Genomic DNA, 143,786 nt, shown 5'->3' with positions numbered 1-143,786 from the left:
AATAGATCATGGACATGCCAGTGATTGCTCTGACTCAGCTTGGCAGCCCCTCACCCATCCCGACCCCTGCCTTAGACACTGTGGCTTAGTGTCCCTGGCTCACACAGACCAGTAGGTGCAAGAGCCTATCTCGGCATGACCTGTGCTCCATCCTATCGGGGTTAGATTTTGATGACTGGCTGGGTTTTCCTTTGCAGGTTGCTGTATCTTCCACATCTGTGTCTATTACCAGTGTCAGTGGCTGGGGTGGCACTCCCACAGGGGGATCCTGTAGTCATACAAGTCCCTTTGTGGCAGACAATTCCATTTTCAACCCATGACATCTAGGTTGAGCTGCACAAACTAAATAGCACTGGATATCTGTGCCAGTCCAGAGTGCTCAACTCTCCCTTACCCCAGCAAGCAGCCACGCACTCAAGAGGCCATCTGACTCCTGGAGCTCAGCTTCTTGGCAAGAGGGTCGACTTACAGGGGTGGTTCTTCAGCTAACCATTCCCATGGGCTCCAGTTTGCTGAAAAGGTACTACTGTTCTGGTTGTGCTCTCATTCCCTTCCCCTACATCACACCCAAATGCTCTCCATTTCTCCCTTTTGTGAATGCACTGGCTCAGCAAAAAACGGAAACTTCTGGAACAAGAGTAAGGCCTGTATGCTGCTTGTGGGCATTTCTGATTGTGAGGAGTTTCCAGATTCAGTCTGAAGTGCCTCATCATGAGGGAGGTCTCTTCCAGGCATTAAACAGGACACCTGTTCATTGTGTAGAAAGTCCCCTCTAAATTTTGATTTACAGTAAAGGGAAATTTAGTCAAATGAGCACAACCTAACTCTACCAGCGTTTCAATGCTGCGATAGGAAAGAGCCAAATGCCTTTCAACTGAGATGTACTTACAAACCCTCTGAGAAACGCCTCTGACTCTTCCATAGTAAGGATTGAAAGAAATCTCAAGACAAGGCTTTTACAGTTTCTTTCACCAACGGAGTGAGCAGAAGTTAGAAGAGATCCAGACAATTGGACAGCCGCAGCCCATCACCCTTACTAAAATAATCCAATTTCCATATGGAGGAGTGACCAACGTGTCCAATGGGCCAGACTATATGTAACACTGTCAAGAAATTGAAAACATCTTTGAACCATCTTATGTATGTATCAACACATTTAACCTAAAAATATATTGTATTCGTCCCATAAGCACAATTCCAACAGGGCAGCCACACTTTCCTCTCTTCCCAGCTCCTCCCCTATTTCCCAACTCCCTCACTTTGCTTCCTTTCATCCGTTTTTATAAGGACAGAGGTTTTGTTCACTCTGTATTTACAAGATTAATTCATAGGCAAACACAGCATTGTTAGTGCAGTCAGGCAGTCTCAAAAAGACAAACATCATATGTGTTCTCTGACATGTAACAGGTAATACAGAATTTAAATAATGTATAGAAATGAAATAGACATTTTCAAATACGATTGTCATTTTTTAGTTCTTGTTATGTTTCCCATAGACTTGCGGTCTTCTTCCTTTTTAGCTGCTGGACAACTTTTTAAAATACAGCATGGAAGAGACAGGGAGAGGAAAGTCTTACTTCCGCTGAATCACTCCCACAACAGTCACCAAGTCCAGGGATGGACCAGTTCAAAGCCAGGAACCTGGAGAATCGTCTGGGTTCCTCATGTGGATGCAGACACACTAGCACTTGGACCATCTTCCACCCTTTTCCCAGGTACTGTAGCAGGGAGCTGCACTGTGAGGAGAACATGCAGGGGTTGAACCGCCACCCATGTGGGATGCCAACCAAGGGGCTGCGGCTTTACCCACTACGCCACAGCGACAACACCAAGAACAAGTTTGTAAAGGTTTGTATTTGTTCCAACTAATGTGTAGTGGCTAATTGGCTGATGACGTGGTTGGATCTTGGCCAAAATCAAGGCTGGAAAACACAAGGATGAGATATATTTTTACATAGATCTCCTCAGTTCACACCAAGAAAGGCACAGAGAAGGAGAAATGCAACACTGAAGCTGATGAAGTATAAATCCCCGAAGCAACTAAGCCTTGTGAAGAACAGGGCATCCTCAGAATTTGTGGAGAGCTACCTCATGTCCTCTGTTGATGAACACCCTCTACATGAGAAGTCATCGCATTTGAGCATTATGGGATCATGAACACAAGCTCTCAATGAGGAAAACCACCTCCATTAGAGGTGTTCAGAAGACATCATTCCAGAATGTACTGCAGGGCACTTCAGAACTGGCCAATCACGTTAAATCCATTGGGTCTCACTCTTAAGAAGGAGGAGTCAGTAAGTATGGAGGGTCTTTAGAAAGTTCACAGAACATGTGCATTGTGAAAAAAAATGCCCAGATTTTGTAATTGTTTCTAATCAATGTGATCTTACTTTTTTGAGTTTTTGAAAATCTTTTTTCTTTATATCTACTTCCTCCCCATTCTTTTCTTCTTCTTCTTTTTCTTCCTCCTCCTCCTCTTCCTCTTCCACATCTTCTTCCTCCTCTTTCCCTTGCCTTCATTTGCCTTCTCCTCTTCTTCCTCCTCCTCCTTCTTCGTCCTCCTCCTCATCTTCTTCCTCTGTCTCTTCCTCCTCCTCTTCCTCCTCTTTCTTCTTTTTTTAAACTCTTTCTGTCCAGCTTTGCATTCCATAATACATAAACTTGGAAAAAAGAGAATGTAGGAAGGAAAAGGCTGAGAGAGCTTCTCTTGTTACTGATTCACTCCCAAATGCCAGAAATGGCTGGGCTAAAGCACATCCAAGCCAAGAACTGGATCTCAAACTAGGCCTCAAACATGCGTGGCGGGAATGCAGTTGCTTGAGCCACTACCATTGACCTCCAGTGTGCACATCAGTAGGAAAAGTACAAATCCAGAGCAGAGCTGGAAATGCAGCAGAGGCACTCTGAGAGGGAATGCGATGTGTCAGCCAGTGACTAGGCTGAATAGCTGCCACCTCCCTCCAACTCAACACATTATCCACATTTTCATGGTACAGTCACAGCAGCATAGTAACATCTACACGGACTTATGTTTTGCTTATCTATTTAAGACACCGATCTCTGATAATGTTATTGAGGTGTTGATTAAAAAAATATCTTTTTGTCCTTTGGTAGTGACAGTGTTTGACAAAGTGATCCAGTCAGATCATGGCTCCTGATCGTATGCAAACAAAATGCAAAAGTGGCCATTATAAATAACATTGCGAGCCTGGGGTGATAGCCTAGTGGCTAAAGTCCTTGCCAGGCATGTGCCAGTGGATTCACACATGGGTGTCTGTTGGTGTCCTGGCTGCTTCATTTCCCATCCAGCTTTCTGCTTGTGACCTGGGAAAGCAGTCTAGGATGACAGAAAACCTTGGGACCCTGCACCTGCATGGAAGACCCAGAAGGTCTTGGCTCCAGGTTTCAGATAAGCTTGGCTCCTGCCGTTGAGTCCACTTGGGGGAATGAAACAACAGATGGGAGATTTTTCTCTCTGTCTCTCTTCCTCTCTCTATATATGTGTCTTTGCTATGAAAATAAATACATTTTTAAAAAGCGAACTTTTAAAAAACACTGCATTAAATTCTCATCTGTTGCTATCAGCCCACTGTGGCAGATAACATGGAATGACATAGCAGGATTATATAACAACGTACATTGTGCGAATATGTAGAACAGCTACATCTCAAGTAGCCAAAATATTGCCCATTGGCATGATCACGATAAAAACAATCCCATATGGACATGGTGGCATCATATTTTAATGCACCAGAGATGTTACAACCCGAGTTGGCAAATCGCTCCTCACAGGAACAATGAGATGGCCAGCTTTCATGGACATGGGAGCTTTGCAATTACCACCCACAGAAAAAGAACATTCCACTGAGGCTTTCATCCTTTCCTGCTCTCACACAGAGTGTCCAGGTAAGAGCATGTCTTCCTTAGTCCTGACAAAGCTCTTAGGCGAGCCATTGACACTGAGTCCAGAATCAGTGTGTTTCTGTTCATGAACCAGCATAAACCAAGGAGACCACCTCTCTCTACTTGGGGAGAAAGGCACTTTCGTTTTCTGCCCACATAGCGTGGTCCAAGTTTGGTTACTTTGGGCCAAGTCTGGACCTGTACATGTCACCCAAGAGGTGAAACCAAGCAACTCCTGATGCAATAACACCATTCAAGAGATATGACTGGCGGGGAAGCTGATTCCCTGCTACTGGCCACAGATGACCCCCAACCTTCACCCCTACAGCACTGCTCTTTCCATTCTTCCTGAGAATGGCCCACCTTCACCAACATCATTTCTTCTCAGTTGGCAGACCACTCTAGCCCTGTTGATGTAGAGGCTACTGCTGCCAAGGTGTATGTGGAAGCAGTATGCCAAACACACACCGCAGTGAGACACAGCACAGGTCATGTTGGTGACAACAGGAACCCTTTCCCTTAGTCAACCTTACTAATGCAACACAGAACTAAACGCTGAGGCTAGCATGCCTCCTCCTCCAGCTAAACCTACAAAGTAGTAATGTAACCACTATGCTTGTGATTGGCGCACCCAAATTAAAATGATGTAATCTGGGTGCAGCTTACACAAAACCTATGGGCATGCATACAAAAAAATAGCTCTCTCTGGGGCAGGTGTCATGGTACACTGGGTTAAGCTTCTGCTTCTGGCAACACTGCATAAGCAAAAAATATATATCATAGTACTAGTGTGACATTGGCCATGTAACATAACACAATCGATCGATGTCTACCTTGTAAATAACTTGGATCATTTGTGAGGATCTTATCTGTGATTACCACATAATTCAGGATCTAATTTGAAGTATGGCCAGAATTTTTTTTTTTTGGAATGCTAAGATTACATGCTGACCTTATTTAATGCCCACAGGGACACTCTGAAGCTATTTACTTCGGGAAAAGCAAGCACAATGTACACCAGTGTGAACAAGGAGGAACACACCACTGTAAAACAAAGCAAACCTGCATATAGACTTAGCTCCAGCAACACATAAGGCAATAAACTTAATCTCACCTAGAGCTAGCTTCTGCCAATATTATCGGAACACACAACACAATACCTGTTCCGTGGGAAACCGACCACCCATCTCCACACAACAGCTCACTTAACAAGATGAGCCTGTGCTCCTAATGGTTGACATCCCACAACAGTACATGAGCCCACGACAAGCCCACAACAAATTAAATTGACCTGGGTGCTGAGCAAGTGTGGAAAACACAAGTCTCCTTGACTGTAATATTTTGTACTGCTAAGACTATCACTTGGAGTTTCACTTAACCACACACACTTCCCTGTTGAAGAACAGAGAATTTGGGAAACAGGGAAAGTCCCATGTTCCCCTAAGGAGAATGAATGACTCTCCCTTCACAGTTTTCTCTTCATCTGAACTTGAAGAACATTCCCTGCTCTTGTATTTAGCTCTGCATTACCAGTACCAATAGTATCAAAGCTTGGAATCTCTTAATTCTTGCCCCCTTCCCAACCATACCATCTGTAACCCCCCAGTGTCACCGATGAACTCTTCAAATAGTCCCCTTAGAACTAACTGCTCTAGCATTATTCACTTGGGAAAGCAGAAGAACAAGGTATGTCTGGGAGACCATGCAATAATTTAAAAGAATCACTGGTAGCCATGCCTGGGAGATTACCTCCACAAAATAGACATAGAACACAGGGGCAGAAGCCCTTAACAAAACCTCACGGTATTTTGGAGGCTATGTTAAATTACTGCACAGGCCTAGAATATTTGTTGTCTGTTTCAGTGGAGTAGGAGTAGTGGAAGGGCAGGGACATGCCATGTCTTGCTGTACACACAGAGATAACACCGAGTTTCGCAAACAGCCAGGGACATGTACCAGAAGATCAGAAAAGCCGCTGCCATGATTAAACAGATCAGCATCACATCTCCCTTTGCCATCGCTCTTGCAGACTTCCCTGCGGCTACTGCGTAGCTGTCCTGAGAACTGACTTGGAAATTCTGGTTTGTAGATGTATTCAGTTCTGACCCTTGAGGAAGTTTTCTCACTGGCTCCCAACTCAGACACTGAGAAATCACACAAAATTTGTATGTTAATGTAACAGCAATGGGCCAGGATATGCGTTGCTACGGAATGGAGCTAAACATGGTTCTTATATATTATCCTCTCTATTGCTAATTTGTTTCTTGAGATTTAGAGTCATGAAGTCAAATTTTGCCTAAGCCAAGTATCAACTACTTCCTGTACACACAATTAATAGCTTTACATATAGCTCAAAGAAGCTTTTGTCTAACGATCTAGAGCCTGTCTGCTGGACATCTCTGATGGAACTGTACCCAACATCTTCTAGCCCCAGATTAAGACCCACCATAGTGCTAAAAGGAACCCCAAACTTCTGTTACCCTTTGCTGATTCAGACTCCTCGACTTGCCTACTGGATGACACCACAGAGACGCACAGATCTCCTCTCCCATCCCTCCACCTATGAGGAAAGAAGCCCACTCTTCCTCTCCTTGGTAGTGCTGCCCCAGCCCAAGCTTTCCCCTGGAATCTCTCCTGCTGTGAGAGCTCTTGCCCTCCCCAGCATCCTTTCAAGCATCATCCAAACAAAGCTCCGGAGCCTTTGTTGTGCACTCCTGCCATCTTGTGGTCCTAGCTCTTTACTTCGCCACACACATCTAGGACAAAGTTTGCCAGAAGCCAAGCTGCTGAAGAAACACAGGATGACGAGTGTTGACATGGCCTATCTATGCTTCGTGTACCAGCCTGTGTTTCCCACCGCATATCTGGAGAACATTTCTCGGTCATCACTCATATGCTTTTTTCCTCAATTTTCCTGTGGTGTGTGAGGCAGTGAGACGGCAAAGGAAAAGAGTGCAAATGTCTGCCAATGCCAACTCTGAACCAAGAGTTTTGTGACTTCTGGAAATATTTGTGAAACTGTGGTGTGTTGTTCGTGAGGGTGCAGATACTATCCAAACCTCCAACACTTCACAATTCCAATGGGTGGGTTCACGGGGATGTAACATGTGGAAAAAGCGTGGCACATTTTGTAGGCTGAGTTGGGGGATGTGAGCAGAATCTTTGGTATTGGAGAGCAAATGATGTTCTCCAAGTAGCTCTTCACTGGGTAGAGTAAGGCCTCCCTCACTCTCTGGTCCGTGAAGCTTGAGGAGCAGGACACAGAATTGAAGCCAGTCACTTCAATAATGCGCTAATCGTTATGGACTGTCTTCTGTGTGGGAGTGACGGGGAGCGGTATCACACTGGTGATTCACTGACTGATCAGATTGGAAAGCAATGGTATCTGTGATCAAGATTTATGTTTCTGTCTACATAAACTACCAAACGTTTGGTTGAACAAAACTCCTGGGCACTTGAAAACGAATGAAATAGGCAGATACACCTTGCTAACTGGTGCAGATGCCGTCCTCCAATCCACCTGCAACCCCTGCCTTGCATGGACCCTGCTCTCTTTCTTCCTTGAAGAAAGACTATCCGTGCTGCCTGACCACTGTCTTTGCCTCAGAGGGATTAAAAGAGTTTTAAATGTCGGGAACCTTCTGGAAGGGCTGTTGTTCATGTTTTACTGTTTTGTTGCATGACACTTGTCTGCATGGCCACATGTGCAGGTGTGGTGCCGGACATGGAGATGGCTGAAAGCACTAAGAGTTGCAAAGCAAAGATTCTGGGGGAGACAAGGGGTAGAACTGACGGAGCCCTGAGCCATAAGATTCTCAAGACCTGCACCCACCCTCGCATCCCCTGCCAGCCCTGCACTCTGCTCCAGGCATAGGTTATCTCTTCCCAGCTTTTGATTTATCTCCTCATTTCCTTTTGCTGAGCTTTTTGTCTGAGTTCTTCTAGGTGAAAAATCCCACAAAATAACTCCTGGCAGTATGGGCAGTGTGCATGGTGGGATGTGGAAATCAATGTGAACTTGTGGAGGACTTTTGAAATAATTCAGTGAAATGCTCCTCTTGTTCCTGCATATGCTCTAATTCTATGCATGCCACATGAACTCCTCCCTATCAGGGAGAAACAAATGTAGAGGAAAATATCAGTGGGACAATTGATTTTCTACCGGTAATTTGCTGAGGATTTATTTAGCATGCTGAATACCTGCACCTTCTGGTGCCCAACATTTTTATTCTATAGATGATGTCCTGTTGGTTGGTGAGGTAGAAGTCACACATCTGCAAGAAAGGGTGCCTAATTTGTGAACCCCAAATCAGGAGACTATTTGCAAGTGATTTCTTAGGAGTATGCCAGTATCGATGCTGGATGCTTCTAACAATCAAGAAGAAACTGCAGTGCCACACAACATGCTATCACAAAACGAGTAGACCCATAACCTTGTTCAACTCCTCGTATTCGATAGACCTCAAATTACTCTGACTAATGACTTTGTGGTTTAGAATGGCTGGCACAAGAATGAAGTCAGAACTCAGAGATCTGATCCCTCGTGGAGTTAGACTTGTTGCACCCATGGTCAGGCTAGAAGGGACTGCAGGTTTTTGGTTTTCGGTTTTTGTTTTGTTTTCAAAATTGAACAGACGACTTAAGCAGGACTTGCAAAGAGCATCTTGTTTAATTATCCAACTTTTTTTAAAAATTTTGTTTGCTTGTTTATTTATCGGTTTTATCAGAAAGACAGCTTTTAAAGGGAGAAAGAGAAAGATCCCTCCACTGGTTCACTCCCCAAGTGTCTGCCAAGGCCAGAGATGAGATGATCTGAAGCTAGCAGCTAGCAAATTCTTCCAGGTCTCTTAAAAGTGTGTAGGGTTCCAAAGCTGTGAGCCATCCTCTACTGCTTTCGCTGGCCACAAGCAGGGAGCTGGATGGGAAGTGGAGCAGCCTGGACACGAGTCAGCACCCATATGGGATCCCGATGCGTGCAAGTCGAGGATTTAGCTACTGGGCCATTGAGCCTGGCCCATTCTTACAATCTTGTTCTCAACACAGACGCAACGAAGAACAAGATGGGAAGGCTCCAATCAATGTTAAGTATCAAATGGAAGTGGTATGCTTAAGAGCCTAGTTACTGGATCCTAGAGGAATCCCTGCTTTACATAAAAGAGTGGCAACACATATACCTGTATTTATATAAATTGATGTGTGTATGTATTTTACACACAAATACAGGTACATTTGTCTCCCAACCTTTCAAATGAATAAATCATTAAAATTTCTTTAAAAACTTGCTGGATATATAAAGATGTCCCACGTCTCATGTGCTTCTCCTATAGGATGAAAAGTTTGGATGAGAGCAGTTGAAAAAGGGCTGAGGTTGTTGTTACTGGAAAATTATGCTTAAATGTTATTGAAGTGGAGGCAAAACAGCCACCACTCAGATTCTGGAGAGAAAGGCCAGAGAACGCAGGAGCTAAGGGCGAGAAAGAGAAGGTATATTGTTCTTCTGTTTTTACAAAATATCCTTAGAATTTTCCTCACTGTGAATTCCTGCATGATGTGAAGGAAGAAAAAAGAATGTAGGAAATTTTCATATTGGAAACGACACCAAATTGTCTGACAGATTAACTGTTTCTCTCCACTTTGTCTCTTACTAAATCTGATGCTATTCATCTTGATGCTATAGAGACATCTTTGGGAAAGAGGATGCCAGCACTTCAAGTCCTTCTTCTCACATAAAAACATTTCCAGGGGTCTTACCCACCCACACTGTCAGTCATTCCATGTTGTTGACAAATTACGCGCAGTTTATGGAGTGGACAAACAAGGTACATGGAACTGACTCACATAAAACAGTCTTTCCAGAACCAAGGACAAAATGTGAATCTTATGGGAGCCTACACTGCAAGTGTAACTTGCGGATTCCTGGGGAGGAGATGTGATCGAAAAGAGAACTTAGTAAAACAATGGTTGAGACACAAGTCAGAATTAGATCATGTCTGAGAGCAGAGAGTTCAAGGAGGCTGACAAGGCGCCTTGGTCAAAGCACTATTGAAATAGGGAATAGATAAGGAGTACTCTCTGTCCTTGGTTAGCTGAATAGACAGAGCACAGATGTTGGCCCGTCATCAAGGCGAGCACGAAAGCACATCCAAGGACTCACTGGGGTCAGGAGTGCACGGTGGGTGCGAGGCCTGCCGCCTCCTCTCTCCGGGAGCCTCTTCTCAACAGGATGTCACAGGCCTCTGCTATCCCAGCTATCCTATTGGATGTATTCCAGTACTACACCAGGTAGTTCCTCATCCCATGTTGTGATCAACAGAGCGGCACCACCAATTGGAAAGCGCTTTCTTTTCAGGGGCAGTGCTCACCCCATGGATTGCATTATATTGTGCAGAGGCATGCAGAACATGTCACATGACCTAGACACTGATTGCCTCCTATGGTTGGTCATGAGAGACTTGCAAATGTTCGAGGACAGAACCCACCGCCTTGGCCCTATAAAGCCTTCATGTCATCCTCATCATGATGATCTAGTTTGCCCTGCACAATACAGTGGCACTAAGCTTTCCATTTGAGCCAAGTTGGAATACGTGTAAATGCTAATAGATCTTGTTGTACTTGGGCTACTTCTTAGAACAACTGAAAACCTAAGTAGAAAGGCAAGCAGGTTTCTGATGTATTCGCTGATGGTTTACGAGATTTTATTCATCTGGGATCTCGGAGTGAACAGATGTGGTTCCTTTACCTGCTGGCTTTATTACACTGATCAAAACTCTGTTCATAATAATCTTGAATGTTGCACGAGACAAACTGAACGATAGTAAAGAAACTCGATAATAGGTTTGATGTTCCTGAGTCCCTTTAGTTTTGATAGGAATAATTGGAATAATTTTTGACTCCTGGATGTGGCCTCTCTGTTTCAAGTACGCTTTCACTGTGTGGAGTGTTTTCAAACTATCATTTTAGTTTTGTTGAGTGTGAGAGTCGCACCAGCTACATGCTTATTTGTTACCTGTACACTTGTTCTATTAGCAACTGAGAGGGTAATTTTGAACAATCTCATACAATCTCGGGTTTATTATTAGGTGTATAAACTTTTAGGATGACTGTTGGTACGACTCCCAGACAAACTAAGTACCTTGTTTTTTTATGAAATATTCTATTATCTCCATAACATATCTTGGTGTGAAATCTAATTTCTTGGATATTAATACTCATGTCCTTTTATTTTCTGTTTAATGATATATACCGTGTGTATGCATTTTATTTCTCTGTAGCTTAAACAGATGTAATTCAACACTTTATATAAATAAGGTGTGCAACTTAGTGGTTTTTAAAATAATATGTAAAATAATATGAAGGCTCATCCAGATTGTAGCATGTTCTTCACTCCATTTATTGATGGAAAGTAAAAATGGGAATAATAGGTCAGACAGTACATTTTTAACTTTTGATAATTTTGTGTGAAAGGCAACCTGAGAATGAATATGAGAAAGATAGTGAGCAAGAGAAAGAGAGAGACAGAGAGAGACAGAGAGACTCTCTGTCTGCTGATTCACTCCCCGAACTAACACAACAGCCGGTGTAGGGCCAGGCTGAAGGCAAGTACCTGACTCCATGAAGGTCTCCCAAAATGAGGGCCAGGAACCCAAGTATCTGGGCCTTGTGCTGCTGCTGCTGCTGTCCTAGATTTCTTACTTGGGACACATATGCAAAATGGGGCAGTGAGTACTCCAACTGGCACTCCAGTAGGGACTTCCAGTGTTGCAAGTAGCAGTTTAGCCTGCGGCATCATGATTCATGCCCCAGGATGCACGTTTTTAAAATTATTTGTGTACTTTTGTTTTAAAAATTAACTTTTCTTACTTACTCTTCCCATATGTTTAACACTCCTTTAAGTATCAATGTCAAAAATGGCAAGCAGAATGTAACAGCCAAGAACAGAAAAATAATCAGAAAACAAAGAATCCAAGAACCTATAGTTCCTCATTGGCAGCTACTCCAGTTTTCACGTAGCTCTCTATTGATGTGCGTGGGAAAGCAGGGAAAGATGGCTTAAATTATTGGGTCCCTACACCCCTGTGGAATACCAGGATGCAGTTCTAGGCCCTTGGTTGTGGCCTGGTCCAAACTCAGGCATTGTAGTCATTTGGGGAGTGAACCAGCATATGAAAAACCTCTGTGTTTGTTCCTTTATTTTCTCTGTAAATATATATGTTTTTAAAATTATTTTGATGCAAAAATTAAAACGCATGAATAATTTTTAAATGACATACATTTTACACAATGCTTTTTGATGATCTCTCATATTATTGCCTTTATTTCATGTTGATGGCTGTTTTTTCTTTTCTTCTAAATCACAGGAGTTTAGAACAAATACATTCTTCCTCTACTTCACCTATCAAAAGCTTGCTTAACATTCTGTGTTCTAACTATGTAGAAGTATTACTTTTAACCTGAAACCACTTATCACATTCTTTCCATTTCTGTTGTTTCTTATAAACACAGAGGCTTGCTTCAGTCCAGTTTTCATCATTTTGTAAAGATCACTGCATTGGTCATATTGTGCACTTCATTGTTGAAATATCAATTGGCATCTGTTATTATTATTAATGCCCAGGTCTTTAGTACTGTTAGTATTATTATTATTGCTGCTTAGTTCTTGACGCTTGGTGTGATCATTGTTTCAGCTGATTTCTTCATTAATCCATGATGAAGAAGTGTTATTTACTTTGAGCAGATCATCTCACTTTAGTGATTTGCTCTGAGTTGACCTTGTGCTTCAATGACCTCTATTGCTGATCCTTTCCCGAATTCATTACTAAGTTGGGCAGAGTGTGCAACAGTGGTTTTCTAATCTTGCAACTCCTTCCATATAATAACTGTTAATATTCTGTCAAAAATTAAAGCTGGAGTAGCATTGAATAGTGCAAAAAGCTACACCTGCGAAGTCAGCAGCCCATATACGCATGTGTCCGTGTCCTGGCTGTTCCGTATCCCATCCAGCTCCCTGTAATGACCTGAGCAGAAGATGCTACGAGATTCAGGGCCCCTACTACCCACATGAGAGACCAGATTGAACTTCCGGCTCCTGGTGTTGGTCTGGCCCACTCTGTTGCAGCCTACTGTGGAGTGACTCATTAGATGAAATAATAGTTCATAGGCCCTCCTCTCTCTCTCTCTCTAATTTTAAATAACAAATCTATTTTAAAAATTAAAACTAAATCAATTTTTTCACACAAAAAAATAAAAAACCCACCACCAAACCATATATATATATATATATTCCGTTTTACATTTTCTCTTGAATTTGGGTAATACTATAGACTATGGATGTATGTTTTTCCAATCACTCACAAACAAGGCACTCTTTTTTGTTTCTAAAATTACATTAAACTTTATTAAAAGCTGTTAAGACTACCTCTGTGGCCTTTTACATGATTCCGTTCCTGGTAGAGTATTTCATTGATTTCTGGCATGATTATTTTTTTTTTTTGTATTGCTTACATAGTTGAGAAGGGCATATGCTCATGTAGACCACTAATTAGGATGGGGAAAGTTGAGTCATGGGGGAAAGTGGGTGGAGGGCTCCTAAAATACTTGCGAGAGTCAGCCCTGGGTCTCCGTCTGGGTCTCTACATGAAAGGCATAGAACAAATTGTTCAAGTCAACACCTGCTACCTCTTCAGGGTGTGTATTAAGAAAACGCTGGAATTGGGAGAAAACCCAGGTTCCAATTCTATCTACTTCCAGGCACTCTGTTATGACATGAAGACATACCAAGTGGTGTCTTAAACATTGGGACAAGCATCTGACCCCTAAACATTTTCTTTTCAAACATCTGACCCCTAAACATTTTCTTGAGTCATTCCCTTATATGTGTGATACATTGTTAGTTTAGTGTACTGTGAGTTTATTTGGGCTGTGTTAGGATATGGTTCCTTTCTCATTTAATCATACAGTTCAAATATATAAAGCATTCTCATTGGTATAGAATAATTCTTGCTTTAAAAGTTATTCTCGTTAATGTAAAGAAGAGCCACAATGAAAAGCCGGAAGAGAAGAAGGACCCGATTTTTGGGAGATTGGCGTTAGGAAAACTTCAGTAAAGAACTATTGGGAGGGCCCAATGTGGTGAGCTAGTGGCTAAAGTCCTTGCCTTCAACGGACTAGGATCCCATATGGGTGCCGCTTCTGATCCTGGTGGCCCTGCTTCCCATCCAGCTCCCTACTTATGGCCTGGGATAGCAGTCGAGGATGGCCCAATGCCTTGGGACCCTGCAGCTGCGTGGGGGATCCAGAGGAAGTTCCTGGCTCCTGGCGCCGGATCGGCTCAGCTCCGACCGTTATGGTCACCTGGAGAGTGAATCATCAGACGGAAGATCTTGCTCTCTGTCTCTACCCGCCCCCCCCCCCCCCGTATATCTGGCTTTGCAATACAAATAAAAATAAATCTTTAAAAAAAGAATTATTGGTAACTCTAACATGGAACCTCTAAAAGACGGCAAAGAGGGAGGGAGGGAAAAAGTACACCACAGATCTTATCCTGGCTCTCATGTTGCTGGGAAACATTAAGGAGACAGTCCAGGAACCCATGATCTTTGAATACTGACAATCTTAAGCACAGACAATTTTTATAGTACTCACTGGTTTTAAATCCAGAATGGAATGGTTACCAGGATCTGAGTGACTACTTTGAAAAAACAACCCACATTGCCCTCCTGCACCACCAAAGTCCCAGAGCTGATGTGGTAACCTGCTGCTAACACAATTGTGTCTTGGGGGATATCAAGCAGCCTTATCAGTGCCAGACGTCCTTAGCGTCTGAGCCACCGCACTTCACAGGGTAAAGAGAAAAACCCCCTCCATCCTCCTGAGAGCACGGAAGAATCCCTTGTTAGTCTCTCAGGGCACAGTGCTAGTGGCAAGCAACAAAGAGAACCATACCAATGGAATCACTAATTCTTAGCGAAGTTCTGGGTGACCATGGAGTACGATCTTCTGCACAGCAGACTGTCCCAGTACTGCCCTTCCTGACCTTGTGGAAACAGAGAGTGCTCCCTTGTATGTCACGCAGCTCTGGGACTGTGGCTGTTGGTGCTGCAACCCCTGGAGTAACTTACACTAACTGTTGTGACATGGAGAGCCCTGTATTCACTCTTCTTCTTTAGAATGGTGACTGGCACTTCACAATCTCCTGCATAACCTACACTTGACTTTGAGGCCTAAGTAAAGGCACCACTGCATCTTACAGCTCTGAGATTGTGACTTTTGCTTTTGTAAAACCCAGGGACAACTGTTTAATCAGCTGGTCTGAAACCAGGAGCCAGGTGCTTCTTCCAGGTCTCCCACGTGCTTGCAGGGTCCCAAGCACTTGGGCCATCCTCCACTGCTTTCCCAGGCCTCAAGCAGGGAGCTGAATGGGAAGTGGAGCAGCTGGAATATGAACCAGTGCCCATATGACATCCTAGCCCATTGTAAGTTGAGGGCTTTAACCACTAGGCAATAGCGCTGGGCTCTACTGTTCTAAAATTTTAATAAATCCTGAACTCCAAATTTTAAAATCTTAGAAATTTTAAAGATGAGGATTTGAAATTTGGAAAAAAAATCCTCTCTGGGCTCGGCAGCGTGGCCTAGTGGCTAAGGTCCTCGCCTTGATCCCATATGGCTGCTGGTTCTAATCCCGGCAGCTCCACTTCCTCTCTATCTCTCCTCCTCTCAGTACATCTGACTTTGTAATAAAAATAAAATAAATCTTTACAAAAAAAAAAAAAAGAAAAAAGAAAAAGAATCCTCTGAATAAAACAGTTTTGAACATGACATTCTAATAACCTTTGATGTTCCCTATGAATATGCCCAAATGATATGGCTACCCCATCTTTCTGAAGTGTCCTACTCAGTGTCACCAAGAAGTGAAGAATTGACAGCAGCAATAGAAGAATATGATGCTCACATTCCGTATTTTCCAGAACTTACTGGGTTGTTGTTCCACATAGAATTTCTCACAAACTTAAGACATCAGCAATCCTGTGACTAATTAGGTAAGATTCACTAACTTGAGTATTTGACCCTTCGTATGGTGCCCATTCACTTCGTTATGGCTCACTCCAGTTAATGTTGCATTTTCTCTGTTTTCTGCATGAATTGACCTCTATTGTCAGCAAACGTTAACCACAATCATTAGGTGATGTCAAATGATATGTGCACTAACTTCACTAGAAAGCTTGGAAATGAAGCTTCAGAAATCTGTCTCTATCTCTAAAGCTCTCCTCCTTTCTAACAAAGAAAATAAATCCTTGGACTAATTGGGCCAGTTTATCAAATACCAGTACGAGTCCCAGATGTGTTGCTTCTGATCCATGTCCCTACAAGCCCACCTAGGAAATAACCTTATTTGCAAAAGACAAAAAAAAAAAAAAAAAACAACACAAAGACCCACATATACATGTACACAATCACATGCAAATAAATTCTAAATGTCATAGAGCAGACAGGCCATGAAGTAAAGTGAAAAAAAATCACCAAGTCATATGCCATATAATCTAAAAATCTGACACGATTTGAATATTCAATGCCGTACATTGTGAAGTCTATAGCAGAATAGTTAGCCTCAGGTTTTATCTGATGACTCATGCCCCCATGTTACATTGTCACAATCCAAACCACATTCACAGCACAGTTTCTGCAAGGAAGAGAACTTTATTTTGTCTCAATGTTAGTTTTAGTAGAACTCATCTTTCAGTTCCTAAGAGGTATAGTCCCATTTCAATTTAGAACTTGCTGTTGATGGTAAATGAAAAAAAAAATGCCAGCCTCATTCGCTGTTCAGCTTGACAGATATTTTCTTGCAGTTCAAGTTTGTCTTCACAGCAACAGATGAACAGTAGATAGTTGTGAAGTTACCAGTTCTTTGCATTGTGTTCACATTTCTGCCATTACATGAAATTACTAAATAAGCATTTCACGTCAGCATGTTGGGATATTCAAGCTGATGAGATCAGTTGCCCATATTTTCCAGCGGCATAAACAGGAAGTTGCAGAATATATATAACGGGAAGTTGAGAACTACACTATCCAACCTCATTATCACTTGCTCTTCATCCTTTTCAAAGGTCAGGATTTTATAACCAGTTGTCTTGCTGAAGCGTATTTTCCCACAAGAGTCAAAATACACCAAGGTTAACCGGAACACAATATTTCGTAGAAACTGTGTACAGGCAGAACCTTCACATTTCTGACCAAATGTATTTTGCTTGAAAAGTATGTAGTGACTGCTAAAGATGACGTGTAACGGGAGGCCAAAAGTGTAACCTGACCACTTCCAAGAGTACCTTCCAGCCTTGATAATCCTTTTACCACACCTCATGCTGTATCTTTCAAGTTCTGTTTCGTCAATGCACCGAGGCCAAATGTCTTTGCATTGCTGTGCCCGTAGCAAGGTGAGCCACTGCTGTTTGTAAACACATGATAACCACTCTGGAGGTATCACGTTATCGTGCTCAATAACTGTTGCGGCAGCCAGGTCACAGATGATATGCTGAAATCTCAATGACTTAAACACTGGTTGAAATATCAGGCCTTCATTTGTCTCGAGAAAGGTGATGTTCCCAGCTTGTTCCGTGTACCTGGAAAGCCAGATGTTAGCACTAACTAAAAGTTGTTTCATTGAGCCTTTCCAAGCAAGGTTGAAGCGAAGGAACATCCATTCTTTCAGCGTGGTGTAGACATCCATTTCCTTTTGCATTACTAATAAATTCGAAGAAGAGATGAGCAAATTCATGAGCTCTATACCAATTTTCTTGTAGAGCTCGACACTTGGGTGTACCATTAAATTGTGAAGAAGCCACTCCAAACAGCATTTCTTTACAAGATCTAGCCCATATGTTTCAGCTGCCACATAGTAAGCACACACAGTTTTCACATGAATCGTTTCCCTCATTGTCTTAGCACACTGCTGAATTAAGTCCTCTACCTGAAGCAGCTTTGCAGCTGCCAAAACCCTTGGAGCGTCAAGGGGCTCCACGGAGACCTCGTCATGCCTGTATAACGAGCCCAGCGCAAAGTGCAAAGAGTGCACGTCCACGTTGTCGTCAGAAATCTCCACATCAATAATACCATCGTGTGAGTCTTCTGAAAGACCTCCGATTATACCAGCAAAATAAGCCGACTGGCATAAGAACGTTTTGTGTAAGCACCACACTTTGCCCAGAGCTTGGACTTTAATATCACTGCTTTCCCCATTCAGAAATAAAGCATGGTAAGCGTACTTGGATATGACCTTCATTTTTTTCCCGTAGCTGGGGCTGGAGACTCCAGGGCTCTGTGCGCGCTTCCGACTGCCCGACGCCTGGCTGGGACCTGCCTCGACATCGTGCTGTTCCGGATTTGCTGTTTCTGTTTCCCTCCATGGCAAAAGCCGGCTGCCAAAGTGCCCCATAGGTCAGGGCACCCTCAGAAGAAATCCATGTAGGAAACTCCTGGCGTTAGCATCGCTGTGGCCTGCCACCACTGCCTAGGCCCAAGACTCATGGGACGCTTTGACGCAATGCTGAACGTCACAGAGGAAGCCCACGTTGTTCATGGTGTGCCTCGCCCCGCCTGCCCTGCACCCCCGCCCATGCCCACCGTGCCTTGAGCCCCCTTGCTGTTCCCGCCACGTGGAACCTTCAGGATTTCCCTCCAAAATACGTTTCTTAAAGGGAAACGACCTACTCACAGACTTTTGGGTCTCTGTTAAAGAATGTACACATCCGCATTCTCGCCACTGGCGAGAATGAGCTGTCACGAGTATTGAATATAATCCTTAGAGATTATCTTAGAGATGCAAAATGTGAAAACAGTATCTCATTATTTTGCTACCATTAAAAAAAAACAAGATTTATTTATTTTTATTGCAAAGTCAGATATACAGAGAGAAGGAGAGACAGACAGGAAGATCTTCCGTCCACTGATTCACTCCCCAAGTGGCCGCAACAGCTGGAGCTGTGCTGATCCGAAGCCAGGATCCCAAGCCTCCTCCTGGTCTCCCACGCGGGTGCAGGGTCCCAAGGCTTTGGGCCGTCCTCGACTGCTTTCCCAGGCCACTAGCAGGGAGCTGGATGGGAAGTGGAGCTGCCGGGATTAGAACCGGCGCCCATATGGGATCCTGGCTTCTTTCACTGATTTCCATCTACCATTTGATTTCGTTGATGAGATTCTTTGCTGTAAAGATGTTACAGTTTTGGACAAGGCAGATCAGATGCGCCACTACAGTGGTTTCTTTCTCTGCTTAGAAAGATTTCCACTGTCTGAAATGAAATATTCGTCTGTATTTCCCCAAGGAACTTTCTGGCTTTATTTAATGATTTTTAAGTCAAACCTTGATCGTGTAGTTTGACGGATCTCAAATTACACAGAAAAAAGCAAAAAGAATTCATGGAGCACACAGATCTCGCAACTTCTAACACTTTGCCATGTTTACTTAACATGTAAGTGTTGTGTATGTATACACATGTGTATTATTTTCCTTGAAGCAAGGATGTTTTACATCACAAAATATGGGATACTTGCTTAAGATTACAAAGTGGGAAACTAAGGGCATATTATTAGTTAGAGGTATAACTGGGGACAGCACTTATAAAAATATGTATCAAGTGGCATGTCATTCACAAAATTTTATATAAAAAATAAAATTGTAGTATGCCTGATAATGATCGTATCTTCAAGTAATAGAATATCACAGAAACCACATCACACACACCATCAGAAAAATACACATGTATATCGAGATAATACTGACTGTGGCATCCACCATCGACCGCAGGTTCTGCATAGATGTTGGCCTTACGGGCATTGTCAGAACAAAGCCCAGGCAGGAATGGCTGCATGATGTTTGGGATCCTGCTTAAATGCAGTTTGTGTAAAGCTTGCTTTTTCTTGTCTAGTTCAAGGTTTCGACAGTTTCACAAAGTCGTGCGATGGTTCCCAACCCCCAACTCTCAAAGTAGCATGCAGAACAAAGAAAAATGAATTTCTAGAAATTTTTTGCTGAATGACTTAATTAAAATTTCATGCTTTTAGAATTCCAGCAAGTGTCTGGTGCGAGTTCCTTAAATATTTGTGGAAGTGATAAACATACATTTTGCCCCAATGCTCACTGATTTGTATGTATAAATGTTTTTATCATTAACTTCAACTTTGCAAAGAATTGTTAGACAGTATTAACAGTTCCAATACACCCCACAACTCAGTTCCCCAATAACAACTCATATTTATCACAGCGAATGAACTGTAATGAGCTTCTCATATTTTTATGGCAAAACCTGAAAAGTAGCAATATAAATGGAATAGATTATATGCATTCCATAGGTACAATTCAAAGAAAACAACCGTACTTCCCCCAGTTCTCCCAGTCTCAAGTCTCCCTCCACTCTTCACCTGTGGAAATCAAAATTCTATGTGCAGGTTTTTTTTTTTTTACATTTATCTCCTAGATATATGGTAGAACATATGGTATATATTTTTTTCATTTTCTCTATATGATGTCCTCCAGTTCTGTCTACTTTTCTGCAAATGACTGGATTTAATTCACACTTATAACTGAATTATAAGCCATTGTGTATTTATAGAATACTTTCTTTACTCATTTCATGATGGTCATCTTTGTTGTTTCCAATGGATACTCTAAACAAATACTGCTAAAAGGGCTGGTGTCCTGGTGTTTCAGGCTAAACTTCCACCTGTGGCTCCAGCACTCCATGTGGGCACTTGCTCGAGTCCCAGTGGCTCCACTTTGAATCCAGCTCCATGCTAATGGACTGGAAAGACTGTGGGAGATGGCTCAAATCCTTGGGCCTCTGCACCTGTGTGGGAGACTTGAAGGACTCTCCTGGCTCTTGGCTTCGGACGAACTCTGGCCATTGCAGCCATTTGTGGAGTGAACCAGCAGATGGGAGACCATCTTTGTGTCTGCTTCTTTCCCTGCAACTCTGCCTTTCAAGCAAAACTAAACTTTTTAAAATTAGTAAATCAGTAATGCTGCTATAAATATGATGGAGTTGATGGATCTCTTCCATAAAATGAGTTCATCATGCCCTATGTGTGTTTATCCAGAGTGTGAGTATGGCAGTTCCATTTAGTTTAGACTAAATTGAAATTTAAATTACCTTCTAAATTTATATTCAAGGACAGATTTCATGTATTTCACATGCACTGTTTAAGAACAGATAGATACTTCCCACTCCACACTCTTTCCCTCCTTCATTCCCATGCTTCCTCTTCCTTCTTTTCTGATTTTTCTTTCAATTTTGTAACATACTTTCCATTTATTTTAATCAGAAGCCTCACCCTCCAATAAATACAGACTTCCACAAGAAGTCAATAGAAAAACCACTCTTCCATAGCATAGACCAAGGTTGTAAACAGCGATCAAGTCGCAAAATGTCAATTTTGCAAATACATATATGTTCATATGTGTGTGTGTGTTAGGTTGATCAGAGCAGGATGTTGGCCTGAGGCAGAGTGAGAGTGTGTCCACAAGGGATCAACTAAGTCTTTTCTCCACAGGAATGTCTGGAATGCCCTACAGGAACATCCCAAAGCTTGCCTTACCCCTCCATGATGAGTACCCTGCTCTACAGGTCCCTGCTACAGGTCACTCATGTGTGCAAACCGAGGAGTTGCTGCCTTCTCCCCCACCCCATCCCCACCATACCTAAGATGTATAAAAGCCCAGTGCCGTATGTCCTGGGTGACCATTTCCCTCCCGCGGGCACCCAGACATGTGAAAGTGGTCCTGGGATGTCTCCCACCATGGTGCATTCTGTCAGACTCTCTCCTGATAAAACACTTTGCCTAAACTAAAAGCTTCTCTCACTCTTCCAATTGCATCTGAACCTAACTACATATGTGTGTGTTTGTACATATATACATGAAATAAAAGGCCTGACATAAAGGACTCCATGTTGAGCTGGACTCCTCCTTAGGCAATATACCCCCACCCCTACCACCACCACCCATGAGACTGCAGCCCAGCCAAGAAAAACACTCCACTTGGAAAGAACATTCAAACCCCTGGTAGGCTATTCAAGCATGACTAGCAGAAAAATGAATTTTACCTGGTTCAGCAACCAAAGTTTCCCAGTATTTTTTTTAGCTCTAAGGTAGGCCTTCTAGCTCAGTGTCCTGAACCCACCCATCTGTGGATTTTGCCTTTATAAACCCTGCTGCTCTGTAGTTGGGGGTTTAGAGATCTTTGGGCATTAAACCCACTCTGCACCCGCACCAATAAAGGACTTTCAGGTCTTAATCAGTGCATGGTGCTCCTCTGCATCAGCTCACTTGGGTGCATCATTGGGAGGCATCAGCAAGATCATGAGCCCACCGTTGGAGGGTTCGCATGCTGTTGCTCTCTGGATTTGGTGCTCTGATCACAGGTGGGCCCACTGAGACATTCCAGGGCCTTGTGTTGTGGACCAGTGGGCAGAGAGTCCCAGTTCAACCACTGCACCAACCAATTTCTGGCTGACTAGTCCCTGGGCATTTGGGGGCCTGAAAAGGCACTGACACAGACTCCTCTCTGCCTCAGTGTGAGGACGTTAGGACAGGGGACACTGGTTTAGTTAAGAGAGGGCCCTTGACCCTTCCTTGGTTGAATGAGGGTTTCTGACCCCCACTACTGGCAAGTGGTACCACATTTGGATATGAAAACTTCCCTTGACTTTTCCCAGACTTACTGGTTTAGTCTCTGTTATTTATTATCGCTATGTCATTGTGGCGTCCCTGTTGCTGTGTTGTCCCATTTCTAGTCTTCACATCAGAGTTTAAATATGTGACAGAGTAAGTCTCCACCTTGTACTCACCTTCAAAGTTTGTTAAAATTTCAAAACAACAGCAAAGATTTCATGGAGACTATGGAGTTGAGAGCACTCCTAGATCTCTCTGCAATTTGGGGGAATTAGAATGGCCAACACTGGGGTTGATTTGCCCTTGGCAACGTCCCATGACTCTCCTCTTATCAGTCATGTTCAGAATAAGGTAGCCTCACTTGGCCCTCTTGCCTAGCCAAATTATTTCCCATATATTGACTAATGGTTAAATCCTGTCCTGAAACCTCCTAAATGGCTCCAAAATGCATGTCCCCCAGACCCTTTGAGTAGTGAGGCCTAGATTCCTTGTAGCTGCAACCAAATTGTTTCAGAAAAACAACAATAAAAACAAAAAATTAAAAAGTAAACAACCCTGGGCTCCTAGACCCTGGTCCCAGGACCCTCTTGTATCTCTTCTTGTATCCTTCAGCATCCCTGCTTCCACTGGCCCCTCATTACCCCACCCCACCCCACAATCATTATCTCCCACAAGGACTCTTGCACTAATTTAAAGCAGGTGAAAATCTCCCAGTTGGCAAGGGCCAAGGCATCACAGGTACATAGGCTGAAAGTGTAAATGCTGGGTTTCCTACCAGCTGATCTCTCCTTGTAGCTTCCCTAAACCCATGTCCAAACGGTTAATTCACATCCTCTTCTTGTGGCTGAAGTATTCTGAAAGTACATTCTAAACTTTTTTTTCTCTTAGTGTGACTCCACCGCTTACCCAGGTGGGCTCGTGGTGGGAGTGGGAAGTGAGTTTAGGAGGTAGGGCATTTAAATCACCGCCTTGAAAAATGAGTTCCAACTTGCTGAACTTGTGCAAGTTGGGTTGACAGATTGCTCTGCCTCTGAAATCAGTGGGCAGGGAATCAGCTGTATTGTTCTAGATCTTTTAGCATGGGTTTTTGCAAAGTTCAAGGTTTTGGCTTAAATAAAGTAAATGTTTCTAAATGTAAACAGAAATACTCTTAGCCTTGTACATTCTGTATTTGAGTTTGTTAACAAATATATTTTCAGGACCCGGCGAGGTGGCCTAGCGGCTGAAGTCCTCGCCTTGAACTAGCCAGGATCCCGTATGGGTGCTGGTTTTGATCCCAGCCGCTCCAATTCCTGTCTGGCTCCCTGCATGTGGCCTGGGAAATCTGTCATTGACGGACCAAGGTTTGGGATCCTGCACTGGCATGGGGGACCTGGGGGAGTTTCCTGGCTCCTGGCTTTGGATTGGTGTGGCACCGGCTGTTGCGGTCATTTGGGGAGTGAATCGTCGGATGGAGGATCTTCCTCTCTGTCTCTCCTCCTCTCTGTATATCTGACTTTGCAATAAAAATAAATGAAATCTTTAAAAAAATATGTTTTCAGAAGTTGTGCATCTGTAAGAACAATTAAGAACTGCTTGAAAGTAACTAATGTTAAAACTCATTTTTAAATATATGTATTTTTATTAATTTCATTGCATTATGTTACACATTTTCATAGGCTCTGGGATTCCCCCAACCCCTCCCCGACCCTCCCCCCATGGTGGTTTCCTCCACCTTGCTGCTGTATTACATTTTAAATTCAATCAAGATTCTTTCACTGCAATTGTATATCAAGCATAAAGTCCAGCATCTTATTGTCCAGATAAATTCAACGGTGTCTTGGGAAGACCATCTCTGGTCTGAAGGCAGAGCTGGCAGAATATCATCCCGATCAATTTAAAGCCACAACACAACATCAACGACAATTTACAACATTATGGAATTAATTGACATGGTATTGAGTAAACAATATGTTTTAAAATGCAAGTTTTTAACCACATCCTGTGACTACTTCATTGACATTTCAGTTTTAGTTTATATACTACTGGCTTCTATACACCTTTAAATGGCTATAGGGTACTGCTCAGCTGTCTCGTGTCTATTTTCATTTTAGTATTTAGCAGTTTATAGTTTTGAAGCATAATTTTGCTGACCTTGGCAGATTTTAGGATAGTCTAAACTGGGTTATAACTCTAACAAGGCATATGTCAACAGTTGAGGAGCAGAACAGTTTTAGGAGGGGTGTGCAGAGAAATCTTCAATACCTTAGTGAGGAGTAACTAATCTTTTTGTCCTACCTAGTAAGGTATGTGTGAGTCCACGCTGACAATGTCCTGTCTGTTCTAAGCTTTCCTTGTTGTTCTCTATCTATTCGTGTGTGTGTGTGTGTGTGTTGGGGGGGGCCTCCGGAGCGACCCTGATGGTTATTGCAAGAGAGGGTGGAGAGGGCCCGGCGCCATGGCCTAGCAGCTAACGTCCTCGCCTTGAACGCACCAGGATCCCATATGGGCACCGGTTCTAATCCCAGCAGCTCCACTTCCCATCCAGCTCCCTGCTTGTGCCCTGGGAAAGCAGTCGAGGACGACTCAATACTTTGGGACCCTGCACCCGCGTGGGAGACCCGGAAGAGGTTCCTGGTTCCAGGCTTCGGATTGGCACAGCACCGGCCGTTGTGGCTCACTTGGGGAGTGAATCATCGGACTGAAGCTCTTCCCCTCTGTCTCTCCTCCTCTCTGTATATCTGACTTTGTAATAAAAATAAATAAATCTTTAAAAAAAAAGAGAGAGAGAGGGTGGAGAGCCAAAGTTGTAACTAAGTAAGGACCAGAGAAAGCTCCTCTCCCGAGTCCCGAAGGAAGTTTACTGTTCTGTTTCTGCGGACCGCTCAGGGCTCCTGGCTGTTGTTCCGATGACCTTGGATCCTGCGAGGAAGGATTTGGGCTTCTTCCATCCCATGTGGTAGATCCAAACGGGGGTGGACGACCTCAGAGTTCTCGGCCTCCGAAGGCACTCGGATTTCCCCGTGGTCTCCTTGGCAGTTGGGATGTGGTCCTTGGTGCCCGTACTGATGGTCCTTGGTGAGGATCCAGGAGTCTCCAGGGTTGGGATACAAGCCTCCTCCTGTCCGCCTGCTCCACTCTGGGATCCCCCCTGCTCCGTGCACATGACCTCCTGTTAAGAGGTTGTTAGGATCGCTGTTGATTCCCCCTGTATGTCTTTGTAGTTTTACTATTGTCTAATGCTGATTCGAGTCTGTTGTCTATGAGTTACCTGTTATGTTTCTGATAGGTTATACTTCACGTCTTCCTCACACATTCTAAGGAAATCGAAGATTTCTCTTCTCTCCCTCCCCATTTCCGAGTAGCATAGGGTTTTAAAAGTGTATTAGGTTTTACAATTTTTTGATGTAGATCAGAAGCAGTCTGACTCACATTGATTGTTGGTTCACTGGTTACATCACAATATCTTATGTTAAATGTTAAATGTTAAAATTCAATATGATATTTAAATATTTCTCTCAGTTTAGAGGGTTTTAAACATTATCTCAAAATGTAAATCAAGATGAAAGAATAAATCATGTAAAGATTTATGTGTGATAAAACTTACTATTTAGAGCATTTTCTAAAAAATCAACATTAATATCAAAGATACACTGACATAAAATTGAATCCGATGTTAATTTGATCCTTTGTTAAAGCAAAAATGATTTTAAAACATGTTAGTAAACATGAGAATATTTTTGATCTCTAATTTTGATATCTGCTTAAAAATTGTAGAATCCTTAGTTTTTTAAATTTAATTTTCTAGCCAGCTGCAATAAACTCCAGTTCTTACTATTGATTTTTTCCAAGTTATGTGATCTTTTCGTGTGTTAATTTTTATCTTCAAGTTTTTTATTTTTATTTTGCTGAAAGAAGAAAGGATTTTGTTTTCTGTTGAGGTGAATGTTCAGTTCTCTGTCTTAATTCTCTTAATAACTTGCCATTGCTTGAAAATAACTGAGTCTAAAAGATTATGATTTATTTGAATATGCACTTGTGTTAAAGTTTTTTATATGGTCAGCTTATGTCAAAAATTTAATGTATACTGTGTCATGCTCTCAAGAATCTTGTTTCAGCCAGATATTGTAAGCATCTTGGCGTCCATGATAGACATTCAAATACTCAAAGTTCCCAATTTTTATTCCTTCATGTTTCCAGTAAAGGTTTTCTCGAAATGTCAAATTGCATTATTTCTCATCCCATAGAGACAACAACTGATTAGGCTGTTTGGATTATATCACAGAGCTTGTTCCCTTTTGGGACACTCTCTGGTGGGTTCCATGTTACGACCTTGAGCTGCCCTCAGCAAAATGGCAGTGGTGGCCAGAGCCAGGGTCCTACATCTGCCCAGTTCCTTCTGAGATCTGCCCACATTGTAATTACTGTGGGAGGAGAAGTTTCTTGGGCCTTGGGAAAAACTCATGATTTGCCCACCACTTGGCAGTGGTGACTGAAGCTGGGATCCCATGCATTGAGCCTGGCTCGCCCAGGTCTCCCCAGCAGGCACCATGCAGCCTCCAGCTTCAGGCTCACCTGGGCTGCCCCACCTGGTTCCTCTTAAAGTAGGACTGTGACTGAGACCTGACAAGGTTATCGAGGACCAGCAGGTGATGGGGATGATGTTGTTTTGTTACCCAAGAGGGACAGGAGTGAGGTCTCTGTAGAGGTAAACTTGGCAATCACCATTTAAACTACACATATATGCTGTTATGTTTCATTCATGCATGTCACATTTTGCTATAAGTGGAGAATAGTAGTGAGTAAAATAACTTCCCAATAAACATACAATATTTTGTAACCAGAATCCTACCTAAATTATTTATTTATAGCAGATGCTCTTATGAATAATAATGTCATGTCACTTCTATAAATAGCTCCATTTCTAAATAGAAAGTTTACTAAAATAATGGGAAGAGTGCTAACAAATTATGACAGCAACATCAGTTTTTATAAATATGTCTTCTTTGGGTATTTGCATTTGGAATTTAATGGTTAATTTTGGGCTGAGAGATTATGCTTGTTTACAATATCTCAGAGGAGACTTGTCATTTCCATGACCGTATTAACAGGTTCTAGAATACAATGACATAGGATGGATACATTCTGGTGATCTGCACCTCAGTAAGATAATTATAGTGAACAGGAGTGCATCAAGCAAAACACCTATAAAGGAGGATTTTGAATCTTCTAGAAACAAAGAAATGATAGATTTGGTTAAGGGCACGTGTATGGTAAGTATCCTGATATTATTACACAGCAGATACCTGTGCTGAAATACCACACTGGACCCCATCAGTGTGCGCAATAAGCATGTGTCCATTAAAAGTTGAAGTGCTCGGCTTGCCATACTCTGATGTGGCCAGCTGAGGGCAGTGGTGTCAACACTATAGGACCACAAGTGACAGTGGCTCACGTCCTCACCCTGAGTTTGTCCTTTTCTTTACAGTCTACCAGAGGACTGAGGGTTATTTGTGACCAGATAAGTGGTTGCAGTGGTAGTTGTGACTTTTGCTCCGAATGGCCGTTTCTCTCTTGCCCCACTGACAACACAACAGTGTCCTCCCACTCATGAGGCTTCCCAGAAGCAACTTTTCTCCCTCAGTTCTTCCTCCCAGACACAAAATGAGACCACTGAGGCCTTGGCTACAGCTTCTGTTTGACACCCCACAGGCTAACAATTAGAGGCCTTCTCGAGCAAAAAGAGCAAGGCTAGGAGAATTTTCCGAAAAGATAGCGTGCTGCCCACAGTGAGTTTCCTGGTTTTTATTTGTAGTCTTTTGTTGCCCGCAAAGTGCCACCAGGGTTTGTGGCATCCACAGGGTCAAAAAGGAACAGTGTGATGGACATTCATCTTACCAATTAATGAAATGACATGAAAATGATTCTTGAGGCCCCTGCCTAAAGATAAGCCACATTCCTCATTACCATGACTGTTTCATCTCCGATTCCTTTTTTCAGAAACCCAGCTGCTCTGAAGCATCTGCCATATTTAAGCATAGCTTTGAAACAGAAATAAAAGAATCATTTATATGTAAACATTACTGTAAATGAAGAATTAAGTGCTTTAAGGACATTTTCTGTTTAGGACCACCCAGTCAGAACTTGCACCTCTTGCTTAGGACCACCCAGTCAGAACTTGGCACCTGGCAACAAAGCGAGCACCCTCCTCTCTATTGGCTGGGGCCTTGAGGGGCAATGGTAGAGGAAGGACGATGATTGGCCAGGGCTGACCAATGAGAGGCCGTTGTGCAAGGAGGCCTCGCGTTGGTTGAGGTGAGTCCTTGCGACCCCTGTGGTAGTGGCAGGGTCATTCCTGACGCGCGCGTCCCTTCTTTGCTTCCTTGAAGATTGTGACCAGGTCGACCTTCTCTCCTCAGCTGCGTCAGTGCAACCTGCGGCATGAGCGCCCACAGTAAGGCGTCTGCTTTTACGGAGGGAAGCGGCCGGAAGACCGAGGAGCCAGCTGGCCTTGCAAGCTCCCGAGCCCCGTGGGCACATGCACTAGGCACACATTTTGGCCTGCAGCAGGCTCAGCACCTGGCTGAGGGTGGAGAGGAGCGAGGGTCCTCAAGGCCCCAGTCCCCCAAGTGGCAGTGGGACCTGGACTGTATGTCCGAGTCCCGGCTGGAAGCAAGCCAGGGGGAAGCCCAGGACCTTAGGGGCTGCCAGGCCAGGCCGAACACGCCCACCTGCGATGCGTGGGATGCTGTGGACCCACTGGCACAGTTCACTGCGGCGTGTGCAGCCATCCTCCAGCCGCTGAGTGACCCGAGTGTCCGTATCACGCGTGGATTCCTGAGCACTGAGAGCAGCGTCGCTGGGGCAGCCTCCGTTTGCGCGCAGGTTAAGACAGGTTCCAGCGGCAGCGGCGTGGTGGGCCCTCGTTTTGAGCAAACCCGGCAGGTTTGTGCTGCCTTGAAGCCCGTCGGTGCCCCCAGAAGAGACCGGCTCCAGGGCCTCAGCAAGAAAAGAGGCGCCAGACGTCGCTTGTTTTTTGACACTGATGATGAGCAGCGCGCCTATGAGGAAACCGTGCCCCGGCTGTCTTCTGACTCCAAGTCCTCCCATGAGCTCACGGACATGCATCCCGAGAGGGACAGCATTCATGAGCAAGAAGACCAGGCGATGGACAGCAGCTCTGAGGAACTGCCAGAGAGACGCAGACTCTGGACTTGGACTTCTCCCTGCTGGGACACGCTCCCTCCCATTTCTGGTCCTGTCTTGACCTCTACTCTCCAGGGTCTCACTTGGGCCAGGAATAGGCCGGCGGTAGCAGAGCTGGGGCCATCTTCCTCTAAGAAAATCAAGAGTGTGATCTCTAGGGAGGGAGGGGGCAGTGTCACTCTCCCAGAAGTTGCTGCTGCAGGGGACCTACCCCAGGCCACTTGTAAGAGGAAGGTAGCCAAGGGGAAGGCATCGCTAGAGCATTCTCCTAAGGTTGTTCTGGGGTCAGTCTTTGCTCCATGGGGGAGGGGACCGTCAGAAGCTTTTGTGTATCCAACTACCTTTCCTAAAATCTCTGGTATTTCTCTGCTTGAGAATCCCAGCTCATCTTCCTCACTCCCTTGGGCACCCAAGCAGTTCAAGCTGAGTGGCCGTGGGAAGCAATCTCCAGCCAGGAGGAAGTCCCAGCCCGCAGCTGCAAGAGATGGTAGACCAAATGGAGATCCAGACCCAAGAGCTCAACGTGTAGGTCCCTCTGCTCCACCCTCCCCATCGCCCTCTGCTCTCTGTCCTGCTCTGCCTTTATTCCCGCCTCCTTCCCACTACTTTACACCCCCTCCCCGTTCAGCTCATACTTCTCCAGTCTGCTCTGGACATCGGACACTCTGCGCATGATTACCCAAGGATATCATTTGAGCCCAGAGTCATTAGGGTGCTGTATTGGGGTCCTTGAGGTGGGGACATCAACCTAGAGGCGCTTGGTTTTTCCAGGCAGTGTTCTTGACGGTTTGTAAATATCCTGTCTCCTCCCCAGAGATGAACTGAGATGGAAGGTGTGGCTGCTGTCTGGTTTTGTGTGGGGTGAGTGGGCTTGCAGAGCAGAGTACAGGCCCGGGTGGTGGGTTTGCTTGTCCTGTTCATTCCTCCCTTCCAGGTGCTCCCCAACCTATCTTGCCATGATGCTGTGCTTATCTGTTCCCCCTTCTTTTCCGTAGCTCAACTCTGCCTTCTTGCCTGGGGCTGAGTAGCCGAGAAAGAACTGATGAGATGAGCCAAAATTTCTCTTTCCTATTCCCCTACTCACATCACTCCATCCCCTACACTAACACACACACACCACCACCACCACCCAGAAACATAACTATGTTTTTAGTTTCCAGCAGATAAGCCAGGAACATCCTGTGAATGTGTTCATGGTGGAGAATTCATCAGTGGAGACCCTAACAAAAGAGACCTCCAAGATTCAGAACACTCAGAATGTTTGTCCCTAAGTAAGGGCAGTGTCACACCCGGATGTCCTACAGTATGTGGTGAGTCCATTGGGTTTGGATTGCTTGGTTTGGGAAGAGTTGAGGAGGGACTCCTCTGGCTCTGTCATTTCTAGAGACTCAGCATTGTTGCCTGCCTTGCCTTCCCGCTCTCCACTGAAAGCAGCATGTCATCTTGGCTGGCCTTTGCCCACCTCACGCTCGGATGGGGGTTGTTTGTAGCATTAACCCAGGCTCTAAAACCAGAAGACATTTGGTGTATCAAAGCCTTTCCTGTTATGCTATGCTCAGTCATGTGGCTCCTACTGGCAGGTGCCAGGGGTGTGCCTCAGTTAGTCTGCTAGCCACAGCCACAGTGCTAGGGAGCCAAAGGGCACATGGGCTGACGTTGGGTACAGGGAAGGCTGGCCCACACACAGAGTTGGAGCCCATGGGCAGAACAGGGCAACCTGTTGCCAGCAGAGGAGGAGACTGATTCCTATCAGATCCAGCCAGCCCCTTTTCATCTCATTCCCAGGCTGGAAAGCCGGATTTGTGTTTTGTTTCAGGAGAGCGAGAACTACCTGTTCATCTTCAGCGAGTGGGAATGCTGCAATTGCCACCTGGAACTCTGGTAATTGCCACCTGTGCTCTGGTAATGCTGCTCTGGTCTTGCTCTTAGAAATAATGACCCACATTTCTATGGGTGGAACTGTGTCCATGTTAAATTGACTCCTGCACCCCCTTCTACTATTTCATACAACGGGAAAGAGGGAACCTCTTTTCAGTTTTCCAAAGCAGCCTGGTCACTGGACTGTGGCAGGTGACGGCTGTGAGCGCCTGGAGTGAGGACAGTTAGAACCAAAAAAAGGATGCCACATTCATTCTCTCTCTCTCTCTCTCTCTCTCTCTCTCTCTCTCTCTCTCTCTCTCTCTCCTCTTCCACTTCCCCAAATAGAGTGCCATGCCAGAGAAGGAAATCTATGACCTTAGAGGCCAACCAGGTATGATACATGCTGTGCTGGGACTGGGGCTGGCGCTGAGGATCTCCATGCAGGTGCTGGGCCATGGGGTTTTGGAGAGCCAAGCAGGACTAGCTGAGAGCCTTGAGTGCACAGCTAAGAGTGTGCTCTAGAAGATGCAGTTTGTGAACCACAAGGGCACTTTTCCAAATAGTCCCAGAGACTTCCTTGTTTAGCATGTTCAGAGATGTGTCTTCTCTGGTACTGCTGCCTGCTGTGACTTGTGAGGTTTCTTGTGTTGTTTGGTTGTTGTTGTTTTAACATTTTCTGAGTGACTCTGGTATGACCCAGCATTTGAAAATGACTGCCCATGTGATTTCTGCTTAGAAGTTCCCATATGTAATTCAGGTGATGGGTGGGAAGGTCTGTCCCAGGGCTGATTGGATGGGGCTGGAGGGGCTAACACATTACATGATTAAGTGGCCCCCCTCTCCACACATAGGATTTAGGACACTGGGTTTCCATAGAGCCAGGTCTGAAGTGCCTTGCTGTATCTCTGTGTTTCAGTGGCAATTCAATCCCTCACTGAGAAGTTCCAGCAGCTATGAAGTGAGTGTGACATATACCATGCCCTTGCTGTATTCTCGCTGTTTAGGAGGGATGTGGGCAACCCCTGGGTATGACCATGCCCCGACTCTACTTCATAGGTGGCACTCAGGATCCTTCACCGGATAAGCAGCTGCTACCTGCAGAGCCCAGGAACTGTGGCCCAGCTGCTTCTCTCCAGTTTCTCTTCAGCCAACACTTCCTCTGTACCTATGCTTTTGTCCCCTCCCTATCCCAGTTTCACATTAAGTACCTCCCATGTTACATGTCCTGTCCCCTTGAGAGGGTTGGAAACTGCACCCGCTCAAGTCATTTTAAGATTGCACCACAATAAACCTAGTAATTTAAATTCAGTTTCCACCATGTCTGTGCAGTATTGTACTGATGGACACATCCTTGCACTTGCCTGATGCAGTCTTCTTGCTGCACTGTTCATCTCCCTCTCACCACCAAATACAAGGACAACTCAGGCAGAAGCTGCATGTCATCCTCAGCAACCCTCATCTTGCATTTCGGAAATGCACTTAACAGTCTCCCCTTCCACCTTTGTATCAGTGGAGGAGTGGAGACGGCAGTCACACTTCAGTCCAGCCCCTCGCTTTAACCAGGCGTGCCAGAGTCCTGTGGCTAGGGGTTTGACCCTGAGTCAACTGGTTATTTCCAGAGATATGGAAACAACAGACTGGTGTCTCCGTGGAAATTCTAATTGGGATTTCTGCTATGTGTGCCATTTAAGCTAGTCTTGATTGGAATACATTCCAGAGGCATGCTTTACCCTGCCATGGGAAGTTTTGTGCCATAGTCTGGGGGTTCAATGTGAGGACCAGCGTGCCTTTGTTACCAGGTACACTGCTCAGTTACTGTTCACAGCCTGCAGTGCTACATCACACCCACACATCTGAAGCCAATGACCAGCGATGAGAGCAGCCGCGGCTGACAGGATTGCCCCATGTCTGAACACTTGTCTTCACACAGATCACATACGCATTTTCTGAAATCTCCACGTGTCCCACAGCCTATTCTGTAGTACCAGGGAACCTGAAAATTTGATGGTAATGTGTATTATAAAAATCTCAAATTTTTTTTAAAAAATCAGTGATTTTAAAATGTCTTGATCCAAAATAGACTAATCTTCTGCATTCCATTTCCCACCTACCCTCTGTTCTGCCACAACTAATTGAGGATGTGAAACCGCACTTACTAATACTCCTGTAGAAGCTGCATGGTGGTACTGAAAGCCACTGTTCACCAACATGCTCAGCACTAATGCTACCCTCCAGGGCTCAGAAGCCAACTCTGAAAATATCAGCAATAGTAAATGGTCAGGCAGTGGCACTGTCCCTGATCCCACACCGGTCCATCGGCACACCCTAGGATGGGAGGCAGTGACACATGGCCCTTCCAGGCACAACCTCCTTCTCACATGATCCAGGACACTCTCCATCAGCCCTAAACAACCTGAGGTTATCAGAGGGAGAAACTGGAACCACCAAGATGAGCTAGCTCTCAACTGAAGCTGCAGGTGGCCATGAACATGTTGTTGCTTAAACAATCAAAGATAGAGGAAAGGACACAGGAAACAAAACTGAGCCACCTAGGAATATGAGCCAGTCTGAGCATTTTATTCAATGCAAAAGTAAAATGTGAACTTTTAAAATATTTATTTTATCACATGTAGGGCAGAGTTAGGCAGAAAGAGAGAGAGAGAGAGAGGCAGAAAGAGAACATCCGTCTACTGGTTCACTCCCTAGATGGCCACAATAGCCCGAGATGAGCCAATCTTAAGCCAGGAGACTGGAATTTCTTCCAGGTCTCCCGTGTGTGTACAGGGACTCAAGACTTGAGCTGTCTGCAGCTACTACAGAGGGCTATAAGCAGACAGTTGGATCACAAGTGGAATAACTGAGACACAAACTGGGGTCCATGTGGAATGCCAGTGTTGCTGGCAACATCTTTCTTTTTCTTTTTTTTTATTCATTAATTACATTGTATTACATGACACAATTTCATAGGTACTGGGATTCCCCCCCCCCCTTCACCCCAAACCCTTCCCCCATGGTGAATTCCTTCACCATGATGCATAAACACAGCTCAGGTTCCGTTGGGATTCCCTAATTACAGGCTCATGCTGGCAACATCTTAACCCAATAGACCACAACATCGTCCCCAAGAATCATTTTATATTGTGATCAGGGCTTTCGAGATATAGGCATTGTGTCACTTTCCTACTCTCTTTATCTTACCAACAAGAAACAGCATGATAAGCTGATTTTCAGGGGCTTAAAAGACTAGTAGACAAAATAAAGGAAAAAAATATCAGAGATTGCTATTTCAGGGGAACTCCAAAGCTAGGAGGAAAGAAGACAGGAATGTTAGATGCTGAGCAATATTGGCTCTAGCAGTTGCGATGCTTGCCAGCCTTGGGTTTCTTTGGTTTCTGTTGCATATTTAAAAATTTTATTTATTTATTATTTAAAATTATTATTTATTATTTAAAATTTTATTTATTTATTTCAAAGGCAGAGATTCACAGACACTGGTACACACACGCACACACACACACACACACAGAGAGAGAGAGAGAGAGAGAGAGAGAGAGATTTTCCATCTGCTCATTCACGCCCCAAACAGCTGAAATGACCAGGTTTGGGCCAGGCCAGAGCAAGGAACCAGCTCCTCCATTCTGTTTGCATAATGGCACACAACCATTGAAATGGCTCAACTACAGCTTGTGTTACTTGGAATAGCTCAACTTGGAATAATGTATTCTGCCAAGGCAGTTTCACTATTCTTATATATGAATCTACTCAGAGCCACAAGGGGTCACTGTACAGTCCTGAGCACAGAAAGTAATAAATCCAAAGCAACTGCCTTTTGTGTGCACATCAAGGCAAACCCCAGCAGTAGCAGCATACTGGGTCTGAGCTGTGAGAAATCACGGCAAGTTTGTGCTTGCCCTCACCACATGAGTGTTCCCAAGTAAGGCCAAGCACAGAACTCAAACAGTCCAAGCAGGGCAACAATGGCAAGAGAACTGGGATCAGGAGGAACTCCCAGCCTGTGTCCTGGAAAAGACGGACCCCAAAAGATATCCAGACGCAAGGATCCATGTGAGTATCTCTTTCTCCAGCCTAGATCTGATAGATGATGGTTGCAGCTACGTTCAGGTGCAATGCCAGCTGCTCAGCAAAGCTCCACTTGCCAGCTCAGCATATACTGCTGAAGTTGGGACTTGGAGCTCCCCACCACCTCACTGATGCTACCCTTCAGGGCCACAATATCGAGTGTGAAGATTTCCATGTGCTCTTGCTCTATGAAGGTCTCCTTAGAAAGGTCAGGGGCCTGAAAAGTCACAGTTCCCTCGAGGTTGACAGTGATAGGGTCAGCAAAGCCTCAGCAGTTGCCAGGGGGCAAGCAGCTCGTGGCAGCTGCACTGCAGCCTCCTGGCAGAAAGAGACAACTGGAGGAGAAACCTGTAGGGCCTGCTGAGAATGCTGCAGCGCGTGGGCTCTTGGCCACATGGTCCTCCCATGCTCAGGCTCTCTGGGGAGAGCCTACAGTGAAGTGCACTTGCAACCAGTTCCTGGACCCGTCATCATAGACTCCCAGATGTAGGTTCCCTCCGAAGGCAACAGAGGGCAGGACCACCATAGGATTCTCCTGCAGGTTGTCTGTGCTGCCTGTCTGTTTCCCAAATGCTGCTCTGAGCAGCAGGTGGGTGAGGTGGCTGGTACTATGGGACCCACCAACAGGGCAGAGCCTCTGGCATCTTCTGTCAGCCACAGGCCATGGCCCAGCTGCTTCCCCTGGAAGAGCCTCACCTCTAAGAGGTAGAGCAGTGTCTGCATCTGATTGGGCATTATCACTACGCCCTGTTGGACCAGGAGGATCAGAAATTGCAGGGAGCTTGAGAACCTGGGGAAGATGCAGGAAGGCATGGCCTTGGTAGTGGAGTGAGCCCTGGATGGGTGGCCAGGGGCTCGGCTGCAGGACGTTGGACAGCTTTGGTGAGCCCCAGGGGCCAGCGGGACTATATTCTGTGGGATGGCTTGCCAGGGGAGGGGCTGATAATCAGTCTCCGTGGGTGTTTGGACGGCTTGGGCAACTTTTGGCTGATGACATGTGGGTCAGACACACTGCAGGTACTGTGTAGGGGGCAGAGCAGTAGGTCCAGTGCAGTGAGGCAAGGACTCCTGCTTAGTATCTAGATGCAGGAACCTGGCTGTCCGCATCCCAGCTGCTTGTGTAGAGTTGGTCCTCCTGCGGCCCAGTCACGTGGGGATGATTTGGACATGTGGAGATGGTGGGTATTGCCAGCTCTCAGTGAGGGACAACTTCCTGGCCGGGAGAGCTCCATCAGTGCATGTTTCCTGCAAGGCCTTGCCCAGGGCAAACCCCAGGGGAAGGTGCTGCCTGACTGAAAGAGTGACCTGGGAGAGTACCTGGGTTCCTGGTGCTGGGTGGATGACTACAGGTTCTGTTCAATTTGCTGGTAGCTGTTCACCTGAACAGGAAATAGGATGGGGGTAGTGGCACTGTATCTACTGCTGGAGAATGAGCCAGACCCAGTCCGAGAGGCTGGGAGTGCTGTTGCATAGGGGAGGGATGAAGAGTGGGCAGTGGGCTATGGCAGTGCAGGCTAGAAGAGGCCACCAGTGAGCTCTTGCTGCACAGCCTGCTGTCCAGCAGGGGATTGGCACCAGCCACTTTGGTACCAGGAAACTGAGAAATTGGCCACCTGGAAACTGGGCAGGTACAGTGATGATGCTGACCCTGTCACATGGAGCCTTTGTTGCTGCTGCAGCAATCTGAAGAGCCATGTAGGAAGCTGGCAGCTGCAGCCAGGGAGCTGTCTTTTGCAACTGGGGCAGCTCCACCAGGAAAGATGGGGAAGCCATATGAAAGGGGAACTGCTGCCACACTGTGAGATTTGGTGTAGGCATGGGTGGCGACTGCATGACTGAGGTGCTGGCATTGAAGAGAGGGGAGTAGAAAAACTCATCAGACTCCATTTCTTTTCTACGGTGGCACTGCACCAGTGCCAGGAGCAGTACCTGAGGGCAGGCTGAGGTCTCACAGGGATTGCTGGGAATCAGTGTCTCATTATTGTTGAACAGGTGGAAGTCCTGGGGGGGTTCTGGCCTGGGTGTCTTTCCCATCAGGCCCTAATAAACCATGACGCGATCTGCCTTTCCACTGTAGCACTGGGGCCGCTGGAACCACGCACATAAGGGAGCTGCAGAGCATGGCCACCATCATGTAGCTCAGGAAGTAGTGCACTAACCCAAAGTCAGATATTTTTTTTAATCTATTTTATTGTATTGTTGTTGACAATCTTTACATAGTTAATTACAGTTAAAGGAAAAAGAAGAAAAAAAAAAGAAAAGAAAAAAAAAGGTTCAGGGGGATAGGAAAGTGGGTAATACTATTATGTCCATATTGTTTCCATCATGTATCTGAGGTAAAGGGGGATATTGAGGGAGAAACCCCACCTGGTTTCCCGCCCACCCCAAGTCCCGGATGTGGGGCATGCTCTGAGATATGTGCTCAAGTGGTGTTAATAGTTCTCCAGTTATGAATCGCTGCCAGTTTTGCTCAATGAGGTCGTCCACTGATTAATATGGTCCATCATAAAGTCTCCATTCGCCCCATATTTCACTGCCAACATATAGCTGAGATGAATGATTGTCCTGTTCTGTCTTCTGTCTGGCCTAGTGGCTAAGGTCCTCGCCTTGATCCCATATGGCCGCTGGTTCTAATCCCGGCAGCTCCACTTCCTCTCTATCTCTCCTCCTCTCAGTATATCTGACTTTGTAATAAAAATAAAATAAAAAAAAAGTGACAAAGTCAGATATTTTAAGAAAGATGTTGCTGGGGTGGTCACACTGCCCTCCAGTGTTGAACAGAAAGATGTTCTTGGGTTTCAAGGCATGGTGGATGATGCTCTTGCAGTGTTGCATCAGATTTATGGTACATAATGAAGAGCACAACACAATCTAATTTATACAAGTGGAACTGACACCTTGGGATTTGATGCTTGTCTTTGCCTTCATTTCTGTTGAATTGTGATTTTTTTTAATTTGTGATTTATGTTTAATTTACTGCAGCATTAAGTCTTTGAGTATAAAGAAAATTAACAATGTTATTGCCTCGCCAAGTTTAAACTCAAAAAAAAAAAAAAAAAAGAAAAGGGGAGGAAGGAACACCTCATTATATACTTAGAATTGTGTGAACTACATTATATTAATAAAATATGCTAACATAAGTGCAAGTGCATCCATGAAAAAATATAAAGCTGATTCTCCAACAAAAATCTTCCAGTTCTTGTGGAACTTCAATGTGAACCTCAACACACTGGCTGAGATCTGCAGTTCTTCTTAATCTAAAAGATTTATTTCTTCATTTATTTTAAAAGCCAATTTTGGAGAGGGGAGTGAATGTGGAGAGAGAGATATCTTCCATCCCCCAGTTCACTCCCCAGATGGTTGCCATCGCCAGTGTTAAGCCTGGCTGAGACTAGAAAGCATCAGATTTATATGGATCTCTCACACCACCTTGTGCTTCTCTCCCTAGGCCATTAGCTTGGAGTTGTGCTGGAAGCAGAGCAGCCAGGACATTAACCTGCAACCTTATGGTGGCAACTTCACATGCCAAGCCACAACACTGGCCATAGGATTCATTATCTCATGAGGGTGGGTAGGAACACTGGCTCCCACGAGGCCTCACTTCTTTAAGATTTTAATATCTCCACATGGGGACAAAGCTTGCAGCCCATGAATGTGGAAGGCCATACTCAACCATGTCCAAATCATTGTGCAAGAGAATAGTAAAAGAGTTCAGCTGGCTTGGACAACTATCTTTGAATATTTTATAGTACAGTTGAATGACTATGGTGGACAGCAATTAGTCATATATTTCAAAACAGCTAGCGCAGAGGATTTTTAATGTTTCTGACTCAAAGGAGTGCTAAACTTACAGTTACGGGTACACTTACTGCCCTGGTCATTACACACTGTATTGGAGTTCTAAATGTGACATTGTATCTCATATTAAGCACAATTAGCACATCAATTTACAAACAAAATTCCTTTACCATAATAACAACATCCACCCATACACACACATACTAACAAAGAGAAAAAGAAAGGGTAGGGAGGCGGGAGAGTAGAAGCAAACAGGAGCAAACTATAACAAGTGTGATACAAGGAAGGATGGGGGTTTGTTGCACTTGCTCTGCAGCTGTTCTAAAGGTATGGAATTCTCCAAAGTGAACTTTGCTATACCAGGACTTTATTATGGGACCTTTTAGCCAATGTGGTAAAAAATTCAGACAAGGGTAATCAATTTCTTAAGAAATAGAACTGATTAAAACTGACACAAGAACAATTAGGCATTGTATTCAATTACATAAGCATGCAAATAATATTTCTAAAGAACGCCTTGGTAGTTATCCAGTTCTGTCACCCATTAATACCCATATAGTTTTTCTTTCCAGGCTGTCCTAAATGGCATCACCATTGGTAGCCTTTTGTATGTGATTTTCTTCCACGACACAGGCACTATGGGACTTCTGAAGGTCCAAGGTTGTGTCTCCTGGCCTGCATAATTGTCGGCTAGCTTCAACACCTTATTATTACTCCCCAGTTCCAGGTTTACATTTTCTGCACTTATGCATATGTATTATTTGCACATAATGCATATATGTGCAAATATGCACATATATGATTCATGTAGTCTGTTTTTATATTTTGGAAAAGAGCAGTTGCTACTTCTTTAGTGAAAGTAAGACAGTGGTGATCTCAGGTATTATGAGAGGGCTTGGTCATTGGTGTGGGTCTACCAGGGCTGTGCTCCTCACCCTCAGTGGTTGTCATTGGGTCTTCAACTCCGTGCAACTTCAAGATGTCAACCACACTGTGGTCCTGCCAATGATACACCAGGGAACTTGCAAGGGTAGTGCCATGCGACCCTGGCAGCCACAAGACACAGGGTCAAGCCAGAAAACAAGTATGCTGGCTTCAGCACTGGAGAAAATGCACAATGAGAACGCATGGGAGGAAAGGGAGGTGAGCTCAACCTGAACTTTGAGGTCAAAAGCAAAAACCATTTCCCAACTTCCCCTCATAGTTTCTGACAACCTGCACTGAGTTCCAGGCTCATCCAGTGTGAATACAGTGTGTCTGACTCCTACATAGTAAGAAATTTGCTCCCTTGCTTCCTCCAGCTCACTGGGCAGTATATTCACAAACACATGCTTTTTCAGAAAAGTCTGAGAATGATACAATCTCTTGCTCAAACAGAGAAAGCTTTCCCCCACATTGTCAGATTTCCAATGGTTACGTTAAAGAAGCTCTGATTTTACCACGTTGCAAAAGCAATACCAACATAGTAAAAAGCCTACATTCAGATTTTGAGTAATTTCCCAGGTACTGATTTTCAGGATGTTTATCACTAGCATAGTTTAGCATTAAGCCGATGTACTGAACAGTAAGCAGATGCATTGTACTGAGCCAATGCTTTTTTCAAAAATTATTTTTAACAAAATCAAGATTAGCATAGACTCTGAGAAAAGGCAACCTTCATACCAAATAACCGATAAATAGATATATAGAGAGGCATACTGGTTAGATGAGTAGGGGGCAGGGATAACCTGTGCCTAATAGGTCTTCATGACTGAACTGTATATCAACAACTATGTCAGACAGCTTCTTCCCTAGAAACACGAGAACCTTTGTTCCTATTGGCTGGGGCCTGGAGGGGCGGCCCAAGAGCGAGCACGCAGATTGGCTGGGAATTGACCAATGAGAATGCAGTGGCGCCCTGCAGGCGATTTGAAGAGAGGAAGGCCCCGCGTCCTTCCAGAAGATTCCCAGCAACGCCTGGGATAACGGTTTTGCCTCTCCGTTCCTGGCTCACTCCTCCCAGCTCTGCCCTAGGAAAGATCGTGACCAGGTCGACCATTTCCCCTCAGCTGGTCTGCCCAGACCTGCGTCATGAGCTCCCCCAGAAAAAAATCGAGTGTTGGTCACCACACGGGCACGGGTTCCAAGAGGAAGGGCCAGGCCGGCTCTGACGGCCCTGGAGCCAGCTGGGAGCCGGAGCTAGCGTTGGATTCCAGGCTATTAGGATTCAGTGAGGGTAAAGGCCAGGGCCAAGACCAGGCGAGGAGCGGCAGGGAGGCGAGGCGCTCAGCCCCGCAGGCCCTCCAGTGGCCACTGAAGTCGGAATCCGGGCCAGAGCCAGAGCCGGCCATGATACAGGCAGGGGCGACGGGCTTTAACGCCTGTGAAGGTTGGCCTAGTATTGCTGTCCCTGAGAGGGAGGGCCCTTTGGGGTCGCTGTCCGTTTTTCTTGAGGCGCATGCGGCCCTAGTGCAGCCACAGAGTCGCCGGGGTTACAGAGCTATTCGCAGATCCCCGAGCCCAAGAAGCCGTGCTGCGGCAGAGCCCGCCATTTGGCTGCCTGATGAGCCGGGCCCCAGCTGCAGAGGCGCGATGGGCTGGGGTTATGAGAGGTTGCTGGAGGCTTCTGCGGTCCCGTGGCTCGAGAGTCTCCCCAGGGAAGGAGGCCTCAGCTACAGAAGTGCAAGGCCTCAGGTGAGCAGCAGAACCGATGTCCTGCGAGCCTGTGGGGAAGGCCTCATGGGGCTGCCTTCTGACCCGGAGTCCTATGATGAGCTCAGGGGCACGCAGACAGGGAGGGCAAGCACTAATCTGAAACGAGGTAGGCAGGCCAAGGGCAGCGACCTTGACCTTGCACAACCCACAGAAAGCCCTACTTACTCTATTTCCCCGGGCAGTGAGGATTGCCCTCATGTTTCAAGCCCTTTCTCGACCTCTGCCCTTTGGGGTCGTGATAGTGCCATTGAGGGGCAGGTCCTGGGAGAGTCAGGGCCCTCTTCCCTGAAGAAACTTAAGATTTGGCTCTCTGGGAAGGTTAGGGGCAAGCCTAGTACCCCCAGGGGTGCTGGTGGTACGGGAGGTACAGAAGTCCTTCCTCAGGCGGTTCCTAGGAGACAGTTATCCCTAGGGAAGGAATGTCTAGGGAATGCCCCTGAAGCTGTCTTCGGGACAACCCTTGCACCTCAGAAGCAGAGACAAGCTCTCATGGATCCAGCCACCGCCCCTCCTGTGACTGGGATTTCACTGCTTGGGAAGCCTGGCACATCCTCCTCACTTCTGCGGGAACCCAAACAGTCCAAGCAGGGCTCCCCTCAGAAGAAACCTGGGGCCAAGAGGCAGACCCAGCCGGTGACTAGAGGAGCCTTGGACTCAAATAGAGATGCAGACCCAAGGACCGATGTAAGTACGCCTTCCTCTTGCTCCTCTCACCCTAGCTTTGTCTGTCCTCCTTTCCAGATTTCTTCCCTCCCCAGCACATGCCGCACCACCCCTGCTATATCTAGCACTTACTCAGTTATAATTTTGGAGCCCTCAGTCATTAGGGTGTCAAGATGGGGTACTTGATTGGAACAAAGTGTAGAGGTCACTTGGGGTTTGATAAGCACTCTTCTTGGCACTTGCACAGTTCCTGCCTCGACTCCAGGTGGTAGATGGGATGGAAGGCAGGGTTCCAGCCGACCCTTTCCAGCGTGGAGTAAGTGAGCCCTTTTGGATGCAGCTGGAAAGCGTCAATATCTGGTTTTCTTGGCCTCCTTCAAGCCTGACTGAGGGCTGAATGAGGGAGAAAGATCCCTTGGCACGAGCCTCCTTTAGTCCTCCTTATTACAAACCCTCAGCCCCCACACACTTAGTTGATAGTTGAACACAAGAAAAGGTTTTTTTTTTAGCTTTCAGCTCACGAGTACGTTCATCATGGAGGACTCAGCAGTGGGGACTCTGACATCCAAGACCCACAAGTTGCATCAAACTTCCAGCCTTTGCCCTCAAGCCAGGGAAGTGTCGCAGCCAGAGGCCCTGTGATCTCTGGTAAGTCCAGGAGTTTGCTTTGAGTGGAAGGGAGGAGTGAAGGAGGGAGGTCTCTGGCTCTGTCACTTTGGGGGGCTTAGTCTTGCTCCCAGGATTCGCTGCCTACCCAGGCAGCTCACTCAGAGGAAACAGATGTTATCGGCACTGCCTTAGGTCAGATCATTCTAACAGTACAGATTATGAGATTGGGGGGTCCTGGCAGTGCCCAGGCTCCATCAGCAGCAGTGGAGCAGAGCCTTCCCTGTTGTTTCTTGTATATGTGTATGACTCCTTGGTGTAACTGTGACTCTGCTAGCATACAACCCCTATTCACAGTCCTAGGAGTCAGGAATCACAGCACGTGTGTCTCCGTGGGACAAGGAAGGCACGCCCAGGGAGAGGCTTGCAATCTCTGGGCTGAGCCAAGACACCTTATGAGGAGAGGGTGAAGCTGCTCACATTAGAATCCACATAGTCCTTTCCATCTCATCTCAGGTGAGGATGTTGGATTTTGTGTTCTGTTTCAGGTGACCAGGAACCATGTGTTCATCGACAGATACCAGAACTGCCAGAATTGACACCTGAATCAGAGGGCTGTCTTCGGGTAATGCTGTCTCTTGTTCCTAAAAATGCAGGCCCAAAATGGATGGTGGAATCCATGTCTGGGTCAAGCTTTACCTTATCCTATATGTACGATCCCATACCCCATGGAAGGAAAGAATTCCCATTTACTGAAATTCCAATACAACATGTCCACTAAGCTGTGGGAGGTGCTAAATATAAGTGCCGGCCTAGGGAGGGTGGTCCTGGATAGGGTCAGAGGAAGCCATAATAAATTCATTTTCTCTCTCTCTCTCTCTCTCTCTCTCTCTCTCTTTCTCTTTGTCGTATTCATTGTGGCAGTGTGTTTTGCTGTAAGAAGAGGTGGAAGACCTTAGAGATGAAGTAGGTATGACAAACCCCTCCTGGGGGTGGGTCTGGGACAGACCAGGCAGTCGCTTTGCAGGTGCCAGAGCTTGGAGAGGAGGTGGATTGCAAGTCTGGGCAGAGTCATAAAGTCTTGGTTCCTGTGGGGAAGAGAACCAGGCATGTCTGCCCTGGAACCTCGTGTGCATTTACAGTTAAGTGTGTGTGCAAGCAAAATGCAATGTCTGCGCTGCACATGCACGTCACCAAAGCCCCAGAGGTCTTCTCTAGGACAGTCAGAGCTCCTGCAGATGTTTTGCCCGAGAGGTGCACTTGCTGTGGCTTGTGTACTTTCTTCTGTGATTGTTATTTTTTTTAACATGTTCTGGGTGGTTCTGATGACTCAATGTTTGAGACAGCTTCCACATTTTGTTCCTTTTTAGATTATCTTCCCACATGTAGTTCAGATGATGGGTGGTTGGATCTGTCCCAGGGCTGTTTGAATAGGGGTTTAGAGTTGGCAGGTGGCAGGACTAGGTGATACCTCTCCTCCTCCCTGGAGCACAGGTCCAGGATTCCTGAGGTCTATGTCTGAAGTTCTTTCTTGTGTCTCTTTATTTCAGTAGTGATCCAGTACTTATGTAAGCAGTTCCAGAATGTATGATGTGAGTATTGCACATATCACACCCCTGTTACAGTCCAGGTTGTCTGGGAGGGATGTGTGGACGTACTGGCTCGGGCCTGGCTTTGACCTGACACTGCTCTACCTCACAGGTTGAACCCGGCGTCTTCTACCGGAAGAGCAGATGGTGCCTGTGGACCCCAAGAGCTCTGTCCCAGTTGCTCTCCTCCTGTTCCCCCTTAGCCAGAGCTTCTTTTGTAGAACATTTTATTGAAATACTGTGTACAGAGTGTCTGTACAAATACATGTGGCTTTGTTATCTGCTCACACTCACAACCAACCCCCCAACTTAAATATAACATATTGCTCACTGTTCTCCCTATTTCTTCTTTTAATGTAATAAAGACAGATATATTGTCATTTATACAGTATCATTCTTTTAAGCAATATTCCTCATAACTATATAACAAATGATATGACACCCACATAATTTTTATACTATTTCTGTATATTAACTACCAAAAACTAACAGAAAGCATGAGGTGTTTGTGCTTTTGGATTTGGTTTATTTCACTTAGCATAATGATCTCCATTTGCATCCATGTTTTTGTAGATGTAAGGATTTCATTCTTGTAACTCAATTTCTGTGTACACATACCTTTTTTCTTTGTTAAAATACTTATTTATTTAGAAAGAGAGACAGAGAATAAGGAGACAGTCTGGCTCACTCCTCAGATGACCACAAAGAGCAGTTTGCGTGCCAATATTTTCTGTGATAAGGTGAAAGAGCCTAGATAAAGTACTTACACTGCATGCTTAAATACGAAAGTTTTTCCACGAAGAACATTGATGATTTGACTTGCAAACCAAACTGGATACTTCATGGAATCTCATTTTTTACTTGAAAGAGCAGCTGACACTGGCTATTCAAACTTGAATTTGCCAAAATGAATGAAATGAACCTATCACTCTAAAGTATGAATATTTGTTTCTGGCAATAAAATTTGAGTTTTAGGAAACTTGTACCTTGATATATCTGTAGTAAAGATGAAGAAACCAGTGATTTTATTAGTGAATGCAAGTTTTCAGTGTTGCAGAATGAATTGTCAATGCTTCTAAAGTCATAGCTCTTTCAGTTCACAGTTGAGCATTTTTTTTTAGAACTACCAGCTTTCTTTTTTTTTTTTTTAAAGATTTATTCATTTTATTACAGCCAGATATACACAGAGGAGGAGAGACAGAGAGGAAGATCCTCCGTCCGATGATTCACTCCCCAAGTGAGCCGCAACGGGCCGGTGCGCGCCGATCCGAAGCCGGGAACCCAGAACCTCTTCCGGGTCTCCCACGCAGGTGCAGAGTCCCAAATCCCTGGGCCGTCCTCAACTGCTTTCCCAGGCCACAAGCAGGGAGCTGGGTGGGAAGTGGAGCTGCCGGGATTAGAACCGGCGCCCACATGGGATCCTGGGGCTTTCAAAGCGAGGACTTTAGCCGCTAGGCCACGCCACCGGGCCCAGAACTACCAGTTTTCATATCCTTGCTTAGGGGCCAAGCTAGTCTCTTCTAATTATAGTATTAATGCAAATATGAGGCATTGGTGCAGTCAGTGTTATATTCCACAGTGCTACAAAATTAGAAAGTGCTACTTGGCAAGATTACCTGAACACCTATCTATTTGGGACACATATAAAGATCTCTACAGTAATAAATACACCACTGAAAATAACTCAAATATGTCAAAGAAAATACCCAGGCTTGAAAACTTGGGACTTGCTACGTTAACCACTCCTTTTTCAAAGAGATTCATCTGAATCCAAATTTTTCTCATGTTTTCACCAGAACAGCCTGTCAAAACATTGAATCCAAAAGCAGTTTTTAAGACTTCAAGGCCAGATAGCAAAGGTCTGCAAATCGAAACTGCCGTGTCAGGTTTTTCACAGTTTTGTGCTTTTCGAAGTGCAGTTATTGCACACTGATGTCACAGCCGTCTCATCGTGTGCAAGTACATTTTTTTCCTCAGGACATGCTCATGTTTAAGCAATCCGTGTTAACTGATGTTAATTTATTTGGTCCATTATTTAATACTGACCAATTTATAAATTTCTTTTTAAGAAAGATTTATTTATTTTTTGTTGCAAAGTCAGATATACAGAGAGGAGAGACAGAGAAGGAGATCCTCTGTCCATTGACTCACTCTCCAAGTGGCCACAACGGCCGGTGCTGAGCCCATCCGAAGCCAGGAGCCAGGAACTTCCTGCAGGTCTCCCACGCGGGTGCAGGGTCCCAAAGCTTTGGGCCGTCCTTGACTGCTTTCCCAGGCCACAAGCAGGGAGCTGGATGGGAAGTGGAGCTGCCGGGATTAGAACCGGCGTGCTTGCCGGGTGAGGATTTGTCATCCTTACCATCACACCAGAGGCATTGATATAATTCTAGAACTTTCTTAGCCCCGCACACCACTCTCTCCCGAAAATGTGTGCACACGTCTCAGTTTTAACCTCTTGGTTGAGAACGAAAATGTACAGTTGTGTGCGCATTTGTGTGTGCAATAGTGCGTGTAAATACATGAACTGGCTGTACCGATGTGTACATATGGACTGTATATGGTCGGCTGTGTGCGCGCGCCCTGCGCGGGCTACAGCACATACTGTAGTGCGCGCGACACGTCTGCGCACTGCGCACGTGCAGGCGCGTTGTGTGAGAAACAGTGCGCATGCGGGTGCGCGAGGGTCCGGTGCGTTGCGGTGGTCCGGTGTGAGACCCGCGCGCACCGTGTGAGGGCGCTTGCGCACACAGGCGCGCGGGTCCCGTGCGGCGCGGAGGGCCGGGCAGTGCGCCTGTGCGGCCGGCGCAGCCTGATGGAGCGCGGTGGCGGCGGTGGGGCCGGTGCCCGAGCTGAGGTGACTGCGCGGGGCACCTTGACCCTGGGAAGGTTGGCCGAACCAGGCTCGGTGCGAAGCTCGTCACCCGGCCAGCGGCTGTCTGGTAGGGCCCGAGGAGTTCTCCGGGCGCGTGCGGCTAGGGAGCCCGTCGGGAGGCGGGGCGAGCGGTGCCCCGCAGGTTGGCAGCGGGGGCGGGGCGCTGAGCTGGGATGAACGCCCTTGCCCTGGCTGCGGTCGAGTGCACGCGGGGTCGGAGGGTTGCTCAGCTTTCTGCTCCCGTCGCACGGTCCCCTCCTGGGGCTGGCCTCAGTGAGTGCCCTTGCGGGTGGCTTAGGGTGGGTGGCGGGAGTGCGATGAAGGTGTCGAGGCCCGCGCCAGGCGCCTTACGGGTGAGTGCAGGGCTGGGGGCGCCTGTGCGGCTAGCGCCGACGCGTGTGGGCAGCTGGGACGCACCGAGCCGGCGGCAGGGGGTCGCCCCAGCCTGCGCGCCGCTGCCGCACAGCTCGGGAAACGGGAACGCGAGGCAACCGCAGCGCGACGCCAAGGTGGCCCAGCTTCGCCCTTCTTGTCGTCCCGGGAGCGGCGCGAGAGTGGGAGGGGAAGCGAAGCCGCAGCCGCTGGCGGCACGTTTCGCCGAGCCGCTGTCCCCTCTGCCGAGGCGCGCTCCGCTCGGGATCGCCCACGATGCCAGGTGTCGGGTCCGGCCGCGGTCCTCTCACGTGGCCGCGCAGTGCAAGACTCTCAGCCCTGAGGCTGCTGCCAGGTAGAACTGGCTGGCCCTAGAACTGGCTGCCCAGAAATCCCGCGAGGCCATGGCATAAATTGTGAGCACATTCTACAGAATTGGGTGTTTGTTTTGTATTTTTTTTTTTAAACTGGTTAATGTGTCATACTCCGACGTTTAATGAGGTATGGTGCAGTATTTCAATACATGTACGTGACATAAATATCAAATTCGGTGCAATAAGCGGGTGTCTGAGGGTTCTGATTTTTGACAAAGTGGTTGCAGATAGTGTGGGGGCGTGAACAACGTGAAAACCGATTTTATCCTGGAGGCGGTTAACCCTTATTTTAAGCTAATGTGTACTATTTTTAAACATTTTTTTTTACTGCAGCCTTAACGTGTACCCTGCCCCCCAAAGCACAGAAATCTTAAATAGGCAATGCATTACTTGTGACACACTAAAGAATAGTTTTTGTGTGTGTCTTAAGATTTCTTAATTTGAAACGCAGAAGACAGAGCCACTGGGATCTATGTCCCGCTCACTTCTCACTTGGCCGCAACAGCCTGAGGTAGACATCACCCGGTCTCAGGCAGCCGCTTAAGAGTCTTTTTAAGAAAGTAAACTACCGTGTGGGCCTGTCAAGTGCCTAATCCTCACCTGACACACACCGGGATCCCATATGAGCGCCGGTTCTAATCCCTGCAGTTCTGCTTCCCCTCCAGCGCCTTACTTGTGGCCTGGGAAAGCACAAAAGCATGGTCGGGATCCTTGGGACTCCGGCCTCGCCCCCCACACCCACCCACGTGGGAGACCCGGTTCAAGCTTCTGGCTCAGCTCCGGCTTGTGGCCATTTTGGGGGTGAACCAGCCGGTGGAAGAGTTTTATCTCTCCTTTCAAAAATAAGTAAATCATTTAAAAGTCCACCAACAAATGGAAATAAATCTCAGGAAAGGTATTTTAAAATATATACTAACTTGAAAGGCAGATTTACATAGAGGAGAGACACAAAGATCCTCCACCCTCTGGTTCACTCCCCCAAGTGGCCGCGACAGCTGGAGCTGAACCCATCCGAAGCCAGGAGCCAGGAGCTTCTTCTGTCTCCCATGTGGGTGCAGGGTCCCAAGGCTTTGGGCCGTCCTCCACTGCTTTCCCAGGCCACAAGCAGGGAGCTGGATGGGAAGTGGAGCAGCTGGGACACAAACCAGCACCCATATGAGATGCTCACACTCGCAGGTGGAGAATTAGGTTGTGGAATCATGGTGCCGGCCCCAAAATGTTTTTTTAAAAAACATATTTATGGATGGAACATGTTTCTCTCTCTTTTGTTTTCTAAGATTTATTCATTTTTTTTTATTGGAAAGTGAGATATACAGAAAGGAGGAGAAAGGAAGATCTTCCATCCTCTGGTTCACTCCCAAAGTGGCTGCAGTGGCTGGAGCTGAACCAATCTGAAGCCAGAAGCCCGGAGTCCCCTCTGGGTCTCCCACGTGGGTGCAGGGTCCCAGGCTTTGGGCTGTCCTCTGCTGCTTCCCAAGCTGCTAGCAGGGAGTTGGAAGGGAAGCGGGCCGGCCAGGACATGAACTGGTGTCCTTATGGTGTCCTGTCACAGTCAAGGCAAGGACATTAGTCACTGAGCTTCCTCGCCGGGCCTGAGCTTTGTGTCTTACAAAAAAAATAAAACTATTTCAATATATACACATATAAAATAAAAATAAATGTAATAATATAAAAAATATGTAAATCTTTATATAAAAATACATGAATCTTTAAAAAATCAATAAATCTTTAACAATAAGTAGAACTTTAATGCATATATGCATGTTTTATATGGGTGGTGCAATGGTGCTGCAGGGTAGGCTGCCGCCTGTGGCACTGGCATCCCATGTGGGCACCAGTTCGTGCAGAATTTCATAAATACTTTATGTTAATGATATGTGTGCCTATTTATTAAGTGTGTATTTATGTTTTCATCTGTTTTATTTGAAATACTCAGTCTTCATCCGCTGGGGAAGAACCCAGAACCCACGCAGCAGAAAAACTGTACACTAAACCATGAGAAAGGGGAGCTTTCTATTGTGTTTGGTTGAGAGTTTAAATAATAGGATATTTAGATGTTTTGCTGAATTGGTGAAAGGAGGGAGGCTGTATGATGGAGTTTTAGTTTATCTGGGATTTAAATTTGCTTAAAGGACTTTGAAGGGAAATTCTTAACTGAATTCTGTTTGGGAACTGTATTGTAGAATTACTTGACAGATTCTACTAATGGCAGCATAAAACTGTTTCCTTTTGAAATGGGAAATCGGGAAGAACGTGTGTGAAGGTTTAAAGTATTGAACTTTTCCGTATTTAAGGCTGCTGTGATAAGATTTGCTCTTTTGAGGGCTAGGGAGGCTCAGGTACTTAAAAACCCTGACTCCTGGAGTTTTATTGTAGTCTGTTGATACTGATAATATTCCATTACCCAAGGAGTTACGCTGGAGTTTGGAGAGTCACTGTCGTTTCTAAGATTTTACTGAATGCTGTGAGGGCTGCAAGAGACCGCAGAGCCTGAGCTCTCTAGGCTGCAGCACATGTTGGCTTGTTTACGGTGTCAGAATGGAGTGAATGTCCTGGGCGCTTTCGTGGATGAGGCTGCTTCCTCTAAAAACAGGTTCTTCCCCTACATACATGTAGTTTACTCCCTATTACCCACCACTTATACTTTATTTCCCTTAGTTACTTCTGGGATGGAAATTACTGAGTGTGCTGTTCTTTGCAAACTGCTTGTTTTATATCTGTGATGTTCCAAGTGGAGAATGAATGCTTGTTTTGAACTGCTTAAATATCTATAACCAGCGAATAGGTTAGCTGGATCGCAACTCTCAGGTCAGACTGCGTCATTGCCACAGGGGTTCTGTGTTCCGCTCCACCTGAATTGTCTTTGTCCCCTCTTTTCCCTTTCCCCTCCTTTAGGCTCTTGGGCAAAACTAATGAACCTCCCCCTGTCTTTGTAGTGTCTTTAGCAAAGTACTCTTTATTCTGCCTGTGTTGCATTAACTTTTAAGCTCCAAATGGCCCTTAGCGGAGACCAGAGTCCCAATTGCTGACTTAAAGGATAAAATTTGGTTCCTCTTGGTCTGAAGATAAACAGAACCAGGCTTATATCAGTTTAAGGGCTCAAGGCCGTTCTAAACTGACCTACAGCTCCGTATGTGCTCATTCTAACTTGTTAGCATGTGAAATTGCATACCTACCAGCCACCTTGACCGGAAACTGGAGACCATGTAAAGGAGTGAAAAAGTGTGATAGCTAGATTCCGGGAAATATTTCTCCTCTTCATTAGAATGTACCTTTCCATGAATAGAATATACTTCCCATTTCATTAAACAGCTCATATAGTATTAAGCACAATTCAAAGACAGGGCCATTCCCATCCAAGCAAGCCCCACTATGTGGAGTGAATATCTTCTTTCTCAGTGAAGTTCTTGATACTCGGCCTTCACTATTCTCCAGTTCAGTCCTGAATTCCTTCTTGAAGTGAAGTCAAGGACATGGGTACTTGGACAGTCTTCACTGTCCAAGTGCCCATGTCAGGAAACTTGTTTGACATCTGAGCTCCAGTTTTCTCATCATTACAACGAGCCTCAAATCAACACTGGGAAATAGAGGATGAGGCTTTATTGTCTGGAAGGCAAAGCCTAATGCCCAGTAAGTGTCCAGCTGATGCCCATTAGTAGCTGCATGCATCTTCTGTGTTAGACCAGGAGTTGAGGACAAGGCATGGATCCAAGTTACAGGTGTCTCCCTCAGTGCCCCTTGGTGCGGAGTTGTTGCATCATTGTCCTGCTCCTCTTCAGAGTTCTTGCACACAGTAGGTGTGCACTGTATGCTAATTGAACTATACTGGGATGTTTGCCAGTTGCGTTATGCTGGGATCAGCTACATTGGGTTGAGTACTCAGTAAATAGGAGTTGAATTCAAGAAGTGGACCCGGTGCAATAGCCTAGCTGCTAAGGTCCTCGCCTCAAATGCACTTTAATCCCATATGCGTGCTGGTTCTAATCCCGGCAGCTCCACTTCCCATCCAACTCCCTGCCTGTGGCCTGGGAAAGCAGTCAATGACGGCCCAAAGCCTTGGGACCCTGCACCCGCGTGGGAGACCTGGAAGAAGCTCCTGGCTCCTAACTTTGGATCGGCTCAGCTCCAGCCGCTTGGGGAGTGAATCATTGGATGGAAAATCTTCCTCTCTGTCTCACCTTCTCTCTGTATATCTGCCTTTTCAATAAAAATAATAGATAAATCTTAAAAAAAAAGAAGTGGTGTAATTCAAGAAGTTTAAATTAATGGAACTAAAAACCTGTTTTCCGAAGCCTGTTGAGCTTTCCAGTGCATATTTTCTTACTGAGTGTAACTCCTTTGCCCGTTGTTTCCTAGTAAGGAAAGAATTGCTTTGAAGTAAGATGAGGTTCCCTAATGTCCTCCCATCTGCATATGTCACCCCCTGTCCTGGAGCCACAGAATGTAGGGGATGCAAACTCAAAGTTCCAAAAAACCTCCCCCAAGGGTTTCAAGGTGGGTGGGGCCCAGCAGGCAAAGGCTGGAGATCTCTAAGTAACTTTTCATCCTTTTTCAACTCTTTAATCCTCAAACAAGTTGGACCTGAGCACAACAAGCCCGGGTTATGTTTCTGCATACATGGTTACCTCTGGTATCCTTTGACAGTAGGAGGGACCACTGGGTCCTGGGGAAGCGCACTGAGTTGTATTTGGCCTATGCCTCCTCCTTTGTTTGGTGATGAAAGTATTGGACATGGACTTAGGACGAACTACTGCAAGTCTTTTTGCTGTTTTCTGAGGCTGTGACCCTGGTGGTACAGTTGGTTAAAACCTGTTGTAGGAGAGGGCAAATGGCTTCCTGGCACCCACATATATTCTTTGGGCTGCAAATTAACTTGATGTCAGGTAAATTGGTAGGAGGTAAAGCCATATCTAATTACATATGTATGCGCAGGAGACTCACAAAATGAGGCCCGAAGAAGAATGAGATGATTGAAACGTTCTGAGCTGGGTAAAGGAACAGGTGCCTGGTCTCCTGGTGAGTGCTGTGCCTGCGACACAAACGATGCCAGGGTGAGTGGAGGAATTACAGGTCTGGTGAATGAAGGTAGCTTTGTTAGGCAGAAGAACAGCCTACTTTCTGATACTGATACTTTATTAATTTTACTAAAGATTTACTTTACAGATGCGGATTTCTTTTACATAAGGACACCTTTTCAGAGCTATTCCTGTGTCTAAAGATTTTCAGAATAACTATCACAAAATATGCCCAAGAGGGGCTGGTGCGACAACTCAACTGGCTAATCCTCTACCTGCAAGCACCGGCATCCGGTATGGCTACTGGTTCCTGTCCCAGTTGCTCCGCTTCCCATTCAACTCCCTGCTTATTGTCTGGGAAAGGAACAGAGGATGGTCCAGAGCTTTGGGACCCTACAGCCACTTGGGAGATCCACCAGAAGTTCCTGGCTCCTGGCTTCAGATTGGCTCATCTCTGATTGTTGTGGCCACTTGGGGAGTGAACCAATGGACAGAAGATCTTTCTGCCTTTCCAATAAAAATGAATAAATCTTTAAAAAGATACATCTAAGAATGATATTTTGGGGGTGATATGTTCTGAGCCCATTCCTATTTCTAACCCTTATTCCTCTGTTAAAGGTTGTTTTTCTGTTTCAGGTGCCTTATCTTCTGCAATAGTTCTTTTAAACCCTATCTTCTATACTAATTATACTGATTGGCTTAAAAACTGGGAGGATTCCTGGCTTAATATGGGCAGGTGAGAGACAGACATTTCTAGAGGCTATTGATAACTATTCCCTGGATATTAGGTCTTTGGGGGAATATTTGCTGAGATGTGGTGCTGAGATTGCTTGTCATCTGTTATAGTGGCGTTGCCTGGTTTTAAGGAGCCATACTGCGTGCTGAGTTGACCTGGCAGTAGTTCTCAGATTTGAAAACTTCCCCAGGCTCTGCCCTCCAGCTTCTTTGGAAAGGAGTTACCCAAGAAGATGGACAAAGATAATGGTTGAAGGTGGCTCCCAGCTGAGGCAGCCTTTGGCTGTGGAGACTAGTGGCTCCTGTAGGCAGCTGGGGTGGACAAGCCTTCCGGATCCTCCGGGGCTGCCTCCGGGCCAGCCTGAATGCAAGCCTTGATCTGCTTTTCTGTTGGGAAACATGTTTTCTTCTTGCCAAGGGCTGTTTTTCCTCTTTTTAAAAGCCTTGTGATTTAGAAGGAAAACGGAAGTGATTGAGTGCACTTACCAGGGTTTGAAGGAGCAGTAGTCATTGCCGAATACCTGAGGTCCCTTTCAGTGGCAGGATCTGGCTCCACAATTCAGAGCTTCTTGCTAGCATTGGCTTCGTTTGCCTTCTGCAGATACCTACTCCTCCTCTTGGTGCCAAATAGGATGGGGCTTTGGAACCTCCACACAAGCCTTTTGGGGCGCTCTGTGCTCCTTTATCATCTCAGCTTCTTTGTATCAGTGCCCTGCCCCCCAGATGTTTGTGTAGTAACTCCATTTATTAAGATGTAAATCACATAACATACATTTCTTTCACCTATTTCAAATGTACAACTCAGTAGTTTGTAGTATATTCACAGATGTGCAGACATCACCACGATTTTAGAATGTGTTCATCATTCCACAAAGAAGCACATATCGTTTAGCCATTGTCCCTCAGTCCCCCTCACCTCCAAACCAGTGGTTCACTCTGTGGAAACTGTGAGGCTCTGTCACAGCAGTTTTCAGCTTTTCCTGCATGCTTAGGTAGCTGTGATTCCAAAGTCCATGGGTGGCTCTTCATGCACCAGAAGTTTAGAAAACACCATTCTATATATGCCATCCCTGAGGTCTGAGACTTAATTCACCCCCAGAACTGCTTTCCCAGGCCACAAGCAGGGAGCTGGATGGGAAGTGGAACTGCCGGGATTGGAACCGGCGCCCATATGGGATCCCGGCGTGTTCAAGGCAAGGACTTTAGCTGCTAGTTCATCGCACCAGGCCCAGATAGCCTAAGTTCTTAGGCCCCTACCATCCTCATGGGAGGTCAGTGTGAAGCTCCTGGCTTTGGCCCGGCCCAGGCCTGGCCATTGTCATCATTTGTGGAGTGAACCAGGAGGGAAGATCTATCTGTCTCTTCTTTTCTCTCTATAATTCTGTTTTTTAAATAAGTAAATATTTTTTTTAAATACTAAATAATAGTTTAGGTCAGTGCTGACTAATCCAAATAGAATGCTAGCCCTATATGTAAGTCTCAAATATTTTAGTAGCCACATTAATTAAAAAATTAGCAAAATTTATAATTGATATATTTAACCCAGTATATCCAAAACATTATTTTTGCATGTAATTAATGTGAGATTGAAATATCTCACATTGTTTTCCTTGCAGTAAGTCTTTGACAGCCAGTGTATACTTTACACTTCCAGCATGACTGCATTTGAACTAGTCATGTTTCCGATGCTCATTAGCCATCTGAGCTACTGTCATTTTCAAGATTTTTAAAAATTATTTGAGGGTCCAGTACGGTCGTCAAGCGGCCAAAGTCCTTGCCTTGAATACATTTTGATCCCATATGGGCACTGGTTCTAGTCCCAGCAGCCCCACTTCCCATCCAGCTCCCTCCTTGTGGCCTGGGGAAGCAGTTGAGCACGGCCCAAAGCCTTGGGACCTGCACCCACATGAGAGACCTGGAAGAAGCTCCAGGCTCCTGATTTCGGATGGGCTCAGCACCAGCCATTGCGACCACTTGGGAAGTGAGAAGATCTTTCTCTCTGCCTCTCCTCCTTTCCATATATCTGACCTTGCACTAAAAATAAATCAATCTTTAAAAAAATATTTGAAAGGTATAGCTATAGAGAGTGGTAAAGAAGCAGAGAATCTTCCATCCACTGGTCCACTCCCCAAAAGGCTGCAGTAGCCAGAATGGGCCAGGTTAAAGCCGGGAGCCAGGAGCTTCTTCCCATCTCCCATGTGTATGCAGGAGCACAAGTACTTGTCTCATCTTCCATTGATTTCCCAGGTGCAACAGCACAGACCTGGATTGGAAGTGGAGCATCTGGGACTAGGAACTGGTGCTCATATGGAATGCCACTATTGCTGGCTGATATTTACTGTACCTGCACCTCAGTGCCACCTCCTACTGTCTTTTATTTTATTTACTTATTTGAAATAAGACTGTGTGGCTCGGGATGTTAGCAACAGAGAAAGATCTCACATACATTGGTTTACTCCCCAAGTTACTTGTACAGTTTCAGGCCTGGCAGAAAGTGGGAATGTGGGATTCATCAGGGTCTAAAATGTCAGTGTCAGTGACACAAGAGACATTATCTACTGCTGCCTTTCCAGGCTGATTTGCAGACAGTTGGGTCCGAAATGTATCAGTGTGAAACAAGACAGAAATAAAACTAACCAACGAGAAAAACAGTGGAGCAGTGTGGACTTGAACTGGTATTCCAAGATACAGGATGCTGCTGTTGCAAGCTATGGGTTAATGTGCGGTACCACAACATTGTCCCCAAGTGGTAGCTGTTTTGTGTGCACTGATCTAGGAAGTTTGCATCATAGCCAGAAGTTGAGTTACCTAGATTGAGCCTCATGGGCACTGGTGTACTATGACGTTAGGTATGGTTCCTGTGCTGTGAAGTATGGTGTGAAGCCCTGTGTGTTATTATAGAAGTCCAACTTGAATCTTTTGCTTATATGTGATGTTAGTAGAATTGAAAAGGTACTTTGGTCAAATGGTCCCCCAGTGAAACAACAGAGGCCGAGATCCACAGGCTCCTGAGGAGAATCTGTGTTTGCTTTCTGCAGTGTGAGCAAGTCAAGTGTATTAGGCTTCTGACTAGTAGGATCCTCACATAGATTGTTGGTTTGGGAATCTGACAGTGAACTTGATTTCATGTAAATTGCTAAGCTGTTATTGATAGAAGGCAAGTTATTAGGGAAAAAACAACCTGTGGCCCCAGAGAGCCATTTTAGCCAGCTGAGGATCTTGTAGGTTTGTTGTTAGGGATCTGTTGAGGAATACTGATTCCTTGTATTAGTTATTGCTTTTGTTGCTGTTAACAGGCTACCTGACAATAAGTGCTTTATAAAGAGAAGAGGTTTATTGAGCTCACAGTTTTGGAGGCTGCAAGTCCAGGATTGGGCAGCTGTACCAGTTTGGCCTCCAGTGAGAGTCCCCTTAGAGCTGTGTCATAACATGGTGGAGAAGCAGGAAGGGAACTGCTTGTGTGGAGAAGGCATAGAGTACCTGGGGTGGCCTTGTTTTCTGCGAACTGACAAGAATCAATAAGGATTTCACAAGGACTACATTTGTCTCCTCCACAGTTGATACGCTCACATCAATCATATCTAAACCATAGCACTCCTGCTGGGTGGGGCTTGCTGAGTTGGGATGCAGTGGCCTCTGTGAGATTGAGTCTAGTCTTCCCTGCCTAGTGTTTCTTCACAGAAACCATCCATTGATGCTGACCAAGTACCAGCTGGTTGATATGAAAAATGCTCTAACTCTGGGGACCATTTTAGGGACAATTCCAGTGTATTCCTGGCTGATTCTGACTCCCTTATTCTTAGGAGATTTGATATTAGAGTAGGCATTCATTTACCAGGCAAGCTAAATTACCCAGCATTGTCTTTAGTGCTTATATGACAAGTTGCCTAACTCCTAAGCACACTTGATCTTCCTTCATCTTTGGACACTGAGTTCTTAAGAATTATTGTTGTTTTCATCAGACCCCAGAAAAGGAAAAAAAAAAAAAGAATTACTGTTGTTTTAGCAGATCAACTGGTATGGTATCCCAATTTGCTATGATGGATACATTGGATTAATTTTATTCTCAGTTCATTTTTTCTATGCCTACTCTTTCCCCCTATACTCGTGTGCTTTATATATTTACTTGTATTTTATGTATACACCAGCGTTGATCCCTTTTTGAAGGAAGGATGGAGGGCAAGCAGAAATGAATACCTGAAATTAAGAAATACAAATAAATTTCCTTGCAGCTAGCATTTGTCACTAGGATGTCTAAGTCCGTTTATTAAGCAGTTCTTTGTGTCCCTGTTTCAAAACACCTTGGTCTATGCCATTGATTTGTGCCTAGGTGCGTTAGCAGAAATAACCAACTGAATTCTGTTGTTTATTTTTTAAAGCACCTCCTCAATGCCCCACAATGTGATTCCTCTATGTTCTTTTCCTTTAACACCTAGGCATATATTTCAGCAGTCCACATATTAAGTAGGGAAGTGTTTATTTTTATTTTATCTATTTATTTAAAGATTTGTTTGTTTTACTTGAAAGAGTTACAGAGGGGAGAGAGAGCAAGGGAGAGGAAGAGTGAGATATTCCATCTACTTGTTCACTTCTCAAATGGTTGTGATGACCAGATCTGGGCCAGTTTGAAGCTAGAAACTAGGAGTTCCTTTTAGGCCTCCCACATGGGTGCAAGAGCTCAAGCACTTGGACCATCCTCTGCTTTTTCCAAGGCCATTAGCAGGGAGCTGGATCAGAAGTGGAGCAGGCAGGACTCAAACCAGCACCCAGATGGAATGCCAAAGCACTATGCCACTACACTGCCCATTATTTTTATTTTTAAAATTATTTTTAATCTACATTTTAAAGATGTATTTACTTTTTTGGAAGGCGATATTACAGTGAGAGAGGGTCATACACACACACACACACACACACACACACACACACGTACAAGCTATTCTCCAAAATAGGAAAAGCTTCCATCTGCTAGGGCAGATTGAAGCTAGGAGCTTGGAGTTCCATTCTCATTTTACACATGGTTGGCAGTGCCCAGGTATTTGGACCATTCTCCCTTGCTTTCCTAGGTGCATTAGCAGGTAACTGAATGGGAAGTGGAGCAGTTCAGATGTGAAGCAGCACTCATATGGGATCCATGCATTGTACCACAGGCTTAACCACACTGTGCTACTGGCCCCAGGAGGGAAGCATTGTATACAAGAATGATATCACCTCTTGGGGTGTTGGGGTGTTTACTCATTTTTACATTATTGATCACATTTAGTTTTCCTGAGCACTAGTCAGGGGTGATGGTGGTAAAATATTATGATGCTTTTGGGCACAGTGTGATGGTTCAGTGGCTAAATATCACATTCCAGGATCTCATGTGAGTGCTGATTTGTATCCCGGCTGCTCCAGTTGCCATACACCTCCCTGCTTGTGGCCTGGGAAAGCAATCGAGGAAGGCCCAAAGCCTTGGGACCCTGCACCCACGTGGGAAACCCAAAAGAAGCTCCTGGCTCCTGGCTTCAGATCGGCTCAGCTCTGGCTGTTGCAGCCACTTGGGGAGTGAACCAGCTGATGGAAGATCTTTCTGTCTTTCCTTATTTGTAAAAATCTGCCTTTCCAATTATTTTTAACACATTCAATGGAATGGAACACATTCAATGGAATTTTTCCTTGCACTTGAATAATTTTTTCCTCCAGTGGCAATAAGTGTTAGGAACAAAATTTAATAGCATTCATTTTCATTAGCTAGATAACTAAAAGTATTTAAGCAGTTATAGTTACATCTTTAGACCAAAAGCTGTCTTTAAAAGTTACTAGTTCTAACTGCCATTTTTTTTTCCTAAGGTTTATTGATTTGAAAGGGTTATAGTGACAGAAGGAGAGAGAAATCTTCCATCTACCTCCCAGATGACTACAACAGTCAGGGCGTGACCAGGCTAAAACCAGGAACCAAGAGTTTCATCTCTTTTTTTCTTGAAGAATAATTGCTTCTTATTAGTGACCTGTTAATTCCCACATACCCTTAATATTCTGGAATGATATTAACTCTTTTTATGGAAGAACAGTTAGCTGAGGAAAATGGACTGTTTCACTGCACTTCATTCAGCTTTAATTTTTTTATTGCTTTTTGTTTTCTCAGTCTCAACTAAGAGGCTCAAGGAGCCTCAGTGCCCATTTGCTAGGAGTATTGAGTGTCCTTTATAGAACAGGATATTGTCTTTACTACTTAAGTATTAAAAGGATTCTTTCTTTTTGGGCATGCAAAGATGATTTCACGGTGAATGCCTCTTATGATCAACTCAAACCGGAAGTAAGACACACAAGATACAGTGCTCTGCAATAGACATTCCATAATGATGGAAATGTTCTTGAACTGAACTGTTCCATATGGTAGCTAGTAATTGCTGCCGAGTACTGAAAATCTGAATTCTTAGTAGTATCTGATTTTTAAAAATAAACTATGTTTATATGGTCACATGTGCTAATGGCTCCCATATTTAAACTATTTAGTGTTGACTAACCTTGCCAGGTTAAGATCAGACATAAGAAATTAGTCTGAATTCAGACAGGTTGCTTCAAACCTATCTATTCTTAGTTTAGCCAGTACAACCTCTTGTAGTTGGCACTTGCATTCAGCTTCCCTCAGATACTCATAGGCCATCAGGAACAGAACTAGCAGTTATCGTCTGTGGTCCATATCAAGTCTGTAGGGCAATGTTGGAACTAGTAGACAACATGTATTTCTGCCTCTAAGATACCCATAATGAACCAAGCCTTTTCTGTCTCTGTCTTGCCTTGTCCAGTGGCATGATGGAGACAGTTCTGTGGTTGCACAAGTTGGTTAGAGAATCCAGATTGACTTGCAAGGCCTTACCAAACTTTTCCAGCAAAAGCTGGCTTAGATAGCTGACAAAGACCCAAACCGTGGGCCTAGGTCAGAGAACTCTGTTTTGAGAAGTGAGATTGGTGAAGACATTTGGGGTCAGTGAGCACGACAGCTGAATTAATCATATTTCTATCCTTTGAAATGTGTTGGCTAAAATAGATAAAAGCCTCAGACTTCTTGGTTCAGCTTGCCCCTGCAAACTGGGGCCCCAGGTGTTGCCCTTCAAACTCAATTGCTTGTCTAAACTGAGGTGGTACACAGGATGATCCTGCTGCTGCTTTTCAAGCCTGACATATGGTATCAGCCCACAAGGCAGAGGGAAGGATGGGGCTGCTCTTGGCACATCTTCCTAGTGGATAATCAGCCATGTAGATTTGGAAGCCCACCCCGTTCCCCATCACAGGCAAGACAGGATTCTCTTTTGTTTCTCATAAGCTCATTCCCGTGGTGCCTTTTTTTTTTTTTTATCAAACCCTGTCATCCTGAGCCTGAATAATATCATCAGAGCCTCAGAGATCTCTGCATCTTTGTCCGGGACACCTTTCTGTGTCTTTGATCAGTCATGTTACTGTCAAATAAGCAGAGAGCCCCCAGCTGCTGATTCATTCTGCCAATCCTTGCAGTGGTGGGAGCTGGGTTGAGGCTGAAGCCAGGGGCTGGGAATGCAATCCGGATTTCTAATGTGGGTGGCAAGAACCAATTACTGAGCCATCACTATTGTGTCCCTGGGGCTGCATTAGAATAAAACTGGAGTGAGGAACTAGGTCAGGTGTCACACCCAGGCATTGAACCCCGGAACTCTGATTTGGGACATGGGCAATTTAACTGTTAGACCAAACTCTCACCCTCATCACAAACACATTTCTGTTGGGTATATGTGTAGGAGTTAATTTCTGGGTCATAGGATAGGCGTATGTTCAGCTTTAGCAGATATTGCCAAACTTTTCCTAAGAGGCTTGTATTTGTCTCCCATTGCTGCTATAACAAATAAGTGTTAACTTAGTGACTTAAAACTAAGGAGACTTATTATCTTAAAATTCTGGAGATGAGAAGTCCTAAAATCAAGGTGTTAACAGAGCCTTTCTAGAGGCTCTAGGGAAAAATCTGTTTTCTTGCTTTTCCCAGCTTCTGGAGGTTGTCTGCATTTCTTGACTCACAGAACTCTCCCTCTGTGTTCAAGACTGATGGTTTTGTATCTTCCGATCTCTCTTTCCAATTTCTGCTTCCACTGTCACATGTCTTGATGTGTAACTCTCCTTCCTCCCTTGTGATTACCTTGAATCTGCTTAGAAAATTTTGGGTAATCTCCACATCTGAGGAACCTTAACTTAATCACATCAGTGAAAGTCTTTGGGTCACAAAGTAACTTAGTCACAATTTCTAGGTACTAAAATGTGGACATTTTTCTGAGCAGTCATTACTTTGCCTCCTATAGGTACCATTTTGCATTCCTACCAGCAGTGCTTAAGAGTTCCAGTTCTTCCAAATCTTTGTCAGCACTTGTTATTGTCTATATTTTTATATGTATTTATTTGAAAGGCAGAGCAGTGGAGAGAAGATGAAAAACAGACACAGAGATCTTCTTTATTTGCTGGTTTACTCCACAGATGGCCTCAACAGCTAGCTTTGAGCCACACTGAAGCCAGGAGCTAGGTGCCCCTATCTGGGTCTACTGTGTGAGTGGCAGGGACTCAAGTATTTGGACCATCATCTGTTGACTTCCCAGGCACTTGGACTAGCACTCCAGTATGGGATTGATCACTGCAAGTGGTGGCTTAACTCTCTGACACAATGCTGGCTCCTTGTCAACTTTTTAAAAAAGATTCATTTATTTATTTGAAAATTACAGAGAAAGAGGGAAAGGCAGACAGATCTTCCATTTTCTTGTTCACTCCTGCAACACTGCCAAGTTGGCTGGACTAGGCTGGGAGGAACTAGGAGCTTCTTCCAGGTCTTCCACATGGGTATCAGAGTCCCAAACACTTGTGCCATCTTCTGCTGCTTTTCCAAGCCCATTAGCAGGGAGCTGGATTGGAAGTGGAACAGCCGGGACACCAGCTGGCGCCCATATGGGATGCTAGCATCACAGGCAGTACTTTACCCACTCTGTCACCACTGCGGTCCCCTTGTCGATTTTTTTTTTATCATAAGTATTCTAATGGCCATGTGGGAGCACATCCGTAGCCACCACCCAGGCAGTGTGTCTTCCTTTGTTGCAAGAAGAGCTTTATTGCTAGTTATCAGCACTATATTATGGATATTTGTTTATGTAACTCTGTCTTGGTCAAAATGAATCTGCTTCATTAGACATGGTATACAGTAGCTAATTTTGTAAATATTGCTTGAATGCTAAAACCTGACTGACAGCAGTTGTAAGTAGAGCAGGGAAACAGAGCTAAGATGTAAATGAAAACTCAGATGTACAGTCCCATCTCTGACCCAGTCACGTGGATCTAATATAGAAAAGGTTTGTCCCAAATAAAAACAGGACCAGAACAAAGAAACGTATCTCTAGCTTTTGCATGCTTGTTGTATTTCACAAGATAGTTAATGTGTAAGTGAGTAATGCTGGAGAAGGATATTTGAGCCTCAACTCCTGAGGGCGTTGGTTGAAAATGACTTCACTGTATATGTAAATGAGTGGAAAATACAGTTCTGGCAAGCTTCTGGGAGTGTGATCTTGGACCTTTCGTGGGAACTCAAGGTTTCCTTTTTGCTGAACTCTGCTCATGAAGCAACACATTGCAGCTGTTCACTCACAGAAGGACCCGAAGGTAAGGAGTGCTTTTTCTGATTCAGGGAAGGTCATCAGTGTAGACTTAAACCCACCTTGGAAGCTTCATGCTGCAGCATCTGAGAACGTGAAGCCAGAGTAGAAAAAGGGTTTTGATGTTTCTGGATACTGGTAGCTGCAAATGTCTTGGTATTCAAGAGAGAAACCTAGAAAGTAGGATTAGAGTTAGACAAAAGGCAGACAAGGTCATGGCTTCTTTTGGAAGCATCTTGATGTGAAAAATAATTTTCCTTGTGCTGTTTTATTTTCTAGTTCAACTTTACTGGACACATACCTGATTTCCTAAGGACTGTGAGGTTTCAGGGCTTCAATCTTATCTTTCTGGGCACAGAGGTGTTGGCAGTGTTCCCTGAAATGGCATTACTTTGACCCTTCACACTGTGCTTGTGTGTGTGTGTGTGTGTGTATGTGTGTGTGTGTGTGTGTGTGTGTGTGTGAGAGAGAGAGAGAGAGAGAGAGAGAGAGAGAGAGAGAGATTGTGCAATGTGACAACTTCCTTGACCCTTACAGGTAAATGTGTCTGTGGCAGACCAAACCTGACTGGTTGGCATTTGAATCAAAAGGGATTTAATCTTTGGAGAAAAATATTTCAGGTGAAGTGTTTCTGTCCTGTATCTACGTAGGGTTATTGATCTCTGGTTAAAGACATATTGACAACATCGTGGTTTTTGCGATTTAAAAAAGTTACATGTGCAGACCCGGGTCAATGGCTCAGTGGCTAAAGTCCTCACCTTGCAAGCACCAGGGTCCCATATGGGTGCCGGTTCATGTCCTGGATGCTCCACTTCCCATTTAGCTCCTTACTTGTAGCCTGGGAAAGCAGCAGAGGGCAACCCAAATCCTTGGGGCGTTGCACCTGCATGGGAGACCTGGAAGAAGCTCCTGGCTCCTGGCTTCAGGTCAGCTCAGCTTCGGCTGTTGCTACCACTTGGGGAGTAAACCAATGGACAGAAGCTCTTTCTCTATCTCTCGCAAATCTTCCTTTCAAATAAAAATAAGTGAATCAAAAAAGTTACATGTGAAATTCACACACAGAATGAGCTAAAACAAGCTAGCCTTGCTAGAAGGGAGGCATGGTTGGGCCTTATGCTCTGTGGTGAGGACACATACTGCAGTGGTTAGCACAGGCTAAACTGATGTGGGTATCTTGACATTGACTTTTCTTTATGCATTGCATTTGGTTTGTGAAGGTCAGTTAGCTGCATTCATGCTGAGAATGGATCCTCCAAGATTAGGAGCAGTGCTTTCTTTGCTCCATGTCCTCTGGAATAGAGATGTTGATGGAATGGCCTTTTAGAGTTCACTTCTATGGACTGCAAGTCTGAAAGGCATCTGAAAGAGAACGTGGAGTGATCTAATCACCTGTAAATGGGGGGGTGTTCTCAATTTGATGTTTTCTGAGGCTGGAATGATGTTCCCCACCTCCTGGGTTGAGAAGATTTTGTTTGTTTTTTTGAAAGACACACATAAACACATACACATGGGGAGAAATTTCCCATCCACTGGTTTGCTCCCTAGATCCCCACAACAGGGGCCAATATTGTGGCACAGATTAAACCGCTCACATTCAGTACCAGCATCTCAAACAGGTGCTGGTTTGAGTCCTAGCTGCTCCACTTTGAACCCAGGTCCCTGCTAATCTGCTGATAAAGCAATGGAAGATGGCGCAAGTGCTTGGACCTTGCCACCTGTGTGGGAGATGTGGATGGAGCCCCAGGCTTTTTGTGAACCAGCAGATGGAAAACATCTCTTTTTTGTTTCTCACTGTGCTTGCTTAAGAAAGAAAGGGAAGGAGGGAGGAAGGAAGAAATGAAGAAGGAAAGAAGAATATAAATGGAAAGGGGAAGGGAAGGGAAGAGGGGAAGGGAAGGAAAAGAGAAGAGAAAAATCCCCACAGCAGCTGTGGCTGTAACAGGCCAAAGCCATGAGCGGGGAGCTCCATCCAGGCCCTCCACAGGGCTACCAGACACTGGAGTGCTTGAGCCATTACTTGCTGCCTCCCAGGGTGTCTGCTGAAGCTGAAATCAGGAACAGAGCCAGAACTTCAACACAAGCACTGCTCGATGGGACAGGGTGACCCACGTAGTGTCAACCAGACACCCTCCCCAGGAAGTTCTTTATGTAGGTACAAACATTACTTCCCTTGCTGGACGCTGCGCACAGGCAGGACAACCACTTGGTGTCCCTTTTGCAGAGCCTCCCAGTGTCTGTAAACGTGGTGGTGCAGATCCCTTCTGTGGGCTGGTACTCCTTTCAGTTAATTAGACCCTTCTGATAGGAATCTTTGTTTGGCATTTATTCCTGCAACACTAGGGGTCTCTCTTCTTTGTACACCAACTGCCCCTAACATAGTCCCTTTACTTCTTCCTTAGTTAAGAATTTATCACTTAGGTCCTCGCACAATCTGGCTAAACCTCCGCCTTCAAGCACCAGGATCCCATATGGGCACCAGTTCTAATCCCGGCAGCTCCACTTCCCATCCAGCTCCCTGCTTGTGGCCTGGGAAAGCAGTCGAGGACGGCCCAAAGCCTTGGGACCCTGCACCCCCATGTGGGAAACCCAGAGGAGGCTCCTAGCTCCTTTCTTTGGATTGACTCAACTCCAGCCATTAATGGGCATTTGAGGAGTGAACCAGCAGATGGAAGATTTTCTCTGTCTCTCCTTCTCTCTGTAAATATGCCTTTCCAATAAAAAATAAGTCTTTAAAAAAGAATTTTCGGGCCCAGCGCAGTGGCCTAGCAGCTAAAGTCTTCACCTTGATTGCACTGGAATCCCATATGGGCACTGGCTCTAATCCCGGCAGCTGCACTTCCCACCCAGCTCCCTGCTTGTGGCCTGGGAAAAGCAATAGGAGATGGCCCAAAGCCTTGGCACCCTGCACCCGCGTGAGAGATTTCGAGGAAATTCCTGGCTCCTGGCTTCGAATTGGCACAGCACCAGCTGTTGCGGCTCAGTTGGGGAGTGAACCATTAGACAGAAGATCTTCTCTGTCTCTCTTCCTCTCTGTGTATCTGACTTTGCAATACAAATAAATAAATCTTTTTAAAACAAGAATTTACTACTTAAAGCCCTTTTTAATCTTTATTTTATTTTTATTGGAAAGGCAGATATATACATAGAGGAGGAGAAGCAGAGGAAGATCTTCCGTCCAACGATTCGCTTCCCAAACAGCCACAATGGTCGGAGCAGGGAGGCTGGAACCTCCTCCAGGTCTCCCACACGGGTGCAGGGTCCCAAGGCTTTGGGCCGTCCTCCACTGCCTTCCCAGGCCACAAGCAGGGAGCTGGATGGGAAGTGGAGCTGCCGGGGTTAGAACTGGTGCCATATGGGATCCTGGCACATGCAAGGAAAGGACTTCAGCCTCTAGGCCACTGTGCCAGTCCCCACTTAAAGTCTTAATTGGCCACTAATTAGTTGTAAAGCTACAAATTATTGTCTTGACCTGTTCTTGTCTCAGGTTCTTTACTTATAAAACGGGAATAATAATTGGAAGTCCTCCTGGTATTGACAGGAGGATTATATGAATTAATATATGGTGAATGCTTAGTACAGTGTTCTGCACATAGGTAAAACTCCCTGAGTCAGCAGGTATACTTACCGTCACCATGGTACCACACTGGATGCTTATGGGTATATGAATATTTTTGTTGAATTATACATTTCTATCAATTTGCAGCCTTTTGCCTTTTGTGGAGCTGGCTATCTCTAGCTTCCTATACTCCTAATGAAAATACAGTAATATATGGCTTAATAATGGAGATATGTTCTAAGAAATATCATTGCTAAGAATTTTTGTTATCATGCAAATATTACAGAGTATGTACATAAGCTAAGATGCCAACAATGTGACTAAGTCATGCAATTGTATGAGATTATGGTCCCTCATGGACTGAAATGCCATTGTGTGGTACATGACTTAAGGAGCAGATAGTAAAGTCATAGATGGGCAAACACTTCATACTGACTGGAGGAGTTGGGTCATTTTGTGTGTATATGAGTCCTAATGGCAAGTGATTTCTTTGATACAGTCATGTATACTTAAGGGCCTTGAAGTTAAGCGGGACAGCATAGCCAGGTATTCAGCATATCATTGCTGGAGGCTGATGTTTTAGGCCATGCTCTCTATTTTCTGAGAATGATGTTTTCTTCCAGTTAAGAGCTTGCTTTATATGTTGGAATTATTAAAGTATATATACTTGTGTCTTGTTCAGGAGGCTATTAAGCCAATAGCCTTCCTTTTCTTCTTCCTATATGTACAGTCGTCTACCGTGTAACATTTCAGTCAACAACAGCCTGCAGATATGACAACACATGCCCTTTACTCCGTAGCCCACAGCATAGTGTGTAGCAGGCTGTCTGGTGTAGACTTGTGTAAGTGCACTCTGTGATATTTGCACATTTCCCAGAATGTGTCTCTGCTAATTTCCCTAAAAGAGTATGGCAGAGTCTCTTGTCTTAGATTCTAGTTCTCAGTGTCCTAATGGAGCCTTCTTTTCTTACTTTGTACAGTTAGTTTATTTTCACAGACAAGGGGGAGGAGAGAAGCACTGACTTTTTGCCCCCCGCCTCCTTTGCCATACACATACTGGTAGATGCCTTGCTCTATACATTGGCCTAGACTTCAAGAGAAAGTCAACCTACTTTCTGGAACTGTGCAAACTGCATGTTGTTATTGGCCATAGAAGGGAGAAAAGCAGAGAGGAAAAAAAGAAAAAAAATGTCTGCAACTGTTGCTTACTTTACTAATAAGGATAGAATTAAATCTGGACCTGGTGTGGTGGCCTAGAGGCTAAAGTCCTCACCTCATACATGCTGGGTTCTGTGGGCACTGATTCTAATCCCGACAGCTCCACTTCCCTTCCAAATCCCTGCTTGTGGCCTGGGAATGCAGTGGAGGATGGCCCAAAGCCTTGGGACCCTGTACCTGTGTGGGGGAGACCCAGAAGAAGCTCCAGGCTCCTGGCTCCGAATTGGCTCAGCTACAGCCATTGCAGCTACTTGGGGAGTGAATCATTGGATGGAAGATCTTCCTCTTCGTCTCTTTTCCTCTCTGTATATATCTGCCTTTCCAATAAAAATAGAATAAATATTTTTTAACAGATAGAAGTAAATATTTACAAAAGGACAGACTTTCAGAGCTATTTCTGTCTGCAGTTTGTCTGCATAAACACCTGGAAATATGCTGAAGAGATATACTTTGGGGACACATAGGCTGATAGGTTCCACAGTACCAAGTGTGGATTCTTCGATATGAGAGTCCTTTTTTTATTGCTTTTTGTTGTTATAATAAATACACAAAACAGTCATGTTAGACATTTTAAGTGTACAGTGCTGTTTCATGGTTATGCTAGCCATTTTTCAAGTATAGCCTGCATGGCAGTGGGTACAGTATTGGGCAGTGCAGATTCATGATGTTATGTAACCATTACCTTGTATGTTTCCTGCTGTTTTTATTTTGAAGGAAGATTTGCAGAGAGGAGGAGAGACACTGAGATCTTCCATCCACTGCTTTACTTCCTAAATGACCACAATGGCCAGAGTCGAGCTGATCCCAAGCCAGGAGCCAGGAGCCTCCTCCAGGTCTGCCACATTAGTGCAGGGGTCTAGGGAATTGGGCCATTCTCTGCTACCTTTCTTAAGCCATAATAAGCAAGGAGCTGGATCTGGAAGTGAAGAAGCTTAAACTTGAACTGGAACCTGTATGGAATGCCAGCAGCTCAAGTGGAGGATTAGCTTGCTACACCACCCTGCTGGCCCGTGACTGCTTTTACAATGAAGGCTCGATAGTATTTCATTGTATGTATATACCGCTTGCTGATATGGATATAGCACACGTTGTTGACTGTCAGTGAACAGAAGGAACTGCTTCCCCCCTTGGACTGTTGCAGGTAATGCTGCTGAGAATGCAAGTATAAAAAAAGATAGTTTCTATTCTTTTTAGTATGTACCCTAAAAGTTGAATAGCTGGATCATATGGTAATTCTGTTTGGCCCTTATTTTTAAAAACACCAAAGATCATTGAGATTTAAATCACGTAACATAAAATTCGCCCTTGTAAATTATACAGTTCATTGTTTTTTCCCCTGTATTCACAAGGTTGTACAGTTATCTCCACAATCACTGTTATATATATTTACACGTGTGAAAACAGGAGTCACAGAGAGAAAGATCTTCCAGATGGTGATCTATCTCGCAGTAGTCCGTCCCAGTGATTGGAGCCGAGCTGGTCCAAAGTCAGGAGACAGGAGCTGCCTCCAGGTCTCGCACTTGGGCCCAAGGGCCAAGGACTTGGGCCATCCTCCACTTCTTTCCCAAACACATTATCAAGAAGTTGGGTTGGAAGTGGAGCAGCCGGAGCATAAACTGGTGCCCACATGTGATGCTGGCACCACAGGCAGAGGCCTAGACTACTATGTCGTGGCCCCCACATGCTCTAGTATTTATAGCTTCTTAGTATTTGGGGGGATATAGGGAGAGAGACAATCTTCAAAGTGCTTTAGGTGTAATGAGGGAGAATTCAGTATTAGTATGAGATTCTTTTAAAAAAAATTATTATACTAAATCTGTGAAATGCCAAACAATCTACCAAGAATACTCTGCCTGCTACAAAGACCTGAAGTTCAGAAAGGCTCCCTTGCTGCCTGGCATATTTTCTGCTGCTCATGAGGTTTTATTTTATGGGACGTGTTATTGAAAAACCTCCCAAATGGGTCAGACTGTCATGCCATGCTCTGGAAGCCTGCCTTTGTAAGAGCAGACAGGCCTTCATGTCATGTTCACTTTGTCAGAGGCCCTTCCCTGCTTTGGAATTGCTTTTCCTTCTCTGGTTCTGATTCCAAATTCTATGGCTACTTGTATTTCCAAGCATAGGGCAAGTCATTTGTGGGGTGCTGCCTGCAATTCTATTGAGTGTCAGCTGTTCCGCTTCCAACCCAGCTCCCTGCAGTTGCACCTGGGAAAGCAGGTGGATGATGGCTCAAGTGCTTGGGCCCCTGCTGTTGCCATGGGAGACCCGGACATAGTCATGGGTTCTTGGCATTGCCCTGGCCCAGTCTCTTTGTTTGGGATATTTGGGGAATGAAGCAGCAATTAGAAGATCTGTGTCTCCTCTGTAACTCTTTCAAAACTAAATATTTATTAATTAAAAAAGAAATTATTTAAAAGAAAGGCATTAAACATTTGATTTTCAGATTCAGATTATTCTCTTTTGGACCAAAGAGTAAAACTTCAACCATGGTTATTCTATGTGTTGCTATTAGCATGATCTGGTTTTTAATTTTTTTATCATGTAATTTTGGTTTTAATGTTTTATGTTTTAGGTGTGGTTTTGTTCTTCCCCCGGATACTTGGCTAGTTTTCTTATCCTTTTTAAGCAAAAATTATTATTTGAAAAACAAGGGATGGAGATCTTCTATCTGTTAGTTCACCCCCAAAAGTCCACAGTAACCAAGTCTGGGCCGTGAACTTGGTCTGGATCTCCAGCATGGGTGGAAGGAACCCAGACACTCAAGACGTCATCTGTTACCTCCTCGTTCTTTTTAATGTTGTTTATAGGAAAGGCAGCTATAGAGAAGGAGAGACTGAGAGAAATATCTTCCGTCCACTGGCTCACTCCCCAGTGGCAAGCCAATCTGAGGCCAGGAGCAAGGAGCCTCTTCTGGGTCTCCCACACAGGTGCAGGGTCCCAAGGCTTTGGGCCAACCTCTATTGCTTTCCCAGGCCACAAGCAGGGAGCTGGATGGGAAGTGGAACAGCTGGAGTTAGAAGTGGCCCATATGGGATCTCAGCGGCTGCAAGGCAAGGCTTTAGCCACTAGGCTGTTGTGCCAGGCTCTCCTGTATTCTTTTTAAATGTATTGTACAATTAACCCATGTAAAGAATACAATTAAATGTTTTTTTAGCTTTTCACAATTATACACCTATCATAATCAAATCTAGAATATTTTCATCACACCAAAAAGAGACCACATTCGTTTGCAATTACTCCCCATGTCCCCAATCTAAGGCAACCCAACCACTAAACTACTCTATTGATTTTGGCCATTTTTTTCTTTTTTGTATTCTTAACCGTGATTGCCCCTCCGCTTTAACATTGCCTCTCCCACTCCCTTCCCTTCCTTCCTCTCTCCTCTCTTCTTATAATAGCGGATTAACTGTCAATGCTCCCTAAGTGTTCCCAGACCGGATGAATTGGTGGACAGGGTACAGCTGCAAGAATTCATCCCAAGAAACCAGGGTGAATAGATAATGTAGTAAGTTGTAGGATGGCCTTCTAGTGCACTTGCCTTCATTCTGTCACAGTGAGCTGGCTGGCTTTCGACTGCGGACTGCAAGGATTTTGAGAGCTAAAATAGTGTCAGGGACTGGCGGTTTCCAGCTTTGGGATTGATCATTGACGTCGTAGTCTAGAAGCCTGGGGTGGAAGTCAGTGCTTGCTCTCCAATTAAACAGTTTCTAGATATGTAAATTCCTCCTCTGACAGAAACATTGTTTAATAGCCAAAGTGTATTTTTGAAAGATTTGTTTATTTGGTAAGTCAGAGCTACAAGAGGGAAAGGATGAGAGACAAAGGTCTTCTACCCACTGCTTCTGTTTCCCATATGGCTGCAATGGCCAGGGCTGGGCCAGGCTGAAGCCAAGAACAAAGAGCTTCTTTCATGTTTCCCATGTGGGTGCATAGGCCCCAACCATTGGGCAATCCTCTACTGCTTTTCTAAGCGCATTAGCAGAAAGCTAGATGGGAAATGGAGCAGCCAGGGTACAAACTGGTGCCCACATGAGATGCTTGCAGGCAGAGAATTAGCCAATTGAGCCATCATGCCAGCCCCATCCTTCGGGTTGTTTTAAGGATTATTAGGGGTTAGTAGAATGAGTCAGTAGGTTATGCAGTTGCTTGTGATGTAGGCACCAGTTTGAATCCCAATTGCTCCACTTCTCATCCAGCTCCCTGCTAATGCACCTGGGAAAGGAGCAGAGGATAGCCCAAGTGTTTGGTCCCCTGCCACCCATATGGGATGGAATTCTAGGATTCTGGGTTCAGCCTAGCTGTTGTGGCTATATAGGGAATGAACCAGTGAGTAGATCTCTCTTTCTTTGTAACTATGATTCAAAAATAAATAAAAATTAGTCTTGAAAAATTTATTTTAAAAAGTATATACAAGTAGGCAGTGTGTTGCTTTTCATGGATCAGAACTTCGAGTAGCAGTTCTAGTTCTCCAAAGGGCTTGTGAGTTTGATTTGTGGCACCTACAAGTGAGCACCAAGACGGGGTTCACAAATTTATTTTAGTGAAAACACTCTGTTGGGTGTTTTGTTCAGGGAGCGCAAACTCTGCATGACGTGGATAAGGACATTTCTCTGTCTTGTCCATCCTGTGCTAGACTGTTACCAGAATATTCTGACATCAGAATATCCTTTCCCAGCCAACCTGGAAGCGACCTCAGGAGCCTGCTGATGCGATGTTTCTTGTAGTCACTGCCAGTTGGTCAGACTTGTTGACATTGTGCTCTGTGGGTGAGACAGTAGCAGGTAGAGAAGTGCTGTCCTGTTTTGCTGATACTCTGTGGCAGTGTCTTCTAAATGTTGTTTTTTATTTTGTAAAGATTTACTGATTTATTAGATAAGGAGAGCTTATAGAGAGAAAGGAGAGACAGATCTTCTGTCTGCTTGTTCCTTCCCCAAATGGCCACAATGACCGTTGCTGGATCAGATCAAAACCAGGAGCCTGAAACTCCACCAAGGCCTCCCACATGGGTGACAGGAGCTCAAGTACTTAGAACAGCTTCTCTTGCTTTTGTACATGCGATAGCTGGGAGCTGGATCAGAATTGGAGCAGCCAGGACTGGAACGTGCAGCTTATATTGAAGACGGCAGCTTAATTTGCTGCACTATGAAATGGCATCCCGTTGAGTACCCTGTCTTAAATTAAGCCTGCGCTGGATGCCGTCCGGTTCACTCTACTGTGCTTCTGCAGCAGTTTGTCTTTTCTACTTGGTATTTGTATTAATTCTTGTTTGTTTTTGGCTTTCATTTCAGCAGCATCTCTTTTAGTATGAATATCGCTAGATGGTATTTCTGTAAATGATCTTGACTGAGTCTAAGGACAGGAGGTAGTTCAAACAATCATGATCCACTCTACAAGCATTTATTGGGTGACTGAATGTGTTAAGCCTGTGATGTATGTGAAATCTGGTACAACCACAGCTTTTCAAGAACTCGGTCTACTAGACATATTAAGTGGACAAGCCCATGCCTTTATTTAATTCCCTCTCCACACTTGCTTTACAAAGGAACGAGGAAGGCTAAGAGACATGTTTTAAGTTAATGTTATATAGCTAGTAAGTGGACCTGGACTCATTTTTTAGCAGCACAGTGCTGACAGTATAAGCTTTGATGACATCTCATTACTGGCTGACAGTAGACCATCTCCTACACAGAAGGATTAAAGTTAGATAGCTTGTGGACTGCTTACTCAGAAGCCCTTTTCCCTTTGCACAAAGCTCAGATATTGGGATAAATATTGGGGTCAGAATGTATCACCTCAAGTCTAAGTCACTCTTGATGGGCCTATTCAGTCTCCTGGTCTTTCTTGAGGTCATGTGATCTAGCACCAGCTGGAGAGACTTAAGGGAAAGACCATTTGGAGGCCTTTCAGAGATGAGAAGAAAGCCTTATCTTCACTGTTTTACCTCCTGATCTCTTTGTTTCCCTTGGTATATTCTTGTATAAAAATGTGATGCTGGAATTGTCTCACCCAGCTTGGTTATCATGAATGGAGCCACACTGAGGATGACTGAGTGGAAGAGTAAAAAAATATTGATTGAGGCCCTCAGTTCCCAAGACTCCTTTCCTAAACAGTGTTCTAAAGTATTTATTTGAAAAGCAGGCAGATGGAAGATCTCCCTCTCTGTCTCTCCTCCTCTCTGTAGATCTGACTTTCAAAAAAAAAAAAAAAGAAGAAGAAGAAGAAAAGAAAAGCAGGACAACACAGATCTTTCATCTGCTTTTGCTTTCTAACCATTAAATCAATCTGAAGCATCCTTTCTTAAGTACTTTTTAAAGAAACATTTATTGATTTACTTGGTTTGAAAAGTAGAGTGACAGGAAATCTTCGATCTGCTGGTTCACTCTGCAAATGATTTCAACAGTTAGAGCTGGACCAAACCCAAAAGCATGGAACTCCATCAGGGTCTCCAGTGCAGGTGGCAGGGATACAAGGATTGGAATCATCATCTGCGGCCTTCCCAGACACATAAGCTGCATACTGTATTGGAATTGGAAGGGGTATGACTCTATAGGCTTTGCCACAGTGCCTGTATTCCTAAATAAGTCTCAATCCTTAAGATAACAATTTTTTAAGCTGTTTGGGTTTATCAGAATGTTATGTATGTCTGCACTGTCACAATCACCTGGGAACTTTTCAGAAATACAAGTTCACAGGCTCCACCAGACTCTTCAATTAGGAACTTTGGATGTGGCATAGCGCTTTTAGAAAGTCTCAAGGTAATTGTGATGCAGATTTTAGCACCACTGGTTTAAGCCGTTGCTGCCTGCAGCCTAGAGCATTCTTTACATAGCAGAGTCCATAGGGAAAACTGCCATTTACCAGTGAGTTCTCCCTGTCAGAGGAACAGTTTTATCTACATTGATAGTCTGGTGTGTCGGAGACTGTGACAAGATCCATTGGCTCAGTGGATTTGATGATGCTCATTCTGTGAAGAGGGGAGACAGACCTGCATGGCTGAACATGAATTTGTTTCCCCTAAGGAAAATAGTGATTTTGTCTAAAAAGTAGAGACTGATGGAAATAACACCAAGTTAATGTCTGTGCTCTTCTGTCAGTGTTTCCTGAGTCTCATCTGGGCTAGATTCTGGGAAAACAATGGAGAACAGAACTAAAGGACATGATGGAACTGGCTGTCACAGACACCAGCGCGGGAAAGGGGATAAGGTCTATGAAAACACATGCAATGTGTCTCTCTTGGTCTGCTAGGGAGAATGGGGAGCATTTCCTGGAGAAAGCAGCCACTCAGTACTCAAAATAGGTGTGTGCAGGATTGGGGTGTTCTGGGCAGGAGACACAGCTGGTGCAAAGGCCTGCACGCTAGAGAGGTCGGAACTCCTTAAAACAAGAAACAGGAAGAAACTTGATGTGGTGGGAGAGCAGAGCCTCCTAGAAAGTAGTTCAAGTTCTCAGAACTAGGAAAGTATCTAAGAAGCAGGTTTGGATTGTAGACAGGAGGATATTTAAATAATGTATTAATGTGAACTTAGCACTTAATTTCTTCTAAGGAAATTATTCACTGTTTTTGTTATGGCCTGGTAAATGCTGCTTGGCCAAAGCAGGCCACATCACAGACACTGCTTTCATTGCTTTACTCTGTCTTAACTTATTCCCCCTACATTTTGCTGTTTAGTATTGTTAGATACTTGTTAATCATCTGGAATCTTTGTCAATCTCCCTTGCTTCACCAGGCCTTTTGTTTGTTCATTTTTTTTTTAATTTAAGCCTCTTTTTTTTTTTTAAATTTTATTGTATTGTTGTTGACAATCTTTACATAGTTCATTGCGGTTAAAAAAAAAGGTTCAGGGGGTATAGGGAAGTGGGTAATACTACCATGTCCATATTGCTTCCATCATGTATCCGAGGTAAAGGGGGACATTGAGGGAGAAGCCCCACCCGGTTTCCCGCCCACCCCAAGTCCCGGATGTGGGGCATGCTCTGAGATATTTGCTCAAGTGGTTTTAACAGTTCTCCAGTTATGAATCGCTGCCAGTTTAGCTCGATGAGGTCGTCCACTGATTGATATGGTAAGCAGTTAGGATCATACTTGGCACGATCATTGTTGGTTGTCATTATCATCATTATTGTTTTCAACACTTTTCTTTTTTTTAAGATTTATTTATTTTTATTGCAAAGTCAGATATACAGAGAGGAAGAGAGACACAGGGGAAGATCTTCGGTCTGATGATTCACTCCCCAAGTGACCGCAACGGCCAGTTCTGTGCCGATCTGAAGCCAGGAGCCAGGAGCCTCTTCCGGGTCTCCCACGCAGGTGCAGGGTCCCAAGGCTTTGGGCCGTCCTCAACTGCTTTCCCAGGCCACAAGCAGGGAGCTGGATGGGAAGTGGAGCTTCCGGGATTAGAACCAGAGTCCATATGTGATCAAAGTGTGTTCAAGGTGAGGACTTAAGCTGCTGGGCCACCATGCTGGGCCCATCACACTCTTCTTTTTTTAAGATTTGTCTATTTTTATTGGAATGGCAGATTTATAGAGAGAAGGAGAGACAGATCATCCATCCACTGGTTCACTCCCCAAGTGGCCTCAATGGCTAGAGCTGAACCAATTTGAAGCCAGGAGCCAGGAGCTTCTTCCAGATATCCCACGTCGATGCAAGGTCCCAAGGACTTGGGCTCTTCTGTGCTGCTTTCCCAGACCACAAGCAGGGGATTGGATGGGAAGTGGAGCAGCTGGGACATGAAACAGTTCCCATATGGGATCCTGGCACTTAGGGGTGGAGGATTAGCCAGTTGAGCCATTGCACCAGCCCCTGTTTTCATCGTTCTTATCCAATCTGGCTGTTGGTGAAATCTCGCATTATTTTCCAAGTTCTTCAGATTCCTCAACATAAACACTCTTCATCTTCCCCCCGAATCCCCTGGGGCTGCTCCCCTATTTCTGCAAATGGAGCCAACCACTGCTCTTTCAACTGTCCAGGTACAAAACGTCATGTCTGCTTTGACTCTGTCCTGTGCTCCTCTGTTCAGCTGACTGTTCATTGTCTACTGCTCTGTACTTGAATTCATACTTTCCTTTCCAATCAGAATCTCATAAACTCATCTCAACAGTGCAGCTGAAAGGAGGAGACAGCTTTTGTTGGGTCCCAGCCCTACAAGAGGAGCAGGTAGAGGACAGGGTTGGGTACAGGGTGGACAGCAGCAGTGTGAGGTAGGAGAAGGGAAGGGCAATTGGGCGAACTCTCAGAAAAGGGTTAGATCACGCATCCCAACCCTCCTGTCCATTAAATACCTTGAGCTTTTACATGTCCCTCCATGGCTTCCTCTTCAGAGTGACTATCTTAGAGTGAGTTGAACCAACTGGCTTCTTACCTGCTTGAGAAAAACTCAAGAAAGTGTTTTACCCAATATCTGTGTTTATCTTTGTTGTATTTGATGACCATCTCACCTTCATGCCCTTCCTTAGTAGAAAACTCCTGGTTTGAAATGTCAGAAGACATGCTGTCCTCGATGAAAGTATTTGCGCTATTGATGAGCAAAACCTCAGGTTATATTGGGAACATACACATCCTTTCTGTTACTATAAAAAGGGATGCAGTGGCTGCAGTTGTAAAACAACCTACATTTTACCACTTCTTTATGAAAAAACACACTGAAGGAGAAGTGGTATACTTTTTAGTAATTTTGATTGTGTAAGATTTCCTTTTAGTGATAATCAAATTATATAAACCCAGTTTTCAAATGCTTATGGGTTTTTAAAGGATAAAGTTTTTTCTTAAAAGAGTTATTTATTTTTATTGGAGAGGCATATTTACAGAGAGAAGGAGAGATGGAAAAAAAGATATTCCATCTGCTGGTTCACTGCTCAAATGGCCACAGTGGTCAGAGCTGAGCCAATCCGAAGCTAGGAGTCAGGAGCTTCTTCTGGGTCTCCCACATGGGAGTAGGTGCCCAAGCCTTTGGGCCATCCTCTACTGCTTTCCCAGGCCACAAGTAGGGGGAGCTGGGTGGAAAGTGGAGCAGCCGGGACACAAACCAGTGCCCATGTAGGATTCTTGCATGTGCAAAGCAAGGATTTAGCCACTGAGTCACCCTGCCAGGTTCAGGATAAAGCTGTTTTGAACCCTCTGTCTTTGCCCCCAGTGCCCCTTACTGTAGGCAAAATATTTGTTAGAACACACTTTGTGAATTGTTTCACTTATAGGGTTTATGATTAAGGGTATAATTTGTGTTAACATTCCAACATTGATGGATCCCACCATAGTTTTATTACATTACTATGTAGGAAAGTGGGTTTGGGGCAGTTTCTTCAATAATGGCAGTTAAAATAAAAATAAAGAAAAATCTTTACCACTACTGTTAAAACATTTAGTTACAGTCCTACCTAGCGGGAACAGATTATGCACATTAGTTTTATTGAATACCTGTATAAAAGTTATTGATTCTTTTTGGTAAAAAAAAAATAAAACATGAGGCTATTGCTATGAATTGCTACTGTTTTTTAAACAAACCTGCACGAATGGAAGTAGTGTTTATTTTTTCCTAGTCTTTTCACTTACCACTGTGGTAAGATACATATGCTATAAAGGAGATTTTTTTTTTCTATTTGTCACATGAAGTTTGGCTTGGTTAACATTGACCCTACTGGTTTTGTAGACTGGGTGATTTTTTTGTGATGGGGACAAGACTTTCTTGTGTATTACAGAATGTTTAGTAGCATCTCTACCATCTACCCATTAGATGCTAATCACATTGCCCCTAGTGGTTGTGACAATTTAAAATGTCTGCATAATCACTCCCTGTGGCCAATAATGGTATTAGTGTGTAACGATTATGTAATTGCTGTTTTTAGAGGCACTGGTCATTTAAAGGAATAGTTTGTGATCAGATGTAATGGAAATAGATATATAGTAGCCTCTAAGTGTTATTGTTTGGGTAATTTAAAATAGATCATTTCAAATCCTGATTACTCTAGTAAGCTAGCTTACATAAACAGTCCCAGAGTATTCTTGTGCTCTGATGATGGTTTTTTTAAAGGTTAAAGGTGACATACAGGATTTGAAAATATGTATGTGGGGCCAGTTCTGTGTGTAGGAGGTGGGCCCTCCATCTGAGTGCCAGTATTGCATATGGACTGGTTCAAGTCCCAGCTGCTCTACTTCTGATCCAGCTCCCTGCTTGTGGCCTGGGAAAGCAATGGAGGATGGCTCAAGTGCTTGGGCCCATGAACTCATGTGGAAGGTCCCAGAAGAAGCTCCTGGTTCCCATTTTTGGACATGCCCAGTTCTGGCCATTGTGATCATTTGGGGAGTAAACCAGCAGATGGAAGATTGATATCTCTCTCTCTTTTCCTCCCTCTCTTTCCTTCTCTCTATGTAGATCTACCTTTCAAATAAAAAGTAAATAAATATTTTTTAAATGAAAATATGTCTAACATCAGTTTTTGTCTTTTGGCAATGAAAAATGTGGTAAGAAGTAGTGACAGCCGCTGTGGTCAAAGCACCCACACACCAGCCTAACTAGTGCGCAGAAAGGACTTCGTTCCTATGATTTGTAGACTGATGGGGCTTTTTCTGTGGAATAGCCAAAGGAAGCCTAGATATGTCCATAAACCTTGACACTTTGTTTCTGAAGGCCTCATTGTTATACTTTTTCTTTTTTGTATAATTATTATTTTTGATGATTTTTTACATAGGTTATTAGGGTGCGAAGGTTCAAGGGCTACAGGAAGGTGGGTGAGACCATTATTTCCACAATCTATTTTTTTTTACTTCCTGTAACTGGGAAAGAGGGGAAAGGGGAAAAGCCACACCCAGCCTCCCAACTGCCTCTACATCCTGGGATGGAGGACAGCCATCCAGCACCACCCCAGGGTTCTCAGTGTAGGGCATGCTCCAAGGATCATGCTTAAGAGGTTTTGATAGTTCATCAGTTCTGAATTACTGCCAATCTCACCACTCCAATCATGATGAAACCTCTCCAGAATCCACTGGTTTACATAGTCCACCTTAAAGTCTTCATTTGTCCTAGTATTCACTGCCCACATTTGGCTGGGGCGGTTATCAATTTGTTCTGTCCTCTATCCTCTGTATGGTACTAGGTGTCCTCTGCACATTCTAACATACTGTCATATCCTCCATGTCCACCTGGATATGCTGTCCACTGCACTGTCTGAGCCACTGAGGAGGCCTAGTTCTGACACATGTACTCCATGGTCAGACCATGGAACCTGCAATTCTCTCCATGGTTGGGGTTCTGAGTCCAGTGATTTGGTTGGGGGGAGCCCCAAAGAAACTTCATCTTTGGTGATCCCAAATCTGGATCTTGTGTGTGTTTGCCAATACAGGGTCCGGCACAGTCCGGCACCCCAATCAGTTTATGCACATGCAGGTGGCTGCAATTGCTGGGTCAGTTCAGTTTCCAGCCCTATCTTTCACACAAACCAGTGGGTGTTGCAGTCCAGCCCAATCCTGCCCACCACATTCTCAGCCCTCACACAAACCAGTGGGAGCTGCAGCCTAGTCGGGGAGACCTGCAATAACCCCCACCAGGCCCGCCCCCTGCCCTGGTTCCCATGCCTGCCAGTATGCACAGCATACTGGTCCAGTCTGTCCTCCATCCATACATATCAGTAGGCACTGAAGCTCAGTTCAACCCAACCAGCCCCACTGTCCAGTGTATACACCCGCCAGAAGGTGCCACTCTCTGCCTAGCCATACCTGACCCAGTCCTGGTTCTCATGCTCATTCAGTCAGGTACTGGGTTCTAGTCTTGCTAGACAGGCCCTCAGCTCAAGCTTTCGTGTGGACTAGTGTGTAGTGGTCAGCAATGTTCCACATTAACTAGCCCATCTCAGGACTCCCATGTGGACAGGTGACTGAACTGACCCATATAGATCTTCTGGGCTCTCCCCTCCAAACTACCAGATTTCAGTCCCCTCGCTTACCTGCAAGTACAGTGGCCCTGGCGTTTGGAGTCCCTTAGGATTCATTCCTTACCTACATGTACAGTGGCCTTATCCATGGATGTCCCAAGGCAGTAATTCCACACCCCCAAGTCCCTAGAGCTCCCTGCCAGGCAGCCAGCAGGTGAAGCCTGGTGCCAGTTGACACTCTGGCTGCCCGAACCAGAATGGCCACAGCCGTTCCAGAAGCAGCCAGGCTAGGCCACACCCCCACCCCAGCCAGCCAGAAGTGGCTGATGAGGTGAGGAGTCCTGTTCACACTGAGCCCTCCCAAGCCCTCTGGGCCTGAACCAGGATGGCCCCTGCTGCCATGGTACTTTTCAAACATCTTTTCTAGAAGCAGATATTGAAGTCCTTATTTTGCATTTTGTCTTCTGAGATACAATCTATAATCTTATTATTTTCTTTTTTTAAGATTTTTTTTTTATTTGAATGACAGATCTTGCAGAGAGAGGAGAGATAGAGAAGGTCTTCCATCCATTGTTTCACTCCCCAGATGGCCACTACAACCGGAACTGAGCATCGGGAGTTTCTTTCAGGTCTCCCACATGGGTGCAGGAACCCGTGGATTTGAGCCATGCTCTGCTGCCTTCCCCAGCCTCAGAAATGGAGCTGGGTGGGAAGTGTAGCAACTGGGACATGAACCGGTCGGTTATGGAATGCTGATGCTAGCCTGTTGAGCCACAGTGCAGGCCCCCCGCTGGGGATAGATTTCTTAACCTGCCTGAGTCACAGCTTTCTCTCTCATCTATATAATTAAGATAACTCCTGCAGCCTAGGATCATCGTGAGCTTTACATAACATTTATAGTCAGTGCCTGGCAGGATATAGATCCATAAGGAGCAATGCTTTTAGAAAAAGACAGTCCATGAATGTTATGTGCGGCTCTCTACACTGGGTGCTGTTGAGTATTGTAGTTGGGTGTGTTTTCTTTTGCTTGTAAGGGGCCTGTTTACTAAATTGAGTTCCTGGGATTGCTGATTATGTGTGTGTTGATATAATCAGACAATGCACTGTTGAAATGGAAAAGAACCAAATCATCAAATACTGTTCTCATGACAGATGTTTGTGAAATGTCATCTATGTGATCTTTTTTAAGGAAGAAATTGCTCTGCTAAAGTCAGGCTCATATTTCCTGATTTACCAGAAGGGGCATGTGTCTACAGGTGAAAAAATGAAAGTAAGCAAAAAAAAAAAAGTCAATGATTGATAAAGTTTTTCTTGCAGAAAACAAGAAATCAAGAGGACATATACCTATTAATAGTATGATTTAATGGAAAATAATGCCCACCTGGATTTTAAGATTGTATCCTTGAAGTGTACTTTTCAGCACCCCACGAAGAAAGATACCCTGCTTGGCTTCCAGGGGTGTGTACAAATGGCCTTAGTGGTAGAAGAGGGAGAGTAACAAGCAGAAATATGTGTACTGCAATAGCTTCATTTATTTAGATCATGCTGTGTGCTAGATACAGTTAAGCAGTGCCTAAGCCGTCTCATTTAATCCTCACTAGAGTAGAACTCTTTCCAAAAGGAAATTATTAGAAAGGCAGTTAGAGAGGAAGGGAGGGAGGGAGGGAGCAGACACAGAGAGAGGGAGAGAAAAAGTGAAAACTTCCATCTGCAGGTTCACTCCCCAAATGGTTGGAACAATTAGAACTGGGCCAGGCCAAAACCAGGAGCTAGGAGTTTCATCCTGGGTCTCTCATGTGGACCGAGTTACAGAGAGCGGAGGAGGAGATGGAGATCTTTCATCCACTGGTTCAACTCTCCAGATGGTTACAACAGCTTAGACTGGACAGGTTAAAGCTCAGAGCATCATCCAGGTCTCCCACATGGGTGCAGGGGCCCAAGAAATTGGATGTCTTCCTCTGCTTTCCCAGCCACATTAGCAGGGAGCTGAATCAGAAGTAGAGCACTCAGTACTTGAACTGTGACCACATGTGTCGCCCATATTGTAAGTGGTGACTGCATCCACTGTATCACAATGCCAGCCCCTAGAATGGTATTCCTATCTCCGATTTATGGAATAGGAAGCTTAGAATAGTTCGGGGGGCTCTGCTGCAATATGTTTTCTAATAACCTTATGCAGAAAACTTTATAACAGGAACTGATTGCAGACAGATTTGAGGGCAGGAGGGGTGTCCGTTCTCACTGTTATTTGACCTTGATGCCAGAGTGCTTTGCTCTTTGTATTGTTTCAAAGTTCGATCAGTTTCACATTTTGGAGTAGAAAAGTAATATCATCCCTCTCTTTAGGTACAATTGTGATTCAAGGAAATCATTTTAGCAATCATTTATTAGTAATACTCAACACAGCTGAGATTTTTCTGGCACATGCAGGTCAGTTAGCTGTTTTCAAAGAAAATTTCTAGGAATTTAGTGAGTTTACTGTATTAAATATAGTAGCATAGATTTGTGTACATTTTAAATTAATGAATGAATGAATTCCATTTATTTGAAAGAGAGGGGGACGCACAGATAGATCTGTCATTCTCTGGTTCACTCCCTAAATGCGTGTAATGGCTGAGCTTGAGCCACACTGAATCCAGTAGCTTGGAAATTAATCTAGGTCTCTCGCAGGTGGGTGTCAGGGTCACAACTACTTGATCTATCACTGCTGCCCCCCAGGGTCTGCATTAACAAAAAGCTGGAGTTGGAAATGGAGCCAGGACTCTAGCCAAGGCACTCTAGTTTGAGATATGGATATCCCAGATGGCATCTTAGCTGCTACAACAAATGTTCTGATTTTTTGTTCTGATTTGTATATATTCTTTTTTTTAAAATTAATGTTATGGGGACAGTGCAATGGCTCAATTGGCTAATCCTCTGCTTGTAAGCTCCAGCATCCCTTATGGATACTGGTTCATATCCCGCCTAATTCACTTCACATCCAGCTCCCTGCTTGTGACCTGGGAAAGCAGTGAAAGATGCCTCAAGTGCTTGGGACCCTGCACCCATGTGAAGACCCAAAAGCAGCTCCTGGCTCCTAGCTTCAGATCAGCTTAGCTTCAGCTGCTGCAGCCATTCAGGGAGCGAACCAGTGAATGGAAGATCTTTCTTTCTCTCCTCTCTGTAATTCTTTCCTTCCAATAAAAATTAATATATATTTTTTTAAATTAATGTAATGGGGCCTAGCACTTGCACTTGCCGGGATCCCATATGGACACCAGTTCATGTCCCAGCAGCCTCACTTACCATCCAGCTCCCTGCTTGTGGCCTGGGAAAGCAGTTGAGAACGGCCCAAAGCCTTGGGACCCTGCACCTGTGTGGGAGAACCAGAGGAGATTCCTGAGCCATGACTTTGAACCAGCTCAGCTATGCCCATTGCAGCCACTTAGGGAATGAACCAAGCGGATGATGAAAGATGTTTCTCTTTGTGTCTTCTCGTTGTTAATCTGCTTTCCCATTAAAAAAAAGTTTAAAAATTAATTTTACGCCTCATTGATTAAGATTTAATTTTACTTTATTTGAAAGAGATCTTCCATCCGATGTTTACTCCCCAAATGTGTGCAACAGGCAGGGCTAAGCCAGACAGAAGGCTGGAGCATGAGGTGCTGTCTGGGGCTTGCACAGTGGCAGCAGAACTGCCACCTACTCTCTCCGCGGGTGTGCATTAGGAATGGAGACTCAAACCGAGCACCCATTACGCAATACAGCTATCTCAGGAGGCACCTTCACTGCTCTACCAAATGCCTGTACAGATTTGTTTTCTCTTTTAAGAAAGACTTATTTTTTTCAAAGGCACAGAAACAGAGATCAAATGGCTGCTATGGTCAGGGGTCAAAAGTCAGGAGCTAGGAGCTTCTTCCTGGTCTCCTACATGCAACCAGAGACCCAAGTGCTTGGGCCGTCCTCAGCTACCTTTCAAGTGCATTAGCAGGAGCTGGATTGCAAGTGGAGCATCTGGGACTCGAACCAGTACTGACATGGGATGTTAGCACTGCAAGCAGTGGCTTTATTGCTATGCTGTAGTGATAGCCTCCAGATTAATTTTATTTTTAAAATTTTTTATTTATTTTGTTTTTATTTGAAAGATGGAGAGAGGGATCTTCCATCCGTAGGTTCACTCTCTAATGGTCACAATGATCGCAGCTGATCTGATCTGAAGCCAGGTGCCAGAAGCTTGTTGTGGGTCTCCCACATGGATGCAGGGGCCCAAAACTTGGATCATCTTCTGCTTTCCAAGGCCATAAGCAGGGAGCCGATCGGAAGTAGAGCAGCCAGAACATGAACTGGCACCCATATGGGATACCAACCCTGCAGGTGAAGAATTAACTTCCTATGCCACAGCACTGGCCCCAGATTTATTTTCTTAAACTAGTTCTTTATTTCGCCAGTTCTTTCTGTTTCAGGAGTTGCTGACATCTCTATTCATGTTCATAAAAATGCATTGATACATCAGTGTCTTCACCAGTTTCTTGGATCATCCTCTGCTACTTTACCAGACACATCAACAGGGAGCTGGCTTGGAAGTGGAGTGGCTGAAATGCAAACTTGTGCCCTAATGGGATGTTGCCATCACAGGTGGTGGCTTTACCTGCTGCAAGGTAACAGCTCCCTCTTAAGATTTATTGATTCATTTGAAATTCAGAACTAGAGAGAGGAGAGAATCAAGATGGTGGAATGGGGTAAGGATACATTTGAACAGCCAGGGTAAAGCAAATAGGGCACATTCCAGGAATTAGGAGATGAGAGACTGAAGGCAGAGGGGCACCTGGAGACTGAAGGACACAGGGAAGCGGTGGGAACAACAACGTGGTGTTGCAGTGACCAGATACCCCAGCAGCATTCAGCAAGAAGTGATCTGAACTGCACTGACAGCTGGAAGTCCACCAGCAACCAGGTGGGAAGGGGAGTTCATTGAGAACACAGGAGGTGAACCCAGAGAACTGCCTTGCTGCTGGTTTGTTTGATTTGACCAGGAGCAGAGACTGAGCAGCAAGTCTTAAACAGGTGGTATAGGAACAGGGTGGATTTCAAAGCCCAGACCCTTAGTGGAGCCAAATTAGGCACCATCTTACATAGGCAGGCAAAGGCTATGGGATAGGATTGTGTATGCACTAAACTGGGAGGGAACTGATTTCTGGCTCAGGAAATTGCAACAATGTGGCATTCTATAGGTTCCACCCAAAATAGATCCCAGTAGCCCGCAAACCTAACAGTCAGCAGATCCAGAACTCCATGAGTGGCATATTAGATGCCATTTTGTACAGTGTGGGAAAGGCTTTGAGACTACAGGGACAACAGTGTCCTGTGTATGCACTGAGCTGGGAGCAAACTCAGTGTGTGGCCCTCAGACCTAAAGGCCAGCAGGTTCCAGAAAGATCAGCACCGCCAACAATCTAGGTATTGAGGACACTTGGTAGCTCCCTAATCATGGGACCTGCAGAAGGAGAAGAATCTGCTGATTAGAAATGAGATGACCAAGAGCAAAACAAAACACAGAGGCACAATGAGCATTACTAAAGACTTCCCTGAAAAAGAACAAAAGCCTTTGCCAACCTCAGAGTTAACTGAGGAAGACATCAAGAAAATGGGGGATACAGAATTTAGAAAACTCATAAAGCTTCTTATCAACAATGAGAAGCACATACAAGAGTTCAAGGAATTTAAGGAGTATGTTACACAGGAAATAGCAACACTGAAACAAAATCAAGTAGAATTATTAGAATGAAGGATGCAATAGAGCAAATTAAGAATTCAGAGGAAAGTCTCCATGAAAGAATGAAGGAGGCAGAAGAAAGAATCTCAGAATTGGAAAATATTACTTGTCACAATGGGGAAACAATCAAAAAGCTGGAAGCAGAGCTAAAAAAGTATGCAAGAATTGAAATAAACTTTTAAAAGGCCAAAAGTAAGAGTTATGGGAGTTCAAGAAGGTGCAGGAAAAAACTGGGTTTAAAAATGTATTCAATGAAATAATGAGAAATTTCCCTAATCTGGAGAAAGATTTGGGAAACAACATCCAGGAGGGGCACAGAACTCTTTAAAAGTGTTGACCAAAAGCGATCTTTGGGCCTGGCGTGGTGGCCTAGAGGCTAAAGTCCTCGCCTTGAACGTGCCGGTATCCCATTTGGGTGCTGGTTCTAATCCCGGAAGCTCCACTTCCCATCCAGCTCCCTGCTTGTGGCCTGGGAAAGCAGTCGAGGATGGCCCAAAGCCTTGGGACCCTGCACCTGTGTGGGAGACCTGGAGGAGGCTCCTGGCTCCTGGCTTCGCATCAGCTCAGCTCTGGCCATTGTGGTCACTTGGGGAGTGAATCATCAGACAGAAGATCTTCCTCTCTGTCTCTCTTCCTCCCTGTATATCTGACTTTCCAATAAAAAAAGTGATCTTCACCACGACATATGATAATCAAGCTTTCTTCAATCGAACATAAGGAAACGATCCTTAAATATGCACATGAAAAAAAAATCAATTGACATATAAAGGAATGCCAATTCAACTCACAGAAGACCTCTCACAGGCAACTCTACAGGCCAGAAGAGAATGATGCAACATATTACAGATTCTAAGAAGAAAAACTTGTCAGCCCAGAATAACGTATCTAGCAAAGTTTTTCTTTGATAATGAAATAAAATTCTTCCACAGTAAAGAAAAGCTCAAAGAATATGCCTCTTCCAGACCTGCCCTACAAATGATGCTTCAAGATGTTCTCTTGACAGAGAAGAGGAATAGCACCCACCAAAACCAAAGGCAAATGTGAAAAACATCCCAGTAAAATAATAACAGAAGACTGAATCAGTGGACAACCCATTGATAAATGACAGGATCAAATTACCACTCCTATTTATATTAACCTTGAATGTAAATAGATTAAACTCATCAGCCAAATGTCATAGATTGGTAGACTGGATTAAAAACACAAAACCCATCTATCTGTTGCCTACAGGAGCTGCATCTCACAAAGATCTGTGGATACTGTATCTCAGGGATTTTGATTTTTTTTTTTAGTTTCATCTCTTCAAAACTGTTTCTCATTAAATTCTTCACTGACTCATAGATCATACAGTAGCATTGTTATTTAACTTCATGGCATTATAAATTTCTTTTTTCTTCTCGTTGTTGATTTTGTGGCTTTTCATTTAAGTTGATGTATAGTAACTGTGTAATGGAGACTATCACATCCAGTGGCATGTTGTTTAATTTCATGGCATTGCAAATTTCTGTTGTTCTTCCCGTTGTTGATTTTGTTTTGTGGCTTTTCAGTTGGTGGTGGTGGTGTATAGTGACTTGTAGCGGAGACTGGCATGTCCAGATGTGAGGATACAGTGCAGTGTGCATCTCTACCTCCAGATCGAAGATGGACTCCCGGTGAAGCAGTTGGATGTGTCATGACAATAGGATGCTGGACTCTCTGCCATTGTCCGTGCCCGCAATGATGGACTTATGACTGTTTATGAAGAACTATGCTGTTGTAATGATGTGGGAGAACTCAGTTGGGGGAGGCAGATTTGGGAAGAGGGTAGAGGAAATTCCAGGGCCTTTGGAGCTGTATGATAAAATTGTAATGATAATAATAAGAAGAAATGAAAAAAAGGTACTAGAGAGAGAAGAGACACAGAGAGGTCTTCCATTTGCTGATTCACCCCTAAAAATATCAGGAGAAGTGTAGGTTTGGCTAGGCTGAAGCTAGGAGCCAGGAGCTTCTTTCTGGTCTCCCATGTGGGTGCAGGGGCCCAATGACTTGGGACATTTTCATCTGCTTTACCAGGCACATTAGCAGAGAGCTGGATTGAAAGTGGAGCAGATGGGACTTGAACCAACAGCCCTATGGGTTGACAGCACTGCAGATGGCAGTTTAATTCATGGTGCCGCAATATTGGACCAAGTATAATCATTCATTTTTTTTAAGTTTTTTTTAAAGATTTATTCATTTTATTACAGCCAGATATGCACAGAGGAGGAGAGACAGAGAGGAAGATCTTCCATCCGATGATTCACTCCCCAACTGAGTCGCAACGGGCCGGTGCGCCAATCCTAAGCCGGGAACCAGGAACCCCCTCCAGGTCTCCCATGCGGGTGCAGTGTCCCAATGCATTGGGCCTTCCTCAACTGCTTTCCCAGGGCACAAGCAGGGAGCTGGATGGGAAGTGGAGCTTCCGGGATTAGAACCGGCGCCCATATGGAATCCCGGGGCTTTCAAGGCGAGGACTTTAGCCACTAGGCCACGCTGCCGGGCCCTTTTTAAAAGTTTTTAATTTTTATTCAAAAGGTAGAGTTACAGAGAGAAAAGGATACAAAGTTAAGGAAGAAGAAAGAGAGAGAGAGAGAGATCTCGCATTTGCTGGCTCACTGCCCAGATGGCCGCACTAGCCAAAGCTGAGCCAGTTGGAGTGCAGGAGCCCAAGGACTTGGGTCTATATCTGCTGATTTCCCACGCCATTAGCAGGAAACAGGATCAGAAGTGGAGCAGCCAGAATATAAGCTGATCTCTTTCTCTCTCTCCTCTGTCTGTAAAAATCTGCCTTTCAAATAAAAATAAATAAGTGTTTAAAAAATTATATTCCAAACATTAATGTTGGGTGGGAAAGAGTCTGTGCAAAATCTAGTGGTTGAGTGCTGGCAACTCTTGCAGGACTAGGGAGGACCCCCCCCCCCAAAGTAGGTGTATGGCTCTCTTTGGAGTTCTTTTTTTAAAGATTTATTTATTTTTATTGGAAGGGCAGATTTACAGAGAAAAGAAGAGACAAAGAGAAAGATCTTCTATCCACTGGTTCACTCCCCAAGTGGCCACAATGACTGGGGCTGAGGTGATCTAAAGCCAGAAGCTTCTTCCAGGTCTCCCACACGGGTGCAGGGTCCCAAGGCTTTGGGCCATCCTTGACTGCTTTCCCAGGCCACAGGCAGGGAGCTGCAAGGTACGTGGCGTAGTTGGACATGAACTGGTGCCCATATGAGATACCACTGGCTCCAATGCAATGATTTAACAACTAGGCCATCACTCCAGACCTTCTTTGGAGTTCTTATTGGATGAAATTTTTTATCCCTGGTTTGTTTGTTTGTTTCTTCCTTTCTTTCTTTCTTTCTTGACATTTCAGTTGTACACATATGAGTATGACTGGGAAGAAAATTTCTAAATGTGATGAACTTTTAAAGCCAGTTCCAATCCCGGCTGTTCCAGTTGCCATACACCTCCCTGCTTGTGGCCTGGGAAAGCAGTCAAGAATGGGCCAAAGTCTTGGGACCCTGCAGCCACGAGGGATACCTGGAAGAGGCTTCTAACTTCTGGCTCCAGATTGGCTGAGCTTCAGCTGTTGCGGCCACTTGGGGAGTGAATCAACAGACAAGATCTTCCTGTCTGTATATCTAACTTTCCAATAAAAATGAAATAAATCTAAAGAAAAAATACATTGCTATAGCCCAAGTAGAGCAGGGATTCTAAGGAAGAACAAGTCAGTGCAAGCATGAGATATTATGCTGTTCTGTTCACATAAAATGGTTTTTAATTTCCCCTAGGGGTGAATTGCGTAGGAGAAGGCTGCTGCTTCAGAGGTGAACATTGATCTGAATATTGGTTCCCTGGACAGCATTGTTGTCCTAGTTATGGGACAGGTGTGCCTCTGGCATGGCTGCCCGTGTCCTTTACCTGCGTAGCGGACTTCTTTGACAATGTCTCCTATTCTTTGTCTTTAGATTCTAACCAGGATTGCACAATTGATTCTGTTTTTGTTTTTGTTTTTTGACAGTGGAAAAATAGGTATTGGAACTGGGAGAGAGAAATCATGAATGAGTATCTGATAGAGAGTTTCCATATGCTGGTTCCCTCAGCGGAGTGAGCTGCCAACTTCTCTCACCACTGTGAGGATAGCAGCCACCAGTCCTATGTGGCTGAGGGTCTGAAAGTACCTTATGTGCCCAAGGAACAGAACTGTATGTAATGTATGTACATTTTTTGCCTTAAGTAAGAGGAAGATCCTGTGGTACTACTTGTCTTTACAACACAACGTGCACCATTCTCAGGTAATTACCAAGTCCTGCTTTCAGGAAGAACAAAATGACGAGCCTAGCTAGGCAGTTTCTGCCGTCTGTGCCCGCGGCGCCTCCGTCGCAGTTACCTGATAAGTTAGGCTGATACTTCTGTTTTCTAGATTTGTAGACTCATTTTTAAGAGTTATTTATTTCCATTTGATTTGATGGCTTCCTGCTAAGGTTCCTGGGAGCTCTGAAGTGCGTGGATCCCTGCTACCCACGTGGGAGATCCAAACGGAGTTCCTGGTCCCTGCTTTGTCCTGGCCCTGACAGGCTGCTGTGACCATTTGAGGCGTGAACCAGCAGATGGAAGATATCTCTTTTTCTTTCTGCCTTTAAAATAAAGGATAAATAGTTGTTAAAAAGTTATAGGTCCCGTGGGGCTGGCGTGATGGCTCAGTTGGCTAATTCTCTACCTCCAAGCACTGGGATCCTATATAGTTTCCAGTTCGTGTTCCAACTGCTCTGCTTTCCTTCCAGCTCCTTGCCTGGGAAGGCAGCAGAGGATGGCCCAAAGGCCATGTGGGACCCTGCATCCATGTGGGGGATCTGGAGGAAGTTCCTAGCTCTGGCTTCAGATTGGCTCAGCTCAGCCGTTGCGGCCACATGGCGAGTGAGCCAGCACATGGGAGATCTTTCCTCTCTGTCTCTCCTTCTCTCTGTAAATTTGACTTTCAAATAAAAGTAAATGCTTGAAAAATTTCTGAAAAGAAAGTGTATGTTCTAGACTCAAACTGTGTTCTTGGAATCTGGCTTGACTACTTTTCACAGAATAACCCAGGGCAAGTTAATTAACTTTGTTCCTGTGTTTCTGCGACTATGCATCTGATACAAGGACCACATTAGAACCTCTGTTGTCATCAGGTGTTTGAACTGAGCCCTAGTAACTACTTGTTACTTCCTATTTTGATGCTAGTGATGACAACAGTGGTGAGCACTTACAGTAGTTTCTGATTTGAAGGTGTGACTCTCTCATTGGCCACAAGGGGGCAGGCGGAAATCATGTATGTTTTTGGAGTAAGCCACCTCTTTATAGGACATCAAGGTAGTGTGATAGTTTGAATTGTGCTCTTTCTTTGTTCTTTTTCCTGTTTGAAGGGCACTTTCAACAATTCTGAGACTTACCTTCGATATGTAGTGGGCCTAGTAGTACCTAGAGGTGCATGGGCAATATAGAGCAAAGCTTGGGTTCTGCTGGATGAATAAGTTGGTTTGGGTACTGATGGGAGTGTCTGTCCAGCTGTCCTAGGCTTTTCTCTATAGCTTTTTACACAGAGGTAATCTTTGCTAATTAAACATGAAGTGCATACTACAACCTGAAAATGTTGATGGGAAAGAAGACGGCCTTCTGTCCTGCTCCCCTTCCACCAACTTTGTACCAGTCTGTGAGCATTGTGTGTTTGCCTTGTAGCCACATGACAAGCCACAGGACAAGGCTGGCTGGGTATATCCAGAGGTCTGGAATCCCTTGGGGGAGGCCAGGTTACAGAGAGGCATCTCTGTGGGAAAGCAGAGTGAGCGTGGGGCCTGTGGAGCTTAAGAAGGGATGAAGTGAACAAGAAGGTGTGTGAAGAAAAGGCAGTGTTGAAGTCAAGCTGGAAAGAAAGATTGGTGTCAGATTGTACAGTACCTACATGAGCTGAGGTATTTGGTCTTTTATTGGAAAAGCATATATACAGACAGAAGGAGATAGAAAGATCTTCCATCGGCTGGTTCACTCCCTAAGTGGCTGCAACAGCCAGAGGTGAGCCGATCTGAAGCTATGAGCCAGGAAGCTTCTTCTTGGTCTCCCACGTGGGTTGCAGGGTCCCAAGGCCTTGGGTCATCCTCTGCTGCTTTTGCAGGCCACAAGCAGGGGCCTGAATGGGAACTGGAGCACCCGTATGGAATCCCGGTGTATGCAAGTTGAGGATTTATCCACTAGGGTATCGTGCCAGGCCCAGTATTTGGTCTTTAAAGTATTTTTTTAATTTTTTAAAATAATCTTACTTAGTTGATTAGGGTACAGAGGTTAAGGGTTACAGGAAGGTGGGTGATACCATTGTTTCCACACCGATATCATCATTTTCCCCCTGCATCTGGGGTCAAGGGAGAAACAAAGGGAGGGGTCCTGCTCAAGCAGTTTTGATAGTTCAACAGTTCTGAATTGCTGCCATTCTCACCATTCCAATCGCGATGAAATCTATTCAGAATCCACTGGCCTACATAGTCCCTTCATGGTCGGGGTTCTGAGATCAGCAGTTCAGTTGGAGGGATCTCCAAAGAAACTTCATCTGAGGTGATCCCAGACCTGATTCTGGTGTGTGCTTGCCAGTACAGGGTCCGGCACAGTCCATCACCCCAATCAGCTTATGCTCATGCTGGTGGTTGCACTTGCTGGGTCAGTTCTGTTTCCAGCCCTGTCTTCATGTGAACCAATGGGTGTTGCAGCCCAGCCCGATCCTGTCCATGTCACACTCGGCCCTCATTCAAACCAGTGGGAACTGCAGCCTAGTTGGGGCGACTCCCCATAAACCCCACCAGGCCTGCCCCCTACCCTGGCTCCCATGCATGCCAGTATGTACTGCAGGCTTGTTCTGTCTGTCCCACATCCCATTTAGCTCTCGCACATGTCCCATTTGGGCTGGTGAATCAGTCTGACCCAAATAGATCTTATAGACTCTCCCCTCCAAAGCACCAGGTCTCAGTCGCCACACTTGCCAGAAAGTTCTGGGACCCTGTTGCTGGGAATCACCCAGAATTAATCCCTCACCTACACTCACACTGGCCTAAAAACCCCAGAGCTCGCTGCCGGGCAGCCAGCAGGCAAAACCTCACGCCAAATAGGCGCACTGGCCACCCAAAGCTCAGGACTTGGTCAGCTGCCTTTCGGCAGTGACTTTGGCCTGAGTCCTCAGCATTGGGCCGGCCTGGCTGGGGCACCCCCCACAGCCGCCACGCTGCAGGGAGCTGCTTTTGCCCCAACCCCACGGTGTGAACCCCTGTAAAGTATTTTTAAAAGATGTATTTATCTGCAAATCAAAGTTACATACACACACATAGGAATAGAAAGAAATGGAGGGGGCAGGGAGAGAGATCTTCCATCCTCTGATTCATTCCCAAGATGACCAGGCAGGAGACAGGAGCGTCTTCCAGATCTCCCATTTTGTGTCAGGGGCCCAAGTTCTTGGGCCATGTTTGCTGATTTTTCTAGGCCTCTAAGAGGAAACTGAATCACAAGTGGAGCAGTCAGGACTCAAATTGAAGTTCATATGGTAAGCTGACATCGCAGGAGGGGTCTGTTTGCTGTGTTACAACACTGGTTCCAAAGGCCTTTAAATTCTTGATGACATTCATATTGTTGGTAGCATGATAATAATTAAGGGATGACTGAAAGCAAGCGTAAGGAGTGGTGCTTACAGGCTAAGGTGGATGTTCTCATGCTTTCCTCTTGAGCTTTAATATTCCTGACGTGTAATCCAGACTATAAAACCAGATACATCTGGGGAGTCATGGCAGTTTGCTAGTGTTGTGTCGTCCCCCTTCCGTATTCCCTCTATCACATCTCTGGGTCCATGACGTGCATGAACCTCCTTGGAGAGTGAGTGCAGACAACTGGCAGCAAGGAACATTGTGAAGTCAGCAGGTAATGCCCCCAGAGCGGAAAACCTAGGTGCAAGGGAAGTGAATATGGTTGTGATCATAATAAAGCTGATTTCTCTTGAGCAATGCACTTAAACATTATATTGGTTATGCTTGTGAATGACCAGTTACAACAGAGTGCAGCAAATTATTTCTAATAAAACTACCATGAAGTTCTACTTAGGGCCCAGTGCAGTAGCCTAGTGGCTAAGGTCCTCACCCAGCACATGCCGGGATCCCATGTGGGTGCCAATTCATGTCCTGGCTGCTCCACTTCCCATCCAGCTCCCTGCTTGTGGCCTGGGAAAGCAGTCGAGGACGGCCCAAAGCCTTGGGACCCTGCACCCGTGTGGGAGACCTGGAGGAAGTTCCAGGCTCCTGGCTTTCGATCAGCGCAGGCCAGCCATTGTGACCATAGGGGAGTGAATCATCAGATGGAAGATCTTCCTCTCTGTCTCATTCTCTGTGTATATCTGACTTTCCCATAAAAATAAATAAACCTTAAAAAAATTAAAAAGAAGATCCGTTTGACCTTTAAAAGTCCTTTAGGGTTCTGAGCTGCTGGGGTGCAGTTTTGGAGCTTCAGGGGTATTTCCTACACATTTTGGAGGAAGCTGTGAAATGTTCCACCTTATATATTATAGACATTTTATTCATAAATAGGAATACATAATATTGGTGTCTTTATGATTTTTTTAAAAAAGATTTATTTATTTTTATTGGAAAGTAAGATTTTCAGAGAGAAGGAGACAGAGAGAAAGATCTTCTATCTGATGGTTCACTCCCCAAGTGACCACAAGAGCCGGACTTGAACCAATCCAAAGCCAGGAGCTTCTTCCAGGTCTTCCACTTGGGTACAAGGTGCCAAGGTTTTGGGCCATCCTGTACTGCTTTCCTGGGCCACAAGCAGGGAGCTGGAAGGGAAGTGTCAAATACAAGGTGAGGATTTAGTCAGTAGAGTATTATGCTGGGCCCTTCTCTATGATTATAACGTACTAAGATTGACATAGGAGTACAATTGGTAGATTGAGTTCAAATTTGAGCACTACATTACACCACATTGACCTTCATAGCTTTGTGTGTCTCTTGGCATTTGCTCTCTTTCAGCAGTTGGGATGTTTGAGTTTGTGTGTAATAGACATTCAGAATTTTGTCTACTTCTGTGCCTTCCTCTCCCTGATGCAGTAGTGCCTCAGGCCTGGCACCAAGCTGCAAAAGCCCTGCTGAGGGTCTTTACACTCTGCCAGGCGGCTGTCCCTTACCACACTTTCTGACCTTCGCAGGGCCAGAGAATGAAAAAAAAAGCTTGGTCCTTTGGGTTTGGTCTGAGCCCCACCACAGCACATGTTGGCGTGGGTGGAGCGGCAGCTGCTGCCCTTTGCTGTTGCCTGCGGTGCGTAATGCAAGGGGATAGTCTAGACTTTTCATTACGGATCATGTGTGCTTGCAGCAAGGCCAAGGATACCTGCCCAGCTGCCTGTAGCATTCAACCTGTAGGAAAAGGAAAAGAAAAATCATCATGTTTTCTCTCTTGTAGGTATGGATGGATTTTTGAAATCAGATGAGAGACAAAGATTAGCCAAAGAAAGACGAGAAGAAAGAGAGAAATGCCTGGGTAAGTTGCATGATTTGTGGCTGGGACTTTTCTAAAGCTCCTTACATGAATGGGAAGAAACGTAGGCCAATTGCTAGATGAGTATGGTTAGTGACCCTATGCTGTAACTCTCCTATTCAGTAATGCAGAATTCTTGCAACAGTTCTTTTACTCATTTAGCAAATGGGGACTGTCTGCTGTGTCTCAGGCACTGTTAGTGGCTATATGGATGTCATGACAAAGAAAAAGATACCTTTGCTGCCCTAAACCAAGGGGAATCATGGTACCCTCCAGAGTTCACTGTTTACACTCACTTGGATTCTGTCGTGGAGATCTAGAAAGACCCCCGTCAGAACTGAGGAAGTTGGCACTTAAGTCCATTTTTGCATTAAAGCAGGGAGCCCTGCTTGATAAAGGCCATCTTAACCTCCTGCGAGATAGACAGGTAAGTCATGTTTACTATGCTGTACTGTGAGGAAAAGAATACTTTTTTTTTTACCACCTTAACTAGTTCAGGGTCTGGTACATGGTGAATTCAGTTAGTGATATACCCTTATAAATATTATTCCTCAAACTGTCATGTGAACTAGCTGGGTTTTTTTTTACTCAATGATAGCAGCAGTCATTGTAGTTGCTGTGCATGGGAGCACCTGCTGTGTGTGTGACATGCATCTTCTTGGTTTAGTCTTCACAACACTTCACAGAGTAGGAAGCCAAGACACAGGGTTATATAGTTAACAAGCCTAGGGTCATAACCGAGCTAGAGGCAAAGGTGCTAGACTTAGTCACTAAATCCTAGGAGATCCCATCAGGCTCTTTTTTGGTCTTCCCTCTTCTTGGTTTCTGTTCTGAATCCAGGCAGCCTGGGATGCTCTGGATAGGACATATCTCTTTGGTGTTCCTTCTCCAGCTGCCCGGGAACAACAGATTCTGGAGAAGCAGAAGAGAGCCAAGCTCCAGTATGAGAAGCAAATTGAGGAGCGATGGCGGAAACTGGAAGAGCAGCGACAGCGGGAGGATCAGAAGAGGGCTGCTGTGGAAGAGAAGAGGAAGCAGAAGCTGCGGGAGGAGGAGGTGAGCTCCCGGAGCCGTCCAGTGCTCGAGGCGGCTCAGCCAGCCCTCCAAGGCGGCTCAGCCGAGGTCCCCCCAGGCGGCTCAGCCGAGGTCCCCCCAGGCGGCTCAGCCGAGGTCCCCCCCCCCCCCCCCCGCCCGCGGCTCAGCCGAGGTCCCCCCCCCCAGGCGGCTCAGCCGAGGCCCTCCAAGGCGCGGCCTCTATCAGTGTGACCCAGCCAAGTGGAAGCATCACTAGCAGTAATCACTACAAAGCGCAGGCGCTAATTCACCTTGTAACCTTTGGCAAACCATGGACTTGTCTGGGCCTTGATTTGCTTGTTTTCCAAGTGGAGGAAATGAATTTATTGGTCTCCAACACCTGTTAGAACTAACCTTTTCTCTAAATTAAAGCTCACAGGGAATTATTTGAATAGGGACTCGTGATATAGACCTGGGGGTGTCCAGGAATCTGATTTCCAAGGGCAAATACAAGGTCAGAGCAAGAGCTGTGAACAAGGAGAATATGCTCCTGTTATCCACTGCTGGAAGAGAAGTCTACCTTCAGATGAAAGGTGCCAATGTATTTAAATTTTAATGCAGTTTGTAGGTTTAATCACAATTTTTTTCTAGTAACCTTTTTGTCAAGAAATGAAATGCAGTCACCCCTACAAAATCCTATTACTAAATTTTCAAAATGTATTCAGAAAGTTATTTAGATTATAGATTTTAATAAGTATATTTGGGAATATAAGCATATGTTGTATCTTATGGTAATCATTTTTTATTTTTAAGATATGACTCATCTTTTAGTATGAACAATATATAGCAATTGGGTAATTTCTATCACTCTTAGAATATGAATGCATTCGTATCAATTCAGTATTTTTTAAATCTATGAGCAGTTGTTTATCACTTTATAAGGGTGTAAGAGTATTACAAAAAGTTCATGGAAAATGAAATATGATGATAACTTGTTTTGCTGTGAAAAATATTTGAAATCAGTGCATACTTTTTCATAATATACATTTCCCATAACCTTTTGAAGAACCTCTATGTATATTTACTTTCCTCTTTTTTTAGTTTAAAAATACATTAGCGGTGCCTGGCGGCGTGGCCTAGTGGCTAAAGTCCTCGCCTTGGACGCCCCGGGATCCCATATGGGCACCGGTTCTAGTCCCAGCAGCTCCACTTCCCATCCAGCTCCCTGCTTGTGGCCTGGGAAAGCAGTCGAGGATGGCCCAATGCATTGGGACCCTGCACCCACATGGGAGACCTGGAGGGGGTTCCTGGTTCCTGGCTTCGGATCGGCACACCGGCCCGTTGCGGCTCAGTTGGGGAGTGGATCATCGGACGGAGGATCTTCCTCTCTGTCTCTCCTCCTGTGTGTCTGACTTTGTGATAAAAATAAAAAAAAATACATTAGCAAAACTAGCCCCACCTTTTCCCAAGAAGCCACCCATTTCGGGTGATTTGCTTGGAGCTCTTGGTGAGTAAAGGACTCAGGAAGAGCCTTGGCTGCGGCTTGCACCTGCGGACTACAGTCTGATTGCTGTGCCTTCATCTTTCAGTCCAAAAAACTGAACTGCCGGTTCAAAAACACTGCTTCCAACTCCAGCATTGGGCAGGAGGAAATCTCCAGAATGGCATTTGGAGTAGCTCAGTGGATTCAAGGTAGCTGGCTGAGTTAGTCTTTCTAGAAGTGACTGACTAGGCCAGAGACAGGCTTGCCTTTCACTGAGCACTGCCTTCTGCTTATGCCCTCCTGCCTGGTCAGTGGGCTGGCTGGCTCCATGAACTTCAGTCGCTTTGTTCTCATTGATCCACTCTTATGAGATCTACCTGGCACGGAGGAGATTCACCACAACCCACCCGATCTTAAATGCGCTCGAGAAGGAAAGATTTTAATGTTTGTTGTTAAATACTTAATGTCAGATCCATATCATGAAGTATTCAGCCCCAGTCTTGAGTGACCCTACTTCAGGCATCAAATGGTAGAGAGGTTCTGTTTACTCCAAGCTGTGTTTTTTAATTTTTTTTAAAAATGTATTTATTTGAAAAAAAAAATGTGTTTATTTGACACGCAGAGTTATAGAGAAAAGGCGGTGGGGGGTATCTTTGACCCACTGGTTCATTCCCTGAATTGCCACAGTGGCCAAGACTGGACTAAGCCAAAGCCAGGAGCTGGAACTCCCCTGATTGTCTCCAGTCTTGTGGTGGGGACCCATGCGCTTGCGCCATCTTCCGCTGCTTTCCCAGGCACCATTAATGGGGATTTGATCTGAAGTACAGCAGCCAAAACGCGAACTGGTGCTCGTGTGGCATGTTGGTGCCACAGATGGTGGCTTAACCTTCTGTGCTACAACACAGGTGCCCAATTGTAAGTTTTGTTTGGCAGATTACCAGGGTCAGTCATCAGAATTTAGTGGGCCAGGGTCTTAAGGACAGGATCCTATGAGGAAATGCAAACTCAGGATGGGTTCCTGGGCCCACACTGGAGCACAGGTGATAGCACATAGGAATCTGGGACTCAGCGGACTGAGAAAAGAAATCCTCTTTTTCTGCTCACAAAACTGAACAACTCTTAGCAAAGTTCAGTTTAGAGGAAAATTATGCAAAAATCCTGTGAAGCTAAGCATTCATCTTCCCCTTCTAGTGTAGTTATCCAGATACCGCATGGATGACCTTTATGTGTTTCTAGTAAGTGAAATAAAAGAACTTGTTTCTGATCTCTAAATCATGGTTATGCAGTTGATGTTGTCCTAAATTAATTTTCTTGCTCACTTTTTTTTAAGCCATGTGGAAATTGTAGGTTTTTGTTTTGGAGTTGGGCAAGAATTAACCCAAATCTGTAGCACCTCAGGATTTGTTTTAACATTTTTTTAAGAGTTGCCAAGAAGGAGAGAGGGAGGAATGGAGGGGGAGAGAGAGAGAGAATCTTGGACTGGTGCTTGTATGGGTTGCTGGCGTTGCTAAGAGCTGCCCCTCGGTTGGGCTTTATGAGGGCTAAAGAGCCCCAGTGAAGCGGCTGGCTCTGCAGCGGCCCTTCTCCCGTGGGAGCCCGGGCAGCAGCTGGGATCCGCAGCATCACTGTGCAGCTGGCCTCATAGAATCAGAGCCGCTTCCCTTCCCTGCCAAGGACAGCTTTCGGAAAGGAGCAGTTTGGCTCATTCAGCAGAGTGCTTTTAGATAAATCCTGTTCAGAGAAAAGCTGTATTGTTGTTCTTCTCTTTGAATTACAGATTGTTTGGTTCTTCCTTCCATACTCAAACCTACGTAACTCTGGGAAAGTATGACTGCTCTATCCAGTATTTGAAATATGAGGTGTTATTCCCAGAAAATTATGAAACAGAGAAGTGTCACAGTATGAAAACAGTTGATTGCCCTTTAGGAAGTTCTAATATAAAAATATGGCTTTGCAAAATAAATAAATCATAAAGTATTACCCCCAAAAGTTAGGCTTAAGGCTACAAAAAGTGAAATTATATTTTTAATTAAAATGTTGTCAAATCAAAATGTTCTATGCGTTCACCCAGAAAGGCTGCTGTGCGTTCTAGAGCAAAATGTTAGTTCTTCCAGATACTGTGTAACTGCCTGGAGGCAGGCCTCAACGAGTTAATGCTTATCTAGCATTATTCTTAAAGACATCAAGGTCTGGGGATTCGGGCCTTGGAGATGGGGGCAAGTGCCGCTCCTCACAATGTGGCGGCTGTGGGGGGTGCCCCTGCCGGGTCGGACCCAGTGCTGGGGGCTCACGCCAAAGACACTGCCGCAAGGCAGTGAACGAGTCCTCGGCCTCACCCAGGGCAGCCAGTGCACCATGTGATGCCAGGCTCTGCCTGCTGGCCGCCCGGCCTGGGAGCTCTGGGGTATTGGTTGTCTGAATTGCTGCTTGGGTAGCTCCAGTTTGATCCCACTGTGCTTCTGGGATCTCAGTCAATCCTTAACATTCCCAATGGCGGTAACTCCTCCTTTGAAGAAATTGGTAACGGAACAGAATGTACTGGGCAGGACTGAGCAAACCTTAGCCTACAAGGAAAACTAGAAACCAGCATGGAGCACAGGTCATGCCGAGCCATGCTCTTGCACCTACTGGTCTACTTGAGTCAAGGACACTAAGTCACACTGTCTAAGGCAGAGGCCAGGACAAGTGAGGGACTGAGACAAGCTGAGTCAGAGCAACCACTGGCAGGCGCATGATCTATGGCTAGGAACAGGCCCAGCTGGGGAGCTAAGGGGACACCTTAACTGGGTTGAGGTTCCCACCAAGGAGCGCGTGTGCTGGAATGGGGTTGCGTTCTATCTAGGAAACAGTTGCAATCTCCCGAGGCACGAGTGTGGACTGGGATTGGATGCACCAGGCCAGGCCAGACCCCAACACCCTCTGGTGTCCTGGAGAGCCAGGGTGGATGTGGGACTGACTAGGCTGGGTCTCAACCCCATACTGAGCCATGTGTGAGCTGTATGTGGGTATGGACGAGCCATGGCTGGGCTGAAACATCCAACAACAAGAACCAGAACGGGGTGAAAGCAAGCCAGGAAAAGCCACTGTTCCTGCTAGGACATGAGGTGAACTGAATAGGGCTGGCTCAAGGACCCCCTGGTATGCGCAAAATCTGGCATTGGGAGAGGTTCTGATGGAGGAACCTGGGCAACTCCTCTGGCAGGACACAGTCCCTGCAGGTAAGCGCAAGAAGCATGATAGGAAACAGCCCAGAATAGGCCATGGAAAGTTTCCCACTGGCATACATTTGGCATGGGTCAGGGGCAGACCAGGCTGAATCAGTTCATGTCATACACTGGTAAATCCGAACACCAGAACAGAGTGTGGGTCGAGCCGGGACTGGTCGCAACAAAACCAGTGCACACTATGGAACGCTAGGGTGAGGCTGCCTGTACTGGATTTGACTGCAGCACCCAACCAGCACGCGCGAGATCCAGGAAGGGAGGGGCAGAGCCGGCGGGGGGATTAAGGGGCTGGTCCCCTCGCCAGACAGCTACTCCCACTGGAGAGCTTGGGCTGGGATGGGGACAGACCAGACTAAGCAAGGCTGCAACACCTGTGCGCTGCACGTGGACTAGATCAGGGAAAAGCCAGGCTGGGCTGATTATTCTTGCTGGTGCAAGCATAAATTAGAGTGGGTGAGGGATGTTTGGGCTTAGCCACAGCATCAGCTGGCAGAAGCTGGCACTGGGGACTAATTCTGTCAAGTCAAATCACAGAACCACCCAAAGAGTGCATAAACCGGGACTGAGAGAGACCTGGGAGGGAAATAGTGGGTTCCTCCCTCTTGGGTCACTACTCCCGCTGGAGGACATGAAAACTTAGACGGGGGCTGGGGTGGCTAGACAGAGAGGCACTCAACAACATCCGTGAGGGCTGGAGAGTTGAGTTGGTTAGATGGAACTAAGCTTTAATACCCACTGACATGTATGAGAGCCAAATGGGATGTGGGACAGACTGGACTAGTCTGCTATACATACTGGCAAACCAGGGTCGGGGGCGGGCCTGGTGGGGGTTATTGTGGGTCGCCCCGACTAGGCTGCAGCTCTCACTGGTTGATGCAAGGGCCGAGTGTGTGCTGGGCAGAGCCAGGCTGGACTGCAACACCCATTGGTTCCAGTGGAAGTCAGGACTGAAAACAGAACCAACCCAGCAATTGAAACCACCAGCTGATCGTGGTGATGGACTGTGCCGGGCCCTGTGCTTGCTAGAGCATACAAGAATCTGGTCTGGGAATACCTCAAAGTTTCTTTGGAGATCTCCCCAATCGAACTGCTAGACTCAGAACCCTAGCCAAGAAAAGACAGAGGACAGAGCAAGTCAATCAACCATCTCAGCTATATGTTGGCAGCGAAATACTGGGCAAATGAAGACTCTATGATGGACTGTGTCAATCAGTGGATGACCTCATCGAGTGAAACTGGCAGCGATTCATAACTGGAGAACTATTAAAACCACTTGAGCAAGGATCTCAGAGCATGCCCCACATCCAGGACTTGGGGTGGGTGGGAAACTGGGTGGGGCTTCTCCATCAATATCCCCCTTTACCTCAGATACATGATGGAAACAGTATGGACATAATACTATTACCCACTTCCCTATACCCCCTGAACCTTTGTTTTTTTTTTTTTTACCGGAATTAACTATGTAAAGATTGTCAACAAAAATACAATAAAAAAAAAAGATTATTTGATCTTGAAAAAAAAAAAAAGACATCAAGGTCTGGCTCAATGGAAGCTTCTCCTGGGGAAGGAGGGGACAGGGAGGAGAAAGGACAGCGCCGGGACATTGTGTTCACAATAAGGAGCAGCGGTAGCCTAAATGCATTGTTTATTCTCCACCCACTAAGAAACTCCTCCCGTGTGCGGTGGTGCAGCTGCGGAAGCAGAGGGAATACGAGTGCCTGGGTTTGAATGCTGAGCAAAGAAGCTCATTTGGTGACTCAGCGTGCGCACTGAGGCACAGTGCGGTGGTAGGGCTGGCTGCTTCATCTTGCTCTGTGACACTGACGCTTGCTGTGGACTGGCAGGAGCGGCTCGAGGCCATGATGCGCCGTTCTCTGGAGCGCTCGCAGCAGCTGGAACTGAAGAAGAAGTGTTCATGGGGAGCATCCCAGGCCACAGGACCTGGAGTTCGGGATGGTAAGTTGAGGGCTGTCTGCGGTGCAGGGCCCTCCTGGGGAGAACTTGGGAGCAGCTTGGTTCTGAGGGACACATTGTACATTTAACAGGGACCGTTTGGAGATGTAGTGTTCGAAACTGCCAAACCTCCTTTGCATGCATTTCTGTAAAGGGAAATTATACCTTTTTGCTGGCAAATAGCAGTTGATAGAGTTACAGTGCTTTAAGGTTGAGCAAAAAATAAGCAAACAAACAAACAAAGAAAATGCATCCACAGCCTGGCCACTCAGTGGGCAAGCCCAGGGCTGAACTGATTGACCACTCTGGAAACAAGCGGGAACAGCAGGGCTGCCTCGCCAAGAGAGATGGGCTTTTTCTTTTCTTGTTATGAATGTTTGCTGCTCTTTCAGTCTTTGCTTCAAGGTGACTTATTTCATTCCCTGGTTCACACTCATTTTAAAGTTTCCAATGTTCAGTGTACTGTGTGCTTCGGTACTCGCTTCCTCTTTCCAGTGTTGCTTGATGTTTCAGTGATGTTAGCATTCTGCTGGGCAGGAGTGAGTGATATACTAGCTGTTTCTGACAGAAAGTGTTTATAGTCATTTCTTTTACTTGGCTCAGTTGCTGTTTTAACCTTTGGCAGTGAAAATATTTTTTTTTTCCTTTCTTGAGAAGTTAGCAACTCACTTAAGTTCCTTTTCAGTTTTTCTAATTAGAAATTAAAATACAACAAATTGGGAACTTTTTTCTTTCACCTCTCTTTGCTCTGCTGTTTTGCTGTGTAGGTGAATCTGAAACTGCCCCACCCCCTCCTCTAGCTTTAGCAGCCAGCACTCTTGCTCCGGATGCAGGGGCCGCCGCCGAGTCTGCCAACGGTACAGCCGAGCGTCACCGCGCCATGGCGTCTGTGAAACTGTCCCGATCACTCTCATTTCTGTGTCTGTCCTAAGCACTTTTACAATTGATTTCTTAGTTTGACCTCTTCAGACTTTTTTTCTAGAAATGTGAATGGCATGCCCATAATTCCTTGTTCTTCTGTCATCATGGAGCTGTGCATGCTTTACGTCTTAGTGTCCTGGACGCATTTCACGCTCAGTTCACTGATTTCTGCCTGGAGCAGTTGTGTTGGTGTTTGGTTTTTATGTATGTAACTCTATAACAATGTCATTGATCATCTGTTTTAGGTATTAAGTAGTAGGACATTCCCATCACTTCTAGTTACCAAAACCTATCAACACAGAACTTTGAATAGAATACTTGGGCCTGGTGTTAATGTAGTGAATGAACAAGTGTTTAACAGGGAATGACAGGCAAACCATCACTACTAACACTAGGAATTGAATCTTTAGATAATCTGGCTTTGTATTTCATTTCTTTTCTCAAACAGGCTGTGTCTTTTGGATACAGACTTGGGAAGTTCTTATGATCTCTATGAAAGACAGTACTGGCAAAACCTTTTCATTTAATAAGGACTTGGGAATTCAACCTGTCTTTATCTGGCAATGAGAAAATAAGATGTAAGATTACAGATGCGGTGTTCACCAGCAACATATATCATAGTAGCGGTGAAAATAAATAGCTTTGGTTTCTGGCCTCCTTTGACAAAGAATAACTTACTTAATAGAGCTTGTGCTGCCTGGGTCAAGTGCACATAGCATTGGCCCCGTCCTTCCTCTTCAGTGCAGCGGGAGTGAGCTTGACACTGGTGAGTATTTAAGAAGGCACCAAAAAATCCAAATAATCAAAACCAAATAATTTTTTCAAAGATTTATTTTTTATTTTTATTGGAAAGTCAGATATACAGAGAGGAAAGAGAGAGGAAAGATCTTCTGTCCGCTGCCTCACTCCCCAAGTGACCACAGTGGCTGGAGCTGAGCTGATCTGAAGCCAGGATCTCAAGCCTCTTCCGAGTCTCCTACGTGGGTGCAGGGTCCCAAGGCTTTGGGCCATCCTTGACTGCTTCCCAGGCTACAAGTGGGGCCGCTGGGGCACAAATTGGCACCCATATGGGATCCCGGCGCGTGCAAGGTGAGGATTTCAGCTGCTAGGCTACTGCGCTGGACCCGAGCAAATAAATTTTAATATTATATTTTCAAAGACCAAAATTAGTGAAAAATAATCAGTAACAAAGTACTGAATTTTGGTAGAAAAATTCTATACACATAGGATCCTGAGGCAAAAGGGAAATGTGCATCCATGTAGGCTTAGTTTTCTGTCATGATTAATTTTTCCCAGAACGTTAAGGTTGCTTAAAAAAAAATAGAAAATTGGACCTGGCACAATAGCCTCTTAGCTAAATGCTCACCTTGCAACCACTGAGATCCCATATGAACACCGCATTGTGTCTGGGCTGTCCCACTTCCCATCCAGCTCCCTGCTTGTGGCCTGGGAAAGCAGTGGAGGGCGGCCCAAAGCCTTGGGACCTTGCACCCATGAGGGAAACCTGGAGGAAGCTCCTGGCTCCTGGCTTCATTGACTCAGCTCTGGCCATTGTGGCCACTTCAAAAGTGAGCCAAAAAAAAAAAAAAAAAAAAAAAAGTGAGCCAGCGGACGGAAGATCTTTCTCTGTCTCTCCTCTCTGTAAATCTTCCTTTCCAATAAAAATAAAAAAAGCTTTTAAAAATACCAAAAAACATTGAAAAGTAGGAGTATTAAATTTTATATCATTTGAAATATTTATTTATTCCCAAATCAAATTTTTATACTTTTTATTTCAGTTCAAGTTAATTAAAAATTTATTCTCTCATTTAAAAATAAGATGACAGAGATGTGGATTTTGAAAGTATTACTGAAGGATACACATACTTCATTTTTCTTTAGGCTAGACAGCTTGGTAGAGCACTTTTATTTTGCATAATGGTTTAATTGAGAAACAAGTCTGAAATAATGACTGGAATTTGAAAGCAGCAAACCTAGGGCTACATGGTAAAATCCTAAACCTAAACCATTAAACCATTTGCAAAAGGAACATTTGCCTCGATCTTTTATAACAAGAGCAAAAATAGACTAGTAAAGGTTATTATAATGTAAACACACCTCCTTGTATAACAAATTGCGTCTTTCTTGAACCTGAGCGGCAGATGACCTTCAGGAAAAGTTCACTTTCAGTACATAATTTCAGGCCATAGAAGATTTTGTTAGTGATTTATGTCTGGATCTAAGTTAGTTTCATTTTTTTATGTTTTATTAATATATTTTCAAATCCCTGGACACAAAAAAATGATTTGCAGGTGGGATTAACATGTCTTCAGTTGACCATTTGAGGTAGGCTGAATTATTTGAAATTGAGGAGGTTAACACAATGAAGAAATTATAGGTAAAATCTTGCTATAGGCCAGTGGCTGCTGTAGCTGCACAAATATGATTGAAGCCGAACGTAGTGTGGTTAGAGAGTGTGTGGATGAGGACAGGAAGGACAGTTGGGGATATGTGTTTCTCACTCCAAGTCATATGAGTATGAATGTTTTCAATGCGTTTCTCTGCAGCATGTGACACACTCTCAACATCAGCCATGAATTTGCCCAAGCAGACGGAGCCTCCCATGAGCAAACGCCTGTCTTCATCCACTGCGGCAGTATCCTATTCCCCAGACCGAGGCAAGTGAACATGTAGACCTGGTCTCTCCAGTGCTTGGTGTGAGCATCTTTTGTGGCTTTTGTGAGAGCCTCCTCTTGAGCTTTCTGCAAATACCACCCTTGTGGTCTGAGCATAGAAGCGCCAAGAGTCTCACAAATGAAACTTGAGAAAGTAGCTTTGCTCACTAGATCCAGGTCATTACTAAATAAAGATAGTAAATAGTGATACTCTCCTAATCTGAAAGAGCTAGTCCTGCTCTTCACAGCACATTTAGGAGTTATCTTGCCCAGGAATTCATTAAGCATGGGTACATGTGGGTGTGTGTGAGTTAAAAAAAAAGATTAACTCATCAGTCAGTGGCAGTATGTGGACAATTTGAAACAGCAGAATGTATAAGTCTGTAATATGGGAGACACAGATATGTGAAAATTTGGGGCCATTGCTTGTGGTTTGTGGGCCTTCCATGTAATAGATAAGAACACAAGCATAGAGTTTAACAAGAAGCTTCTAGAAGAAGACAAAGATGGGCAGCCATTTCAGGCACTGAAATGTTTTGGGGTAGGAGACGATAAGGATAGAAAATGTATACGTTCAAAATCTTGATTCTAATGGAGGCCCAGATAAGTCCCTAGGATCTGAATTTACCCTTTCAAAGCATGTAGGTTTAGGACAGGGGGAAACTCTCCCAGTGTTAAATGCATTTTTAATACATCACCATAGGAGTGTCAAGTGCCAGCAGAGTGTTGAGCACATGAAATTATTACCAAGAGCACACAGGATGATGTGATTGACTTGGAAGAGGTCTGTATTCTTTCCTGGTTGTTGTTCACTGGTACTGACCTTGCCTGTTTCTCCCAGCCAGAGGTGTGGCATGCGTGTCAGAGACTGTGAATGTCACGATACTGCTGATCTCAAACACATTTCACAAGTAAATACCAGGGACCTGGAAGGAATTAAAGGCTAAATGAGAAAGCACCTACGTGATCTTAACTGTATAGCTGTCCAGTTAATGAGTATTATACCAGATATTTTTATTAATTCACATGGTTGCGGATTGACATTAAATTATTTTTTGCATTAATTACTGTGGAAAGAAGAATGCTACTAAATATCATTGATTACCAAGTTTCTGAATATAGGTGATAAATTGAAAAATTTTAGTCCTCAAACTATTTTCTAGTTAATACACACTCAAAGAATACATAGTAATGGAAAAGTTAGTACTTTGCCATACAATACATTCCAGAGCTACCCAAATACTTGGGTCATTGAATTTTATATTAGGAACATTACTGTCTTCCAGTAAAGTTTATAACCAGTGATTGGTACTGTTTTTGTGCTTGTCAGTTTTGCCCGTATTTACATGGGAGAGTATGAAAGGCTACATCTTGAGATTATTATAGGATAACATGTTTCATTTTAAAATTTGGTGTTATATTTTTTAACAGTAAACTTAAAACAAGGGTTTTATAGATATAATCTTTTTTCAATGTTAGAACTGTTTGGTGAGTAAATGGTTTCTTAAGTCTGTATTATGTCTTGGGAAGTGGACTAATTCTCTTTGATTAATACCAGGTCACTGTACTGTAATAGCGTATTGAGTAAGTTCTGGCAAGCCAAGAGAATTAATGTGTTCTGCCAAACTCTAAATAACATAATTTGTCTTATTTTACTGTGACAAACTCCAAAGTCATCGTTCATTAAGATATTTTTGTTTTCCATCCTTATTTTGTGACCCCAAATTTAATTTGCATCATGTACTATATCATTTAAATCTTCTGTTTTAATTTTGCTTTTTAAAATTTTCATTTGATTACATCCCTTAGCTCATCGCATGCACCTTAGTCCCATGGAAAACTTTCTTGTTATGCGACTGTTGACACCCACACAGGCTTCTTTAGCCAGAAGGAGAAGTAAATCCATGTTTTCTCAGCAGGCCAGTGATTCAGGTAAAAGGGCAAAGCTGGTGATGCCAAGGAAAATCCCTGAGGTTGCTAAGCCTGGGATATGTTCCTCTGTTTTTTTTTTTTTCTTTTGCTTATCACTTACTGTCAAATGTCTTCAATAGCTAATAACATTTTCTACCCACCAGTATTTTGCTGTTACTGTTTCTTAACTTTCTTTGAAAGTATTTCAAAGGTGAGTAGTAAACTCTAGTGAGTGAGGACATTTATATGAGAGGAAAAATCCATTTGGTAGCCTGTGAAGGTTGGTAGCCTTTCCTTAAATTATTTGGCAATATAATATAGCCTTTAGACCAATCTCTGGAATCCCATAGCCAGTGTAGCCATTACAAGCTTTTACCAGTTTCACTAACTTAATTAACTTCCTTAGGCGTTTGCTGATCTGTTAAATAGAGTTGCTTTCATTATTGTGAGGATTAACTGATCTGATGTGTATAAATGAGATATCACAATGATTGGCCTAGAGCGAGAACTTAGCCAAGGGCTAGAGCCTTAATACCCAGAAAAATGTTCTGTGGGCCAGCTGTGGTGGCATCCCTGTGAGCAAGTTGACTTGGTAGGCCTACCTCTTCTCAGATCTGCACATGAAAGTCAGAGAAACACTGGACCACACCATCAAAACCTTTCCTTTCCCAAATTAGATCAGATCCACGTGTATTGATTACCAAAGTCTTTGAGCAGCGTCATGTCATATGTCCATCTAAAGTCAGGTCTGGTCTCTGTTGCTGAGATGTAGTTCAGAGAGACAACATTGCAATTACATACAACTTCTACTAGTTGTAAATGACATAAAACTTCTAGTTGTAACTGCTTCCAAATAGGTACCCTTTTTCTGCAAAGAAGATATAAAAATAGCCAATAAGCACATGTCAACGTTCACCACATTAGTCATTGGGAAGTACAAATCAAAACTATAATGAAATACTATTTCACACTCACTGAGATAGCTCAAATTTTCTTTAGTTTTTGTTTTTTTTTCATGATATAATTCCATAGGCTCAGGGATTTCCTCTCCAAACTTCCCCATTCCCCTCACCTCCCTCCCTCCAACTGTTTTCCTTCATATTGTTGCAATAGTCACAAGGTGATCATTCTGGGTAGCTAACATTTTTATAAGGGAAAATAACAAGTGTTAGAGAAGTATGCAGACATTGGGCCCTCTACCTTGCTGGTAGGAATGTGAAATGATGCACCTGCTGTGGAAAACAGTGTGAAAATTCCTTTAAAAGCTAAAAACATAATTACCATATGACTCACCAATTTCATTCCTAGGTATATAAGAACCAAAGAATTAAAAACTTAAATTTACACAAAAACCTGTACACAAATGTTGGTAACAACTTTATACACAGTAGTCACAAAGCAGAAGCAACTCAGCTGTCTCAGAGCAAGTTAATGCAAAGATATGAAGAGTATTCAAGCAGCTTGTACAAGATGAATATTATGAAAAAGCAGTATATGGATTTCTAATTTTTCATATCAAAATAAACTTATCTTTGTATAAAGATAGTTATTTGAAAATGGATATTTATAAATGGATATTTATTTGAAAGAGTTACAAGAGGGGCTGCACAGGGACAGAGAGATCTTCCATCTGGGTGGTTCACTCCCCAAATGTTTGTAACAGCTGGGGCTGCACCAGCCCTGAGCCAGGAGCCCCATACGGATCTCCCACATAGGCGGCAGGGGCCCAAACATTTGGGCCATCTCTCACCGCTTTCCCCAGATCATTGGTAGGGAGCTGGATTGGAAGTAGAACAGCCAGAACATGAACTAGCACCCATATGGGTTGCCAGCATTGCAGAAAGCAGTTTTATCTGCGCTATCACAACACTGACCTTTAAACTTATTTTCAAATTTTATTTCCATGAAACCTTCGAAATATTCTCATACAATATGATATATCCATAAACTAGAATACTTCTCAGATTTAAAAAGAAATGAAATAGGAGCTGGCATGATGACTCAACTGCCTATAAGTGCCAGCATTCCATATGTGTGCCAGTTCATGTTCCAGCCATTCTACTTCCCATCCAGCTCCCTGCGAAAGCAGTGGAGGACAGCCCAAAGCCTTGGAACCCTACACCTGGGAGACCTAGAAGAAGCTCCTGGCTCCCAGCTTTGGATCGACTCAACCTTGGTCATTGTGGTCATTTGAGGAGTAAACCATCAGATGGAAAATCTTTCTCTCTATAGCTCTCCTTCTCTCTGTAAATCTGCATTTCCAATAATAACAATTTTTGTTTTAAAAAAGGAATGAAATACCAATACATGCTTCAACGTAGATGAATATTGAAAGAAACATTATGCTAAGTGAAGGAAGCCAGTCACAAAAAAACAGAAAATAGTATATATCTAAAAAAAATTTTTAACATAATATATAGGAGCTCTCTCCATTTTGAGACTGAAGAATTTATCATGTGCCATAAGACCAACCCCAGGATTATTTGCTGCGTGGGCTCACAGGACTCAGTATCTAGTTGCATTCATCTGTGAAAATGAGAGTGCAGAGAAAAAGCAACAGATGGGGCAGATGTAAGAGCCTAAGTCCAGGGAAGACCAGTTGTAATCTTTCAGAATCCTCCCCAGGGGAATCCCTCAAGATGCATTTTCTCCAGCAGTGAGTTGTGACATGTGTGAAACTTTGCCAACCACAGAAACTTCTTAGAAACTTGGTGCCCAGGCTTTTTCCTAGTGTTGGCCACATGCATCCCTTGCATAGCACATATGTTCCAAACTCACACAAAGAAAGCAAGTGTTCAGTATAACATATTGCTTGTGCAAACAGTTTAAGCACAGTGAACCACCTTCCCGTTACCTTTGGGAACCTCCCTAAATCTAAGAGTCTTGTGAGGTATCAGTTGGATTTGCTGTGTTAACGCTTTTCTGTGCAGTCCACCTCTAGCCCCTTGGCCAAGATATCATTGCAGAAAAAAAAGGAGACTAAGCTCTGTTTAGTAAATAGTGAGACTGAGCTCTGGTACTGATCTCATTTCTGTACTTAATGAGCTCTGGACTTGGCATGAAAGCAAATACCATTAACCAAAAGGTCTGCCTTTAGGCAACAAGATGTCTTCCTTCTTCATTTCTTATATGAATCTTAAAGCAAACAAACAAACAAAAAAACATGGTCCAAGACATCAATTAAGGCCAACCACAACTCTGGCCAGTAAGTTTAAGCTGATCTGAACACCTGCCATAGTTGAGAACGTATCGTGATGAGGCACACACACATTAAGTACAGTTTCCAAAGGAACATATTACATATGATCCCTAAAGCAGAGTTGATGGTATGAGGGTACCCTTACGTGTATTTATATTGATCAGGCAGCCCCCAGTTTGGCACACATGATCAAGCTGAATCCAAAGTGCTTGCTTGCAGCAGCTTACAAAGGCAGCACAGCGAGCTTTCTTTGAGGAAGAGGGAAAAGCTTTGTGGAACAGCTCTGAAAGATAAAGACCACACGTTCTTGCCCTCTGAGTTTCGTTGTTTCCGTCTGTCTCATTTGTTACGAAAATACCACATTTTCTCGACCATCCCCTATTCTTATCCAGAACTTGAAAAGAAGGGAAAATATTTTTATGGGAAGAACCATTTTTTATTCAATTTAACCAAAAAGACAGACCATATTGAGGAATCAGAACAAAATCTTTACGTTTCAGACTGTTTAAAAATAGATTTGAATTGTCTTCCATCCCTTTCAGCCTGATAATTTACCCAGTGAGAAGTCTGGAAAAGGTGTCACTTTCTGGGGACAGCTGCACTTAACAGATCACCTTATAGAGGTGTGTGTATCAGAAGAAAGGTAACAAGTAAAATTGGGTTCGCAATCCATTGTTACAAACTACAGCTACTCTGGAAAGTCAAGCACAGAATATCAACAGCAGTGACATTGTCCCCAAAAGGACGGAGTTCAGCCTGTGAGGGGTGGTTAAAGGGACTGTGTTGCTGGTGATATTCCTTGCTTCATTTGCAGCTGTTGCAAGAATTGCAAGTTGGGAATGTCATAAGGAGCTGCATCAGAAATACAGAGCCAGTGAACATCAACATCTTGATTTCCGATAATGCCATCAGAAGATGAGCCCTGTCCTGTGGCACTTACAAGTGATCCAGATGGTCCAGCAGCATCAGGGATGTTTTCACAGTTAATGGACCCATTGGGGGATGTTCTAAATATGCAGTGGTCTCAAGTTGAGTTTTAAAATTCAAAATATATCTCTGTCTGGAAATTGCTTCTCTTTTTATATCTCCCTTTTTCCAAAGGTTCCATTAGGCCACAGTCATAGCAAAAAAATCATGTTATAAACACTTAGTTAGGTTGCAATACTCATTAACTTCCAGCTTACTCTCTGATGACAAAAAGAGACAACAGCAACGACAACAAGCCAAAACAGAAAAGTGTCCTGCCGCTTCTTAGAAGACAAAGCAAAAACCAAAGTATTACCTGGACAGGACTTTTCCCCTGTGTTTAGCTAACATAGTATCAACCAGGGTATCCATTGAGTTTCATCAGATATTCTAAATTCCATAGGTAACTTTGACCTCTCAAAGCAGACAGGTGTTTATACCACAGATGACTGCAGCCTCCGGAGGTTAGTTGTCCTCCGCCTCTTTATTCTGTCTTTTCCCAAACGATGCTATATCTCCATGAGTTGGAGACATTTCTAGTGATTCCCTTTTCTGGCATCATTTGGGTTAGGGATCCCCAAGACCCCTCACCCCAGTGTTTGATAGTTTACTAGGAGTACTCAGACAATTCCACATAGTCACATTCAGGCTAAACAGCAAATTCAGCAGAGGGAAAAGGCTTGTGAAGCAAAGTTCCGAGGAAATCAGGTGCAAGATTCCCAGAGGCCTCTCCTAGAGGAGACACCAGGACATGTCTAATTCCCCAGCAATGAACCATGACATGTATGAAATGTCATCAACTTTGGAAGCTCATTGAAGACAAAGTGCCCATAGTTTTTACTGGGGACCATCCATGTGGGCTCTGCATCCAGGTACATGTCTAAATTCCAACTCGCAGAAAGGACCCAGGTATTCAGCATAAACCATTTATTTACAGTAACAATATTAGGCACTCACCAGTTAATAGTGAAAATCCTTTTGAAATGAAAGTTCCTAGGTGCCAGTCAAGGGCCAACCTGTGAACAGACCTTGTCAGAGAGTACTCAGGCCTGCCTTGTTAAGTCTTTTCCTGCAAAGGCAATTGAGATTCAGAAACGTTAAATGACCTGTTCAAGGTAATCCAGCTATGATGTGGCAGTCCTAGGTCTGTCTGACTCTGAAGCACAAACTTTTAACCCTTGCAGTGAACTTGACTTGATTATGACAGCCTTTTTTAGGGTAAGATTTATTTCTGTCATATGCAATAGAAAAAATGTGGAGCAAGTGTGAAATTTTGAGAATGGGGATTACCCATGTCACCTATTAATGAAGTTGTGATGTTCTTCCCAACTCTACTTACTTTTCCCATCTACACTCCCTGTCTTTCTGGCTGCTTTACTGTAACTCTCTAGTATTCTCTGTCTGTCCTCGTTTAGCTTCTTCTGGCCTTTTAAAGTCTTCTTACAAATATTCTCCCACTCGAACAATCGAGAAGAAGGCTGTACCTACATCTGGCATTGGAGATGCTGAGAAAGGAGCCCCCGCAGGAGCAGAGGCCTCCTTGGTACGTTAAATCACCTTACCTCCTCTGGGCTTTGGTTTATATGGGGAGTGAACCAACAGATGGAAAATCTTTGTGTTACTCTATATTTCAAATAAATAAGGTTTAAAGAAAGTTTTGGTGACATACTGGCACTGTTAGCCTAAACAGATGTTAAACAAGCACTTCCAATTATGTACACTTAGAAATTATATATGGAATAACTACTTTTGTTATCAGTTGTTACACAATAAATTACCACACCTCCAGCTGTGTGTAGCTGCCTTAGGTTGTCTTGTACCTAGGCAAGTGTTACACTGCTGGGAGAAAAGGCAGCCAAGGCTGACAGGCATTCTGGCACTGGTTAATGACCAAACTCTGTTAACTATACTGGTGTGCCAGCATAGTTACCTATTCATTTTGTTTTTCAAGGTATATGAGGAAGGCAGGGAATGCTGGGCCAAGACACATTGCCCTGCCCCCCAGATAGTGTGACTGGGAACTGCAGGTTGCCTGGGGAAGTGGTTCTGAGGATGTATTGAGTCAGAGAGGCTGACGGCATGTTTGACAGGGAACAAATGGCTTCTGGGGCTTTCATGGACCTGGCCAGATAGACAAGGGAGCTGAGATGGAGTGGTTTAGATGTAGGGAAACCAGAGGGTATGTCAGGATCAGGCCAAGGCACCTACCCATGTGAGAGACCTGGGCTGGACTAAATAGCATTGCCCGCTACCTATAGGCACACACAAAAGCTGGGGCTAGAGGACATGCCTGGCTGAGCCAAGCCACAGTACCCACCTCTGAGTATTGAGGTGGGCCACATCAGGCTGGACCAAAGTACCTACAGGAATGTTACAGAACCGGATCTGGGGGCGAATTCTGTAAGGGACTTATGGGATTGCTTCTGTGGGACTGCAGCACCCAGCTTGCACAGAATTGGAGTGGTGATGGACTGAACCAGGCTGGACCACAGAACACCTGACAGGAACCTGACACTCGGCAGAGCCAGGGCTGGGAGGAGGTCAGACAGGGCCATGCTGCAGCACCTACTGGCACATGCAAAGGCCAGGCCTGAATGCAGCTCATGCCAAGCAGGGCCATGGCACCTGCTGGCACACCTGAGATCCTGATTCTGGTAGAAGAAATTTGGAAACTCCCCTGCTAGGCTGCAGCTCCCGCTGGGGAGCACAATAACTGAGGCTGTGGGCAGGCCAGACCAGACAAGGCTGCTGCACTCATCAGCATTTGTGTGGTGCAGGTCTGGGGGCAGGCTGGACTGGAACAGACAACAGCACCCACTGGCATGCATAGAGCCAGGTGGGTGTGGGCTATGCCCAACCAGGCTAAGCTGCAACACCTACCAGCTAGAGCTGAGACTGTGGGTGGACCATGCCAGGCTGGATTGAACCACCCAGCAGCACACACAAGATCCAGGGCTGAGAATGGGCCTGGTAGGGGAACTTTGGGGATTCCCCTGCTAGGCTGCAGCTCCCATTAATTAGTTTAAGAGTGAGGACTGTCAGGCTGGGCCACAGCATCCTTTGGCACATGCAGGACCCAGTGCTTGAAGCAGACCTGGTAGGGAAACTTCAGGAACTCTTGCTGGGTCTCTGCTTCCCTTGGTAGTAAGCTTGAGAGCTGGGACTCTGGGGTGGGGGGCAGTCTGGGCTAGGCTGCTGTGCCTTCTGGTGCACATAAAAGCCAGAGTGGGTGCAGGCCAGCCATGCTAGTATGTAGTACCCACTGGCAAGTGTCAGGACTGGGTACAAGTCATGTTAGGCTGGACTACAGTACCCCCTGACAAGCCCAAGATTTGGGGCTCGGAGTGGGACTGATAGAGAAACTGTGGGTACTCCTCTGCTAGGCTGCAGCTCTTTCTGGTAAGCTCAAGAACCAGGGCTGGTACCAGACCAGGCTAGGCAAGGCAGCAGCACCCCTCGGCATGTGTATGTGTCAGGGGGGAGGTCACCCATAGGTGTACGTGAGAGCATATAGGATATGGGATGGACTGGGTCAGGCTACAACACATGCCAGCACACACAAAATCCAGTGCTAAGGGCATTCCTGGTGGCAGTTGCTGGGATTCACCCCAGCTAGGCTGTAGCACCCTCTGTTGTGCCTGAGGACTGGGCTTGTGGCAGGCTGGGCTGGGCTAGGCAACAGCACCCATCAGTTTGCCTGACAGATAGGATCGGGGGTGGTACTGACCAGGCAGCTGTATCCCTGGTATGTGCATCAGCTGGTGCAGGTAATGGACCAAACCTGACCCTGCATTGGCTGACTCACACAAGAATCAAGTCTGAGGTCAACCCAGGTGATGTTTCTTGATGGCCTCCTCAAGTTTATGGCTGGACTCAAACCCCAGACACAGGGAAAACCACAGGGGCTGCATCCAGCATCTGAGTGTTGACAGGGGCTCCTCAGACATGCTCGCTTAAATTGCCATTGGTAGGAGGCTTCAGTTAGTCTTCATAAAGCTTCTTGAGTATCCAAATGACTTGGCCACTGGCTTTCCCCGAAGCAAGTTGTTCAAGAAATTAACATGTTAGATAAGTGATAATGCTGTTTTGGGGGACACCCAATTTGTTACATGTGCTATCTGCTGTTAAAACAAGTCACTAAGATCAACCTACACTCGAGCTGAGGAGGAATTAAACTGTTCAAGGGAGAAGTCTTAAATAGCATATGGACTTGTTTTAAAACCACTGTATTACTAATCCATTGAACATTTTATAATGCCAGGTTTTTTTCCGTTATGAGCCTGTAGTTCTGTGGATTTCACTATAGGATAGAAAGCGATGGATGGGAACTATGGAGGTGGGGTGAATTGAGGGTTTTGGTGGGTTTTTTAAAGATTCATTTCTTTGATAGGCATAGAGAGAAGAGAGCCACAGATCTTCCTCCTATGTTTACTCTCTAAATGGCCGTGATGGCCAGGGATGGGCCACCCTACATGGGTGCAGGAGCCCAAGCACTTGGGACATCTTCTGCTTCCTCAGTCACATTAGCAGGGAGCTGGGATGGTTTTGGAGCTGCTGGGATTCAACCATCATCCTTATTGGAAGCCAGTGCTTATAGACCGCACCTTAGCCTGCTCTGCTACAGTACCAGCCTCCTCAATTGAAGGTTCACTGCCTGAAAATGTAATAGAAAGCGAAGGAAACTAACCATGTAGAGTACCTTCTCAGACCAGGCGTTAACTTCTGCCTTGTGCTGATAGAGGCAGTGGGAAAGACGGGAGCAGGTGGACTTTTAGTGCTCATTATATCATGTGTTTCTTTCAGGGCCCACAGCTCATGGATTGCCTTGTATGTTATAACTACATATTCACCCATCTACAATTTCCATGATAGGGATTGTATGTTTGTATTCTTTTTATTCCTATATGTCTTGGACCACAGTGTGGTTCTATTGTTAACTTTTTGAAGGGTAATACAGAGAAGAAAGTCTTTTCATTCTGAGGCTTTGAGAATTTGTTTAACTAAAAAATCTAATGTGATGACCGCATGGTGCCTCTCTGCAGAGCTCCCCGTGTGTGAAGTGCTGTAAGGTCACATGATGCCTGTGAGAGAAAGCGAAGCAGCATTTCTATTTGGGGTGCTTTTAATACATTGTGAAGGTACTACCAGTCATGGGCCATGACTGTCTTGTTCTTTGTCCCCTACAGATGGATAAGGTGAAGAAAGGGCTACGAGTGACAACTTCTGTTCCTTCTGGTGGCCTTGGGTCCCCTCTGAGAAGATATGATTTTTCCAAAGGCATGTCTGAGAGGCCGTCGTCTCCTATAATATCCAAGTGAGCATCTTTGCCTTTGCCAGACAGCCTAATGATGGAGAGTAAGTTTGGTGAGGCTTGTGTCTGCCAGCATTGTGGCTCCTGCTCCCTCAGGAGGCATGGCCAGGCAGAAGTGGTGAGCAGCAGCAGCTCTGGCCTATGAGCCACATCCCTTGACTCTGTATCTTCTGGGTAGGGTGAGTTACAAAGGGGGTTATCACCTGGTGAATGTAGGACCTTCTTTACCAAGATGATGTACTTAGCATTTTATCTTGACATTGATGAATTTCGTTCTGTTTTTCTGGCACTTTCCTTCTTTTTCTTAAGATTACACCTGGTTGAATTGATTGAATTGTGCTTGGACACCTGCTCACACTACTCCTTACCTGGTTTCTCTCGAAGACAGAGGCAATAGTAATTTGTGAATCTTGAGCAGCACTATGATTTTTGTTTGCTTTTCTTTTGCATTTATTTTTAAATTTTTTACTTATTTAAAAGGCAGAGACTGGAAGGGAGAGAAATGGTAAAGTAGAGGAAAGTAGTGGAAGAATGCAGAGAGGAGCCTGGCGAGATAGCGTAGCGGTTAAGGTCCTTGCCTTGAAAGCCCCGGGATCCCATATGGGCACTGGTTCTAGTCCCGGCAGCTCTGCTTCCCATCCAGCTCCCTGCATATGGCCTGGGAAAGCAGTCAAGGATGGCCCAAAGCCTAGGAACCCTGCGCCTGTGTGGGAGACCCAGAAGAGGTTCCTGGCTTTGGATCGGTGCAGCACCGGTTGTTGTGATCACTTGGGGAGTGAATCATCGGACGGAAGATCTTCCTCTCTGTCTCTCCTCCTCTCTGTACATCTGCCTTTCCAATAAAAATAAATAAATAAATCTTTTTTTAAAAAGAGTGCAGGGAGGGTAGGAGGTATGCATCTCATCCATTGGTTCATTTGCAAATCACCAGGGCTGGGGCAAGTGGAAGTAGGGAGCCTGGAACTCAACCTTAGTCTCCCAAATGGGTGACAGGGACCGAGCCAGTTCAGCGATCATCTGCTGTCTTTCAAGGTGCAGCTGTAACCAAGAACGAAGCCATGACCTGACCCCAGGCTCCCCACTCTGGGAGTGTAGAGCACAGATACCTGTTATTGATGTATCTATCTCCCATAAGGAAAATACTTCCACTGCACAGCATGCTTTTTGATTTAGTTTTTGAGCATTTTATCTTTTTTGAGCTAGTATTGCCTGTCTTTGCTTATGGTATTGCTCTTGCCCACAGTTTAAGTTTGTGTTATTGGCTCTAAAATCTTTATTTCTCATTGTTTTATTTCTGAGCCCTTTCAACTTCTAGACACAGGTCTCTATTCTGATGTTAATCCGGGACCTTTACATTAACAGAAGGAAAAGTCTCATTTATTTTGGGGCCTTTTCTATTCTCTCTTTTTCTGGAAAATGATTCATGATCCCTGAGCAAATAGTAGCTTACAGATGTCATCATCATTATTGTAAATTTCACTGACTCAAACCGTGGTCTTACTGCCTTCCACAGAGATGAGAACATAAAGTTGATAATCTTCAGGAAAATTGTGTTTCTAGAACTATTTGATATTTTAAAGGATTAATCATTTTGCCCCTGCCAGAAGCTGACTTGCCTTGATTGCTTTTCTCCGATGGAGTAACAGATTACAGTTGAGAGGGACTGAAGTAGAGATAGTAAAGCGAAGTTTGTTAAAATATGTTCTTGGTGCTGGCATTATGGCAAAGCTGGGTTAGGACACCGCCTGAGACACCAGCATCCCACTGAACACTGGTCGAGTCCCAGCTGCTCAGTCTTCAATCTTGTTTTCTGTGAATGCACCTGGGAAAGCAGTAGAAGATGGCCTGAGTGCTTGGGTCCCTGCTATCCATGTAGGAGACCTGGATGAAATTCTAGGCTCTTGTCTTGGGCGGCTTTCAAAGAGGGCTTAGCTGGCCCCTTTGAACTCACATCCGGAAGCCCAGATGGGTCATGAGATTAATGATCCCTTTTCCAATGAATGCCTAGCATCTGACAGTACACTGTTCTCCTCCCTGATCTCAGATCAATGAAACCACAGTTAATATTGCTCTTATAAGTGTTGAAATCTATTTTCATTGTTTGCATTGTTCGGTATTTGTGTGGGGTTTAGAAAATTAGCTACAGCAGCACTCTGAAGTTTCATGAATGGAACATAACTTTCTTCCTGTAACCTAGAGAGAATAAATCAACTGTAGCCAAATAGATAGATCCAGCCTGTCTTGGCCTGAGAATGTTGCTGCTGCCTCTCCCCTCCATTCTTCAATGTGGAATATTCTGTAATAGTTTTATTTTCTTAGAAATGAATTCTAAGTCAGTTTGGTCATTATGACAATAACATTTCAGTTATCTACTGGTGTTAAACAATCCTTCCCCCTGCATTTAGTGACTTAAAGTGGTGGGTTATTGCTAATCATCACTTTCATGACTTGGGCTGGCCAGGACGAGGTATCAGATATCTTGGGAGTCTCTTAAGTGGTAGTTCTGTGGGATGACTTGGGCTCACTGCTAGTTTTCACCCAGGATCTTCCCTGCTCTTGCGATGCAGGGCTCACTGAGGCTGCAGCTGAGCTGTAAATCCATGCTGGCCCTTTCCCTCGGCTGATAGTTGATGCTGGCTCTTGACTAGGAGCTCAGCTAGGGCTCTCAGTAAGAGTGCCTACACGTAGTCCCTCCAAATGGCTTCAGTGTCTCACACCAGTGGCTGCATTCAAGAAAATGATGACTTCAAAGGTTAGCATCTCTCAGGACAGAAGTGGAAACTGCCAGGCCAGTAAAGAACTGTGCCTTGATTGATATAGCACTACTTCCCTAGCATATGTTGTTATATATTATTGGTCAAAGCAGTTGAGCCTCCCCAAATGCAATGGGGTGAAGAGATGAGCTCAAAGGATTACTTGGGATGGGAGATACATCTGTAGCATATTTGGAGAATGTAGCGTGCCAAAGATAATCATCTATGGGCAGTGTTCATGGTTGAGATCAATTTTGTATCAGGAACTAAGTTTAATTTCATTTTATCTTGTATTAAGAAACAAATCTCTTTTGTTTCTTAATTCCATTTAAGGGGAAAATTTCGGATAAAGTTGTCTGTATTGCTCAGAATAGTCACCTCATACTGTGCTTCAAATCACAAGCCGTGGACATTTCCCAGATGCAGTCTCTTCCTTCTGTGGCTCAGGACACTAGTCACTTGTAAATGCACATTATTCTCATGAGCCTCTAATACATCCACCTTGCGGCTCTGGCCTCCGACAGATGAGCAGCTGCAGCGGGGTCAACGTACTTCATGGGTTCAAAAGCACGACGGCCTTTTCCTAGGAGTTATACTTGCTATTCTGTTGACAGGGGTGTTTGTACTTTCTGCCAGTCATGGAAACTTAAAAGGTTATAAAATCCTTCCTGTCCCTGGAAGGCCTAGTTCTACCACTCCCAAACAACCCTTTGAGAATCCCCTTTGTCATAATTTAATTGAACATGGAAAACTTAAAATGGAAAAGCAAAAAAAGAAACAAACAAACAAACGAACAAGGCAAAGAACAAAGTGGTTGGGTGCCAGTTCTGACACTCTTGTGTATTTACATCTCTTAGAGAAAAATCGTTTAAGCACTTAGAACTGTGGTTGTCCTCAAAAGAAAAACAACTGGCCAACAGCGATTTCTTACCTACCTTACTGGATTATTGTGGCAATAAAATAGACAAGAAGGTACTTAAAACTCCATGAAAAGCACATTGATTTCCCTGATTAGTTTGTTTGACGTCTTTCGTTAGCAATGCTATCCATTTCCAGCAAACTAAAAAAATAGTTTAGCAGACTTCGTCTGGCTCATAGTGGAGCCCTGGGGCCTGCCCGACCCCTGTTGCCTTGTTCAAGATGCCGGTGCCCGACTGCTGTTACAAGGAAGCTGGAGCAGTGCGGAGTCCGGGGAAGCAAGAGGCAAGCAGGGTGAACAGGGAGCTGTAGATAGGTAACTGAAATTGAGAACTTTGAAGATGTTATTCTATTTTTGGTCACTCACTGTCAGAGAAGAATCTGTAACTATAATCTACTTCTCTGATTTGAAGGTCAGATTTGTATAAAAGGACTTCACAAAGTTAATGGAAGAATTTCTTAAAAAGATGGATTTATTTTGGTACAAAAATTTAAACTCTATTGTAGCTTTTCCATAATATATGTTTGCATGAGCTTTTTGAAGATCCCTCGTATATTATATAGTGAGAGTGATTCTAACTTCATTAATCCAGAGTAGAGTAATGTAAACACTTAATGAGTTTTTATCTTGAATAATTCACCAGTACTTCTCAGGTAGATGTTATTTTTAATACGTGTTCATGAGTAATTGGCCTAGTTTTATTTAGAATAGAATTTCGCAGTCGAGTGGGACAGAACCTGCACCTGAGTGCTGTATTAAAGCCAGTGAAGCATCGCCGTTTAGGGCCATGCTGACTGGAGGCTGTTAGCACCAAGTCCAGCCAGGTCAGTCTGACCGCCTCTCACTCAAGCTGTAGTCCTGACACTTCCATCTATATGGATCTTCAAAACGTTGACACAAGATTCACTTTATGAGAGGATTGCCATGGGTTTAACATGTATTTTGTACCAAAATAAATTTTAATTCCATGTTTCCGTATACGGTTTGTAGTACCCTCACTTTAAATAGACCTTCCAGCACCATCAGGCTTGTTGCATGGTGACTGAAGGTGTGAGCTCATCATGTTCTGTGACCTCCTGCTAGTGAGCTGCTCAAACCGGGGACCCTCAAGACATTATGCTGAATGGAATCACCATAATGCTAAAAAGACAAATACTTTTTAAGGCCTGTTTTTGAAGATTTGTTTTTATTGCAAAGTCAGATATACAGAGAGGAGGAGAGACAGAGAGGAAAATCTTCCACCTGCTGCTTTACTCACCAAGCGGCCGGAACAGCCGGAGCAGAGCTGATCCGAAGCCAGGAGCCAGGAGCCAGGAGCTTCTTCCGGGTCTCTCACGTGGGTGCAGCGTCCCAAGGCTTTGGGCCGTCCTCGACTGCTTTCCCAGGCCACAGCAGGGAGCTGGATGGGAAGCGGGACTGCCGGGATTAGAACCGCCGGTGCCCATATAGGATCCCAGTGCGTGCAAGATGAGGACTTAAGCTGCTAGGCTACTGCACTGGGCCCATTAAAAGACAAATACTTTTTAAAATACTTAAAAGAAGTACCTGGGATAGGCAGTTTCATAGAGACCGAAAGTAGGGGCAATGGGACTTTCTGTTTCATGGAAATGCATGGTGGTGGTGGTTATACAACACTGTGAATGCACCTATTGCCATTGAAGTGTCCATTCAAAATGGTGAAATTGGGCTGGTATTGTAGTGTAATGGATTGCACCACCTTCTACAATACTAGCATTCTCATATGGGTATTGATTTATGTCCCAGCTATCCTGCTTCCAATCCAGCTTCCTACTCATGTCCTGGGAAAAAGTGTGGATGATGACCCAAGTGTTTGAGGGAGACTTGGAAGAAGCTCCTAGTCCCTGGCTTTGGATTGGCCCAGAACTAAGCATTGAAGTCATTTGGGGAGTGAACCAGCAGATGGACGATCTCCTCCTGTCTCTGTGACAGGCCCAGAACCAGGTGTTTTAAGAACCAAGAAATCCGTGGTTAGGCCTGGTAATCATCTTACGCCATGTTCTTTGGTTTTCCAGGACTTCGAAAGCATATCCACAGTCTCCAAAGACGATGAAGCCTCCATACGTAGGGTCTCCAGTGAGACACCGCTCTCCCGTCCCTCCCAGTCAGGAAGTGCTGAAGAAGAAAGCAGAGAAAGAGAAGAGCAGCAAGGAAAGGGAAGATGCTTTGGCTCAGCAGATGGCTGCGCTGCACGTGGAGGAAGCCTCCGAGAAGCGCGGAGTAGTTGATAAGCATGCAGGAGGAAAGGCCGAAGTTAGCTCAGGTAGGCCTTTGTCAGAGCTACACTGTCCCAGACTTCCAAAGATGGGCCAGCAGTTCTCCCTCTCACCCAGTCCATAAGCCATTTTTCAAGTTTCAGGGACAGAAAGGGAGTTCTCCCTGGGACGCTTCATCATCTCATTGTTCTTCCCTTGCCTGTTGCCCCTGAGTCCTTTCCCTCACTCTCCTGTGACTCCCTTAGAGGAGACCTAAGAGCTGACTCAGCTCCAGGCGGTAAAAGCTCATAGGAGTGCTAAGTGAGACAAGCTCATCCAGCCATCATTTGCACTTCCTGCAAGAGAGGGCCTGCTTTAGTCCTTGTGCACACTTCTGTGATGCCTCTGTGGTGTAGTGAGTTCATTCGGAGTGCTTGCTGTGGCGTGTGCCAGTGGCCTTATCTCTTCTGTTCCCAATACCCTCTCCTGCGCAATCCATCCAGACCTACAAACAGGCTATTGCCCCTTCTGCTTGCTGACTGATGTTCTGATCTCAGCAGTATTACCTTCATCACAATGAGTTGCAATTTTTGTGTCCCATGGCTGTGTGCATGGGCTCATTAGCTTCATTTTCCTTGTTCATTTGCTTTTGATATTTCTTCTCTGACACAGGCTTAGGGAAACCCACGGCAGGCACCGCTGATGCAGAAGAAGCTGCAAAAATCCTGGCTGAAAAGCGGCGACAGGCCCGGCTGCAGAAAGAACAGGAGGAACAAGAACGACTGGAGAAAGAGGAACAAGACAGGTGCGTGGAGACTGGAGTTTTGTCCTGATCTTGTATAAAGGCTGTGTTGGAAAGAGCAACTTGTCTTTTCTTGTTGTGGTTTTGGTATTGCTAAAGCCAAAGCAGAAATATATGAGCCTAAATCTCTGCTGTACCTGGAAGGTGGTTAGAAATCTGCTCTTCTCTTAAATGTAATTATCCACAATGGAACTTTACTATTTTTGGAGAACCTGGAAACTCATAGTTCTTTGTTCCAAATGTTGGGCTTTGAAACTAACTGGTTTCATAAGAGCTTTTCAGAGACTTTGAGCTTTATCTATGGAGTAAGATCTTCTCATAGAAGACAGGACACTCTCAATTCAAGATATTAATTCTGCTTCTCAAATTATTTTCTCCCCCAAATTATCCTAATTTATATTCCAGAGTCAAAATGCTTGGGGGGGGGGCAGTATCAACCTCATAGACCATGAGCAGAGAGCCAGGGGGCCCTATCCCGGAGCAACAAAAAAGATATTGCAGTTCTCTGTAAGCTTCAGAGGGTATCACAGTCATCCCATAGATCAATGTGAAAATACACAGGTCCAAACAGGTCCAAACCCTGTCCTCTTTCAGGAGCTTGTCAGTGTTTGAGAACCACTGCAGTGTTAGTACAAGGACACATTGGCACAGTACGGATAGTCATGCCTTTTCTTATCTCTGTATTTAGAGAAGCACATATTAATAAACAAAGTAGACTTTATCATTAAATTGTTAAAGAAAACTCTTAGGATAATCCTAGAGTATTGACACAGTACTATTTGGATCATCAATGTGATAGGAAATAAATGATACAGTAGCATTTCAAAGCTAGCACTAATTTAGAATAACATCTAATGGAAAAAAATGCTTGCTCCTTTAGTAACCTGGACAAGCCTTTATGGTCTCTGAGTATAGATTTGCTGATGCAATTTTTAAAAGACTGAGCCCTTCTTCAAAGTATGGACTTAATCTAATTATTTCCCCACCTCCAGGCTTTTGGTCAATATTGACAGATTTGTATTTAGTCGAGTAATATATTTTGACTGGTTTGAGTGGGCCATAGATGTGTAAAGGGAGGCCATTGGAGGTGAAGTTGAATCAGAGGGTCTCAAATGACAGGCCTTGGTAATTTCAGATTTTGGAGATATTGTACAGGTTCTAAGCAGATGAGTAACTTGATTATTGCTGTGTGCTGAAGAGGTAAAGTTCTTTGCCTTCCAGCTACTGCATTTCCTCCACAGCCAGCTCCTGAATTAATTGTACTTCCTGTCTTTATTTCCTCAATTCACAGTCTTCCTTGACCTGATATTCCTCCTGCATACTGAACTCCTAAAAAATGTCTTGCTTGGTCTTGGTCCTGTGGGGCTTGCCGTGCTCCGCTAGCCTTTCTCTGTCTCCTCTACTCACTCAGCCCTGGGAAGGTGCCAGGCCCCACGCCTTCAGTCCTGAGCAGCCCTCCTGCAGCAGTGCTGTTCCTTCTTGTTCTGCAGTGTCCTTGCTGGGCTACGTTTCCTCAGGCTCACTTCTGATGCAAAAGTTTACTGTTAATCCTTGGGTGTGCTAAACCAAGTTTTTCCATATCCCTTCCTACCTTAGTTCCCCTTTGCCTCCCATTATCATCTATTTTAAAAAGTAATTACAGCTTGCTCTGTAAACCTTGTAAGCTTTCTAGCAAATGAGAGGCCATAAATAACTTGGTGTACTGATGGGCATTTCCTGGACTCTGTGCCTGGGCTCTGTCTAAAGCTGTACTAGCCACTGCCATTCCACATACAGCTAGCAAAATTAAATTAAGGGAAACTGTAATGTTCTGTTCCTCCAACATATTAGCTATATTCCAATGCTCAGTTGCCATATATGGCTAGTTAAGTGCAGTATTGAATGGTACAAATCCACAGAACACTGTTCTCATCATAGAAAGTTCTTTTGGATAACACTAGTCTAGATTCCAGATCGTCATTGGTTTACAGGTGAGTTTCCCCTCATTAGCATCTTAAGTGCCTGGATACATGTGCTCCACTTCTGCATCCTGGAGAGGATCACAAAATTGCACACAGGTCTGGTGTACCCTGAAGGAAACAGTAATGAGAGCAGGGCAGTGGGCTAGTGGCGGCCTCGAACAGAGGACTGATGGGAACAATGATGAAATAATGTCCTCTCTGATTTCTTAAGCAGGCAGGGAAAGAATGTTCATCCTGGGAGAGGCTTGTGACGGATCTAGTTTCACATGAAAGAAGCCAATTTTTGCTTAAGTTTAGGGAAACCAAGTGTGGGTAAGGGAAAATAGTTTGTAAGAGGACAAGATTTCCATGGCAAGAACAAGCAGAAACTGAGGGCTCATGGGGAAGAATTTGGGGTGTGTCAGAAATCCTGAAGGTAAAATGAAAGGAACTGAATTTTCATATTTGGAGGCTGAAGATAACAAGTCCTTTGTGAAATAGCTTATGTATTGATTCATACGTAGTATATCCTTTGTATATTACTTTCTCTACAATAATCACAGAGCAGTTAAAAAATAACTGAAACGGTGCTCTGATTAATTTTGGGATAAGTATTATCACAATCATTTTTATAAGCCTGTGTTGGATGTGTCTTTCTGATTGGGCTCAATAAAATTCTTCTCCAGAGTTGGTTAGGATTTTCAATTGTTTCATGTGCTGGTAGGTACTGTGACCTCTGTTAACATAGGATGTATCAGCATTTACAGTTATGGCCTTTATTTCTCTGATGCTGCATAGGCTGTTAGTCTTCATGATTCCTGAAGCTGACCATTAGCATGGAAGGATGATATTATTTTTAAGTCTTGATCTGTTTATATCAATAAAACAACATCACAAGAAGTCAGTGACATATAATGGTAATTTCTAAAAGTGTTATAATTTTATTTAAGGACATTGGAGGTTTGAGGGCAGATTTGTTTTAAATTGTAAGATAAGCTAGCATTTGAGAATCTTCTAGAACCAGGCATTCCCATGATTGTTTCCTTTAATTTCCAGAGTAATGTCAAGGAGTATTAATATGGCTCTTATCACTTTTTTAAAACTGGACAGAAATGTTGAGTGACTTTCTAAATGTGACACAGTGAGTTGGTACAATCAGAATGCAGTTTTGGTCAGCATACATCACATTGCCAGTGACTGCCAAGGAAGGTGAAACACATTACAAATCTAAAAATAAACCAGCTCAGACGTTACAGATATCACCTCACGATTCTCTTTATCATTCCATCAGGGACTATTCATATATCTGTGGAAACATGTATGTGTCACTTCCTTTTTTATGGCAGGAATAAAAGCCAAGATATATTTTAGAAATTGTTGAAACAAACGGAAAATAAAGGGCTTAATTTGTGTAATAAATGTCAAATTTCTTTTAAAATTTTTTTCTGATTTGTTTCAAAAGTATGTATCAGTTAGAACCCGAAGTGGATTTTTTGAGCTCATGTTCACTGCCCTTTCATTGATGACTAGAATATTTTTGGCCTGTGACATATCTTGTTTTTTCCAACTTTGGTTGAAGATAAATCTTTTAAGAATTATCATTAAAATAAGAATAATGGGCTTGACTTCTTATTGTGGTTATTTCTAAATCGAGTTGAGAGCATGTGTGTCTTCACTGGAACGTATTTCACAAATTAGCATGTCCTTGGTCTTTGTATTAGAGCTAAAAGTCAACCATGATTGATATTTTGCTGATAACTATACAGATGAATGGATTTCTGGGAAGGCTGGGTTGCTGACATGAATTGGAATGCATTTATTCATTAGCATGGTCAACATTTGCTCTCTGCTGCCAGAATGCAGTTCTGTGTTATCTGACAATGATTGTGTTCTCCAAAGGCTAGAGAGAGAGGAACTCAAGAGAAAGGCAGAAGAGGAAAGGCTTTGCCTGGAAGAAGAAGCCCGCAAACAGGAAGAGGAAAAGAAGCAGCAGGAAGAGGAAGCCAAGCAGAAGGCTGAGGAGGAGCTGCTCCTGAAAGAAAAGCAAGAAGAAGCCGGGAGTGAGAAGCAGGTGCAGTGTGGGTTCTCAGAGGGTTTTTTGTTTTCTTGTTTCTCAAGGGCCTTAGTTACTGAATTTGAATGACTCAGTATTTGAAGTTTTTTCTTAAACTACCTGGGCTTTTTAGTTTAAATATGTATATATTTGAAATTCAGAGTTACTGAGAGAGAGAAGGAGAGACAGAGTGAGAGATTTTCCATCCGCCGGATCACTCCCAGAAAGACACAATGGCTGGGAATATGCCAGACTGGAGCTTCTTCAGGGCCTCCCAAACAGGTGCAGGGACCCAAGGCCCTGGGCCATCCTCCACTGCTGGATCAGAAGTGGGGCCCCTGGAAAGTGGTACCCATATGGGATGATTGCACGACAGTTGGCAGCTTTAATCCACTATACCATGGCACTGCCGTCCTTGATTTGTTATTAAATATAGGTCACTTTATAATCAAAGTGGAGTTGGTAATGTTTGTTATCTGTTAGTTTGTGCTTCTGTAAAAGCAGACTCTGGGATTGGGTCTGGAATTGTGTTCGGTACTATATTTGGGAGGAAATCCTAGAAAGCTGGTGAAGGATTGAGGAAAAAAAAAGACTAAGTATCAGTGCCCGGCACGATAGCGTCATGCCTAAATCCTTGCCTTGCATGCATTGGGATTCCATGTGGATGCAGGTCCGTGTCCTGGCTGCTCCACTTCTCATCCAGCTGTATACTTGTGCCCTGGGAAAGCAGTGAAGGTCGACCCAAAGCCTTGGGACCCTGAACCCTTCTGGGAGACCTGAAAGAGGCTCCTGGCTCCTGATTTCGAATTGGCTTAGCCCTGGCCATTGCGGCCACTGAGGGAGTGAACCAGCAGGCAGAAGATCTTTCTCTCTGTCTCTCCTCTATTAAAATCTGACTTTCCAATAATAATAAATAAATCTTAGAAAAAAACCCTCAGTATCAGTGCAATGTAAGTGGATTAATTATGGTCATCTAGAGCTCAAACCCTTTGGGACCTTCTTAGGAAGTTGTGGATCATGGCATAAAATTGTCTCTGTGGCCCAGCAGTTAGCCTAGTGGCTAAAGTCCTCGCCTCGCATATGCTAGGATCCCATAGGGGCACTGGTTCTAATCCCGATGACCCTGCTTCCTATCCAGCTCCCTGCTTGTGGCCTGGAACCCTGCACCCATGTGGGAGACCTGGAGGAGGCTCCGGGCTCCTGGCTTCTCATTGGCTCAGCCCCAGCCATTGTGGTCACTTGGGGAGTAAACCATTGGACAGAAGATCTTCCTCTTTGTCTCTCCTCCTCTATGTATATCTGCCTTTCCAATAAAAATTAAAATAAATCTTTTCAAAAATAAATAAGGGCCCAGTGCAGTGGCCTAGCAACTGAAGTCCTCAGCTTGAACACACCCAGATCTGATATGGGTGCCAGTTCTAATCCCGGCAGCCCCACTTCCCATCCAGCTCCCTGCTTATGGCCTGGGAAGGCAGTCAAGGATGGGCCAAAGCCTCGGGACCCTGCACCCGCGTGGGAGACCTGGAAGAGGCTCCTGGCTCCTGGCTTTGGATTGGCTCAGCACCAGTCATTACAGTTACCTGGGGAGTAAATCATTAAATGAAAGATCTTCCTCTCTATCTCTGCTCCTCTCTGTATATCTGACTTTGCAATAAAAGTGATTAAATCTTTTTTAAGAAAAGAAATTAAGTCCTTGAAGCTTCTGTCCTCATGCACACTTTATGTCCAGAATCTGTCCACGGGCATAGAATTACTTCAGCTGTGTATGGAAACTGTCTGCAGGTGATTTTCATAATGGAGCCAGAGTATGTGAATAAGGCCAAACACTGTCTGCTTAGTCATAAGACAAATGATTTAAACTCATGTTGAACATTGGAGTAGCCTCCACTCTAGGGCAGGTGATGAGATAAAGGAATATTTGGAAAGTCAAGGGAATTACTACAGTGTCTTAAATGAATAAAGCCTGTACCTTGGTTTGCTTGTTTCCATCAGAAAGCAGCCGCAGAAGCCAAGGCCCAGGAGGCAGCTAAGCACCTGCGTCTGGAGAGAGAGCAGATCATGTTGCAGATTGAGCAGGAGCGACTGGAGAGAAAGAAGGTAAGGGATGAGGGACTGGAGACTAGGCAGGGAGGAGCAGGGAGGGAAGGCAGTTCTGTTGTGCGGTGATTGCGAGCGGGTGCTCCTAGGATTGTGAATGAAGGCAACGTACGCCGGTAGCAGTCACATCTTCTGTATCTTTATTAGCTTTTGTCATCTTGGATTCTGAGTTCCTGAGAAATCTATGTCTAAAGCTGTATTATCTGTGATTATAATTTTGTCTTCTCAGTTCCATCAGTTTTTGTTTTGTATACTTTGAAGCACTATTGTTAAGTAAATATACATTTAAGATTATTATGATTTTTCCTGTTAAATTGACCCCATTATCATGAAATATCCTTTTCTCTAGAAATATTCCTTGCCTTAAAATCTGCTTCTGAAGCCATTTTGTATTTAGTGTCTGCATAACAGATCTTTTCACATCCTTTTGCTTGAAACAACGTGTCCTTATTAGTGTGACTTCTGCAAGTAGCATGTATTGTCAGAGTTTGTTATTTTAGTCCAACTTGACAGTATTATTCTTTTTTTTAAAGATTTATTCATTTTATTACAGCCAGATATACACAGAGGAGGAGAGACAGAGAGGAAGATCTTCCATCCGATGATTCACTCCCCAACTGAGCCGCAACGGGCCAATGCGCGCCGATCCGAAGCCGGGAACCTGGAACCTCCTCCGGGTCTCCCACGCGGGTGCAGTGTCCCAAAGCTTTGGGCCGTCCTCAACTGCTTTCCCAGGCCACAAGCAGGGAGCTGGATGGGAAGTGGAGCTGCCGGGATTAGAACTGGCGCCCATAATGGGATCCCGGGGCTTTCAAGGCGAGCACTTTAGCCGCTATGCCACGCCGCCGGGCCCAGTATTATTCTTTTAATTGGAGTGCTTATTCCATTTGAATTTAATGTACTTAGAGATAAAGATTGGCTAAAGGAGTTAGCTGGTTATAAAGTTCCAATCCATTATGTTCTGGGGGCCAGCCTAGGCTTTGTGTTTCTTTGGGTCTGGGAGTTAGATCAACTGGCAGCCTTCCTTCCTGAGCTGCACACCGTGGCTCTCTAGAGGTCAGTTTCCTGAATAGTGGGTGATGATTTGTTAGTTTATATTCACTCTAAGAAGAGGAACAAGGCAAGTTAAATCTTTATTCTGGATGCGCACTGTTTTGCTTCTCAGTCGTTTGGCCTTTGTAAGCCCCGAGGTAATACATCTGTAAAATCAATGGAAAACCTCTCCATGCTTTTTTTCTTCTGCCAACATTTGTCTGAGTTTTTTGAGAAATGTAAAATTCCAAATGAACTCAGCTACTTACTTATCTTGTTGGTCTGATGCGTATCTTGTTTGTCCTTTTTGCTTTCCAGAGGATAGATGAAATCATGAAGAGAACAAGAAAGAGTGATGTACCTCTAGAAGTAAAGGTAGGCATTCAAATGTCTACTAATAGTTTATGCACTGAGTATAAAAGGCGAGCAGAACGATACAATGCATGCAATTGTAGGTCTCAGAGAGAATTAGAGAAAAATGGACTCTGCCTACTTTGTTCCTGGCTAGTTCAGAGCATGTATGCTTCTGAGGGACATTTTCTGAGTTTCAGAGATATGGCATGTGAAAGATGTGCTCAGAGAAATAAGGGTGGGATTGCAGGTAGAGGCCTTGACCCGTGAGCGAAAGGGAGTGATGACCTGGAAGCAAGAAAATTACTGTAAAACAGTATGACAGTCCAGCAAGCCTCCGAATATCTTCTGATGATGTTTTTAGATTTATTTTTTGTTGCAAAGTTAGATACACAGAGAGGAGGAGAGAGAGAAAGATCTTCCATCTGCTGATTCACTCCCCGAGAGACCGCAATGGCCAGAGCTGCACCAATCCGAAGCCAGGAGCCAGGAGCCAGGAGCTTCCCCTGGGTCTCCTGTGCGAGTGCAGGGACCAAAGACTTTGGGCTGTCCTCGACTGCTCTCCCAGGCCAGAAGCAGAGTGCTGAGTGGGAAGCAGGGCCGCCGGGATTAGAACTGGTTCCCATATGCAAGGTGAGGACTTTAGCAGCTAGGCTACCACGCCAGGCCCGTCTGATGCTTTGAAAAAGTATTTTAAAAAAAAACTGTATGGGGGCCCAGCATAGTAGCCTAGCAGCTACATGTCATGAGACAGATAGATGGAAAAAATCCAGTCACAAAATTTTCCCTTGCAACAAATGAGATGTGGTGATCTGGAGATAATAAAACATGCCAAATGGGTAATGTCAGACAAAGACAGCCTGGCTCAAAATATCAGTGTTTTGGCCCAACCTCAGAGATGTGGCGTGTCAGTATGCAAAATGGGTCTCAGATTTAGGTGGAAGGGAAAGTAGACTACAGTGAATACATGAATAAAAACAACACGAGGTGACAGGCGACAACCATCATTGCTAATAACGTAATCTTTGTGAGTGACCAGCCAAAAGAGAAGGCATAGAATGGACAGATCTCCTTTGGCCGTTGTTTGGTATAGTCTCATTTCCAAATCATGTAGTATTTATAGTTTCTGAAGGCAAGAATTAAAATACTCTTTTATATTACAAAACAAAAAAGATATATGTGGAGATCCTATGTGATGGCTCAACTGGCTAATCCTCCAACAGCAAACACAAAAATCCCATATGGGTGCCAGTTCATGTCCTGGCTGTTCCACTTCCCATCCAGCTCCCTGCTGTGGCCTGGGAAAGCACTTGAGGGTGGTCCAGAGCTTCGGGACCCTGCACCCACGTGGGAGACCCAGCAGAGGCTCTGGGCTCCTGGCTTCAGATCAACTCAGCTCTAGCCGTTGCAGCCATCTGGGGAGTGAACCAGCAGATAGAACCTCTTTCTCTCTGTCTCTCCTTCTCTCTATAAATCTACCTTTCCAAAGTCTTTTTTAAAAAAGCCAGGAGCTTAGAGTTTCTTCATGTTTCCCACTTGGGTATAAGTTCTCAAGAACTTCCATCTTTTCTCTACCTCCCTAGGCACATTAGCAGGGAGCCAGGTCAGAAGTGGAGCAGCTGAGACTCGAACCAATATTCAAAAGATGCCAATACCTCAGACAAAGTCTTAAGTTAATATGCCATGACTCTGATCCCAATAAGCATTTTTTAAAAAAATTTTTTTGGTCCACCTTCTGATTGTTTTTAGAAAGAAGAACCCAAAGTAGAGATTCAGCCTCCTGTGTGTATGGAAAATAAGATAAAACCAGTTATCCCCGACAAAATAGGTGAGTGATACTGGGTGCTTAGGTGCTTTGTTTCAGCAGTGAGGGGTCATAAGTCGTCTTCCTGGGCAAAAGCATCTTGGAGTTCCCAGCTCGGGGACTGTCAGCCCGTCTGAAAGTCCAGGCTTCCTCAGCTACTGGACAATGCGGGCATCAGCAGTCACTGGCTACCTCCCGGGGTGCCCTTTGGGGAGCCTGTCTGCTGCTCAGGTTGTACATAGCCATGGCTTTACTCCTTTCCAGAGTGTCCAAATGGATGCTGCTTAATTAGCTGATGCTTTGTAAAACAGAGGACGTGGATTACTTGCACAAAAGATGTTGTACCATTTTGGTGATGCAGAAGAGTAAATGAACTACCTTGATATGTATTTCCTGTTATTCCATTGTTGTATTTTATGACTGATACAATAATTTTGTGTTCTCAATCAGAAATCAGTGGGTTGAACACCTGCCAGGAAGTTAATGGTGTAGGGCACACTGCCCCGGAAGTTAATGGTGTAAGGCACACTGCCCTACAAGTTTTTCCTCCAGACATTTTCTCAAATGGGCTTAAACCAGCTGGGGGACTCATTCATCTGGATGCCCTTGATGGAAAATCAAACAGTTTAGATGATTCTACTGAAGAGGTTCAGTCTATGGATGTGAGGTATGTCAATTTCTTTTGCATTTAGTTAAGCTTTATCTCTTCTCCAAATACCGCAACTGTCTTTTGATTCTTTTGTGCATCTTTGATAAAGCAGGATTGCTTGACATTACAAGGAAGTTATCAGTAGTCTAAAGCCAGTACCTTGGGTTAAATTCCCTCGAAGCAGAGCCAGGGATGGAGTGTCTAGGCATGTGGTTTCTTGAGAGGAGTACCCACAGGAGAAGGCAGAGGGAGAGAAGTCACTAAGCATCCTATAGGGAGCTCTGGACGGTGACTTTTCAGCTGCTGTGCCACTGTATGTGTCATTCATTGACTGTGGGTCACTATCCCCCATGGATAGGAGATACAGGGGCCTGTCAGCTAGAGGCAATTGTCCAGATGAACTGTGGCAGCTTTTAAGTCTTTACAGTCAGCTTGGATTGCAGCAGCGAAGCAGAAGGAACATGGCTATTGGATGTGTCCGCAGGTAAAGGGCATCTGGGGAGACACCAACAGGGTCCACTGAATCCTGTCCCTGTTGTTTAAGTAAACTTGTCACTGAAGAGTTGGTAGAGAAACCCTTTGGCCTTCAGATCCTAAAGTCTCAAGGAATTCTTAAATTTGTATTGTATTTGTAGGTAATGTGACCTGGCAAATTGATCTCAGCCAAAATGACTGATTGGCACAGGCCTGGTGCAGAAGCACTGAGGCAGGCAGCTTTGGGTAGAGCAGTTGGAGTAAGAGCTGGCTGTCTCAGTCAACAAGTGACATTATTATTATTATTATTATTATTATTATTACTATTATTATATTTTTAACATTGTTTACTTAGTTGATAGTGATGCATGCCCATGTGGGTCTCTGATTAGGGTTGGGAGAGTCTAGGTAATAGAGGAAGGTGGGTGGGACAAATGTTTCAGTTTTTCTTCTGTGTTTGCAGGGATGGAAGGGACCACTCCTTGCCATCTAACTACATCATCACCCAGGGAAGGAGGGATGGTCATTTGATGATGCCCTAGAGACCCCAGTGTGGGGAAGAGTGTTCCAAGGGTGCTACTTGAGTAGCCTTTATAGTTCTGAAGCCGTCAGCTTCATTGCACCAGGGATGAGAAAATCTAAGGTCTATTGGCTGACCAGATCCACCTTAGTGCATCCACAGACCCAGGAACATGCTGCAAATCTTGGCCAGGAGAGTGGTCCAAGCTGTTTTGCTTTCCATCCTGTGGTGAGGCACCCATTGTCCTCTGCTGGCCTAGATGAGCTGGCTGTCATGTCCCCCATGTGTGTCTGGACATGCTGTCCACCGCATAGGCATCAGCAACTGAGGAGACCTAGTCTTGACTCATGCACTCCAAGGACTGACCACATATGTTGTGATTTCCCTGTGTCCAGGGCTTGAGTCTAGCCATTTGCTTGAGGAGGCCTCCAAGACATTTCACCTTGGATGACTTCAGACTTGACTCATGTGTGCCAGCCAGTGCAGGATCAGGTTCGTTCTGTCACCTATGCCAGCCAACACACATACTGGTAGATGCAGCTGCCTGGTTAGTGGCACCACAGTCCCATCTCTCGTGTGAACTGATGAGTGCTTAGCCCATTTCAACCAACCACAGGCCAGGTTTTCATGTACACTAGTGTGTGCCACAGCCTGATCAAGGCGACTTCTAATAACCCCAACCAAGTATGCCCCAGCTCTGGTTTCTCTGTGTGCCAGCATGTGCTGTAGCCTAGCCTGCTGGTGGGTGTTGCAGCTTAGCCAGTTGGCATGGCCCACACCCTGTCCTGGCTCTCATATGTGCCACTGGGTGCTGCAGTCTGGTCCAGCCTGGCCTGCTCTCAGACAGGTCTAGACCTGGACCACAGAAATGGTGATGAGTGCTACAGCCCTAACTGACCTGGCGTAGCCTACCTCCAGTGCAAGCTACTGAGCTGCAACCTAAGCAGAGGAATTCGTAAAGTTCCCCTACCAGGACCAGGATCTCACATGTGTCAGTGGGTGCCATGGCCATGCTTGGCATGATCTGCATTCAGGCCTGGCCTTTGCATGTGCTGGTGGATGCTGCAGCCTGGCCCTACGTGGCCCATCCTAACCACTAGCTCTGGTGCACACTGCAGTCCCACAAAGTCAAGCCCACAAGTCCCCTACAGAATCTGTCCCTGACCTAATTCTCTCACATTCCTGTTGGCGCTGGTCTAACACTCATGAGTGGACACTGTGGCCCTCCAGCCCCAGCTTTTTTGTGTACCAGTGGGCGGCAGGCAATGCTATTTAGTCCAGCCCAGGTCTCCCATGTAGGCAATTGCCTTGGCCTGACCCAGACATACCCTCCCCACTCTAAACCTCTCACCTATCTGGGAATGTGGTGGGTGAGTCCAGGGAAGCCCCTAGAAATCAATCGTTCCATGTCAACTATGCCCTCAACCTCTTGTCCCAGGACCCCCTCCCCTGCCTAGGGATTTGGGTGGCTTGTCCCAGCCTAGTGTTCGCTGCCTTTCCCACATATCTTGAAAAAAAGAATAGAATAGGCGATTATACTGGCACACTGGTATAGTTAATACAGATTTGGCATTAAGCAGGCCCAGAATGCCTGCGGGCCTTGGCTGCTTTTCTCCCAGCAGTACAACACTTGCCTAGGTACAAAGCAGCCTAAGCAGTTGCCTGCAGCTGGGGGTAGTAACAGTATTTAAAAACAAAACAAAACAAAAAAACTCTACCAGAGCTCCAGCTTGCTAGAATTTTACCTTCTCTCTCTGGCTGTGAGTTCTCAGCTTTGTGCATGTGTGGGTGTTTGTTTTCTATAGCATGTTGATTCTACATATCCCACCTCATCTGCTGCGGATTTGAGCCATATATGTGAAAATCCAGGATCCACCAGTCACATTACTGGTAGAGCGAGTCCCATGCAGACTGATAATCAGCAAACTTAGCCCTTACTTGGATCTTGTATTTGCCACCTCCCTGTACCCTCACCCATTATAACACCATGGCAGGCTTACCCTAACTGGTGCCACTCTGCCCTGATAGAAAATAACTGTGGAACAGTAATGGTTAATCCAACAATCCCCTACCCCATATTTTATTTTTTAAAGATTTATTTTATTGGAAAATCAGATATACAAAGAGGAGGAGAGACAGCGAGGAAGATCTTCCAGTCACTGATTCACTCCCCAAGTGGCTGCAATAGCCAGAGCTGAGCCAATCCGAGGTGAGGAGCCAGGAGCCTCCTCCAGGTGTCCCACAAGGATACAGGTTCCCAGAGCTTTTGGCCATCCTCTACTGTTTTCCCAGGCCACAAGCAGGGAGCTGGATGGGAAGTGGAGCTGCCGGGACATGAACCAGCACCCACATGGGATCCCAGTGTGTGCAAGGGAAGGACTTAAGTCAGTAAGCTACCATGCCAGGCTCCCCTCCCCATATTAAGCCAACATTGCTTATTTATGTTTGAGAGTAGGAGGAGAGAACAAAGCATGGCACCCCGACCCAATGTTTGCAAATGTGGAAGGGTTCCTGTGTTACCCGAGTTCTCACTTTTGTCCGCTCTTCATTTGCAAAGAGGCAACCGCTGGAGGCATACCCAGGCGCATGCTCACTTTCTGTCTTCCCCATGTTCTGACCAGTTGTTCAGTGCTGTTAGGTCAGCTTTTGTCCCTTATCTGGATTTAGGATTCAGGGAAATGAAGCTTCTACAGTTGAGCTGTTTTTTTCTAGATTCTTCTTGTAGATCTAATTAAGGAAGAAAAGAAGTTGGCAGAAGCCTTTCTGTGGCTGCTAAGAGATTCCTGGGAATAGGCTCTCAATTTGCAGGCCACCATTATGTGCGTGAATTGGTTCTTTTGGCAGGTCTGTAACTGACATAGCCACTTAGTGCCTTTACTAAGTCTCCAATGACAAGTTTACTTAAATACTAGACACGGAATACAGTGTACCCTGTTGCTGCCTGCCCTGGGTGCCCTTTACCCAGAGACAGATCCAGTACTTACTGTAGGGTAAGTCAGGAGAGAGAAAACGCAGCAGGTTCAGCTAGGAGAGCTGGAGAAGTCAGGGTGTGTTGGAAGCCTGGCTGTGCAGAGGGAGCAGTGTGCGGCTCACTCTGCATGGGATTCGATAACGATACCTCAGGGAGCACTTCCTTTAGCTGTCTCCACAGCTCTTCTCAGCACCATAAAATTCCCACTCCCAGGAGCCCTGGTAGGGATACATGGTGGCAGAATTTTTCCAATTTTACAAGGGAAGAAGCCGAGTTGGGAGTGCAGGTGACAGAGACAGAAGGGCGGCATGGGCAGCACACAGTTCCCCTCCTCGCCTCCTGGTCAACTTGCAGCATTTACTCTCTATTTGAATGTACCATTTGGAAAGTTCTAGAAATGCCTTGCTCCTTCACAGAACTAGTGCCTCTGGGAGTTTCTTCCTTTTACCCTTTGAATAGTGTGAACTCGGCTTTTACAGCGCTGCTCAGTCTACATTCTTAATTCTCATCCATGGAGGCATAACAGCTCAGATTTGAGCTCTTCATTTCAATTGTATTACATACAACTTCTAACTCTATCTTCTAGAAGAGTTTTCTAACAAAACGTTATAAATCAAATAAATACGTTGTGTTTGGTTCTTATGTTTCTCTCTGTGTGTCCATGTGTGTGTGCGCACATGCACACATATGCGCACATGTGTGACATTTGTTGCTGTGTATGTCCCTCTACTAGTCCTGCTTCAAAAGAAGAGCTTATATCCATCCCAGAGTTTTCACCAGTGAGTGAAATGATTCCTGGGATGTCTCTGGACCAAAATGGAACTGGCAATGCCCGAGCACTTCAAGATCTCTTAGATTTCACCGGCCCCCCAGCGCTCCCCAAGCAATCCAGTGAAAATCTCAGCTTGGATGACTGTAATAAAAACCTTATTGAAGGATTTAACAGTCCTGGCCAAGAAACCAGTCTGCACAGCTTCTGTTGACTAATGCAGCATAACTTTAATGAAGGTACAGCCCTTTGATCTTATTCTAAATCTGCAGCTGGGGTTTGTGAACATAGGATTGGTATCTCACTGAAGGTTCTGAATACACAACTGTGGTGGTGCATGTGGTAGCACACGCAAGAAGAGCTGGGGTAACTGTCCAGTAGCTGCTTTGTGCGTGAGCCTTCTACACTGCCTGCCGTCTGCTCCTGCTGTTGGGACTCTGTGCCCAGAGAAGCTGAGAAGTACTGGTTCAAGGCTTAACCACTCCCCATTTAGGTATAGCCACACCAGGCCTAGAGTAGCACCGTAGATATTTTTTTAGATCTGTTCATTTTTATTGGAAAGACAGATTTACAGATAGAAGGAGAGGCAGAGAGGAAGATCTTCATCTGAAGGCTCACTCCCCAAGTGGCCACAAAAGCTGGAGCTGAGCCTATCAGAAACCAGGAGCTTCTTCTGGGTCTCCCACGTGGGTGCAGGTGCCCAACAAGTAGGGCCATCCTCTGCTGCTTTCCCAGGTCATCAGCAGGGAACTAGATGACAAATGGAACAGTCAGGACATGAACCGACATCCATGTGATGCCTGCTCTTAGAGGTGGAGGATTAGCCAGTTGAGCCACTGCTGGCCAAGTAGCATGGTTTTTTGAAGGAGAGATTGCTCTAATATGCTGCATGGTAGTGCTAATAAATTGAATTTCCTCCCTTAGTTACCTCAGCAAGGTCCCACATTCTATCTAGATTTATCCATGAACATTGATGAATGTTGAGCCAAATGGTTTACTGTTCTGTTGACCCTTTCCTGATTCCTGCAGAGCCAATGTCTGTTCTTTGTTGATTCCTAAGGGAGACTAAGGCATTCACTTTAGTTTTTACCCTGTAGTTTTTCCCCCATCTTTGGCCTTTTTCCCTTGGAAAAATTTCTAGAAGTTAAGTTTATTTGAATAAGAGTATCTATACAGTTACATATATCTAGTTAAAAACATGCCATATTTGGGCCTAGCGCAGTAGCCTAGTGGCTAAAGTCCTTGCCTTGCATGCGCTGGGATCCCATATGGGCACTGGTTCTAATGCCGGTGGCCACAGAAGATCTTGCTCTCTGTCTCTCCTCTCTGTATATCTGACTTTACAATAAAAATAAAATTTTTAAAAAATGCCACATTTGGGCCTGGCGCAATATCGTAACGGTTAAGGTCCTTGCCTTGAGCATGCCGGGATCCCATACAGTTCTAATCCTGGCAGCTCCACTTCCCATCCAGCTCACTGCTTGTGACCCGGGAAAGCAGTCGAGGACGGCCCAAAGCCTTGGGACCCTGCACCTGCGTGGGAGACCCGGAAAGAGTTCCTGGCTCCTGGCTTGGGATTGGAGCAGCACCAGCTGTTTTGGCCACCTGGGGAGTGAATCATCAGATGGAAGATCTTCCTCTCTGTCTCTCCTCCTCTCTGTACATCTGCCTTTCCAATCAAATAAATAAATCTTTTTTTAAAAAATGCCACATTTGATTATTTAAGCTTGAAGTTTATTTGATTATGAATATTGGGAGCGTAATTAGAATCTGTCACTGCGTCCTTTTATACCTAATTACAATTGTTGTTCCTGCATCAAACTCTTAAAAACACTTTTATGTTCTTAGCACTCACTTTATTTTTTATAATGTTCTACCCCTGTAGTAGCAGAAATTCAACTCCTGAAGTGATTTAATGCAAACATTTATTTCTCAAATGAGGAAACATATCGTGAGAACCCATTTCCATGGTCGTTGTGTTTGATGTGTTTTATTCACACTACAGGCATATTTTCATTTGTGACTTAATTTACTTTTCAAATTTTCATTAGGAGAGACATGGAAATAGCTCCATGGGTGTTGTTATCACAAAGCCTGGGGGCATGCTGAAGGTCAGCCTTCTTACAGGTTTTCACAAAGCGCCACACAAGGAAAATTTGACCCACCTAAAAGAATAATCCTGTGTCAATTATTACAGTACTTCTGTTAGAAAATACTGTGTAAGCTAAGGAAAACATAAAGACCATACTTTGTATCAGTGAGAGAGAATACACGCTGCAAACTGTGAAATACTCAGTTTGTTCATTAACTGTATCTGGTTTTGTTTTTGACTTAACACAGGTGCTGCTTGGCAACTGTGAATCTGCTGCTGTCACCTGAAGCTCCTGTCATCCTTAACATGTGGATCCCGGGTGTTAGCTGCCATGTCACTGTCTCCCTCTGCCTTGTCGGCCTGTGGCGCTCTCATTCTACAGTACTATTTACAAGCTGTACTGCTCTATTATCATAGTGATCTCTGGATAACTTGAAGAATTCTAGCTCAGAAATTCACTTTATAACTATGCTTCTTCCCAAAGTTGGAACACATAAACATTTAGATGTCTTTTTCTGTAAACTATTCTAGATATTTTCCCAAACTCTAGTTACACATGTACACAACTTGGGCTGCTATCTCCCTGTCTTTGTTTAGAAGGAGAAATTGAAAAAGTTTCTCCCCCTCTGCTCTCCCTCTCCCCTCTCTCCCTGCCCTCTCTCTCCCTGGCATCAGGGAAGGGGCCATCAAGAAACCTTTTTTATTATTAAGCTTTGTCAACTGCAAAAATGCAT

The 143,786-nt window shown here is 44.7% G+C and overlaps 4 protein-coding genes and 1 long non-coding RNA gene across 5 annotated transcripts; 4 read left to right on the top strand and 1 right to left on the bottom strand.

The window, feature by feature from the left end:
* Window positions 1-16,700: 16,700 nt before the first annotated feature.
* On the bottom strand, window positions 16,701-18,342 carry LOC101535670 (germ cell-less protein-like 2). The gene has a single exon (XM_004599909.2). The coding sequence runs from the start codon at window positions 18,332-18,334 to the stop codon at window positions 16,895-16,897; it is 1,440 nt and encodes a 479-aa protein (XP_004599966.2). The 5' UTR covers window positions 18,335-18,342; the 3' UTR covers window positions 16,701-16,894.
* Window positions 18,343-28,980: 10,638 nt separating this feature from the next.
* On the top strand, window positions 28,981-30,420 carry LOC131478539 (uncharacterized protein CXorf49 homolog). The gene has a single exon (XM_058658717.1). The coding sequence runs from the start codon at window positions 28,981-28,983 to the stop codon at window positions 30,418-30,420; it is 1,440 nt and encodes a 479-aa protein (XP_058514700.1).
* An 11,133-nt stretch (window positions 30,421-41,553) lies between these two features.
* On the top strand, window positions 41,554-44,045 carry LOC131478538 (uncharacterized protein CXorf49 homolog). The gene is made up of 2 exons (XM_058658716.1): window positions 41,554-42,861; window positions 43,995-44,045. The coding sequence occupies exons 1-2, from the start codon at window positions 41,554-41,556 to the stop codon at window positions 44,043-44,045; spliced, it is 1,359 nt and encodes a 452-aa protein (XP_058514699.1).
* Window positions 44,046-44,388: 343 nt separating this feature from the next.
* LOC131478607 (uncharacterized) lies at window positions 44,389-45,326 on the top strand. Its single transcript, XR_009244577.1, has 3 exons — window positions 44,389-44,416; window positions 44,997-45,038; window positions 45,148-45,326. It is a non-coding gene; the product is annotated as an uncharacterized LOC131478607 (long non-coding RNA).
* Window positions 45,327-47,784: 2,458 nt separating this feature from the next.
* On the top strand, window positions 47,785-143,400 carry MAP7D2 (MAP7 domain containing 2). The gene is made up of 17 exons (XM_058658567.1): window positions 47,785-47,974; window positions 96,903-96,980; window positions 97,870-98,033; window positions 104,543-104,654; window positions 105,419-105,508; window positions 108,119-108,229; window positions 115,718-115,845; window positions 119,489-119,616; window positions 125,319-125,566; window positions 126,171-126,303; window positions 130,140-130,311; window positions 132,256-132,390; window positions 133,741-133,797; window positions 135,523-135,601; window positions 136,028-136,244; window positions 140,925-141,199; window positions 143,301-143,400. The coding sequence occupies exons 1-16, from the start codon at window positions 47,848-47,850 to the stop codon at window positions 141,172-141,174; spliced, it is 2,229 nt and encodes a 742-aa protein (XP_058514550.1). The 5' UTR covers window positions 47,785-47,847; the 3' UTR covers window positions 141,175-141,199; window positions 143,301-143,400.
* The last annotated feature ends 386 nt before the right edge of the window (window positions 143,401-143,786 follow it).

This window comes from Ochotona princeps, chromosome X (assembly GCF_030435755.1).
Source record: "Ochotona princeps isolate mOchPri1 chromosome X, mOchPri1.hap1, whole genome shotgun sequence".
In the NCBI taxonomy this organism is placed as follows: domain Eukaryota; kingdom Metazoa; phylum Chordata; class Mammalia; order Lagomorpha; family Ochotonidae; genus Ochotona; species Ochotona princeps.
The sequence above is the reverse complement of the archived record's forward strand: the minus strand, read 5'-3'. Positions and strand labels throughout refer to the sequence as shown.

Excerpts from the sequence above, each read along its gene's own strand:
- MAP7D2 (XM_058658567.1), top strand. The coding sequence starts at position 47,848 with ATGGAGCGCGGTGGCGGCGGTGGGGCCGGTGCCCGAGCTGAGGTGACT. Across the intron at positions 125,567-126,170 it reads AAAGGCCGAAGTTAGCTCAG|GCTTAGGGAAACCCACGGCA; the intron begins GTAGGCCTTTGT and ends TCTCTGACACAG. Across the intron at positions 133,798-135,522 it reads ATGTACCTCTAGAAGTAAAG|AAAGAAGAACCCAAAGTAGA; the intron begins GTAGGCATTCAA and ends GATTGTTTTTAG.
- LOC131478538 (XM_058658716.1), top strand. The coding sequence starts at position 41,554 with ATGAGCTCCCCCAGAAAAAAATCGAGTGTTGGTCACCACACGGGCACG. Across the intron at positions 42,862-43,994 it reads ATGCAGACCCAAGGACCGAT|GTGACCAGGAACCATGTGTT; the intron begins GTAAGTACGCCT and ends GTTCTGTTTCAG.
- LOC101535670 (XM_004599909.2), bottom strand. The coding sequence starts at position 18,334 with ATGGGGCACTTTGGCAGCCGGCTTTTGCCATGGAGGGAAACAGAAACA.
- LOC131478539 (XM_058658717.1), top strand. The coding sequence starts at position 28,981 with ATGAGCGCCCACAGTAAGGCGTCTGCTTTTACGGAGGGAAGCGGCCGG.